The sequence below is a fragment of the Chaetodon auriga genome, chromosome 12 (assembly GCF_051107435.1).
Source record: "Chaetodon auriga isolate fChaAug3 chromosome 12, fChaAug3.hap1, whole genome shotgun sequence".
Lineage (NCBI taxonomy): Eukaryota > Metazoa > Chordata > Actinopteri > Chaetodontiformes > Chaetodontidae > Chaetodon > Chaetodon auriga.
Window position 1 is genome coordinate 25765001 of NC_135085.1, and position 117500 is coordinate 25882500.

The 117500-nt window shown below is 48.3% G+C and overlaps 2 protein-coding genes across 23 annotated transcripts; both read left to right on the forward strand.

Moving 5' to 3' along the window:
• Positions 1–1068: 1068 nt before the first annotated feature.
• ptmab (prothymosin alpha b) lies at positions 1069–5494 on the forward strand. Its single transcript, XM_076744887.1, has 5 exons — positions 1069–1865; positions 4212–4277; positions 4387–4471; positions 4554–4639; positions 4747–5494. Exons 1-5 carry the CDS (start codon positions 1827–1829, stop codon positions 4789–4791), a joined length of 321 nt encoding a protein of 106 aa, XP_076601002.1. The 5' UTR covers positions 1069–1826; the 3' UTR covers positions 4792–5494.
• Positions 5495–23661: 18167 nt separating this feature from the next.
• On the forward strand, positions 23662–115878 carry dlg1b (discs large MAGUK scaffold protein 1b). 22 transcript variants are annotated; one of them, XM_076745478.1, is made up of 27 exons: positions 23662–24501; positions 26656–26787; positions 40039–40202; positions 43715–43786; positions 75473–75637; positions 80942–81091; positions 94818–94913; positions 95591–95644; positions 96942–96992; positions 98440–98564; positions 99377–99546; positions 99849–99985; positions 100592–100736; positions 102920–103049; positions 103882–104038; positions 104460–104562; positions 105053–105167; positions 105321–105497; positions 105756–105822; positions 107975–108071; positions 109979–110020; positions 110964–111014; positions 111135–111236; positions 111345–111517; positions 111607–111716; positions 112873–112964; positions 114000–115878. In XM_076745478.1, exons 1-27 carry the CDS (start codon positions 24483–24485, stop codon positions 114104–114106), a joined length of 3003 nt encoding a protein of 1000 aa, XP_076601593.1. In that variant the 5' UTR covers positions 23662–24482; the 3' UTR covers positions 114107–115878. The 22 variants fall into 22 exon arrangements, with proteins under 22 accessions (XP_076601593.1, XP_076601573.1, XP_076601574.1 ...); XM_076745458.1 differs by lacking the exon at positions 80942–81091 and having other exon boundaries at positions 107972–108071; XM_076745459.1 differs by lacking the exon at positions 80942–81091.
• The last annotated feature ends 1622 nt before the right edge of the window (positions 115879–117500 follow it).

The window sequence follows — 117500 nt, forward strand, 5'->3', positions numbered from 1 at the left end:
AGCCGGCACTTTGAAAGGAACTTGTTCATTTTCCCGCCTGGATGTTCCACACAGTCCAAACCAGGTGCGAGGGATGGAGCCACAGTTTGGTTCTGCTGAGGGATCACTTACTCCCGGTTCTGCTCTGTCTGATACCTGGTTAAATATTTTATAATACAGCTTAATGAAACATGAAGAGGTCGGCTTTTCCAAGCAATTACACATAATGAGTGTGGCTCTCAGAGATCATGGCGGTAAAAGGCGCTTTTCCTCGGCAGCAAATGGGGAAGAGTAACATGTGAAAGACTGAAGTGAAACTCTACACTGATGCTGCACACACACACACACACACACACACACACACACACACACACACACACACACACACACACACACACACACAGCCAGTCCAGAGTCCGAATCCGGATCCGCAGTTTACAGCGCGCCGCAGGAGCCTAGTTTGAATTGACGGACGTCCGCGGCAGCCAATCAGCGCTCGTCGTGCGCCAAAGCTGTGTTTATTCCACTTAGCCGACCAATCGGAGTCGCCCTCCGCGGCCGAGTGCGTCATCAGAGTAGAATGCGAATGTGGGCTGCCTGTTACCGGACCACACTCTGCTCCCATCCCCCATCCTGAGCCAGCAATGGCGGCCGCTTTTGCCGCTTTGTCCTTCTCATGTTCAGCTTGTAAAAGCCATGTGTACAAAACTCGGTAAGGAAAAATACGTGTTTGCCCTTGTGTTTCATAAGAATGCGTGTCAGTTCATGAGCACATTATAATTAGATTTGGCACTTGTCTCATCGCATGTCTGTTATGTCGCACTGCTTTTTTCCCTCCTCCACGAGGACGGGCCATTTCTCGTGGGTTCTAACAATGGAGGAGGAAATGAGGCCACCAGCACTGTACTGCACCGCTCACTGAGCAGCCTGCACTCACCTCAGCACACTGTCACCGCGTTTTCTGGCCCATCAAAACTGTGTGTTTATTCGTGCATCGACCTTGGCGCACGATTTTATGGGATGTTATGTAAAAAAAAAAAAAAAAAAAAACCTCAAGAGCGTCAAGTGCGCACATCCACAGATGAGTGAGGGACTTTCAAACATGGGCGTCGGGAAGGGGAGGGGCGACCATCGAGAGCTCTGATGAGACATGGCGGCGGTGTTCCACATTTACACGCTTTGAGCCTTTTGTCTGATTGATTGTGTTCATAAGGCGGGTGACGAGGCGACAGTGGCTGCATGAAGAACTTTAATCCTCCAACAGAGTCCGAGGCGTCGACATTTCGCCTCTTTTCCCCCTAAGACTCGCCTGTATTCCCTTGTCCCGTCGGTGGGCGGGAGAAGAGCTCTGGAGTCGCCACTTGACTCGACCACATGAACATCAATCAAATAATGACACTACGTCAACCGAAGCGCTGCCTATTCGACATATTTAGTGCGTACTTCGGTGTAAACTCGGTTTTCTCGGTTTGCCGGTGTCGACGCAGCTGACAGGTTGCCGGCTGAGGCCGTTTTCTGAGGTTTAATCGGCCGACTTATTGTTTTTGTGGAGAAAAGACAGTTGCAGCGGCGGACGGGGGGGGGGGGGGGGGCGTGTCCTCCGGCTTTAGAAATTCTATCCATTGTTCCACTCCAACGCGCGAAGAGAACACCTCTGTGGAACCTTCAGCCAATCGGCGGCCGCCGACCTCCTCTGGACGCCGCCCACAAGCCTATATTAAAGGCTCGGCCGTCAGCAGCGTTGGCCACTGGCACAATATAATACAGATTGATCCGCAAACCGAAGAGAGGGATTTACTTTATTCACCTTTCATTTCAGCCGTCCTTTATTTTATTGAACTAAAACAATGGCAGAGACACAAGTCGGCTCGGATATCTCAGCCAAGGTAAGCCGCCTCTCGGCTCCCGGAGCCGCTTCTCACTAAGCCCCTCAGCAGGATGAAGCTTTTCCAGGCTGTAACCTAGATTTTAAAAAACCTTCCGTCGTCGCTTCGCGCTCATTCGGACGCTGCGCCGTCGGAGCCACCGGGGGGGGGGGGCTTAGAAAGAGGGGCAGCCGGTGCTCACGTCTTTTTCTCTAAACTCTGATGGCAAACATGTTCTGATTAAAGCGGGGGTCTCGGCACCGCATCGTGGAACACGGGCTGCGTTTCCAGTCCGCGTCTCATTGTCCGGAGAGGAACAGTCTGCGCGGGTTCTTTGTTTATCCGGGCGGCTCGGTTCTCCTCGCCGAAACACGCACATCCAGTCCGGAGCGAAGCACCGATAAACGGCTCTCGCTCCAACACGCACCGGGCGCCTTTTCGGCTCTTCAGCCGCGGCTCTTATTGCCGAATTGACGCGCCTATTTGCACATTTATCGCACATCCTCCAGGCTGCTTAATGCCAATTAATTCGAAGTCAAATCCCGCTTCCAGATGAAGAGGGAGGCTAATGTCCCCGGCTGTCTTATTAATAGAGCGGTAACGAGCTGCTGGGGCTGAGCAGCGGACTAAATGGGATTTCGGAGGCTCCAGCTGGGGTCTGGAGCGTGAAGTTGTTCCGTTTGAATGGAGGACGGTGAGGCAGGCAGGCGGTGCGTAATTCACACCAATGTCAACTTTCGGGGCTCTCCGCGTCCAGCCTGTAAAATGTTCTTCAGCCTTTTTGTTGGTGGCCCCGTTTTTAAAATGCAAAGGCGGGCCTGCCTGCACCGTCCGACCCGGTTTGTTTACCGACTGTGGAGGATCGGCTGCTGCTGAACGGGCTGTTTATTCCGCGTCCGTTCACCGGAGAGTCTGATGCCCACGGCGAGCCGCGGCTTCCGCCTCTTCCTCAGCGCGCTTGGAGCATGTTTGCAGGGCGCGTTTGTGTCTCAGGGGAAAAGTTTTTCTTTCTTTTTCTGTAATGCAGCCCACTTCTGTGTGTGTGTGTGTGTGTGTGTGTGTGTGTGTGTGTGTGTGTGTGGCCGGGCTGTGGAGGTGTGATGTGACGGTGCTGGTTTCCCGTCTTTGTGACCCATCACCGTGTGGGCTTCTCCCTCTCTCTGACCACCTTTGCGCTTCTTTAAACGTTAATTTCCGTCCTGTTGGACTTTGGATCAGATTGGGTAAAACTTTAATAGCCCCCGCGGGGGGAGTCGGGTCTCCGCGGCGGCAGTGGGGAAGAATAGGAGCCAGCCTCGACGTGTAGTGAGAGCAGCAGCAGCGAGCCGCGGAGCTGAATAATTATGAGTGATTATAACAAATGAACATATGGAGAAGGTGGGGAGGGAAACCGAGGCCCGGCATTAGCGCTGGTAATCCGGGGTGCCTGTTCAGCCACTATTTATAGTTGTGGAGCATTTTTACGCACAAGCGCCTTTTTACGCACAGTCGGCGAGCGCGCGGAGCTCCGAGCTCAGCTGAAGCTCGTTTGTCTCCTGCCGAGGAGCCTCCGATGCTGCCAAACAGCTTAATGGATTTTAACCAATAAGATTATGTAAAGCAATTAATCAATAGCGGTGTATGTGTTGGCTGTGAGTGGCGCGCGTGCAGCGGGGATAATAGCTTGTGAACGGACGATGTCGGCAAAACGAGGAAACCGAGCGCTATTAATAGGCTCGGCGGGCGGTTTTCCGGTGTGAGCGGGGAGCAGAAAGCCCCTGAAGGTGTTTTTGGAGGTGTGTTGGTGGCTCCGGCCCCGCCGCGCTGCCTCATTTTCGCCTTTTCTCGCCTGCCATGTGTCGCCTTCTATTGTCCTTTCCAGCCTCCGTTACAACAAGCGGCCAGCAGCGGCGTGCATGGCGCTCGCCGCCGCCGCCTCCTCCTCCTCCTCCTCCTCCTCCTCCTCCTCCATCGCCACCTCCCCCCTGCTCCTGCGCCCTCCTGTGTTATTTTAAACGGAGCAGTGCATCCTGGGTATTGCAGTGCCTCTCCCGGGCGTGTCTCGTGACATATGGCGGTGACGGCAGCCCGCAAAAACTACAATACCCAGAGTGCCCCGGGGGCCACATCAAAGTATCAGATTACAACACATTAGAGGGGATGGAGTGGGAGGAGGAGGAGGGCGGGGGGAGGATCTGCAGAGACCAATATGGTGTTTAAATAGGAAGGCTTCATTCTGACAGGAGAGGACCGAAAAACGTGAGGCTCCCAGCATGCACCGGGGCTCGTCTAACTAGGCCATTAGGTAGAGGGGCAGGTAGCAGCGGCCCGGACGGGTTTCAGCGAGCAGCAGAGGCTGTTCCTAATCTTCCTGTTTGTTTTCATCAGGATCTGAAGGAGAAGAAGCTGGTGGAGGAGAAGGAGAACGGAAAGGACGCTGCCACCAACGGAAAGGTAACGCCCGCCGCTTCACGCCGCCGAGGACACGCCTCCTCATAGCTTTCAACACATTTTGAACTTCCAGCCACTCCAGAAAGTCTGTAAACTTTTTTTGGCGTTCCAGGAGAACGAGGAGAACGGCGAGCCCGACGTAGACGACGAAGAGGACGAGGAGGTGGATGAGGAGGACGAGGAAGATGACGGAGAAGGTAGCTGGAGTGTTTTTTTGTTTTGTTGTTTAATTTCCTAAAACTTGCAGAAATCTCATTCTTCTCGTCCTTCGTCCTGCAGGTGAGGAGGAAGACGAGGAGGACGACGACGACGAGATCGAGGGCGGCACAAAACGGGCAGCTGAGGATGACGACGACGACGACGAGGTGAAGCGGCGAAAAATGACCTTCGTCGTCCAGAATCCGAGCAGCCAATCAGGCGGCGATCCTGTCTTTGACCTCACCAACTTTAATTTCTTCTTCTTCTTCTTCAGGACGACGTCGAAACCAAGAAGCAGAAAACCGACGATGACGATTGATGCGTTTCCCCCCCGCGCCATCCTGCTGAACCACTTCCTGATTCTTCACCTCTGACTGTTTTTAGATGTCACGGGTGGAGGGGCTGGAGGACTGATTTAAAGGAAAAAATAATAATAAAAAAAATACAACATGGTCATTAGCAAGTAGAGTTCAACAAACATCGACCACGCCACACACTCGGTCTCCCCTCAAACCGCAAAACAAATTTTCTAGAGGAACTCGCCACCGCATCGACAGAAATCCGGCTTCTTCAACAACAACACGAAAGGAGAATTTGTTTGTATTTTTATTTACATTTTATATTTTTGTACATATTGTTAGGAGGGGGGGTCAGTTCTCTCCCAGCAGCGATCTCGTCAGACCAAATCGGTGCTTCTTTAACGAAAGATTTTACTTGGTTGACCATGTTAACGATATCTCAGCAGATTCTAGGAAAACATGTAAAAACAGTAAAAACAAACAGAAAGAAAAACCTCTTAAGCCGTTGAACTCAGAGCATTCCAGTAAATTTAATGTATGTACTTTAGCTGTACCATAACTAGTTTGTTTGTATGGGAGGGCAAGGCCAAAGAAAAGAGCCTCTTTTCTTTTCCTTCTGATTTTGTTTTTGTCAGCGACTTTTTGTTTTATGACGGCCTGTTTTGATGTATGTGCGAAGTTTGTTGTTTGACAATAAACCGGACTTTTATTTTGTGAGTTGTACTTTGTATCTCTGCTTGTTTCTTCCTCGTTTTAAAGGGGTCAGAGGTCGCCGGACCGCGGCTTTTCCCGCCTCAGGTTCATCTTAGCACACCTGGACGTCACTGAGCTGAAGGACAGGTGTGAGGCTGAAGACGCTAAAGCTCCTCAAAGGTCGATTAAGTCCAACAGGACGAGCGATTCGTCGCTCCTCCTCCACCTTTAGGCGACGTGAGCGTAGCAGGTGTCGTGTTTCTCATCTCAGTCTGCTGTGAGTTTTTAAACTGAGAACTGATCTTTATTTGAAGAGAAACACCTGAGTGACAGCGAACACAAGCTGGGTTTGTCTCTCAGACACAGAATCAAACTGGGCTCCTTCTGCTTCCTGTAAACTAACTTTGCTTCCTCGGCGCTGCTGAAGTGAAGACGGGGGACAGTCTGTCTCTTTGTTGACACGAAGACGCCTTTTTTCAGAGGTCAGGTGAAAAACGCTGTAGAAGAACGAGATTAAACCTCCACCTGGATATAAAGCAGCTCCACCGGCAGGTTGTTAGAACCCAGTTTCAGTGTAATAAACCCACGAACACGTCTGAAGTACTAAAACACATCGTGAGTAAAGAAGCATCCTGTGTCCTGTGAACTCTGATTCCAGTGAGGACTTTTTTCTTCTCTGACACTTTAAAGGACCAGTGTGTTGGGTGCAGTGACACCTGGTGGTGAGGCTGCAGACTGCACTCTCCTGATGCTCGCTCTGCTCCTTTAGGTACATTTACTGATAATACTTCATTTTCAAAGCTGGCTTTAGATGAGTTTTACCATTGATGAAGTATTTTACATCGTGGCACTCCTGTACTGCAGTGCTGTACTTCTTGCACCACTAGTACTGCTAAATATTGCTCTACCTTTATTTGACAGCCCAAGTTACTACTAACTTTAACAATATTCATGTGTTACTGTTACATTTTAATGATTTTTAAAGAAATATAAGAAATAAAATAAGTTAAAAATGAGCTCCACCTCCAGCAGGAACATCCTGCTGAGACATGAATGAGGAGACACAGTGATCTAATGAGACCAGAGACAAGAGGACAACAGACACAGGGGACACTTTACTGCACTGAATACTACGACCTTCAACATTTTCATGGTTACACATATCTACTTTTCACAGTGTGGTATTTGTACTTCTCCTTGAACGAAGGATCTTGATTCTCCCTCCAACAGTTTAAAGTTCTTTGGCTTAAATCGAGCTGAAGGTGTGAACGGTGACGCGGAGGCGTGAACGCGTCCCTGTGAGCGGCTTGTTGTCTGTTCTCAGTCCAGCGCAAACATGACGGAGCCTGAGCGAGCGCAGCAGGATCTGATCTGTGTTCAGTCACGTCCGCTGCAGCCTGCAGGGCCCGAAGTCGGCGAGGAAGTCCACACACAGGAATGTTAAAGGCACCTCATCACACACACACACACACACACACACACACACACACACACACACACACACACACACACACACACGTTGTGTTTTTATCACTTGTGGGGACATTACATAGACTTACATTCATCTTCTGGAGCCTCACTCTAACCATAACCACTATCTGCCTGTTCCTCACCCTAACACACACACACACACACACACACACACACACACACACACACACACACACAGGAGACATGTCGGTGTTACTGACACACACCCACAGTGTTACTGTGCAGGTGAGCCGGACAGGTGAGGAATCTCACCGTTTGAAGACAAATCAGCTTTTTCTTGCAGATTTCTTTCAGGAATTTCTTTGTTTCTTGTTTTTCAGCGTCTTTCAGTCTCTTTTGTCTTTTGTCTTCACACTTTCAGACAGCAGAGACAAGAGTCAAAGAAAAAGTCATATTTAAGTATTGTTTTATTTGTAGTTTTGTTATTTATCATAAAATGAGTGAATTCTGAAAGTGTTATTATCACTATTATCATATCAAAAAATGAAATATACACGTTAAAAGTATTTATCAGGAAAATATTCTTAAGTGCTGTAAGAGTTCAAGTATTTTTGTATTCACTCTAAAAATCAAACAATATTTAAAAAATGTTCATGATTGATATTTTAAATAAAGTCTTTTGGAAGAAGTTTTTCTTCTTCACCTAATTTTTTGTTATTTATTATCGAATTAATTGTTGTTGTTTATGAAAGAATTGAAGATGTTTAAAGAAGTCAGTGACTACGTTTACATGCAGTCAATATTCGGGTTATGGTCAATATTCCAGTTTCTGAAACATTCGGAATAACCTGTTTACATGTGTGAGCACACAGGGTTATTCCTGTACACACGGTAACTGTAATCAACTGGGACGTCCTGATCAAAACAGCGACGCACAGACGTGTCATCGCACGGAGAACGTCAGGACGCAACGCGCGTCATTTCAGCTTCCTAACTTCTCGCTCACCTTCTTGTGTATCTCTCTATCCTGGTACTTTCTACCGTCTTCAAAAGACGTGATATTCATGTCTTTCACCACACTGAAGAGGTGACTTGGCTCCTCGTGTCCTCCGCTTCGCCATGTTTTCAACAAGGAGTTCCTGCACTCAAAAGACCAAGATTCCTTGCGAATAGAACGTTCGCAGAACACAAAGGAATGTTCCGTTTGATGGGGATACTCCGATCGGCGTATACATGACCAGATATTCAGGTCAGAAAAGGAGTAACCCAGGGCTTATATTCGGGTTATGAAAGGGTTTCTGACTGCATGTAAACGTAGTCAGTGATGAAGAAGCAGCTTCACCTCCTCCAGCTGAACGCGTCCTCTGCGACCTCTGTGACCTCTGTGACCTCCGTGACCTCTGCGACCTCTGCGACCTCTGCGACCTCTGCATCCTGTTGAAGCCTCTAACTGCTGCCAGTTATTAGTCTCGTCCTCTGGAGCTCAAACTCTGACACAGCAGCTGGAGGAAACTGAGAGTCTAATCAGTTCAAACTCTTAACGTGTTCTCTGCAGCTCTCACATCCTGTCTCGCGGCTCCGCACGCTCACATTCGCTTGCCGTCGCGGCGCCGCCACGTCTTCCTCTTGGGTGGAGAAAGTCAGTCAGGCCACCTTTCATCAAAGACTTGGAGGTGATCAGAGGCATCACCAGATCCTTAAAGATGATATTCTGCGTTAAAGTGACTCCAGAACGCACCATGAGACGTTCACTGACCACCTGCTGCATCATGCTGTGTTCAGGTGAACCAGCAGCAGTGAACACAGCAGCTGATCCAGAGTCTCTGGGCCCTCAGCCTTTAGGCACTCAGGCACTCACTCACTCACTCACACACACACGGGCACACACACACACACACACACACACACACACACACACACACACACACACACACACACACACACACGGGCACACAGGCACACAGGCACACACACACACACACAAACAGGCACTCACACACACACACACACACACACACACACAAACAGGCACTCACACACACACACACACAAACAGGCACTCACACACACACACACACACACACACACACACGGGCACACAGGCACACACACACACACACAAACAGGCACTCACACACACACACACACACACACACACACACACACACACACGGGCACACAGGCACACAGGCACACACACAAACAGGCACTCACACACACACTCACACACACACACACACACACACACACAGGCACTCACTCACACACACACACACACACACACAAACAGGCACTCACACACACACACACACACACACACACACAGGCACTCACTCACACACACACACACACACACACAAACAGGCACTCACACACACACACACACACACACACACACACAGGCACTCACTCACACACACACACACACACAAACAGGCACTCACACACACACACACACACACACACACACACACAGGCACTCACTCACACACACACACACACACACACAAACAGGCACTCACACACACACACACACACACACAAACAGGCACTCACACACACACACACACACACACACACACACACAGTCACTGTCAGACATGTCAGTGCAATCAATCAATCAATATTCCTTTATTTGTCCCGCGAGGGGAAATTTCAGAATACAGCAGCATCAGTAAAGATTAATATAAGAAGTGCAAAAGTGATGAAAAAGTAGCACCAGTTACCGTGCTTGATGTCTCTAATGCACCAAAGTGCATTAGTGCAGTAATGTTCCTTGCTGTTTGTTGTAGAAGTATTCAGAGTACTTCGTAAATGTACTCAGTTACTTCCCTCGCTGGCGCTGTGTGATCACCTGACTCACCTGACATGACATCAGATCAGAGCCCAAACAGGAAGTCTGACCCGCATGAACTCATCAGCTCCATGCTGATTGGCCCTCATCACCGGAGCATGATGACGTCTGACCAATCAGGTCAGCGTGTAGAGTTTGAACCGCGAGCTGTCACTCTGCTGTTGGCCAATCAGAGAGCGGTATCATCAGGCGAAGCCTCACTTGTCAAATTCAACTTTGACTTGAAGTTTTTTCACAAAACATTACGAATCATCAGAGGATACTTCAGATACTGCATGTACCCAAGTATTATTACTGAGTATTTATTTGTACTTTACTGTAAGTAATGTACTCACAGCAAGTACAAATGTGCAGTATTTCCCTTTGTACTTCTACTCTACTGCATTTATCAGCTTCAGTAACTTTATAAATTAACAAACATTTGAGGAGTTCATGAAATTTGATGTTTTATCACAAATGAAACTCGACACTTTATACGAGTACAGATGGAACTACTGATCGATTAATGATCGATCACCCCTTGTTTTAACGGTTTATTGATCTCTGCTGTGGAATCATTGATGTTTGATCTTCTCACATGTTTGATTGGCTGCTTTTCCTCTCAATGATCTCGATGATCTGAATGTGTTTGGATCATGTGGAGCTTTGGACTGTTTGGACCAAACAAACATGGTGAAGGCGTCACTTTGGGCTCATTGTCACCACATTTCTCACTATTTTCACAATGTTTCCAAAGCGATCGAACGATCGATGGGGGAAATGATCAGCAGATTGATCCAGAATGAAAAGAATCATTAGTTTGAGTTAGAATGAGCACTGAAAACTCCTTCAGTACCTGAAGTACACTTTCCTGATTATTACTGAAGCAACACTTTCAATGCAGGAATTTTACTTGTACCAGAGTATTTTACAGTGTGTATTAGTACTTTTACTGCAGTGACTGGTCTGTCTGGGTACCTCCTCCACCACTGCTGCTGCTCCTGGATTGAAAGGCTCCACCTGCTGCTACCTGAGCCGGTTGAACAGGTGTTGTAGATGAGTAGTTTTCGTAACTGTTGCTAACGCCGTGACTAATAAAGTCAACAGTCAGTCTTATGATTGAATGTTGTCTGAGTGGAAAGTTAACCGACGTGTTTACTGTGAAGACGAGCGGACATGAGCGGACAGTCTGAGCTTCACCGCGGAGGAGACGACATCATCCACGTTTCTAGAAGTTTCTAAATGATGGTTAACGTCGTCAAAGACGTACTGAAACAAACCATCTCCTCCTGAACGAGAGGATTCACATCAAAGACGCAAACGCTGGCCTGTGCTCACCTGGTTATTCACCCAAATCTCCCCAAAACAAAGTCGAGTTCACCTTAAAGATGAAGCGTCTTTCATTTCTGTACTTTCACTGTTTGACTGCTGGAAACAGTTGGAGCTTCACAGCGAACCGACAGATCGCTCTGCTCCGCGCTGTCTTCACCCACACAGACCGAAACTGTGCAGCAGCAACAGCACGAGGTCACAGCAGAAACGTCTCAGTGCGCCTGAACTCATCAAAGACGAAGCATTTCAAAAAGTCTGAGACGGAAAATGAAAAGAGACATTAAGGTTGATGTTGTTGGACTGAACTCACTCTGACCCTGAATCTGATCAGTGATTGATCAGCGATCATTGATCAGCGATCAGCTCTGCTGGACTCTCCTCAGCTCTCCTCCGGTGCTCCACTGCCCCCATGTGTCCAAACGCAGAGCTGCGTGTCGCCTCCTCCTCGTCCTCCCTCGCGCTCACAGCTGAGATCCGATCACATGATTCACCACTCGTCATCTGGATATTTCACTTTTCACGTCCATCGTTCATCCAGAACAAACATCCGCTGCCTAAAAGAAATGAGCTGGACCACAGTGGAGAAGTACTCCACCTCCAGTACTACTACAACTACTACAACTACTACAGCTCTGTCTCTGTGTCTGTGAGCGCGTCGCTGCATGTTACTGCATCAGACTGACCAGAAATCCAAAACACAAGACAAATGACAATAAAACTCAAAATATTCTTCTGGAACATTTAACGATTGTAAAAATATTGTTTGATCATTTATCAGAGTCTGAATACTTTATTGATCACAGGACAGCTGTAGGTAAATAAACCAGGAGGAGGAAGTAAGAAACATCTTTGAGAGTACATAAGAATATGTAAACTGTACTGCTTTGATGTAAATCAGCCATAAATAACAAACAACACATGTAAACTCTGTTTTATGCGCCAATAAACAGCAGTGACGTACAGAAACACACCTGACATGACGTAAGAACACTGCTCCTGCCGATGCTATAAAAACGACACACAGTGAACTACAGAGAAAACACTGCATGAAAAGAACATCAGTAACATCGCGGTAACAGTGGAACAATGCAGTATGAATATGCAGTATAACTGATGTACTTATACACTGTCGTACTGCACCTTTGAATCATCGCAGATGTTGAAGGTGAACAGATGCTCCATGATGAGCCGTGACTCCGCCCACCAGGATCCCACAGGTACAGAGGAGGGAACAGGTGAGCCACACCTTCCACACACACTCGCGTCCTCGTCCTCCTCTCTGTCCCCCGCAGACGTCCAGGACACGTCCACATTTCACACTGTGACCGCACGATGACGCACAGGAGCCAGCCGCGGTGTGACGGAGTACATTTACTGGAGGTCTTTACCTTCTTCTCCTCCGACAGCCGCTGATTTCAGCTTGAACACCTGCAGATTCTGGAACATCCGAGTGGAAACACTCAGAGTCGCTCTGATGTCTGTTACTTTATCGCTTTGAGCCCTTCTCTGTTTTTAATCCTTATTAATAAATTGATTAATTGATGACTTATTGGTGTCTTTTCCTCTTCTCTGATTGGCTGAACATGTCGTCTCCTCTTTGGTCTGTTTGTCGTTGAAGGAAAAGTTGAACTAAGAAAGAAAAAGATTAAAAATGAAAAGCATGAACTTTAATTAGAAACACACACACACGCACACACACACGCACACACACACATGCACACACACACACACACACACACACACACACACACACACACACACACACACGTCTCCTCCACGCCCATTTTCATTGTGTGACTTTCACACCCAATCCCTATAGAAATACCACACACACACACACACACACACACACACACACACACATCACAGACTATCAGGGGTCTATACATCGCCACGGCAACCAGGGGCTCGCCTAGCAACAGCTGATGTGTTAAAACCTTCAAGAGCAGCATACCCGCCCCCCCACCCCCCCGCCTCAAACACACACACACACACACACACACACACCTCTTCAGGCAGGGTCTTACAGAGGCACCATATGGCTTCATCACATCACTGCACGACAAACAAATCTGCATCAGAAACAAAGAGAGAAAAAATAGATGCACTGAAACACACACACACACACACACACACACACACACGCACACACACACACACGCACACACACGCACACACACACACACGCACACAGCCTTAAAAACCTTTGTATTATTGTAGTTTTTTGTGCACAGACATACATTTCTTCCTCTGACTCGGGTGTAAAATGTTCTTCTGGACTTCTCGGACGGGTCGGTCTGGTTTGGAGCGTCCGTTCGATTTGATGTTAGAGACTTAAGATCAATGAGGTTTATTGGAGGTGCCTGTTACTTCAGTAAAAGTAGAATTGTAGTACTCTAAAATAGTGAATTCACAGTATTTCTAATGTAAAAGCATAAAAAAGGCAGTTCTTCCACAGTGTTCTGATCAACAGGAGAACTTTCATGTTGTAGTTTGTTCAGATACTTTGTGTACTGCAGGTCCATTAGTGGTGTAGTACTGCGTCATATCATGTTTTCTGTGTATAAAGTAACTATGGGTGTCAGATAAATGCAGTGGAGTAAAAGCACTAAGTGAGGCTGTCACACACGTGAGACCAAACGTTTCCACAGACCAGGGGGACGGACAGAAGGACCACCAGAGCCACAGAGACCACGACGGTCTGAGGAGACGTCAGGAAGCTTCAGTCTGGACTCTGACGGTGGGTGAAGCCTCGCGAAGCTTCAGGCCTTCGGACTCAGCAGCGCAGGGACACCTGGTGGTTTGTAGAGCTTCCAGCAGCCTTCAGGACCGGAGCCGGACTCAGACCCTCTGACATGAGAGCAAAACGGCCAAAAAGACGAGTTCACAGGTGGAACAGTGGAATCACCCAGAATGCTTTGTCCAAAACACTTCTGTCGACATGAACCATGAATTTATTGGTGAAGAGTCACTGGACTCATGATAGGATGTGACTGGAGAGCGAAAGTTGATAAACTACTCATGATGATCAGTGATTCTCCTGGTTTCTGCTTCTTCTGTAAGAATAATAATATTCTGGATATTTTCAATTCACACATTTCATTTTATTTGAATTGTTGGATAGAATTCAGGTTGATGTGATTTTGGGAGAAGCTGTTGATCCTTAATAGTTGTCCAATCTGATTTTATTTATGCATGCAGGTCCTTTGTAATTTAGCCAGTAAACCACGTGTTGACAGCAGGATCTGACCTGAGGTCAGCAGGCTGTCTTCACTGAGAGACTGTTACACACTGTGCAGAGGACCGATGTGGATTCAAACCGAGTCTGCAGGTAAATCTGATGATTTGTAAAACAAAAACAAACAAACAAACAAAAAACTGTGCGGAGCAAAACCTACAGCTGGAGGGGGTGCGTTCCATTCAGATGCCCGGCTCCTCCCTCACCCGTTACCCTCTGACCTCTGGGTGAACACAGCCAAGCTCTTCAGACTGACCTCTGAGGACATTCTTTCAACTAATGAAGAAGGACAGAGACAAAAATTGAGATTTATTATCTGTCGTTAAAAAGGGGAAAAAAACATTAAAAGTAAAGGTTGTTAAAGAAAAAATGGTTCTGAAAAGTTTAAAAATCTTGACAGAATGTGTAAAACTGGAGTTTACTGTTACGGTATTGGTACTTTGAAGGCGTCACCGCAAGTCGCGAGACTCAGGTACGAGAACTGTTCCACAGGTGGGTTCCTAGAGTTCTGACTGTGTTGACAGTTGCAGGTCAGTGTGGAGCGGAAACAGAGCGGCACCGACGCCTTAACGGAGCGGCACCGGAGCGGTAACGCCGAGATGAGACGACGCTGCGCGACAGTTGATTTGACAGCTGCAGTATTTGGAGCAGAAGGCTTGAAGCAATGTGCCTCATTGGCCACTAGAGAGCAGCATCGTGCAGGTTTGAATCCTGGCAGCAGCAGCACAGCGCAGACAGGTGAGGTGAGCTCAGGTGAGCGTCAGGGTTTAAAGGGCAGATGTTACGTGAGTCAATGTGGCCTTCAGTCAGTTTGGACTGTGCAGTCCACGTAATACAAGAGTGAGCAGAATAAACAGATCAATTTATTGATTGATAGATTCATACTGACAGTCTAAACACTCTGATTTGTGTGAATTTGAACCTCTGTGTTCCAGATTATGGAACACTTAAAGGTTATTATTTCAGCTGTTTGTTCTGATCACGGCTGCTTGTGTTTCTCCTTTTTAGTCCAGTCGTCTCGTTCCCACGTCTCAGGTATTAACTTGGTGGTCCGTCCTCATGTCCTCCGTGTCCTACAGAGCAGCTCATGGACCTGAAGACGACCGTCTCTGCTGCTGTGAACACACTGGTCTTTTGTCCCTCTTAGATCCAAGCAGGTGAGCTTAAATTCAGACCCTCCTCGGCGTGGTCTTTGATGTCAAGGTGTCGGCGGCCGCAGAGAGCTGCAGGTTAGCGGACACATGAGACGCTCGTTGTGCCGCCACGCTCCATTTGCCTGAGAATGACTCATTTGAATGGTTTGTTTCCACGCTGGGAGGCAGATATTTGCATGTCAGAGGCTTCAAGCAGGCCGCTGAGTTCACTGTCTGTCCGTCTTTACAGCACCCTAAAGCCTGCAGCCTCCAGCACAAACTGCCCAGAGGAGTGTGGAGGGTGGAGATGTAGTCCAGGAGTGAAAGGTTGCTGGTTTGAATCCCAGAAGAAAATCTGGTAGAGAAAGAAAATGACTGCAGACCTTTAGTGTACGTGCATCAAGCTGGACGTTATTGTTTTAAAACCAGCAAACCAAGGAGCAGGACCCACACCGAAAGAGACACGGTGTCTCTTTGAGGTTGTCCTGTGTCTTCCTGTAGCTGTGTGGTGTCTCTTTGAGGTTGTCCTGTGTCTTCCTGTAGCTGTGTGGTGTCTCTTTGAGGTTGTCCTGTGTCCTCCTGTAGCTGTGTGGTGTCTCTTTGAGGTTGTCCTGTGTCCTCCTGTAGCTGTGTGGTGTCTCTTTGAGGTTGTCCCGTGTCCTCCTGTAGCTGTGTGGTGTCTCTTTGAGGTTGTCCTGTGTCCTCCTGTAGCTGTGTGGTGTCTTTTTGAGGTTGTCCTGTGTCCTCCTGTAGCTGTGTGGTGTCTCTTTGAGGTTGTCCTGTGTCCTCCTGTAGCTGTGTGGTGTCTTTTTGAGGTTGTCCTGTGTCCTCCTGTAGCTGTGTGGTGTCTCTTCGTGGTTGAAGTGGATTGGTTCAGAGGACCGGCGCTGTCTGTTTCCCCCGTGGATTTCCTGCTCTCTTAGTGGGCCAGTTGTTTGGAGCGCCCGTCGCTTCGAGGCTCGTGGAGCCAAATGTGAAAGTCCTCTTGATTCCGTAGCTACACGTGTGCGGCCGACACAAGTTTCTCTACGTTTCAACCCAGAATGACGTGCAAAGACAAACTTTGCCTCAGCCTTCAATCCCAGTAACCTGAAAGAAAAACAAAGACCCACGGAAATGCCAATCCAGCCATGCAGTTAGCTTCATAAACATAAACATCTGACACCATTTGACCATGGACATTAATCAGAACCACACCCACTTAAAGTGGCATTAATGGCGTTCACCCACCTTTGGGTGTAAATGTCCGTTGTCGTCTTTCAGTTATAATTCAGTTTGATAGCGTGTTGGTGTTACTTCCATCGATCACAGATCACAGTGATGCTGGAGGAGGACTGGACCATCATTCTGGCCCTCGTGGCCCTCTGACCCCCTTCCCAAGCTGCCAGCCTAGCTTACTGCGTCCACTCCCACTATACTGCAAAACAAGCCCGGCTTTGATGCTAATCCAGCCTCAGCGATGCAATGCAGCCGTGCAAACTCACACAGGCACTTCAGCAGAATATGGTGACAACGGACTGGAGTGATTAGCGATTAGCGACGGACACTTCAGGACCGTGAACAGCAGCGATGGTGTTGACTAACAGTAATAATGTTAGATCGGCACAGCGGCACATTAAATATATCCTTATGTTTATTTGGGAACACAGTCTTTATGCAGAATTACCAACCTGTACATTTACCAACTCAGCCGTCGTTATGCACAGACAGCGGCAGACTGAAACCAGCCGGCATGGCAGCCTATTACATTTTAAATAACCGGCCCTTTGATGATCACGTCACGTGTACTGACATTAATTCCATGCGCCCGTCCTTTTGGATGAAGCGGTCGATGGCAGGGTCATCTGATCCGCTGCTTTAAATTCATCAGCAGTTCCATTTTCAATGGAAATGAAGGTCCAGTGTGACAATGGGCCTGCCCAGTCCTGTTCCTCCAGGTGGTTTTTATGAGCCTCTGTGCAGAGGATGAGCAGCGGTGACACAGACTGTCAGGATGGTTCTTCCATTTCTTACCCTTGAAGTCAGACATACTGTCCATGATGGTGATGGGTATGCACCGTTGGGCATGCAATGCAGCATTGGGAAAATGGTCCCTGTAATAGCTGTAGTAGCACCAGTGTGTTTCTTTTCTGCTAACTAGATGAATTCAGAGATTAGAATTGGATTCCCGAACCAAACGTGATTTTTACCGGAGTTCAAGTGAATCAGCATAAAGGCATAAATGTGGATCCTGTTGCAGTCAGTCTCCACATACAGCAATGTGCAACTTTGTACTGTCACATCTGGAATATGATGTATAGAAAAGGTGCGTTTGTGTGTTTTCAGTGATCGTCATCAAACTTGAGTCACAGTCTTCATCAGAGTACGACATGACGAAGCATTTTGACGGTGAACAGAGACAGAGGACCTTCTGGGAGGGACGTCCACTGACAGAAATGTTAACTTTTGAGAAATAAATGAAGGATTTTGAGCAGGCTGCTGTCTTCTGCAGGCTGTCCATAGTGTGCTGCTGTTCATGTGGCTTGTTTTGCACTTTGAAGGTGAAGGATGACTCAAGGAATACGACAAAGTGACAATTAAGGCTGTCAGTGAAAGCTGAATAATTTGAGTTGAATTGCAAAATAAACTACACATTTGTTTGGGAAAGTGAATATTTGATTGGTCCCAGGGGTTAAATGCTGGGTGGACCGTCATGGTGTGTGCTGTGTGTATCTCTACCAGATGAAGTGTTGACGTGTTCAGATCCAGTCCTTTAGTGAAAGCAGCAGGCCTGCAAAGGAACAATATCCAGTGAATGAAACTGCTGTGTGTGAACGAGCCTTGTTTCAAGTCAAGCAGTGAAAGTGGCTCCATCACTGAGACACTGGTGCCCTGCTGATTCATAAGAAACAACACTTCTGTGCCTTCACATAAGCAGAATACAGGACTTTTATGTCATGGTGTTACACCCTCTGCGCACCAGTGGATGGACCTTCTGATGTGACCTTTGACCTCCAGGAGCTACACACACACACACACACACACACACACACACACAGATGACGTGTTTCAGCTGCCGGACGTTTGACTTCAGATGACGTCCACAAATTTGGACCCCGTTGTTTCAAACCATCTCTGCTGCAGCGTGACGCAGAGAAGTGGCATTCAGGTGACAATGGGATAAATGGACGCTGCTGGTGGCTGATCTGCAGGCCGGACAGACAGACAGAGGCGCTGGGAGAGGAACAACGGCGTGATTCTGGGCTGCTGCTTCGCGCCGTCAGCCTCAACAAAAGCTCCTTGTTGAAGCTCCAACGTGCTGATTCACCGGAGTGACGGTGGGTCAGCTGACGGAGGGAGCGCTTCAATAACACACACTCTGTTCCAACAGGGCCCTCTGTAACACACGCACGCGCACGCGCACACGCGCACACACACACACACACACAATGGGGAACAGTTTATGTCATGACACACTGTTGTACCATTGTGGTTCAGATGAGACAATGCACTGACGTTGTTTACTCTGTGTGTGTGTGTGTGTGATACTGTAAACCAACACTTCATGTGTGACACTCTGCCGTCCGTGCAGTGACAGTGATTTAATACCACAGAAATCCATGCAGCCGCAGACACTGCTTGCTTCTGATTGGCTGGGATTGGCAGGTGTCCTTTGACAGCAGTGCAGTGAAGCTGTTTTTCAGGCTGTGGATGTGTTGTAGGAACTGGCTGTCAGACTCTAAACTGGTCTTAAATGGTCTCTAATTATGAAAGCTAAGAGTAAGAGCTGACCTGGTGTGCAGTGGGAGGTGGCGTATATCTCTTTTTTTAACGAGGCCTTTTTTGGCTGCAATACCAGAAGTGACCACTGGAAAATACTACAGAGGGCTGACAGCTGACCGTGGCAGCGTAGCAGTTCTCGGTAAGCCTCCATGTGTTTGTTGACCATCTTCGTTTATCAAGCTAACATTTGCTAATCAGCTGTAACAGCTGAGGTTTTGGGGTACTGGACAACCTCAGAGGGTCACCGGCGTTTCATTTCTGTCACTGCTCCAGCAGCACAGCGCTGCACACCTCTGTCTGCGGCTGACAGCTTAAGTCTGAGGAAAAGCCGTAAACTGACTGCACTTGTACGTCCAGTTAGCCTCGAGTTAGCCTCTCAGGCTCTGGTCAACAAACCCCGTCAGACTCCTGGATGGAACGGTGACGAGCTTGTTGGCTAACAAGATGCAAAACGTACAGCAAAGTCAGCTTTATTGTCAATTTCAGCAAATGTACAGGACACACAGAGGGGTGGAAACGTCTCACAGTCCCTCAGTGTGCATAAATATAAAGATAAAACAAGACAACGAGTGTTCAAAAATAAATACAGAGGCACAAAACTACTGAAAACGACTTTGAATGGAAAAGTTTCAGGATAAATAGCTGTTATCATCACAGGCTAAGCTAGCAGTTTCCCCCTGATTCCAGTGTTCATGCTAAGCTAAGCTAAACATATTGTGTACCTCACTCTTTCTTGGACTCACAAAGATTAAACTGAGATCAAGAATCACCTTCATGTTACTCATTTGGACTGATGAGGACGCTCTGGTGGTGTCACATCAAAGAGGCATGTTTCCTAAAATTCCTTTAATTTCGCCCACATTTGGCATTTTTGCAGGCGTTAACTGTGATCACCACGACACCTCGACGTAAACGTACCTGAGCCTGCAGACCCGCGGGGCAGCTGCTGATGCTGTGATCAGATGCTGCATGTCCAGCATGTGCAGAGCAGGATCTCTTCATCCGCCTGCATCAGAGCCTGCAGTGTGTGAAGTGCCTGAGCGCTGCTGTGTGACGCTGTAATGTGATTACTGCACATGTCATGTCAGTTTTCATCCCAATCTGGACAACATGCTCATAATTAATCTTGGCATAAATCTGGACTTTGGCAGCCTGAGCCTGTGACACATGTTGCAACACACACGCACAAACACACACACAAACACACACACATGCCATAGTGTAAAAACACAAATATGGGGCTTGAACACACACAGCTACACAAAAAATATACACACTGTCACCCCCCCCCCCCCCCCCCCCACACACACACACACACGCACACACACGCACACACACACACACACACACACACACACACACACACACACACACACACACGGCATGCGGCTCAGACGCTCGTCATAAGCATTAACGAGGCCGGTCTGGTTCTTAGTTACATCACACAACATCCCGTTTACTGAAAATATAAAAACTTGTTGCAATGAAATAAAATAAAGAATAAAAGAAAAATTCAACACAGGAGTAAAATAATACAAGAAAATTCTAAAAATGAGTGATCCAAAGAAAAGGTTTGTCTGCAGTGATCAGAGTCAGCAGACTTTAAACTGAGCCAGACGAACATCTTCAGCTCTTGTATTTCATCTTCATCGATTGAGATCTAACGTCAGTCAGAGAGCTGCTAGGCTAGCTGTTTCCCTCTGTTTCCAGTCATTATGCTAAGCTAACCAGCGGCTGGCCGTAGGTCATCTGTCGCACAGACACGAGGGTGACATCGATGTGAATATCTAACACAGCAATAAAGCAAACAAGCGTATTTCTTCTTTGGAAAAGTGCTCAAACTCAGTTTTGCAGGCGGTAAAAATCTTCATGAAGATGATTTCAGCGGGCACAGATTTAAAAACACCGACCAAAAAAAGTGCTAATTCTCACCATTTCTTCACGCTGGTGCGATGAAAATAAGAGCAGGAGGTTTCGCCGCCTGTCTGACGGTAACAGACCATAAATCAACACAGATGAACCTTTCAACAAACCGTCAGGTGGTTGTTCAGTCAGCCTTCTTCTCATCCGCCATCACAGCCGATGGATGAAGCAGATTTCTGACTGAGATTTCTGGAGTTTTTGACAGAAGTTCAGCAAAATGGCTGCAAGTCGGCTTCAAATATGTAATATGATGAAAACGTATTGAATCTAAGCTACGTCTGTCTGCAGCGCCTCCACCAGGCTCACAGAGGAGGTGACCGTCTCTCCAACACTCCTGAGTGTGACCAACGTTCTCCAGATCTTCCATCTTCACCAGCAGAAGGATAAAAATCTGAACGTCTCTCATTGACCAGAGAGGGTTTGGATCAGCCGTCATCAGCAGCACCTCGTGACCCTCGACGTCTCTGTCTCGTCATATTTTCACCAAACTGAATGGGTTTCGCTGTCAGGAGGTGACAGATGGCGTGAGAGCTCAGCAGACCTCTCCTTCTCGACTTCAACACGGCAAGCCCGAGACTCAAGGCAAGGTCATTCATTAAACATGACCGTCTAAAAATAAAGGCCTCCTCCTTCACTGGAGCTGCTCTCTTTAATCTGGGCCAGAGCTTCCAGTGGTTTGCATCAGCACACAGACAAAGAGAGACAAAGAGGGAGGAGGAGGAGGTGTTTCATCTTCATCCTGTCCAACGGAGGTCCACTATCTGACCTCTGACCTCTCTGTCAGGATCCTCTCCGAGTAATTAAAGCTTCCTTAATCAAGCAGCAGCACATTCAGGCGACTGACCAGCATAAAAACTACTTTTACTGTCGTTTTACAAAAACATACAAACAGCAAAACTGGACATTTTCTTTTTCTAACATCTCTGTTGAATCTAATAGACATAAAACAACAGACGAAGACGGATTCACTGCAGCGATCCTGTGAAGTTTCCAGAAAGACAGAAAATCAACACATTACCAAACACCGCAGCACGAGCACGTTCCTCAGGCATGTACCGTCACCGTGAGGGAAATACAAGTGTAGAACAAAAAGAAAAAGAACGAAAGAGAAGAGAAGAGAGTCAACCAGACCGACCTGCGACTCATACAACGACAACGTCACTAATGAAAGTTGTTTTCTGGCTGAACGGGTGTTTTGTTTTGATATTAGCGATGTGAGCGTCTTATGATATTGATGTTCGTTCGGAGGGAGAATGAGGAGTTTCTTCAAGAAAAACAAGTGACAAACTCAGAGTTTCACCTCTTCTTTCTCTCCTCCGCTCCTCCTCATCCAGTCTTTTTCTGCCGGCCTCCTCTCAGAGCCTCCGTCAAATTTTGGATTTTAACGACACAAAGACGAGTTTTCATTCTGCACGAGACAGTTTACATCATGGACGTGTAAAGGCTGATTCTGACATGAGATATTAAAGCTGAAGGAGGTCGGTTTCGTCCCTTTTAATGGACGGAGACCAGAAATAGTTCCCTGTAAACCGGTGAATTGTCATTTTTACACTTGAGGTTTTGCACAGATGAAAACAAACGAGGTGTAACGTGTGAATGAGCCCAGCCAGGTGCTGCAGGGGCAGTCGGCACCTTTGGACAGAGCCATGCTAGCTGTTTCCCCCTGTTTCCAGTCTTTATGCTAAGCTAAGCTAACCAGCAGCAGACTGTAGGCCTGAGGGTGAAGAAGAGCTTTTCCAAAATGTCAGACTATCCCTTGAACTTGAATCATCGTCGTGATCAGGCGACACAGAGACGACTGAGGCCATTGACAGTCCAGTCTTCTTCATCGTCAGTCACTTCTCCGCCCATCATTTACTCCTCTTCCTCCAGCTTTCACCACCTCTCTCACACCTTTCCTCTACTTCCCTTTTCTACAGGTTTTACCTGTAGCTGCTTTCTTCATCGCCAACTCCTCCTCTTCTCCTCTACCTCCCAGTGTTTTTCTTCCTCCTCTTTATTTTTGAGTTTTACAGTCTTCTCTTCTTGGTCCATGTTTGACAAAACCAACTTTCAGCTCCTCTCCATTTCTTCCATTCCTCCTCCTCCTCCTCCTCCTCAGTCAGATTTACCTCCTTTTCTCCCCAGTCTTCACCTCCATCCCTCTTCATTTCACTGATTTTTTTCTTCTCTCTATTTTCTACCCTCTGCTCCATCTTTCACCTCTTCTTCCTCCATCTTTCACCGCACTCCCCCTCCTCTCAGCGTTTTTTCCCCTCTTCATCCTGGAGCTTTTCTTCCTCCTCCTAAGCTTTCTTCCAAATTTCACCTCCTCTTCCTCTTCCTCCCCCCTCCTCTTGCTGTCTCGTCGTCTTTTCTCTCAGACTTTCACCGTCCTTCTCTCTTAATTCAAAAGTTTTTTCTTCCTCCACCCTCACCCTCCTCTTCCTCCTTGGTCTTGTAGGTGAGCTGCATGATTGGGCGGCAGGTCGGAGGGGTAGGCTTTTGGAAATCACATGGTTCACATTTCCAGCTCTGGGAGACGCCATTTTGGAGGAAAGTTTGGGATTTGTAGACCTGGGGAGGTGCAGGAGGAAGAAGTAGAGGAAGAAAAGAGCAGAAGCAGGAAAAAAGAGGAAGTTGAAGAAAAAGGGAGGAGGGATTTACACCGAGAGAAGTTTGACACGAATGCACAACGCAGGCTGTGCAGGGAGGGACGCGCAGTGTGCGTGCCAGTGCGGGATAAATCAGTGCGGACTCGGCACGGCGGAGTTGAGGTGTGTCACCAGGCTGGACTTTGAAGTTCTGTTTATCGCTGAAGAGCCACTAAAGCTCCGGAGCTGATTGCCCTCCTCCACCGCAGCAGCGGCGGTCAGCTCACGCATGCACCGCCTGGCGCTCAGCCTGCGCGGAAACGGAGCGTTTTTTGCACGGAGTTCGGCGCGCGGCAGCTCCCGGTCAGTGAAAGCTAGATCTCCACTTTCCAGCCGCCGTGTGGAGCCGCCGCGGTCAGCCTGCGCGGTGCACGACGGGGCACGGAGCCAGTCGAGCGGGGAACTGCAGCACGGAGAGGCGGGCAGAGGACGGCGCTCCCCGGAGCTGTCTGTGGCGTTAGTTTAACGCGGGACTGCCGCTCGCGCTTGTCCTCCCTCCGGACTTCGCGTTGGTTTTTCGTGGACGCGTCAGTTTCTCCTGACAGTTAGTTTGGAGGCTTGTTTGGCTCGAAGGGGAACTTGGTGGCGTCGTGGAGGGATTTTCTTCAGCCGCCACTTGGAGCGGTGACAGCGGGATTTAACCGGCGGAAGAATCAATAAAAACCGCCCTGTGTGAGGAGTGTATGCGGCTAACACAGAAGTAGCTCCGTACCGAGCCGAGCCAGACTCTACCATGCCAGTGAGAAAGAAAGGTAAGCCGCTCTCACTCACATATGAACTAGCAAGCTAGCACGGCTAACGGCTGCCTGCTGGGAGAAAGTCAAACTGCAGCCTCGTCCGGAGAAACACAACAGCCCAACAAACACGGACACACACCAACAGGCACAACTCGACCCAGACACCGTCCACACGGCTTATTTCGGCCTTACTGAGCCGTGCCGTGCCGGCCAGGTGAAGTGAGTTAAAGTAGGGCTAGCCGGTTAGCCGCCGTTGCTAACCAAGTTGTATATGGGGCACCTTGTCTGGAGACGAGCCCAACTAAAAATAAACTCTAATATTAATAAAATATTTACAAGGTCTTCAACAGCATCCTGCAAGCAGGTTAACTGCAAAGTTTCCGGAAATATTCCTTTAGATTTCTGACATTAATCAACTTGTGTAGTGAGAGTCTGTGGCCCCAAACGGAGAGTTAATAGAAATTAAACTTAGTCTTTATATTTTAACTCCTGTACTGTCACTGCAGCGCTCTGACTGGGCCTGAGATCTGCAGGGATCTGCAGGGATCTGCAGGGATCTGCTGAGATCTGCAGGGATCTGCTGAGATCTGCTGAGATCTGCAGGGATCTGCTGAGTTTAATTCAATTCAATGATAATGTTGTTTTCTGATCTGTTAAACGTCAGTAACGAAACTTTCAGTTTCACCAGAAGACAAAAACAGCAAAGTGCACAAAACGACGTGAAAGCAGGAAAAACTTCACTGTTTTAATCAATAACTTAAACGATTGATTGACCGTTTTTAAAGCTGTTGGATGTGGGTGCTCTGCAGGGTTTCCCTCAGTGTTTAATGCTGGAGTTTAATTTATTTTAAGTTCATTTTGACATTAAGAAAAGTACCAAATCACACGACTGAAAAACAACCAAACTCCGCCTCAGTTCAAACTAAAATCATCAGTTTTTGATTTCCTGTCAGCCGTAACTGACCTTCTTTTAAAGGCCGTGTTGGAAACTAACAGTTATTTTCATTATCGAATAATCTGCTGGTTTGATTAACCGGCGACTCGTTCGGTCCATAGATTATAGAAAGCGTGTCCTCACTTTAAGCTCCCAGAGCCCAAAGGGACCTCTGTCCTTCATCAAGCATATTTAGTTGTCAGAAAAAGATTAAAACATGAACAGACATTCAACCTGAGCAACAGACGACAGTTAGAGCGACACACGAGTGCACAGGCGTGTAAAATACAGTAACTGGATGAAGAAAAGAGTGAGATAATTAACATAAATACATATTAAAATAATATGAAGGAGCATAGAATAAGTTCTTTGTTCTGGTGTTAAACAGTCGATCTGTCCAGCGGCAGCATCAACCGACCTGACACTTAATCAATGACTGGATCAGCAGGAAATGACTTTAAAAAACACTTTGAATAAACGCTTAATGGCTTGAAGTCCTGTCTGAAGCAGAGCGGGCGTCCTTTGACTCCAGCGGCTGAAATGTGAGGACTTCTTCTTCTTCTCTTTGTTTTATAGCGTAGCGATCTAAATATGTTTGTGTTTGGGACCGTTTTTCACCTTTTTCTGACAGTTTATAGACATTTATAATGAGCGTCATGGTGAGCTGGAGCCCTTCACTCATTGTTTTAACTCTCCGTCAAACTCTTTCTCCGGCTCCTTAAAAGTCATTGAACAGTCTTGGATTTCTTTTCATCACTTTTTGTCATGTGTTTTATCTAATTCCTTCAGTTTCTGTTGAGTCAGGGTTTGTTTTCTTCAGCAGCAGGTTCAGATGTTTTCATGCAGCGTGATCCTAAATCTGGCCTGATGTTCGGTCTGAGGCTGATCCACTGACCTTTATGCTGCACTTCTCTGTGGGGGGGCGGGGGGCTCTATAGTTAAACTGACACTGGCCCACAGTCAATCCTTCCCACAGTCTTAAACGTCCTTGTATCTGGTAGTATTGATGTATTTAACTGAACGTTAGAGTATTAGGTGTTGCAGCAGTGAAGCAGCTGTTCATTCCGACGCTGCGTCGCTCGTCTGCGCCGCTCGAGCTGCACTCTGCCGCCATCGCGCCTCAGCTCACTTTTCATTAGCTGCCGAGGCCCAGAATGAACCAGCAACTGCTCTGCCCTATCCCCAACTCATCTCTGCTTCCTCCTCCTCCTCCTCCTCCTCCTCCTGTCGCCCAGATGCACAGCGAGCCCTGCTGCTGCTGGAGGAGTACCGTGCCAAGCTGCAGCACGCCGAGGACCGGCAGCTCCGACAGTCCATCCAGAGGGTCATTGACATCTTCCAGAGCAACCTTTTCCAGGCTCTCATAGGTAAGATCGGCTCTCTGATCCTGAAAACACTGAACAAAGAGTCGCCACACGTCCGGAAAACTCCTGGAGCGCTGTCATGCAGCCTCCAGGCCTTGGAAAATCCTGAAATAAGGACAAAATAGGCCAAAAATCCTGGAAAACCAGGAGCCGTCCTTCAAAGTTTGATAAGGTTTTTAGTAAGGCCACAAGTGTCACAAGGCCAGAATTCATTTTAGTGACTGTGTCCTGTCCTGAGCAGGAAGTGGAACCTACATTAAAAATACTCCGTTTGGTGAAGCTCAGAGTTAAAGGTCCAGTTGTGCAGCATTCAGGGATTTACTGGCAGAAATGGAATCTGATACTCACTGATCACCTGAAAACAAGAACTAGAAGGAGCTCAAACAGAAACGTGTCTACATGCAGAGCAGGATGCAGGTTGTACTCCATATCTTTACAACATCTCCGTCTGGTGTTTCATCTCTTCATGTTGTGATCACTTTTCCACAGCTGTACTGGTACTTGTTGTTCCTCCAGTCTCATGCAGACTTTACGTCAGGTGTGTGTTTCTGTGTGATATCGACGAATCTGTACGTCCCTCATGTTGCGTAAACCACCGATTTCATTATTGAAGGTCAGATATCAGGTCATGAATGTCGGTAAGCCGATGACGTGCTCACAGCTCCCGCCGACCTCCTCGACCTCGGCCTGTTTGTAGGAAGGAGTCGTCTTGGTGGCTGCAGCCTTCCTCGTGTTAGTTTCTTCTGTGCGAGCGGTGGCGGTGGGGCGAGAGGTCGTAAAGTTTGTCGGCGTGTTGGCGTCACCGTCGGGGGGGCTGAGAGTTAGAACACACAGGAAACACAAACGGTGGAAGAAAAACACCAGGTCCTGAAAAGATGGGCTGAAGTGACACCTTTGCCAGTTTCTGATTTGTCCTCCATGATTTACCTGCAGAGCCACGTGTCCAGCTTCAGTCAGAGTTAACGGTTTCAGAGCAGCCTTGTCATACACCAGCCCACACGTACATTTAGCCAACCAGCAGCAATACAAGCAGATTTTTCACCAACTTGTGTAATTTTTGTGTATCTGGAAGATGTTTGGCCTTTTATCCTTTCATCTTCTTTACTTCGGAGGTTCTTTTGTGTTTGACTTCTGCTGAAAAATCCCTGAGAAGAACTCGTATCCTAACGAAACGTGACCCGACACGCGAGGTTCGCGTTGAGCTCATCGTCAGACCTCCATCTCCTGCTTCGTTCAGAAGCTGCTGCAGAGTTCACCTCACGTCCTGATGTAACGCTCTCACCGTTCATGGTCTAGATGTGTCTTATGGATGTTTAGGGTTAATTTCTGAAGACACATAACCAGCACTGTGAAGGACCATCGGCTTTGCAGAGTAACTGTTGTGCCCAGTCCACGCCGTGTAGTTAAAGCATGAAAGTATATTAAACTCGGTAACTCCGTGGCTGAGGAGCAGACCGGACTGTCAGTCGTCTCCTGGAAGGTTTCAGTGTCCTGAACAAATGAGAGAACCTCCAGTCAAATATTTTCTATGTTTATGGACCCATTTGTCCATCTTTTTCTGTCTAAGTGACTAATTGAGAAGACAGTTTTTGAAATTGGTCCAGCATTGATTGAGAGCGCTGCAGCCAGCAGCCGCGAATCCCTCCGGACGTTTGGCACCTTCAGTGTTCGTCCGCTGAAGGTGTTTGTTTCTGTTTTCCTCCTTCCAACCATCACCAGCAGCTCTGCTTTGGTTGAAATCAACTCTTCTTCTCCCCAAACTGTTTTTCACTTTGTTTAGTCGCAGCAGCTCTCGATGGCAGAACGTTCTCAGGCTACCGAAACAACATCCCACTTCCTGTCTTCACAGGTGTAACTGTTCTTCCTGCTGGTTGCTGATTGGTTGATGTCCTTAAAAAATTATCTTGCTGATTTGTCAGTTTCTTCGTTGTAAACTGAAAGACCGTAGCACGATGAAGACATGAGCTGACTTCAGGTTCGTTATAGTTGACTTTTTCTGTTTCTGTTGTGATAACCAAACAACTGATTATTTCAGGGAAGAAGAAGTTTTTCAGATTTAAGATGAAAGTCAGTGACAGGTGAAGGGTTGATTTGTGGTTTGCACAGTGTTTTCCAGCCACAGACTTTCAGTAATGTAGTGAAGTGTGTGAGGTGTCTGTTTGTGTTTCAGGGACATGAAGCAGCTGAAGGTTGGGTCGATAGACTCACGGATCTGTCGAAATCAGAGTCACAGTCCGTCCTGTCAAACAGCCGGAGGAATGACGGTGTAATAAACTGGAGTGTGAGGAGACTCACAGCTCTTGACGAGCTCTTAACGAGCTCCTGGTCTGTGGACACACGCGCTGATATGTTTTCATTGCAGCCTGTCACTCAGCGTGTTGGCCCTTTGTTGGTGTTTGGTGTAATGTGTCAATCTGTTTGTGTGCAGCAGAGACACAACAGAGGGTGGAATTGTGCTTTATTTAGCCTGTTTGATTGTGAAGTGCGGTTTGATGACCACATGTTGTTGTTATTCTTCACTTTTTCCCACATGAAGCTGGTTCAAAACCATGTTCACGAGCACAAAAACACATACATGAGCCAGTTCTTTAACGAGGATGGCAGTGAGTCTCGTCCTGTCAGTCGCTGTGATACAGAAGTCATCCTGCAGGTTTCTGTGTGGAGGTTTGATGATAGCGGTATGTTTTTGTTACGCGGCGTCACCTCGCTGCCAGCTAACGGGACGCTGCTGCAGGGTTAACGGACGCCGAGCAGCAGGAATGTGGTCCGATCTGTTTGAGTTTCCCAGGACTGAATGACTCTCTAACTTAGCGTCTGGCACCTTTTCAGCTGTCTGGCTGGAAAAGTGAAGATCAGTGCTTTAAGCTTCACCAGACTTCACCATCAAAGGATAACCGTCCATCTGCAGGTCCTTTTAAAATGTTCTGGAGTGTATTTGGGCGTGGCGGTATGCACGTACTCATAGAACTGGAGTTACATCAAGTAAGTACTACTTTCACGTCTGTAACACTGACACAAAGATGTGAAGTTAACACTATGAACAACACACGGCAACACAAAAGTCTTCATCTACTCTGACCGTCCGAGGAAGAGGATTGACTTGATTATAATGTTTCCACAACAACAACTGGGAGACTCTCAGGCTAACAGATAAAACGCTATGTGTGTGCTCGTCATTGTACTTCAGCCTCTTTGAGGATCAGGATTCAAAGTGAAGCTCGAGGATGAACTGATGCTGACGTCAGACTTAGAACCTTTAGTTTTGACATGTTTACGTTCCTTTACTGTTTGATTTGCTGGTTAGCCTGCTGAGTTTGGCGTTAGCATGTTCTGCAGCTAATGTGGCTTGCAGCACCTGTTGTAGCCCCAGATTGGAGCAGTGTTGGAGTGTTTGATATTAAGAGACAGTGGAGAGAAACTGTGAACGTTCACCTCATTTGAAGCCGTTTAAAGAACCAGAGCAGCAGGTTTGGAAGTGGAAACTGTTCTTTCACGAAGCTTTTTGTGTTGTTTATTTCAACCAAACCAGACTTACTGATGATCGTTGGAACAGTGAAAAGATGAAGTGTGTTTTGTCACGTTTGACTGAAGTGTCTTTTACGATGATAAAATTACTGTTTTTGTGAATGGAGTCTGGTGGCTTTGGTGGGAGTGATATAACAGCTGTTTCTGGTTAATAACAATGGATCCTTTCCACTCATTGATTGAAAATATAATGTAAGTCAAGTGGAAACTAACATAATTCATCCTGCGTTGATGAATTATGTTAGCTATGTTAGCGGACTTTACTTTGTTTATTTTGTAATGTGTAGATCTTTTGAAAAGACGTGTTTACGTTGACAGTGGTACGTCTCTCGTCTTGGTTTTCCCTCCTATGGACATGCTATGTGTAGATTAGTATTCGAGCTTCATTTTTGGACAGTTTTGACAGTAGTGGTTGGTGTGTGTGTTTGTCAGTGTTGGCAGCAGCAGCGCTAAAAGAAGCCGTGTTACCCCTTTAGCCACATGTCTCAGTGACGTGATGTTAGTCGCTGTTTTCTGAATCAAAGAGCTTTTCACTAACTTAGCTCTTTCATTGGTCAAATAGTAGAACAGCGTCCACAGTTAGATTTCTGAAGCTCAAACGCAGCGAAGCTTTGTACTGCAGTCTGAATTAAAACTGCTGAGCATCAGAGAAACGCTGCCGCCGTGCACGACGCGTGTGACGACAGAAGCGCTTCCGTATGACGGCGGTATCGCGTTCCAATGCTTTGACAGACGTCTGCAGACAGACACGGCAGCTCGAGGACGGAGGAGACGATCCTGAAGGAGTCCAGCTTCAGTCTTTGTCTACAGTGGTTAAATTATTAAATCTGGACTTCACAGTTTGTCCTGCAAATGTGGGCAAGTCTAAATTGAGCACACCCATGCAAACACAGGTGCTCACACACACACGCACACACACGCACACACACGCACACACTCTGAACAGCTGCTTTTTGTTATCTTGTGTGTTTCTTTTCTTTGTTTTTGCTGCCATGTTGGTTTTGGAGCAGTGAGAGCAGACAGCTCAGCTTATCGTTTAATTAGTACTTTTGTATTACTTCAACAGAAACATGTCCTTTAAAAAGTTCGACATTACAAAATAAAGAAATGAAATAATGTCTTGTTACCATGTTGTTGAATTATTTACACGTTTCAGTTTGACCTACATTTCATTTGCTATCAAAGTGGTGTTTGAGCTTCCAGCTGGTGCTGGTCCACATGTCCTGGAAGACAATGTCCCGGACAAACACGGGAGGTTCTGGCCACCTATTATCTGATTATGGACCCTCCCTTGTTTTTTGGAAAACCGGCTGCAACGAAAACCCTCCAGTTTAACCAGAAACAGCTGTTGTATGACTCTCACCAAAGCCACCAGACTCCATTTACAGAAACAGTAATTTTATCATCGTAAAACTCGACCAACTCACCAGAACCTTCTTGGTTTGTCTTTCACTGCTCCAACAATCACCACCGACTCTGCTTTGGTTGAAGTAGACTTTTAATTCACCAAACTGGGAGAGAAGCGAGAGAGACGAAATATTTTCACATTTAACGCTGGAAGTGTTTTCACATGAGAGACTTAAACCGATTTTTTTCCCGGTCAAAAAACGTTTCTGAACGACAGAGACTCTGGTTTTATGCTTCATGGGGGAAGAGTTTCATAGCCAGACGACAGCGACGGCTCGATTCCTTCAGTTTCTGTTCATCCTGCAAACATCCAGTTCAGGTTCCTCCTCTCAGCATCTTCATCACTAATAGATGAGTGGAGATCATCATCATCATCGGTGTGAACTCAGTGGCCTGTTTCCTTCTCTCCGCCTTCATCCTTCTTCCGTTTGGCTGCTCTGCTGCTTGGAGCACAGTCACGTCACGTTGATTTCCGTGTTGAAGTGTCCACAGCAGATGTCCACATCAGGTGTGGTCGGGGTTTGTGAGGCTGCGGGTCGTGGATGGATGATGGACGGCGGGAAGTGGAAACCAATAACAGTGTGAACATAAGAAGAAGCTCACTGTGGAGAAAGTCTTCATCCTGTGAGCGAGCGTGGTCAAGGTTGATGCTCTCAGCGTTAGCGATACGCTGCTGGCCGAATTTCATCAGACTGTCGAACAAAATGTTGGTTATATGTTTTTTCCCCTTTTCACCAGTTCATCCCAGTTTGAGCCACACACAATTGAACACATGAATTTCATGTAGTTTTTTAAGTCAGAGGTGAAGTGCTGCGGTCTGTGATGGTCGATGTGACTTTGGTAAGAATGCCTTGTATTTATAATGCTGTATATGTGACTGTATGACAAAATGAAACTGATGTTCAGTTTGACCAAAACAAAAGTGTCTCTTACGTACTTTGTTAGTTTTAAATGAAACCACTAATGTGAGCAGCACCACGATATCCTGATGTGACTCCCGAACAGACAATAACTCGTAATACCGCGTCGTCGTCGCTTTGGCTCCTCGTGTTAAATGGTAATTAGTTCGATGCCGTCACACTGACTCTGCCTGCTGCAGCTTCATGTCAAGCTGCTTGAACATGGACACTCGGCGTCCCCCTGTGTGTCCCAGGCCTCGGTGTGTTTGTCACGCTCACCCTGACGTCCCAGCATCCGAGTGTCGCTAATGAAAAATAGATTTCTGCCACACAGTTTTCAATCTGCCAAACCCCCCCAAAAAGAGATGTCTGCAGCAGGCCGAGCACAGTGTAATCCCTCTGTGGACACGACGATTACCCCAGTCCATAATCCCCCCCCCAACTGATTTACAGAGAGAGAGAGCTGTGTGCTTCACTCTGTTTTTCTTCTGTCTTTCAGTTCAGACTGGCCTGATTCCTCTCAGATGGCATCAGCTGAATGCAGTTTTCAGTCCTGAACATGTGGATGTTACTCTGACTGCAGCGTGTCTGAACTGTGTGTTTTGGCTGGCCGAAGGGTCGAGGGCTGCGGGTACTGACTCTTTTCATGAAGTGATCATTAAGTGTAGAAAATATCAGAAAACGGTGAAAGATCTTCAAATATCTTATTTTCTCTGACCGACAGTCCAAAACCTCCGAACGTTCTGGATTTGAAACACGCTCCTGTCAGTGGTGGATTTACAGTTTCTCCTGTTCTGCTTCATGGTTTGATGTTGGGGTTCAGTCGACGTTCTCCACCTCTCTGATCTGCTGCTGTGTTCCTCTGCCGCTGATACAAACTCACTTCATCCATGTCCACCTGTTAAATCCACAGTGTGATGAGCACTTTAACTAAAATAATGTTTTCATTCATTCATTCTGTTTTTCACTGCTCTTCAGTTACTGAAGGTGAAGCTCATAAAAAGCTTTCCAGTAGCTCAGATGACATATTCACGCCCTTTCCTGTTATGCCTTTAATGTGAAACATTTACAGGAAGTGACATCAGCTAAACTGTGCTCAAAGTGGAACTGGAGATAAAGTGAAGGCAGTGCTGGGTCCGTCTGGACTCCAGTTCCTCCCTCCTTAACGTGACTGGTCTTTGTTTGCTCAGCCAGGTGAAGATCTTTGGCCAGCTTCTGTCCTCAGGTGTCCCCAGAGACATCAGACCTTAAACCTCCAGCCCTGGCCTCCCTCAGACAGCTGCAGGTGAATCTTCTGCCATCCTTGGACTGAGCTTGTTAAACGTCCTCTCAGCGTGCTCTGTGGTCTCTCCATTTGTTTCAGTGAAAAGTTTGAAAGTCGTGCAGCCACCATTTGAGAGTCTGCTCTCAAAACAGTCCGACAGCGTTAGAAATCCTGTCCAGCCGGATGTCTCAGAGGACACGTTTAGCTTAGCACAAAGACTGGAAGCAGGGGGAACCTGCTAGCTTAGCTCTGTCTGATTCACATGCAGAGTGTTGTTTATTGAACGGGTGTAGAAACGCTCTGCCCTCCTGTCCTCAGGTTGTCCTCAGGTTGTCCTCAGGTTGTCCTCAGAGACGTGTCTGTGTTTTTAAGATCTTGACTTCTGGCGTGTTGTTAGCTGATAACTGTTTGTGTAGAAGACTGACTTACTAAAAAGACAGCTCAGCGTTTCACGTCTCAAAGTCGACTTTAAGGATCCTGAAGGTGTTCCAGTGGTACCAGTTTAAAGTCTCGCCAGTTTGAATGAGTGTTTGCTCAGTGTGGTTGACCTCTGCACGCCCTGTGGGCGTGGTGAGTTCGTGTTCCGCGTGTTATCCTGGACGTTGTGTGTTTTCCACACAGCTGCTGCTCTGAATAGGTGTGGTCTTTTATTGGGCTGCAGAATAGAAGCTGTTGTGTTGCGTTCGGCAGTCTAACTGGTTAATGTGATCACAGTCTGCTCTCACAGAAGGGCTGTTCTCTGATCAGCCGCTGGGTCTGTTTAGAGACGCCAGCTATCTGTCAGCTGTCTCTAGTTTGATTTAATATCTGAAGGTCAAACACAAGTGAACTGAACACACCATTATGGTTCATTCTTTGGGAGATACCGCTCAGAAAACATCGTCGTATGATTGTTTGGGCCTCTGTGTTGGACATGTCTTTGTATTCTTCATTCAGGCGTCCACATTGTCTCCTCCCTGTGCACCTGAATGGCAGGATTTGTGTCAAAGCCTTCCTCTCAGACACTGAACACACAGACGTCGTACAAATACTGCTAAAATCAGCACGGGTTACTTAAAGAGTCGAAAAAACAGACTCTCCACATGACTTCATGTTTGGATGTTTTCTGCAGTGCCATCAGTAATCCAGTGATTGTTGTCTGTCAGCATTGTCATGGTGTCAACATGAACAGCTGTAGCTGCAACAAGACCTCCAAAAACAGTAGGACTGATGGATCTGTAGTGTCCAAACTCACCTACAGATAGTTTGGACGCTTGGTCTTTGTGCTTCGTAAGTGTAGACTCATTGTTTCAGCAGCTGAGTCTGAGCTCCGGACCAGGTTCAGGGTCTGTCTTCTCCTCACAGACGGTCCTCCGTCCCTCCTGTCTGTGGCCGTCTGTGGTGACTGCAGTGCTGCTGTCAAACATAGAACTCTAACTTGGGAAACACATCACTGGTTTCACTGTAAAATGATCTCCCATAATTCCACAGAGGTTCCTTTTTATTGGACATCGATACGGTGCTGTGTTTAAGGTCGTCCCTGGAGGACGCTCAGACCGAGAGCAGGGACACGTCTCCTCAGCCACCAACGTCCACGTTGAGTGACGTGAACCAGAGGAAAGCACAGAGTCTCAGTGAGAAGCTGTAACCTGCAAAGGGTTTCCACACAGGTGACGATGAAGAGAAAAGGTTCAGATTTCAAAGAAAATGTATTGATTGGTCACCTGAGCTTGTCAGCAGTAACTGTGTGCAACAACTTCAGGAGAAGTTTCCTGCTCAGGTCCAGAAATGAACATTTACACAGTAAATACTTGTACAACTTCACAACTGCTGACCACACCTCCATCCAATCAGATGAGTTATCAGGAGGCCGTGCCCTGCAGCCTCCAGGCCAGGATTCGACTGGGTGCTGGAAGTAAAACGACATTCTTCAGCTGTCTGCTTGTTATTTATCTTCCTCCCCAGTGTGCAGGGTCCTTTTTTCACACCTTACAGTGAACCCCCTCCTCAGGCTGACCCGGGCTGACCTTCACCTCCCCGCAGTCCATTTCAGTGGATTCTGCTTCAGGAACGAGGCTAACAGCCATGCTAACAGCTCTGTGAGGCTGTTCTGAGGACAGTGATGCTCTGAGCTAAATGCTAACATCAGCACGCTAACAGGCTGATGTTCAGCAGGCCCAGTGTTTACCATGTTCAGCAGCCTAAGTTAGCACGTTAGCGTGCTAGCATTTGTCAGTAAGGACCAAAGACAAAGTCTGTCCGAGGCGAATGGGATGTCATGAGTCCTGCAGGTGTTTGGTCATAAACCAAAGCACTGCATGAAAAGTCAGAGGATCCCCAGAGTGATTACGATTCATCCTGAGGGGAACATGAAGGTCTGAACCACGTCAGTGTGTGTGTGTGTGTGTGTGTGTGTGTGTGTGTGTGTGTGTGTGTGTATATATATGTGTGTAAATGTACATGCAGTACATACTGTATATCTCTCTGTGTAGAGTCGAGCTGCTGTGGCTGAAACAGAAAAACACAATTAATACAGTCGTTATAAGGAGAGACAAAACGATGAGACGGCTTTGGAAGAGAACCGGGAAGGTGTTATTTTTAGGTCTTACATCAGCTTCTTCTGTACTCTGTAGATGTTTGAAGCTATTTTCAGTCATCAAAGAGTATTACGTAACAGTTTATCTGTGAAAAGTTCTGTCTGTGTTCTGGCCAGTTTTCACTGATTTGGTTCCTCTTTGCTGAGTCGCGTTCTTGCAGCTGCTGTCAGCTATATTAGAGGATTTAGTGCAAAATAAGCCGGTCCGTGAATGACGCTGATATAAATATGGTGGTTTGGCCCGTCTGCTGTGTGGCCTGTGAGGTGGTTCATGGGTCTGAATGTGTTTTTGATCGTGTTGTAGTCGAGCAGAGCCGGTCTGATGCTGCACAGACCAGATTACAGAGTGGAGTTACTGCAGCTCCACGTGGCACCGACGCAGCGTCGCTCAGGCATGTTTGGCTTTTACTGTGAAAGAGTCGAGCCGAAGGAAGTCCTCCTGAGCGTCGCAGAAGTTCCTGACTGTTCGGCAGCCGTTACCGAGGATGAACCTGCACGTGCAATAAGTCCTTTTCTACAGCTCAGCCGTCGCTTTATCTCTGTCAGGCTACTTATATACATGTAAGCTTGCTGTCGGACTGGATGATGGAGAAAGATGGAGAAACATTTTGTTACCAGGCCCAAAGAATCCCGTGTTCTTATCCAGCTAATCTTGATCTTTGAAGGCAGTTTGAGGGTTGATTTGTTCGTCTTTGATGAAGTTGTATTGAATTACACTGCGCTCTTATTTTGAAATAAAGACCACATGAGTAGAGAGTTGAAACCATCATCAGTGTTGGCTCAGTGCTGATCATGTGATTGCAGGTACATGGTGAAGGTGTGTTGGTAGCCTTCCCAGCATGCACTTTGGCAACAGATTTGAGGACATTCAGCTCATGTTCTGTGTTTGTAGGTTCTTGCCGACGCTCTTTTGTTCTGCGTCGTTGTCAGTGTTTCCACACTTTGATCCCTGGCGAACAGTCAGACGTCACCAGTGAATGTCGTCTGTTGGCTGATGCTCATGAGACAGACCTGAAACGTCTCCGTGAGACGACTGTCAGTGAGCTGCTGTTTGGCAGCTTTGGCCTGAAGGTTCTGTGTGTGTGTCTGTGGATGTCTGAGTTTTCCACATTAGAGTTTTGATGAAGAGGAGGCTGCTTTGTGCTCTTCAACTCATCAGATTTTTGTTTCTTATTTCTTTGTTTGTCGTTTCGTTGTTTGCTCCAGAAGATAAAACAAAGAGAAGATAAACCTGTTGTTGATTCACAGCTAAGGTGTGACGAACGCACAGTGACTTAACCACGAGTGTAAACATGAAGTCAACGCTGACCTCCAGTGGTTTTCCTCTCACCTGTCTGCAGTGATGTAAGGTGCACTCCAGGACACTGTGACATCACTGCTGGGTGTTTTTACAGGTGAAGCCAAGCACCTGTAATCAGAAGTGAAACAGAGCAGAGGTCTGCTGCTGCTGAGCTGCGGTTCACTGTCACTGAAGCAGAAGTTAAACCCACCTTAAACAACTGCAGGTGAATCATTGTGAGCTTAAACTCAAGGAAAACAAATGTTCAGTGGCCACTTTATTAGATACGCCTGTTCACTGAGAGGTGTGTGTGTGCACAGTCTGGTTAAACAAAGAGAGGAGGTGACGTGTTCAGATACAGCCGCCGTCAGTATCAACGGTCCAATCCGCCGTCACACTCTGCAGCTCAGCGACACACACGCCGCCTCCTCTAACCGCGGCCCAACATCACGACCTTCGTCAGGACAGAACGTGTGACGGAGCAGTCGCGGCGTCTGTGCTGCAGATTGTACATTTGGACCTGATGAATGTGCCGCTGTTTCGTTTGTAGTGGTGATCTGATGGTTAATGGGAAACATCTGTGCCGGCCGCGGTCAGCTGCCGCGGCGAGCCAAAGAAAGCCTCGGCTATTTTAGACGCGCGCTCACTGTAAGCCCTCCTCCAAATATAAAAAGCATGTTGAATGTGACCACTGGCCTGGAGGCTTTTTATAGTGTTAGCCTCACACAGATGGACTGAACCAGTGAAGGTGTGTGATGATTAAAAACACTGTAAGACTGTACCATAGGCAGAACACACACTGAGGTCACAGGAGGGAGACACCTGGAAGCTGCTTCGCTCTGCAGTCGAACGCGACGTTCTCCATGACTGGAGTCTTAATGCTACCAAATATCAGACGTAGAATATTAGAGTATATTCTGATCATGATCACTTTCCACGATTATCGTGATGACTGTTAGGGGTGGCCGGTTTACCGGTTTCATCACCGTCACTGGTGTCTGGTTCTGCCACCACATGGACAACACTGTCATTACCGCGATGAAGGTTTTAGAAACATGACGTAGGTCGAGAACAGCTCACAGAACTGGAGTTACACCAGCTAACTACTGGTTCCCTCGCAGACTCTAATAACACGAAGCCGTAGAAGCTAATAAAATGAACAGCACACACTGGGTTCTCCAACACAAACCTCTTCATCAACTCTGAACATCTGAGGAAGAGGAGGTCCAGAGGATTGACTTGATGGAAATGTCCCTGCAGCCGATCATTGTAGTTCAGCCGCTTTGAGCATCAGGATTCAAAGTGAAGCTCGAGGATGAACTGAACCTTTAGCTTTGACATGTTTACGTTCCTTTACTGTTTGGTTTGCTGGTTAGCCTGTTTAGCATTAGCATGTTCTGCAGCTAATGCGGCTCGTAGCACATGCTGTAGCCCCAGACTGGAGCAGTGTTGGAGTGTTTGATATTAAGAGGCAGTGGAGAGAAACTGTGAACGTTCACCTCATTTGAAGCCGTTTCGTCATCCTTGTTCTTCTTTGTTGCGTGTATTTCATGTTTATGTGTATGTTTAACCTGCTGATGCAGCACAAGAATTTCCCAAATTGGGATCAATAAAGTCTGTTTCTTCACATAGCTTCGTGTGTCGTCTGTCGTAGCCTGAGCTAACGTTAGCGCCAGGCTTCACGCTGCAGCTCGGGCTCTGCTGCTCTGTGGTCACAGGAAAGCCTCCTCTGCTGCTGTATGTCCGTCCACTTGATAGACAGGCCTGTGGAACACTGGCTGTGTACTTCTGTAATACAGACGGTTCAATCCCTGGGCAAGATACTGAACCCCAACTTATTCTCTGTGTCGTTGGTGTGTGAGTGTGTGTCTGAATGGGTGAACTGTGGCGCTTTGAGTGCTCAGAGTAAAAAACACTGAATACATCAACATCAACAGAATGGGATGAACAGCTCCTGCCCTGCTGTTTACTGTCCTTCAGCTCATCCAGCTCAGGATTTAATAGTTTATCAGACTGATTCTGTTTCCCATCTCAGATGTTTCCTGTGCTCGGTCCATCCTCTGCAGGTTCAGTAATGCAGCAGCTTTATGTCTCTGCTCTGAAACATTGTACCGTCTGTTCTGTCTGTTCTGTCTGTTCTGTCTGTTCCTAAATGTGTGTTTTTGCTGTGTTAGTTAGAAAAAACAGGCCTGTTTGCAGAGCTGCCTGTCGGCGAACGCCACCTCGAATGAAAAATCTCATGAATCTGGTGTCAGAGTGGGACCTCTTTGATTTCCGTTGTTTGTCTGGTCCTCTGTCGCCGCAGATATCCAGGAATTTTACGAAGTGACCTTATTGGACAGTCAGAGATGGGTGGAGTCTTCCAAGGCGGCGGACCCCATGGCGCCCGTCAACCTGTGGGACTTTTCCAGCCTTCAAAGCACAACGGTGACCTCGGACACTCTGCCCAGCCTTAGCACCAGCATCGAGGTAAGAACCAATCACAGCTCAGACACCAGCTGACTGACGGCTCAGTGACAAACAGGACAGGAAGTCAACCGTCACCAAACCCCCCGACTGAAAATAAGTTTGTTGGTAACAGAAGCAGAACAGCCTCCAGTAAAAATAGAGAATATTAAAATAGATCACAGCTTTCCGAAGGCTGCGGGACGATGACTGAAGGCGCTTTTATTATCACCACAAACGGCTTCAGGCTGCTGTGTGGAGGAGAGCAGGACGGACGGAGCCGTCAACACCATGTCACGTCCCAACCCGAAACTCTTCATCATGATACTGACGTGTGCTCCTCCTCAGAGGTGGACACGAGCCTCCGTCTCTGCTCTCAGTGCTTTAATGATCACCTGTCCACGAAAGCTGCTGCGTCGTCCCTCTGTTTGTGTTTCTGTTGGTTTTCTGGCTCATCGTGTTCGTTGTTGTTTGGTGCTGACCGTGCTTTTTCCACGCAGGTGCATTTTTATGTGTCTTTGGCATCAGGACGACGAGTTGGACTGGGGTTAAAACACGCTCAGACTGGGTCATCTGTTATATTCTCTCACCTTCATGTAGTTTATGAATCAGATAGGCAGAAGGTGGAATCAGCCTCAGCGTGAGCAGCAGAGCCTCCACTGTTTCCACTTCACTCTCCACTCTGCTGATCCTCCCTGGCCAATAAACTGCTGTTAGTTAACAAAACTTTCTGTATTAATTGTGTCCTGTTGCTAACTATATCAGTACTTTAAGACACGGCCTCCTCCGTGTGGCAGCGTGACGAGGTCAGAGAAGGCAGGTAACACCACCCTGAGCTGAAGGTGCAGGTGGAACCCTCAGTCACTGGGTTCCACATGAGAACCTTTGGCTGGCTAGAATTGGAAAACGATTCAGCGATGTGGAGGTTGTTCTCAGGATCTGAGGTCACGCCTGACAGCTGCCCAATCAAAACACAGAACACTGACATTTCCCAGCTTTTTGTTGCTGTGTGAAAGCACCTGCGGAGTACAGCCTGAGTATGTTTAAAAGAGGGTGATCGTTGTTGTTCCCACACGTCACAATTTGAAGTATTTATATACTGCTGGCCAGTTTAACCTAATAATATTCTCTGTCTCGTTAATCTGAACCTGAAAAAGGGAAATAATTACTGCTAAATTATCCTCTGAAGTTACTGGATTATTATTCATCTTGTTTTGCTGAACCGTGGTTTTTATGTTCGGAGGCCTGGTACTGGTCCACGGCCCGGGAGTTGGGAACCACTGAAAATGACTGAGTAGAAGAAGAAAGTTCAGATCTGCGGTGATTTGTGCCGGAGACTCCCTCAGCCACAGCGATGGTGCTTCAGGTCAGACGTCCTGACGTCCTCCGGTCAGCTGGTATGAAGACTGGTGGTGGTCTTCAGCAGATTTGATTAACATGAATTCATCAGACAATCCACCGGCTTTTCTGCTGAGTCAGCAGCTGCAGTTTTTGGTCTCCTCGTTAAAGACTCTCCAGGACCCCTCTAACCGGTCACGTCCACGCAGGGCCGTCCACATACTTTTGTCCACGAGTTCTTTGACTGTAATCATGAACTCACGTCAAAGCAGTGATTACACGAGAGGAACAAACTCAGTCAAAGTGGTTTAGTAAAGGAAAGACTCAGAATCCCAGTTTGAGATGATGAAATCAAACAAAGCTGCAGGAGACCAACTCACAGCCGTTTCTCTGCAATCCCATGTTTTCATAACAGTTTATGGGATTGAGCAGAAATTGGGAATAATCCACAAAATCGTTTTCTTTCCTGGTATGAAATTGATTTTTAAGGCTGGAGTTTGTGGAGGAAACAGCAGCAAACAGCTGGAGTCAGGAACATGAAGTGGATGTGTGCTGTGTTATTATCAGAGCAGAGGATCAAACAGACTCTCTGCAGGGACATTTTTAGACATTTAGCCTGAAGTTCAGCTTCCTTTTTTCAGGAGATTTACTCTCATATCGTTATCCTGAAGTTGATTTAGTTGCTTTCAGTCAGCAGACGCAGAAACACTCGTTACAGAGGTAAACTTCAGAGAGAGGACATCAGGTCTGCTTAAAATGATGAACAGAACAGGTCGTCAGGCCCGTGTATCCCACTTCAGGTCGTTAAGAGGACGGTGGAGTCGCTGTTTTCCACGATCAAATCAAGTTCTACTGTTAAAATCATCAAATCCAGTGAACTGAGGACGTTCTGCCGCACACCTGGTGGTCCAGACACGAGGCCGTGACGTGAACACGTCCCTGATCCAATGTGTCATCAGCAAGCCACATGATCGGACGCGGCCAGAGGTTGTGTTTGTAGTGTTTTGAACACCGGCAGCGCTGCATGTTCCTGCAGCGTGTGGGACTCTGAACGCACCACATAAACCCTCACACTGATTCACTTCTTCACTGTGTGTGTGTGTGTGTGTGTGTGTGTGTGTGTGTGTGTGTGTGTGTGTACAGGTAAAACATGAACTCTGAAACTGTCTGATCTACACATGCAACTCGTCTTCATCGTCATTTGTTTGCTAAGAAGATGCAACATCAGGCAGTTTTGGAGTTGACCTTTTAAAGGAGATGGCTAGCATTTTCCCCCTGCTTCCAGCATGTGTGCTAAGCTAAGCTAAACATGTTGGACTGTTCCTTTAAAAGTTTCACCATGTCAGAGTGCGTGATGGATGGAAGCGTTCCCATCAAAGCCGACCGTTTGAGCCTTTGTGTTATTTTATTCCATCTGATCCCGTCATTCGCTTTGTGCTTCTCTGCTCGACGAAGAAGAGGAGGAGGAGGAGGAGGAGGAGGATTCTTTAGTGGGTAAAAGGCTGTTCTTCATCAGGAACGTGACAAAGAACCTGAGGCGGCTGCAGTTGAGACACAGGGGTTGGGTCACGTGGGTTCAAAGGTGAACTGTTTTACCTGTTGAAGTGCCAGATGAGTGGGGTCACATGATGCTCTTGGCTCGCTCAGCCAGGCGTTCATGTTCCCCACAGGATGAACCAGAACACGCTGCGCTTTGTTTTCGGTATTTTAAGCTTTATTGCACAGTGGTAGTGAAAAGGCCTCGTGCCGTCCGCTGTAACCGTTCAGCCACCGACGATCTCCAGAAGCTCTTCATTACACTGGGTTTGCAGCTGGAGATTCACTGATTCATTAGACGCTCATCGAATCATTAGCTGGTCCAACAGACCCGACGGGACGTCACGTGTAGTTCAGAGACGTCAGAGGACTGTGTGAGACGGCGTCCTGCAGAGTCTCGTCCTCACTGTGCAGCTGCACGTTCACCCCTTCAGTAAAGGTTGGTGTCTTTTTGGAAGCTGCTTAGAAACAGTGGATCAGGGAAACTGGAGCTGTCACATCATGTTTAACTTCACAAACTCCACCCGTCTGGCACTGAAACAGGCTGAAAACAAACACCGCCTGTCTGTGTGCGGATCCCGTCTGAGCCTGGTGTCTTGTTTGCATTGAACTTGTCTTTCTTTCCTCTTTCTCTGATTGTAAACACTCGTGGTCGCTCGTAGGACTCCCCCCTCCTAAACGAAATCCTCCACACGTTGGCGCAGGCCAAACGCTCGCCGGGCCATGACGGACAAGTAAGTACTGGACGCCTGTGTTGGTGGGAGGGGGTGTCGATGTTGTCCACCTCCGCCGCATGTCCCATCCAGTCCTGTGCTTTGGACCATTGGAGGGGGCGGGGGCTCTGGGTCCAGGGTCAGGGGTCAGGTTTGCCCAGATGGCCTCCAGGTGTCGCTGTGGTTCATTCGTGTTGGAGTGTGAATGTGACTGCAGTGGAACCAGAGAAGAAGTCCCGGAGCAGCTGGTCGAGCAGGACAGAGACGATTGAAAGTCAGAGCGCTGACAGACGCGTCCAAAATCCTTATTTTGTTAAATAATGACGGCTTTTTCAAAAATGCTAAACATCAGAAAATGTCTTCGCTGAACGTTTTATTCTGTTGTTGTGCAGGTAAATGAACTGAGGACAGGGTGGACACTTTGTCCACCAGTGTCTCTGTCACGGCAGTCTGACGAGTCGTGATTAAACAGAGCAGCTTCCCTCTGTGTGTTCTCTCTGCTCGTTCAGTAAAAGTTCATAAGCGTCTGTTAATGAACGCTAGCAGTCTGTACAGGAGCTGACGGACAGACGGACGTCTGCGTCACATGAAGGTCTCTGAACGGGCAAAAATAACAAAAACGAAATCACACAAGACCTGCAGATCAAATATTCCCCTAAGACAAAACGTGATGTTGACGCTGAAAATGTGTCGGCGCCTAAAATAAGTTGTTGACATTGAGGCCGTCTCATCAGATTTAGACAAAAGAAAATTTCAGTGCCCTGTGGACAAAATACACAAATCTAAATATACACTGCTGCTCAGTGGAAGATGGTGAGCTGACTCTGACGTCGCTCTGAGCTCTGGAAACCTGGTGTTTTAACGTCCACAGACCGTTCAGTTCGCGGTCTCTGAGTGTTGGCGTCCAGCTGCTTCACGCTCCGCTCTGGTTTCATGTTCAGATGCAGCCCAACTGAAAAGAAACACAGCGACATGTCGAGGCAGTGTGTGCTGGGTTCAGGGGTCATGGGTCATTGTGCTTCATTTATTTTGGTCCATGTCATCGGGTCTGAACAGTACACCTCCTGTCCTCAGAGCAGACGGACAGACAGACAGACGGACAGACAGACAGACAGAGGGGACGCTTCACACCACGAACTGAACAGAAAGCTTTCAATGTGAGTTTTAATCGGCGTGTCAGTGACGCCCTGCTGCTGTCCGTGTCCGAGTCTGTGTCGATGCTGAACCTCCTGCAGAGCTGAATGTGATGGTGCATTGATCAGCTGATTGGAGGACACGTTAGACACTGTGGTCCTTAACTGATGTATTTGACTGATGATGCTACAGAAGCTCCAAACATGACCTTGACCAGTCTCCTGACCCTGAGACCCTCAGCGCTCAGAGAACGAGGATCAGCTGAGAGGCAGAGCCCCTTCAGTTTGAGGGTTCGCTCAGAGAGGCTGGAGCTGTACTGGTGTTCAGGACCTTCATGGTGGTGGTTCATGTGGATTTCAGTTCTGGTTTGTGTGCAGGTCTCAGTCACACATTGACTGTGAAGGTAACTGCTTGTGTTTTCATGTTCAGCCTTGAAACGCTTCATCACATCTGTTCACACTTAAAGACGTTAAGCAGAAATGAGTGAAGTTCACGTCAGAGCTGTGCTCACCTGCTGTCCTGAGACGGTCTGAGGGACGTTTGAAGCATTTCCACCTGCTGCATGTTGTTCAGGCGCCTCGGTTTGACTGTACGCAGGGTGCTGAATGACCTGTCCAACAGTGAAATGTGTGTTTCTTCAATGATCTGTGAAGCCTAAACATCATCCACCACTTGCAGCTCTGTTTGCGGCGGCTGTGATATCTGCTGGATGTGTGGAGCGAGGCGGCTCAGAGACGTGTGGAGATTCACCTCGAGTCATAAAACGCTCCGCAGAGTTTATCTGGAAACTCGAGAACAGCAAAACACTTGATGGTTTTCATGTTTGGCATCGCACAAGCTCATATAATACACCTGCAGTACAAGTATTCAGATCGTTTACTTCAGGGAAAGTGTGAATACCACACTGTAAAAGTACTCCAACAACAGGCAATGCACTGAAAATGTTAGTAATAGTACTGTATGCAAGTATGACCAGGACAATGTGCAGAAAGTATTCAGAGTAGAAGTACTCATGTTTATGTCATTAATCATTATGACTCAGGCTTCAATGCAAAAGCAGGATTCTTCTGTTAAAGTCAAATAAAAGAAGCTACAACATGTCAAACAGTCATGTCATCATGGTGATGTTACACTGCTTTCCTGTTCACATGCTGGTTTTTGGAAACAGGTGAAATGATGTCACCCTGTTTTTCTTTTTTTTTTTTTTTTTTTTTTCTTTTTTTTTTTTGTAGTTTTAGCTGGTAAATCACAGGTTGCATCACTTCCTGTGGAGCGCTAAATGTTTAATAAGGAGGCATGACACGCCGTATGATGTCACACGTGAGGGGGGAGCAGCCACATGACACATTCATGGAACTGTAAAATATTCATACTTGTGATTCCCGCCTGCCCACGCTGCCTCAACTCTTGCTGCTGCGACACACACTCTTCCTCCTCCTCATCCTCCTCCTCCTCCTCCTCCTCGGCCATTTGGTGTTGAGTCATACATGTGATAACAGGCAGTCGGTGTGTTTTAAAGTTCTTGAATTTAGAATAAAAACTGGAGCGGCGTCACTTCAGACATCAGTCGTTTTGGCACGCAGCTTGTTTGTGTTTGATGAGTTTGAGGTCTGATGTAAAGTAGGACACCTGAACACTTCCTGGGAGAACGCATGCATTGTCATGTGAAATCATATCTTGATTAGAGCTGAAATGATTCAGTCATCAGTCGACTGACAGAAAGTCAGTCGGTGACTCTTTCTATGAAACCTTTGCAAGTTATAATTAAATACTAAAGTCCAAAGTGAGCTGCATTAGAGCTCCATCTCATTATTTTGTCCGATTTAGCAGAAAATGCCATCGCAACACAGACCCACTCTGGAAAAGAGTAGGTTTTTATAGTTGTGTGTATAATTAGTGTAATAATGATATAAACACGTCGGCTCGGTCTGTTGGGCGGTGAAGGTTTTGACATCTGTGACTGTCCTCATCAGTCAGGTGAACTCGTTTCCACACTTGTTTGTACGTTTGCATTAATATTCAACTCAATAATAAATGATGCCTTTTGAAAGTCTTAATAAGAGGATTAGAGGAGATTTACAATCAGAAATTCTATATGTATTTTAAACTGAGTGCCATCTTTAAGTCTGGATGTTCTTATGTAGCAGCTTAATTGACTGTTTTCAGATGTCACAGAATAAAAGCTGTGTAAACTGAACACCGTCACACCTTCCTCAGTGTGACATCACTTATTTAGTTTTTCATCCTTTGAATTGGTTTTCTTTATGCTCGTTAATTCAACGTGTTCTTTTGATAATATTTCAATGTAAAAACAGATCCATGTGCTTGTATTCAATCACGCAATCATAAAGTACAGGTATTTTAATGGTGCCTTCACTGTTGTCGGAACAAATCCTCCTTAGCCGGAAGGTTTACGAATAAACACAAATCGCAAACTGGGACTGCAGACTGGGTGAATGGGAGGTTTAATACTGGAATCTAATGACTGAAGTGTCACGATTATTATGTCCCTTCCGTAGATCCGCGCTGCGTCAAACACACGATGACTCATTTCGTTGCTTTCTGACGTTACTTGAAGTTTTGTAGCATCACAGCAGTGAACGTCGGTCGGCTTCGGTTACAGGAGTAACGGTACTCTGTTTCTTCCAACCGCTTTGCTCATTACTGCTCGAGTTGAATGCAGTAAGTTTCATAGAGTGTAGAGTTTCCCACGGCTCTTAAACGCAGCCTCAGACTGGAGGAGCGGGTTTCAGTGACTCCTGCTCCCGCTGAGCTCCGGATACCGGGATGAAGGAGGACCGTGGGAGGGATGAGCTGGCTCTCCGGTGAGAACACGCGCTCTCGCCGGTGGACCGTGGCCGTCGGTCGCTGTGTGTGTGAGTGGACGTAACGTTATTTATGAAGACGGAGACTTAATGAGACCGTGAGCCACTGCCTGGCTGGAGCTCGCGCGGCAGGAGGGACAGCACGCGATGAGATGCTGATGTTCCCGGGCTTGACTCTCGGCTCGGAACGATGGACTGCATCTGTATTGTCACGACTAAGGTAACGCCTGAAAAGCATCACTGAACACCGGCACAGAGACACTGAGGACGGAGAATCGACTTGATTATGAGTGACTGGTGAATTCGGCGTGTGTCTGCTCCACCGAACAGCTCTAATTTCAGTGTAAACCGACTTTGTGAAATGCTTGGCTTCTCAATCCCTTCCCTCAGAAATAGCGTAGCGAAACAACGGAGTCTGGTTGTGAATGGTGGCGACATAATTAAAGAAAAGTTAAATCTGTACACAGATATAGTTTGTTTTGTGGATTATATCAGTGCCGAATTGAGCGGAACACTGTGGAAATGTAAAGCTTGCTGTCTTGTGTCGTTCCAGTGAGGCGTTTTTGCGGACAAGTCAGGAATTGTTAATTTATTGTAGTTGTTCATGGTAGTTTGGCGAAGAGAGCGAAGGGGCAGTCATCATATTTACTTAGACTCCTACACCGTCTCTATTTTAACGTCACTAGAGCTGAGACGTTAGAAACTGCTTAAATAAGGTGAAGTTTCTTGGCTTTGCTTGCTGTTAGTTATTGTTTCCTGAGATCAATACAGAGGCATGAATTTACAGTTGACTGCTTGCCATGGCTGATCGAGCTAATTATCAGCTAATTGTACTGTCTGATGGCGGTATGTGAGCTGTCCCATGTGTGTTTTTAATTATCATCATGTATGTTTTTTAATTGAACATGATGTGAGGGATGCTGAACGTTGTAAGCTCAGCATCCACATCGTTGCCCTTTAGTCAGTCGTACTTAAAGGCACTTTGTCATCCGTTAATCATTGAGAAGAAGCTAATGATGGCCTGTGTAATCTGCTGTGTTTCATCAGTTTTACTGAAGAAGGAAATGCATGTGTGTCTTTGGACCGGTGGTCTTGTGCTTCTCTGTTATTCTGACTTCTTCTTCTTTTTTTTTTTTTATGTTTTTGGGATATTGTTTCTTTTTTATGGGAATGGACTGTAGCACTGTGCCCAAGACAGATGTCCCCTCAGGGACAGTAAAGTCGACTGTGCTGTGCTGGACTCCAGAGGCTACTGTGGTTTCATGCTGCGCACCTGGTTCTCAAGCACTCCTGGAAAACCTGGAGAATTCTAGACTAGTTTCTCTGATCTGGAAAATAAATAGTGTCAGAAATCCTCCAAGACGCTCAGGTCAAACTGTCTTTAATGGTTAACGGTGTTGTCAGCGGACAGCTGTGTCAGATACCTCGTCTGTCCATGCATCCTGGAAAACGAGGGGTTGTTTCAAGGACACAAAGACACCTTGGAAATATGATCGTCTTAGTGGTGATGGACCAGGAAAAGTTGACTGAAATAAGTTGTTTGACGAGGAGGACGGCCGTCATGCAGCCTCCTGCGTTTTCTGTCCTCGTGTTGTTCACAGTTACAGAGTCTGAATGAATCCATCAATTTACATTTCACCAAAATCTGTCAGGACACTGCAGATCATTTTAACCAATCACAGCCCAAATCCCTCATGTTTTGGCTTTGTAACAAGTTTTTTTTTCCGTCTTTTAACATATTAATACAGAGATCATTATCAACTTTGACCGCGATGGCGAACGTTAGCCCTGGCAGTATGAATGCTAACTGTAGTCGAGTGTTTGAGCTCTTGAACTCTGAACCAGGAAAAGAAGCGTCTGTCCTGGAGAATAATGTCTGGAAGTGACAGGAGCTCTGCAGTCTGATGGAAGGACGTGGACGTGACCTTTGTGTGGGTATTTGTGTCTCTGTGTGGAGTTAAACGCACATTTTAAGATAAAAGTCTCATGTCCAGCCTGAGCGTCTTTCGCTCTCAACGCGTCTGTTTGGCGGTTTAAGAAGCTGTGTTGATGCGAGGCGGCCGATGGCCGGCCTTTAATAACGTCGGCGTGTTTAGCTCAGATTCCCTCGCTGTCCTGTCATCTGACAGCTGACTGGACTGCATGTTACTGGTTTGTGACCAGTAGTTCTGTCCTGAGACGAGGCTGAATGTAAGCAGCACATAAGCTGAAAGGACGTCCCTCCAGCCGTCACAGACTCCAGCAGCTGTCCTATCACAGGCACCGTCCCTAAACGGATAACTGACATCAGAGACTCGATGGACAAAACTGGTTTTCATGAGGAGTATCGAGGAAGAAAAGAGCATTTTTATTAACGGATGAGTTGACTTAGCCTCTGGTGCGTCGTGGCTCTGTGTGCCTGCAGTGAAACTAGTGAACCTGATCCGCCGTGACAGAGTCAATAAGTTCAGCGCTCATACCGACGGGCGGCTGGAGGCCTGTGTGTGAGGCGGGGTGGATCAATGAATCTGAAGTATCTGTTCTGTGAGGCAGAAAAGAGACAGAGACCAGAAACATGTTGCTGTGAGGTTTGACCTCTATTCACACCGTCAGAAACGTTTGGAACCGATTCTTTGTGATGGAGACATGTTTAATTGAACTGCATCTACTACTGGTACAAGTACTACAACAAACTGCTACTGCCACTACCAGAGTCTACGTTCTACTTCATTTTGCTCGTTTGGTAACGGGTTTCAGTGCTTCCGTTCTTCGCGACCAATCAGAGCCTCACAGTGCTCGGCTCGCGTGTCATGTGACCAGGCTTTCAGGTCAGATGGAGAAGCAGCGGAGGGACCCGCAGAGCGTCTGATACTGAGCGGAGGAGGCGGTGCTGTGGGATGCTGCAGTGGAGTTCCTGATGTGGAGGCGGCCTGAGTCCTGGACCTCCTGCTGGTCTGGGATCAGATTCCTCCAGGCCTTCATCTCTTTTCTGAAATCCCATTTCTGTGTGCCGTGTCCTCGTTGTGCTCACCTCTGATCTGCTCTCAGCTCCAAAATCCCCGTCTGCCACTTCCTCCAGAAAGAATCAGCCTGTAAACAAACAATATTCAGCTGGCGTCTGGCTCTTTTGACCTTTGACCCTCAGCCTGGCTTCTCTCGTGTTATTGGGGTTTTGAAGCTGACGCTGCAGCTTTGTTTGCTGCAACAGGAAAAGCAGTGTCTGCGCTCATGTGTCGAGGTGCGTCGTTCACCTGTCGTCTGGCAAATGACCAAAGATGGTGAAGGAAAGACGCGTCACTCTTTGTCGTTCTGATGCTCAGAAAGTTAGAGTTCAAGCAGCACGTTTGGTTCACTTAGCTTGTATAACTGAAGAGTAAATACCTGTGACCAGCTAGAAGAAGCTGTACTTAATATCTGATTAATCATATTTACAGTCCATCAGTGAAATGCTGTTCATGTTCAGCAGTCCAAAGCTCAGATGGTCACTTTACAGAGATAGAAATGAAAAGCAGCAGATATAATCAGTGAATACTTCCCGTTTCCTCAAATAATGTTGGTATTGGTAACGGCTGAAGACACAGACGGTGACGCCTCAGGGGATTTGAACCAGCAGCCTTCATGGCGCTCGTTTGTCTTTTTCCCTGAAGCACTAAGCAACCCCCCCCCCCCACTCAGCCCCCACAGACACGGTGTTAGCCTCAGGTGGATGCAGGCTGTGTGTGTGTGCGTGTGTGTGTGCGTGCGTGTGTGTGTGTGTGTGTGTGTGTGCGTGCGTGTGCGTGCGTGTGTGTGCGTGTGTGTGTGTGTGTGTGTGTGTGCGTGTGTGTGTGCGTGTACGTGTACGTGTACGTGTGTGTGTGTGTGCGTGCGTGTGTGTGCGTGCGTGCGTGTGTGTGTGTGTGCATGCGTGTGTGTGTGTGCGTGCGTGTGTGTGTGTGTGCGTGCGTGCGTGTGTGTGTGTGCGTGTGTGTGTGTGTGTATGCATGCATGCATGCATGCGTGTGTGTGTGTGTGTGCGTGTGTGTGCGCGTGCGTGCATGCATGCGTGTGTGTGTGTGTGTGCGTGTGTGTGCGCGTGCGTGCGTGCGTGCGTGCGTGTGTGTGTGTAGGGCAGCCAGGCCTCAGTGTTGGGACTATTTTCAGCCTCTTATTAAGGGAGTGCTGCGGCTCTGTGGCTCAGCAGGACCAAACACAGTGAGCTCAGTCTAAATACAGCCGCTGAGCTGCTGCTGCTCACGTTCCCGCAGACACACCAGCAGCTCAGGACACCTCCAGTCTGAGGACACACGTCCAAAGATGCATGTTAGATGATGCTTCTGACTCCATGTATGCAGATGGTGACAGGGATGGAAAACTGTCACTGGTTTGAGACATGGCAGCGCTGGCCTCACGTTAGGACTGTGTGTTGGTGTAAACAGGCTCTGATCCACCAAGTTAGTCAAAACAAAGAGCAGAAACCTGTGAGTGTATGGAGGCAGCAGGTCCGTCCGATCAAAATCAGTTTTCAAGCTGTGTGACTGCTTTCAAATGACAGACGTGTTTATGATACAGGATACTTGATTCCATTAAAAACGTGTGTTTTCAGACCAAAACACTTCATCTGATGTAGACAGCAGTAACAGTACTGTGATATTTAAAATGAACTCATCCTGGTATATTGTTTTTGTGGCTGCAGGTGAACTGGCTGCCATGATGTCATTTTGGTGATAATTTTGGAAATAAACTGTCTTGATAAAATGACATGATGACAATAAAGACTAAAGTTAAGCAGTGAGGTGTTTTCTGGCAGAAGTCACACTTCTGTTTTTAATTATGTTTACAGTGAAATTTTCACTTCTTGCTGTAAGTTATCTTAATGTCAGCACCTTCCCGTTGGCTTAAAATGAGGATCTCTCGTTGTGATGTTTCAAATTCAACACATTTCCAGCAGTAAAATGTTGTAAAAGCTCAGAGGTCACCTGTGAAGTGTTCCTCCCTGTTGGTTTTGGCCTTTCTTTCATCGCAGTGGACGTTCCTGGCCTTTGGACGCTCAGAGCCTGTTTGGTGGCAGCAGAGACGCTGTTCACAAGCCGGATGCATCGTCTGCTGTAAATATCTCTGAGTGCGACGACGTGAGGAAATGAGGCGGCGTTTGAGGTGATCAACCAAAATGGCAGGACTGTGGTTTGAACATAAAACTTAGCGATCTAATTTTGGGCCTTTTTTGGTTGAGTTTGGCAGAAGTAGTGCAGACAATGCAGCGCAGCGTTGCTCCATGTTTCCATGACCTGAATTTTTCAGCAGTGACTCACATTAAAGGGTAACTACACCCTCAGTTTCTGCTCCAAGCCTCCCTCCAGGAGTATTTCTAAAATCCAGCGGAGGAGCGAGGGAGGCCTCGCGGTGACTGTCAGACGGAGCTCAGCGTGGAGCTGAGGTCGGCACAGCGTCGCTATCAGAGTGGGTTTACTGCCTCTGAACAGGAAGACGTCTCATTCACGTCCGCTGTTTTCACGCCGGGGCTCATCAGGCTCGCTAATGCTAACGGTAGCAGCAGCTCAATGCTTGATGCACCGACAGGAGCTACAGTTAGCCAGCGATTAGCCTCTTAGCTTTGGTGCTGCAGCTGCCTCCTCAGCCGGGGAGTTAGTGGCAGCCTCACAGAGTAGATCCAAGAGTCTTACCGATGACACAGGAGCTGATTTTGAGCAGAAGAATCTGATTTTACACACAGTTTTGTATTGTGCAGCTGACCAACAGTTTGTGGGTTCACCAGCTTCACGTTCGTAAGGACGAGCTGCAGTTTCACAGCTGAACATCCAGTCTTCACTGGTCAGGAACAGCAGGGCGACTGGGAGGTTTAAGGAATATGATGTGGCAGAAAAGAAGGGACTGAAAACACTGACCACAAAAAGACACACCCGTAAGAGACACACACACATACACACACACACACACACACACACACACACACACACACACACAGCCTGCAGCAGCTGGAGGTTAAAGGGAGAATCAGGAGTCTCAGAAAGTGAGCATAAACAAAGCTGCAGGGGCTGATGGGAATGTTGATCAGCTGTTTACCTGCTGCTTGGTCTCAGCTCTGAAGGCTAACGAGCTCCTGCTGTCAGCACACACACACAGCAGCAGACTTTTGTTGTTCCCGTCAGCTGATGGACGGACTCCTCGCTGGTCACGGCTCCTGTGGGAGAACGTCACTTAATTATTTATGTTAATCACAGGCTGCTGTAGCTGAAGGCCACGCTGAAAACGTCTTTAAAACGAGGAAATGGTTAACGAGGAGTCACCGCCGCCCTCTGGGATGGTCAGTTTATGGAGTTATTTATTCGACATAATTTTATAGATTTATACCATTTTGTAGATATGTTTCCGTTGCAGTTTTATTGTCTTGTTTTTCTTCCATTCCTATTTTTTTAGAATTACATTTTTATTTTTGTAAGTGTTTTATTTTATTATGGCCTTTATTTCATATTTTTACATTTGATTAGGTTCAACTTTTTTCATATTGAACAATAAAAGCAACAATTCCTGCAGAATATAAATGATGCAGATGACGTGAAGTGTGTGATCCAGCAGGATGAACATCAGTATTCTCATAGAGGTGCTGACACGCTGTGAGTGTCGTGACCATCCTCAGTCTGCTGTTGGATCAGCTCCTCAGAAACACCAGAAACCTCCGACCCAGAATCCTCCTCCAGCTCTGCAGCAGGAAGTCCACAAACCTCATCTTGACTGTCAGCTGTCACAGCTGTCACCTGCTGATCAGGTGTGACAGCCTAACAGCTCTAACAGCGTGTTTATACCAGGAGGAAGGAAAATGAGTCACCTGTGTGCAGATCATGGAAGAGTCGGTGTTAACGTTTCTCTGACATCTGAACTGTGAACCACGAAATGTTCTTTGTGACCTCTGGTCTGAAGTGACCTCAGACACAGAGGAGGACAGAAATGAGGTGAAGGCTGCAGGTCAAAGGTCACTTTGTAATACTGCATCAGAAAGGTGTGTGTGTGTGTGTGGTCACCAGCTGCCCCCCGCTCAAAATTCAATAACCAAACCATCATGTGACGACTTCTCCAGACTTTTCCAAACCCAGAGCTTCTGGTTCCTGTGGACCCTCTGGTTCCTGTGGACTCTCTGGTTGCTGTGGACCCTCTGGTTCCTGATCTGAGGTCTGCTCTAGCTCTGAGGATCTGTGTGTTGATCGCATGTTGTTGTTCTCTGCTCGTCTTCAGCCCTTCAAAGTTCACCTGAGAAATCTGAAGTCTAAAATCGTGCTCAAATATTGACGGTAGCTAATTAACTAGTTAGCTAACGCTAGCTAACTGATGTACTGAACTTAAGTTTACCTCGACTGTTACCGGTTACTGGTAGCGCTAACTAGTTAGTTAGCTAACGCTATCGTTACCGGTAGCGTTAACTAGCTAGCTAACTAGCCTGGTTGTTTTATATGATTCGCTGTCAGGCTGAAGTGCAGCTGACTCAGTTTCTCAATAGTTTTTCCAGAGCGTCCGGTGCTTCACAGCGACTTGACGGTGACCGTATCCTCCCGTTCGTTGACGTTACCTCGACCGGTAACAGAGCTGGGCATGTTACAGCTCACGCCAAAAAAAGACAAGTTGATACCGAATGCTGCGTTTTCATAAGACATTAACTGGTTTCTGTTATCACTGTTCTTCTGTAGGAGTATTTTCCTATTAATTGCCCCACCTGTTGTAACACAACCTGCTGTGTGTGTGTGTGTGTGTGTGTGTGTGTGTGTGTGTGTGTGTGTGTGTGTGTGTGTGTGTGTGTGTGTGGGGTAAGAGGGTGATGTGTCCTGAAAGAGGACACAAACCAAGAAGAGCATCCATGTGTATTAAACAAACACACACACTCAACACACATAAAAAGAGATGAACACACTCACGACCATCTCTCTCTCTCTCTCTCTCTCTCTCTCTCTCTCTCTCTCTCTCTCTCACACACACACACACACGTTGTCAGTCGGCTGCCAGCAGACTGCGGAGGGGGGGGGTGAGGACAACAGGAGGAGGAGGAACAGAGAGGATGCTGGGTAGGCGTGGGTGGGGCGCTCAGTGAATCAGAGAGGACGGGTGAGAGGGCAGACGTTGGATCTTTGTTCAGTGTACTCTTTGGATGTTGTGACCTGTGACCTCCAGCGATGATGTCACTAACTTGAAGTTAAATTGGCAGGTTTCCAATGGAGGTTCTGTCTGGAGTGTAGAGAGAAGTCAGATTTATGGTGATTTCAAGAAATCGTCCAGCAGTCGAGTCTCAAGTCAGCACCTCATCAGCCTCTATCACGTCTTTTCTCCCGAACTCCAGACAGACGCACACTCTCTACGGTGTGGGTGAACAGGAGTCAGCCTATTCCTGCCGAGCCCAGAGCGTCTTCCCGTGGATTTGACCTCGCTGTGGGTGTTACCTGCGTGGGTCACAGCCTGAAGCTGCCCCAGAAAAGAGCACTCTGCTGTGGGTTAGCAAACACACCTCAGCCTTTACAAAGTGGATGGATATCAGATGGAAGGTTAAACCTGCTGAACAGTAGAAATAAAAAAAACCCAAACCTGAAAATATCATTCGCGTCTTTATTCTCTCAGCGACGCCTGAGTGCAAAATAAGACGTGACGTTTGTGCCCAGCGACGGCGAGCAGCTCAGCTCTGACAGACTGAAGGTGGGCCGAGAAAGTTTCAATATTTCTCTTCTTTTCCTCTAAACTTCTCTTGTCAGCTGTTCAGAGGTCAGGGCCGTCAGTAGAGTCGTACCTGTTCAGGCAGCACAGGACGTCCATGTGGATCGAAACCGTTCAGAATCCTTTCTTAGTGTGTTTGATTAATGTCGTTTGTTGTGTGACTGCTGGTATTAGTGCTGATCTGTTCAGTTCCATGGATCTCAGCAGGTGTGTTTGCTCCTGTCCTCAGCTCTGTGGTTGGACAGTGACTGTGTTTAGAGTGATGTTCCTCCTCTCCCCCCTCTGTCTCTGGTCCTCTCCCTCCTCTCTGCTCTCCCCCCCTCCCCCCTCTGTCTCTGGTCCTCTCCCTCCTCTCCCTCCTCGGTCCTCTCCCCCGGGTCTCTCCCTCTCTCACTCGGTGTTTGTATTCCTGCTGATGAAGACTCTCTGTGGTTTTGCTGCATGTTAAGCTGAGCTGCTGTATCTGCAGCTGCCTGCGCTCGCTGAATAATGGATTTGTCTTTGTGTCTCTGTGTGTCTCACAGAGACGGTGATGGATGAAAAGGGACAGAGATAAAGGAATGTAAATTTTGTTGACATGCTTTGTCTCCATTATTAAGGTGATCCTTCAGGGGACAGGCGTTAGATTTAGACAGTAGGTGTTCGCTTGAAGCCAGTTTCTTTCCAGTGAAGGTGCAGGACGGGCCTGGTACAGGTACAGGTACATGCACGGGTACAGGTACAGGTACATGCACAGGTACAGGTATATGCACAGGTAAATGCACAGGTCATATTGAAAATCTGGTGCTGTTATTTATGAATTCATTTCTATTGTTTAGCCCATATTTTGGTGCCTTACGTATTATTATTATTATTATTATGTGTTATTCGTTTTTTTCTCACTTTGGGCCTGTCTTGATTAATTTGTCAGCGCTGTGCTCCAGGTGTGATGGTTGCCCCTGCTGGTCGACAGGTGGTTCCTGCCCAACAGAGCTTTAAGACGTGGATTATTTGCACACACACCGTAAAAAGGAGTGTGTAGGATCGGTGTGTTCAGGATGCAGTGTGCAGCTCATTAGAATCAGTCAGTCTGTCTCTTACCTCGCTGAAGTCAAAGCTGGTCATCGGTGCTCGATGCTGTCTTGAAGACTGAAAGTCTGTGTTTGAGCTGCAGGCTCTGACAGGGGGGGTGGGGGGGGGGGGTACTTTATTTGTGGCCCTGGAGTGGCCGTTCCCTCGCTGGCAGCTTTTTTTTCACGTCCTCTAATGAGTCCAGCTCTGTCTTTGTTTTTGCGGCGGTGGTTGTTGGGACAGGAAGTGCTCGACGTTTGATTGACTCTCCCACAGAGAGCAGATCACAAAGCTCCGGCTTCCTCCACCTCAGCTCACTGAGGAGCTTTTCCAAGCGCTGCTTTCCCCTGAAACCTGCAGCCTGATCTGATCCCAGACTCAGACCAGATCCCAGACCAGACACTTAGTCTCCTCCAGCCTCCTCTGCTGCAGTCCTGCTCTGGTTTGATCTGACCTGTTGGACTTGTCTTCTGTCTCCCATTTTGGTGCGTTGTGGTTCTTACTGGTGTTGGACTTGGCAGAGCAGGTGTTGATTCTCTGAGTTGTTGTTATTTGGTTTAGAGCTGAAGTGAGAAGTTGAATCAAAGCCTTCACAGTAAAAAACTTGGTGAAGTTCGCTGGTTAGAGCTCTTCAGATGTTCATATATGTGACGTCAGATCTGCTGTTTATCTTCTAGATGAATAATTTGGGGCTGTGAACAGATGAAGAATGAAAGTGTCCCAGCTGACGTCTTCAGGTGTCCTGTTGTGTCCCACCAAAGAGATTCAGTCACTGACGTTCAACAAGGAAGCAGAAATAAACTCATTTGAATGATCAAATATTTCACATTTGTACCTGAAAACAGACTTAAAAGATGCTGATTCATCTTCACCCCCCCACCCCCCCACCCACACACACACACTGCACTTTTAAAAAAAACAAAAACAATATGACCAACAAATGTTGACATTTTCATGGCATGCAGTAAATATTAGTCGGCTCAAACTGTGTGTGACGTCCAAAACGCTGATTTGCACGTTTAAAGAGCAGACAGTTAAAGCTGTTGAATGAGCTGATTTGTTTTTCCTCTCATGTAGCCTGTAAGCAGAGAGGATTCTGGGAAGGGAGTGGCACTGAGATGCTGCAGATCTGATGGCGAAGCTTTGATATTTACTCAAGTGGCTGCGATGCACCCACTCTACCCCCTCCCCCACCTCAGGGCAACGCCTCGCCATCTGGGTCGACACAGAGACAAGAAGTCCTGCCAGACGGTCCTTTGGGACAATAATACACACAAGCGGCCATCTTTAGACTGAGAGCGGCCCTGCGTCACCACACCTGAGGGCGCTGCGGTAGTTTCAGGTACAGGTGGGGTCTAAGATCCATTCCAGGAAGCCCAGGGTCCAGTTGGGGTAACAGATCCTTGAGTTTGGAGGTTCATCAGACAAACAGTCCGGGAGGGATCACATGACGCACAGTCAGTGAGCGTGTCCTGGAAAACCTGGAAAACTGCATGTTAGTTTCCAGGGTTTGAAACAGTTTAAAGGAAACTGATGATGTAGAAAATCCCTTCAAATGAATGAGGAACTGTGGCTGCGCTGCGGACAGCTTGTCCATCAGACGGTGTCCTCCTCTGGGTCGACTCCAGTTTGACCTTTCAGGCCTGTAAACACAGTGAAGACAGAAGAGACGTCAGTGTTGTTTTTGGTGGACGTATTGAAGCAGTGCCGAGGACAGTCCGTCTCCCTCTGCCACAGCTGCAGTCTGTCTGGTGATGTGCTGCCCCCTGCTGGATGTGTGTGGTGGTGCTTCTGTCCACACCAGTCTGCTGGGTTTCCTGTGATGGTCCTTACTGGTTTCACTGGGATTTACACAGACTGTGCTGTTGTGGGGTCAGCGACAGGAGGGTCCTGCTGCTCTCTGCGAGGAGCACAGTGGACATTTTCCTCCTCACCTCCTCCTGTGAGCTTGACTCCTGTGTGAATGGACGGAGGACCAGAATGGACAAAAAAAGAGATTCTCCATCTTAATGTGGACGTACTCTGAGTGTGGTGATGGACTTTGTCTCCTCTCTGAACATTTTGTTCAGCTCCTTCATCAAATATCACTGCTTCAGTTTTTGTTTATGTCTCTAGATTTTCTATTGTTTTAAAATGTATAAAATAATAGAGAACAGCATCAACACGATGAAGACGAGGACAGGAACAACACGGGACACTCGAGGGTTTCCCACTGCAGCACTCAGCTGATATGTCCGGTGCAGTCCAGCAGGGGGAGCCAGTCCACAGCTGTTCAGCTGACTAGTGAAGAATAACAGAGACAGATGAACACATGAATTCATGAGTTCACTTTAGAATCCAGACTTCACTGAAGGGACCGAGCTCGTTTTTTCTGACAGTGATTGGTCCAAACAAACCAGACACGGAAATAAACACCAATCACAACATGATCTGAAGCCAAGACACCACCACCACCAACACCAACAACCCAACAACACCACCACCACCACCAACACCACCAACACCAACACCACCACCAACACCAACAACCCAACAACACCACCACCACCAACACCAACTACCCAACACCACAACCACCACCACCAACACCAACAACCCAACAACACCACCACCACCACCACCACCAACACCAACAACCCAACAACACCACCACCACCACCAACACCAACAACCCAACAACACCACCACCACCAACACCAACACCACCACCAACACCAACAACCCAACAACACCACCACCACCACCAACACCAACAACCCAACACCACCAACACCAACAACCCAACACCACCACCAACACCAACAACCCAACAACACCAACACCACCACCACCACCACCAACACCAGCAACCCAACACCACCACCAACACCAACAACCCAACAACACCACCACCAACACCAACAACCCAACAACACCACCACCACCACCACCACCAACACCAACAACCCAACAACACCACCAACACCAACACCAACAACACCACCACCATCAACACCAACAACCCAACAACACCACCACCACCAACAACACCAACACCAACACCAACAACCCAACAACACCATCACCACCAACAACATCAACACCAACAACACCACCAACACCAACACCAACAACCCAACAACACCACCACCAACACCACCAAAACCAACAACACCACCACCACCAACACCAACAACCCAACAACACCACCACCACCACCAACACCACCACCAACACGAACAACCCAACAACACCACCACCACCACCACCACCACCAAAACCAACAACACCACCAACACCAACAACCCCAACAACACCACCACCACCACCACCAAAACCAACAACACCACTACCACCAACCCCAACAACACCACCACCAACACCAACACCAACCGCACCAATAACCCCAACAACACCACCACCACCACCAACGCCAACAACCCCAACAACACCAACACCACCACCAACAAGAACACCATCACCACCACCACCACCAACAACAACCCCAACAACACCACCACCACCACCAACAAGAACAACACCACCAGCAACACCACCACCAACAACACCAACACCAACAACCCAACAACACCAACAACACCAACACCAACAACCCAACAACACCACCACCACCACCAACACCAACAACCCACCACCACCACCACCACCACTACCACCAAAACCAACAACACCAACAACCCCAACAACACCACCACCAACACCAACACCAACCGCACCAACAACCTCAACAACACCACCACCAACACCAACAACCCCAACACCACCACCAACAAGAACAACACCACCACCAACAAGAACAACACCACCAACAACACCACCACCACCACCACCACCAACACCAACCGCACCAACAACTCCAACAACACCACCACCACCACCACCAACACCAACAACCCCAACAACACCACCACCAACACCAACACCACCACCAACAAGAACAACACCACCACCAACCGCACCAGCAACCCCAACACCACCACCACCAACACCAACAACCCAACAACACCACCAACACCAACAACACCACCACCACCAACACCACCAACACCAACAACCCAACAACACCAACACCAACACCAACAACCCAACACCACCACCACCACCACCACCACCAAAACCAACAACACCACCAACACCAACAACCCCAACAACACCACCACCAACACCAACACCAACCGCACCAACAACCTCAACAACAACCCCAACAACACCACCACCAACAAGAACAACACCACCACCACCAACAACAACCCCAACAACACCACTACCAACACCACCACCAACAAGAACAACACCACCAACACCACCACCACCAACACCACCAACAAGAACAACACCACCAACACCAACCGCACCAACAACTCCAACAACACCACCAACACCAACACCAACAACACCACCAACAAGAACAACACCACCACCACCACCAACAACAACACCACCACAACCATCAAGAAGAAGAAGAAGAAGAGTAGAAGAACGTTTGATGTTTCTATGTTAGAAAACCTGGGACAATTTTTTAAGTATTACCTGACCCACAGCCCAGGAGGACCTGAGACCAGGTCATGTCAGGTCCACACACACACACACACACACACACACACACACACACACACACAGACGTCCTCAGTGTGAGTTGTGGAGTGTGTGTAGTGAGTGATGTGTAAAAAGCAGCAGGGTAAATTTAGAAGGAGGCCATCACATCTGAACCTGTCAGCTGCTATCACTGTCACTGCAAACGCTCAGTCTGCACTGTGTGTGTGTGTGTGTGTGTGTGTGTCAGCCTGACTCAGGCTTTGATAATGAGGCGCTCATACAGCAGCACACACAGACAGAAGCCAAATGGTGCAAACTGTCCAAAATGTAATTGACTTAAATGGAAGCTTCATCTGATGTGTGTGTGTGTGTGTGTGTCTGTCTGTCTGTCTGTGTCTGTGTGTCTTCTGTCCTCTTCCTCCTGTCCTGGAGTTCAGTCGCGGTGTGTTTTGTACAGTCATGGAGCAGGAGGAGGCGCTCGTGGAAACACGTTCTCCTCTTCCACAATGGAATCCTGTCTGAATATTTGAACACGTGAGACGTCCGGTGTGTCGCTCTCTGTGTGCATAGTGGTGTTCTGATGGCTCTAAATACTACAGTACCATGAGCCTCGGCTGCCGTTGCTGTAGAGATGCGTGCCCACATGCTCCTGTCCGTCGTGCCGTGCTGTCAGAGCTGTTGGTGCTGCTTCTTTTCTACTTTAAATATCATTTTCACGTTGAGTCGATGATGTGTTTGAGTGTTCGTTAACACACCAACAGTCAGTTCTTCTTTGTCGTCGTGGGCTTCAACAGACGGTCCGTGTCACACGCACCACTGCAGGCACCGCCCTCCCAGTGACATCACACGGGTGGTGAATGATTGGTCAGGGACCACGGTGTCACCTGTCACCTGTCCTCATGACTCTATAATCAGCTGATGGAGTCGTTCGAACCCGATGGAGCTGCCTCTCAGTGCGTCACCAGGAAATGTCCGGCTGTGCTCCTGCTCTTCAGAGGATGAACCCTCTGCGCTGACCACCCCGTGACCTTTCAGTCAGCGCCACCGTCTGGACAAACTCTGAGACTGTGGCTGTAATGAACGCTGCAGCCTCTGGGGGGCGCCAGCAGCTGTTTTGAGTGGACTTTGGTTTTCTCTCCGGTCTCACTGTTTTTTTAAATGTCTAATTTACATTTTACCCATATTTTTTCTGCGTTGTTTGTAATTAGACTTGAATATTTCTCTTTTAAAATAGATTTTGATTTGTCAGTGGTGGCGTGAAGCGAGCAGCAGTCCTGAATCATTCGTCCATCGTTCAGAGGAAGAAAATAGCTTCAGCATAATCTAATAAAACGACACAGAGACCTTCGTCCTCCTCCTCTCCTCCTCACTTCTCACATTTTCTCTCATCTCCTCTTCACCCTGAATGACTAACGCAGAGACAGACAGTGGGTGGATGTGTGTGCATGTGTGTGCGTGTGAGTGTGTGTGCGTGTGTGTGTGTGTGTGTTGTAGACTTGCAGAGAAATAGTCCAATTAAAAGCCGGCAGATGTAGACGAACAGATAGGAGGGACTCTGTTGTCAGTCTCAGGAGGAATCTCTCAGCTTCCTGACGTCTCCGCCCAGGACACACACACGCACGCACGCACGCGGGCCCGCACACACACACATGCACATACACAGTGATCAGATCTCAGAGGGAGGTTGTCCCCCGTTCGGTCTGCAGAGCTCTAGTCTCTCCTGTTTGCTAACGCTAACTTCTGGTCGATGCAGGTGTTTTTAGAGAAGCAGCTCAGTTTTGCTCTCCTTTATGTGTGAACTTTGACCTTTTTTAAAGCAGCTTCGCCTAAAGTCATCCACACCCAACAATAAAGTAGCAGGTGTGGAGAAGAAGCGTCAGGTGCAGCAGTGTGGTGTTTGAGGTTCATCCGTCCATCAGCAGAAGATGCCTGTTTCTGCTCGTAGCACTGATGCTAACAGTGACCACGACACACTCGTCCTTTAAGGCTCGTCTCCTGGAGGCTGTTCAAGGAGCAGCTGTCTCACTCTCTCATGGTGAAGCTGTCTCACACTCTCATGGTGAAGCTGTCTCACTCTCTCATGGTGAAGCTGTCTCACACTCTCATGGTGAAGCTGTCTCATTCTCATGGTGAAGCTGTCTCACACTCTCATGGTGAAGCTGTCTCACTCTCATGGTGAAGCTGTCTCACACTCTCATGGTGAAGCTGTCTCACTCTCTCATGGTGAAGCTGTCTCACTCTCATGGTGAAGCTGTCTCACTCTCTCATGGTGAAGCTGTCTCACTCTCATGGTGAAGCTGTCTCATTCTCATGGTGAAGCTGTCTCACTCTCTCATGGTGAAGCTGTCTCACACTCTCATGGTGAAGCTGTCTCACACTCTCATGGTGAAGCTGTCTCATTCTCATGGTGAAGCTGTCTCACTCTCATGGTGAAGCTGTCTCATTCTCATGGTGAAGCTGTCTCACACTCTCATGGTGAAGCTGTCTCACTCTCATGGTGAAGCTGTCTCACATTCTCATGGTGAAGCTGTCTCACACTCTCATGGTGAAGCTGTCTCACACTCTCATGGTGAAGCTGTCTCACTCTCATGGTGAAGCTGTCTCTCACAGCTCTGCTGCCGTCCCTTTGCTCATCGCAGAGACTTTTCGGTAGAAAAACGTAGCGTTCCGTCCTGATTTGAGCCGTTCATCAAGTAAAGATGACAAACCGTCTTTTGTTTAATGTTCTCAGGTGAGAAGTTTTGCTTTTCTGTGACTTTAAACTGAATAAATTTTGTGTTTTGGACACAAAACGTTCAGAAACGTCCTGGCGTCCATAATAATGAAAAATACTGATGTCAAACTGACAGGAAGTGTTGATGTAAATAAAGGCTCCACCTCCTTTTCTCTCCCTCTGGTGCTCAGCTCTTCCTCCTCAGTCTCCTCCTTCGATTCCTTTTCCTCTCCATCTGACTCCTCCTCTTCCTCTTTTTCATCCTCCCCTTCCTTTGGTCCTCCACCTTTCCCTCTTCGTTTCTCCTCCTGCTCCCCCTCCTACTCTTTCTGTCTTCCTGTTTCTGCCTCCTCCTTTTCCTCTTTTTTTCCATCTGTTTCTCCTCTTCCTCTCCTCCACATCACTGACTTTGTCCTACATCACTCTACCTTCCCTGAGGATACACCCCCACTCTCTCTCTCTCTCTCTCTCTCTCTCTCTCTCTCTCTCTCTCGTTCAACCCTCCTCGTTTCCGATGAGTCATGTGACCAACCTCTGTCGCCCCCACCCCCCTCTCCCTGGAGACCAATCACACCCCCACAGAGGAAAGCTTAACACACACATGCACACAAACACACACACACACACACACAGCGGCGCTCGCTCGCCCCGGCTCTCATCATCATCACCACTCTGTCAGTGCAGAGAGAGAGAGGGAACGCAACAGGGAGAGAGGAGGAAAACAAGAGAACGAGGGAGAGAGGAGTCGAGGCAAACGCCTGAGAGGAGGTCAAGAGGGAGAGGAATATATTCTACCAGAAGAAGGAGGAGGAAGAGGAAGAGGAGGAGGAGGGGTCAGTGGAGACGAGGAGGGGGGAGGTTCTCCCTGAATGAAGGAAGAGCTCTGGGAGTCGTTTCCTCCCCGCCGCGATGGAGCGACGCGAGGAATGAGGGCGGATGGTGAGAGCAGGGAGCAGCAGCAGCAGTGGAGGAGGAGGTGGAGAGGCTGGAGGTGGAGGCGGAGGAGGAGGTGCGGGGGGAGCCACGTCCGGAGCCGGGCGGCGCGGGAGGAGCCGGCAGCGCTCCCGCAGGAGGCGGCTGTCGGCCAACTGCCCCGGCGCCGACAAGATGTCCCCTGGCATGAAGAAGGTGGAGTGCTTCTCGCCCATGCTGTGCCACTGCAAGGTGGCCTGCACCAACAGCACCATCTCCCTCATGTTCGGCTGCAAGGTGGGTGGAAACATCTGCCGGGAGGGAGGCGGAGGCAGAGTTTGGCGTCTCACGTGGTGAGCGTGTGTGAGGTCACGGCCCGGGCGTCGGGGTGCGTTCGTTTCTAAAACCTGGAGAAAACTCTCAGAGCCAAACTGTAGGTGGAGTTTGTCCAGTCGGGCGTCTGAAGGTAAACTTCAGACTGAACTAGGCCGTCTGTGAGTTCATGTCTGTTCGCCAGGACCAATCAGGGCCACAGATAACGATTACCGTCAACTGTGATCACGATTCATCGTTTCAGTGTCACAAAAACGAAGTGACGTCTCGCCAACAAAGAAAACAGCAAATCCTGTTTTTGCTTGAAAACTGGCCTCACGATGAACCGATCATTTTTCTGTCGATCGACTGATCCCTTAACCGATCGATGGCGTCCGCTGTAATTGGTTTATCGTGAGCATTAAAAGGTGTCGGCGGTCCTGCGAAGACATGATTGACGTGTTGATTCTTCAGTTTTTCTTACTGGCAGTTTTCTGTTTGTTTCCTTTTGTACTTTGAAAGTTGACTTTTATTTTCCATCATTTCTATCAGGAACAATAACTCAATGCAAATTAGCCCAAATCTGTCAATTGAGGTAAATTAAATTAGTCATTTCTCGGTCAGAATTGAAGCAGACTTCCTGAAGTCCTGAAAATATGACTGAGAATATTTCAAGCATTTAAACTCAATAAGTGACCGAAGCACTGATCGCTCTCATAGCCATCTGAATGATCTGAGGATCAAACTGTGACGACCGCTGAGGTTTGTGGTCTCACACGTTTGGATAATTGTGGGTCTCTTGAAATGAACTGTGGTTCCTCTGATGGGTTAGTGCGGTTCCTGTTGTCATTCATGAGAAAATCCTTTTAAACCAGGTTGTTTCAGTCACTGCGGGCGGCGTGGTGACAAACCTCGAGCCCGTTGGTTCAGCTTCAAACCTGAACGCTGACGCTCCGTCACAGAAACATGTAGTTCAGGCAGAGGAGAGATGGACAGACATGAATACGAAAAATATCAGAAACCAAACCTGTGTGGGCGCGACAGAGAAGCACTGCAGGGCAGTGAAGGCATCAGAGAGAGGAGAGACCGAACACAGTCGAGCTGGGAACCAGAAAACGTCAGTCAGACCCTTAAAAGGACCAAACCAGGTTCTGCTGTGCTTGGTTCTTCTGCTCTGCGCCTGTCAGACAACAGCTGAGGGAGAAAAGCCCTTTAGCTCTGCGCTGAGCGGCTGTGTTTACTGTTTGACCTGATGCGACACGATAGGCTGCCCGAGCCGCTTGTCATCTCTGCGTCACTGAATCGACCAATCGGAGGCCGTGATTGCAGCGGTGCTGAGGCGCGATTGGCCGACAGGGAGCGTCAGAGGCAGGCCGGCAGGCACGTGCATGTGTGGTCAACATGTGCTCTGCAGGGAAACACCAACTCACCGAAGCCTCAGTCAGACATGAGGCGATGGAGGCGGCGAGCTGAGAGACGAGGAGTGAAGACAGACCTGTGGGGACGGAGTCGTCCACTGATCGTCCTGGTCTTTGAAGTGTGGCTCTCTGTGTCCTCACTGTCAGTTTGTGTGTCACTGTCACTCAGCTGGATGTGCTTTCAGGTCCAGAGTCTGGATCCCAGTCTGAAACCACGTACACACACACGCACACACACGCACACACACACACACACACACGCACACACATGCGCACACACATGCGCACACACACACACACACACACACACGCACGCACGCACACACACACGCACACAGAAGCTGGAACTATCAGCTTTAGACTGTCGTGTTGGTTTTACCAGAGTTCACACAGGATGTAGTTGTGGTTTGTTCCTCTTCCTGTTTCTGTGTGCAGACCAACGTGTCTCTACCTGTTCTGAGCTCGTGTCCGGACATTCGTAGCGTTGTTGTTCAGGAGAAGGCCTCGAGCTACAAGTTAAAACGCCTCCATCCAGCTGGCCAATCACTGCGTGAGTCTCTGATGGACTCGAGTCCACTTGAACCTCCCTGTTGACCTCTTGGCCCCTGGCTCTGATTGGACAGTCACACTGAGCGCCTCGGGGGTGGAGTTACAGTATCATGCGGAGCGCTGTGCTGACCTGTGAACCCTCAGGCGCCGCTCAGATTACTGCTGCCTGTTCTACATGGACCAGGATTCACTGGTGTCGTCGTTAATCTGAGGGATTGAGGAGATGACGCTCATCTCAGACTGGAGGCTCGACGGTTAAAAGCTTCAGCGGTGCCTCTGATTAAGCGCTCAGCTGTGAATTCTGCTCTGCGTCAGTTTGATCACAGCGTGTCTTAATTAAGTCCCATCGATCAGCCCATCGACTGCTTTCTACCACACACTCAATAGATTTTGCCGGAAGTTATCAATTGTGGAGCCGTAAAGTGTTCAGAGGGCTGAACTGAATTCACCACAGCTCAGAGTATGTCTTGGCTTCAACACAGCCCTCATCAGATCCAGATCCACATCCACATCCAGATCCAGATCCAGAGGGCCGGGGCGAGTTCAGACCTCAGCTCGTCTCCATCTGTTTACAGCACCAACGGTCAGGGTGGAGGCCGCTCGCCGCTGAGAGGGAAAGACCACCGCTGACTGTTTATCCAGCGGTTAGTCAGTGGCACAGGAACTACTCTCATCCTTCAAGTACAAGTAGTACTACCACAGAGTAGAAATACTCTGCAGGTCAAATCGTATGCAGTATTTTAGCATCAAAATATACTTGAAGTAAATACTTGAATAATACACTGTATGTAACCTCACTGGATTAGAGTTGTTCATGTGTCAGCTGGTAAATCAGAATTTATCAGTATTAATACTCTGAACCTACAACGTAACTAATTACTAATATTGTCAAATAAATGTAATGAAGTAAAAAGTAAAAATATTTGTGAAGTGTACTAGTGTCATAAATGAAAGAAGTGAGGTACAAGTACCTCAAAATTGCAGTTAATTACAGTATTTGGGTAAATACAGTCATGCGTAGTTTCAGATAATATTTCAACATAGTAAACCTTCAAACAGAGGTCAGAGGTCACAGCTCGGTTGAATTCCGTCTACAGTCCTTGTTGTCTTTGAGATTTTCTGTGCAAACAGCACGGACGGTCAGCGGGACAGACGTCTTGATGGACATCAGTCGGATGTTGGATGTCAGGACTGAGACAGTGTGGATGCTGGTGGAAGCCGTCGTTCAGTGTGGGGCTGAGCCTCTGAGGCCCGTTCAACTTCCTCTGACCTGAAGCCAGCGGCGCCTCAATCCTTCCTATCAGTCTTTGTGTCTGTGACGGTGTTGAGGCGACCTTCTGAGCCTCTGCTGCGTCTCTTCTGTGGCAGCTACACTGAAAATTTAAAGAAACGTTGTTACTGGGATCAAGATGCGAAGTCAAATCACTAATTAGATAAACAATACACTGAGTTGTGACGGCAGCCATCGGTCCTGTGTCATGGCGTACCCGAGCAAACGCTGCTGCCGGTCGTGCTTTCTTAAACCGTCGTCTCTTCACCACCTCACCTCGTGTGTGCTTTCAGGCTGTTCTCACACTTACTGTAAGACTCTCCTCTGTGGGAGCTAGAAAAAGTAGGTGAACGACGAGGGTTAATCACAGAATTGTGATGCAGTCGTTGACGGTCATATGCGGCACGACGCCACCAGCACGCACAGCTGATCGGCTTGTTTCAGCAGCCAGCCAATGGTTGCTGACCTCAATTGCTTTATTCATCGCGCAGACTTTTCGTCACCTTTGGCGAGCGGCGGTGCCGAATTCGGACCCTGCTGACAGCAGCATCTTTGCTGGTCATTTACATCCCGAAGCACACTCTGCCGCTCAGTGCAGCTTTGCTCGCTCGTGTCCTCCTCCGTTTTTATTGATTAATGATGAGTGAATTTTAGGAGCGTCCTCTGCAGACAGGTCGTAACAGATCAGATATTTGTTCCCACGTTTGTATTAAAGCTGCGTAAAGCGAGTATATCAATGAAGGACTGAATGTTTGAAACTCAATTCAGGAGATTCAGGAGAAGCCTGAAGTTGTGGGCAGAGTTCATGGCTCCTGTGTGTGGTCGATGGGAAATCACTGAAATACTTTAAGCACTGTGTGGTTCCTGTGTGTCCTCACACAGCAGCAAAGTGGACAGACAGACAGACAGACAGACAGACCAAAGACGGTAAATACAGGGAGATTGTGGTGGGATATTACTCCTCGCTTGGTTGTTCCCATCTTCTTCTTCATCACATCCCTGAATCATCCAGAAACCCTCCTCCTCCTCCTCCTGAACATCCTGCTACATCCGCTCCGTGGTGATGCTCCTATTTATAGCAGCTTTTGGCAGGCAGGAGTCGGCGCTGTGCCTCCTCCTCCTCCTCCTCGTCTCTCTGAGAGCTGTCGAGGAGGAGGAGGAGGAGGAGGCGGCTCTCTTCAGGCAGACAGTGTCATCACTGGAAACCTCCCCGCTACCTCCTACGTCCACATTTCCATTTGTGCTGCTCTCGTCCACAGTGAGTGGGCTCAGTGTCTCGCTCAAGGACACTCTGACATGAAGCCGCTGCAGCGACCTGCGATGTGTTCGCAGTGCCATCGCAGCGACGTCCACATCGGCACCTTTCACCTTGCGGTTTGAGCTCCGTGTAGATTTTAAAAGCAGCCGCTGACGGAAACAACAACGGTTCAGAATAATGGACAGGAGCCAGAGCGCCGCTTCTATGGCTTCCCCTTCGAGCGCTCTTGTTTAGTCGCACAGATGCAGACAGATTTAGGCTGTGAGGGCTCAGTGCAGCGTTGTGACCCACAGAGGGAGTGGAACCTTTAAACCCACTGTTTTCACACACTTCCTGCTCTCAGACAGTAATCCTGGGCTTCTCTGTGGTCGTGTTTCCTCAGAGTGTCGTGACAGCTCAGGTCGCCTGCAGCCTCCCGATGCTTCTCCATCTGCCGCTCTGTGGTCGAGCAGCATTCAGACAGAGCTGCTGTGTGTGTTTGTGTCGACACTGACCGTTAGCTGAAAGTAAGCTAAAGATCTGTTGAAGTGGCCGGGGGCAAGTGGAGTGGTTTGGCTGGTGAAGTGATCCAGAGCAGCTTATTGCACATGTGGTTAGCAAGTGAGGCTTTCTGAACAAGGACTCTGGGAATTTTTCACAGTATTTTCTCTTATACTTGGTAGTTTGTCTGAATATCCTCAGGATATTTATGTCGTAGTGTTTTCAAATTAGTGCCAGACAATAAGACATATCTATTGACTTTACATGTACATAAACTTGTCTGAATTGCATTTAATTTAACTGAGAATAGCTGCAACAACCAGTGACGTATAACCAGGTGTTCACCTTTGAACTCGGCCTGTAGTACGATCCAGAAGTCCTGAACCGCCAAGTGGTCGTACTGGTTCAGTTTACGGTTCCACTTAAACGACATCCCATAAAAATGCTCTCCTGTGTTTGAGATTTCTGGCTGTGATAGATTTAAGGAAAATCCCTGTTAGCTGTGGATCACTGTGATAATGCTGAGAGTCTTTAATGGGTAATATCACATTATCGGCCAGCACTGCCTCTCATTAACACGGTTCAGTGGACATTGAAGGCGTCGCTGGTTGGAGTTCGTCTTGACTCTACGGTGTAATCCGCCTTCCCATTTTAATCTGTGGCCTCCGGCCCGCACACGGATGTAATCCCCCAGTAATTAAATCAGTAATTAAAGCAGGACCGTCATCGTGGATCATTGCTGCAGACGCAGCGCAGGCACATCTGTAAGCATCTGTCAGCTGACCGTTTCACCACAGTCATGGAGAATCAAGTTCAACCATCAAACACAACCAAGGAATCGTCAAATCAGAGCATCAGGATGCAGAACGTTGGAAACCTGGTCTCAGTGGCTGCTGTTGAGTTCTCCTTGTTTTCATTGAATTGTAGATTTTAAGGGTTTGTGGTCGACGTCGTCTCAAAGTTCAGCTCCAGGCATCTTTCTTGACCTTGGAAACAGTCATGAAGTAGCTGCTGTGGAGCTCTCGACCAGTACTACAGTAGTATCAGCCTCAGTGTAGTATCTTTAATGTAAGCCTCCTTCAGCCTCTCAGACTTGTGTTTGTGTCTAATTCACATGCAGCATCCAGCAAAACCTCAGCAAAGTTAAAGCGTCTGTTCAGGTGTGTGCGATGGTTCCATCTCGCTTCAGACTCATTCACAGGCCTGTGTTGACACCGGTTCCTCTGAAGCACTGGTCACACTGGAGGAGGACTGGTGTCAGTTAACGCTCGGTGCAGTTTGAGGATCAAACCCAGCTGCTATCAGAAAACGTTGTGGAGGAAAATGAGTCAGACTCTCCAGTGAAGTGATTGACAGCGTTTGATTCACAGGCTGTGGTGCAGCTGAGTCGACAGCAGGGCGATGCTGTCTGATTGGTCGAGCTGCAGCACATCTGTCCACTGATGCAGGTCTTCTTACCTGACCTGTTTAATGGCTGAGTGTTTGCCGAACTCTAACTCTTTATTTATTTATGTGTGTAGATTCTTGATTTCATCAGATCCGAGGAAGGCTCTGGAGCTGGTCACAAGGTGTGAACAGAAAAGTGTGATTTCTTCTTCCACACTGTCCTGAACGAGCGTCAGGCTGCCTTCTCACACTCTGTTTGTGCTGAACAGCGTGAGACTTAAATCCCAGCCATCAGCTGGTCATGATGGCTCACACGGAGGAGATTATTTAGCTTTTTTAAAGGGTTTCCGACTGAAGAGGTCCGGTCAAGAAGCTGCAGTGACTGGCTGCGTCAGTAGGAGGCAGCTGTCTGGTGTCGAGCGTCTTTTGGATCTTTGTCCAGCTTCATGTGTGAAAAATAAGTCGTCTTCTCCTCACGTGTTTTTTCAGTTAAGAGCTCGTGAAGTTGTGTTCCTGGATGTTGTCTTCAGTGTTGAAGTGGAGGGAATCAAAAACACATTTGAGTTCGACAGCATTCGTCAGCTGAAACACATTTAGCTTGTCAGTAACAAATGGAGCATCTCACATACGGCAGATGTGTTCAGACATTACGTGAGGTACGAAACCTAAGAAATCCAACTGAGACACCAGTGTGCTTGTCTGTGTGAACGAGCTCTTTACATTTGATGAAAACAGACACTTCATATGTGACGTCTCACATGAGTCTTTTCTCTGAAGTGTTACAGTCGGTGCTTCCTAAAATACCTCTTGTGGTGTGAAAGTGCTGCAGACACTGTGTGTCTTGAACGTAGCCAGATGTTCGGGTGTTCATGCTGCAGATGTTCAGACATTCATGCTGCAGATGTTCAGGCGTTTGGGCTGCAGACATTCAGGCTGCAGATGTTTAGGCGTTCAGGCTGCAGACGTGCAGACGTTCAGGCTGCAGACGTTCAGGCGTTCAGGCTGCAGATGTTCAGGCGTTCAGGCTGCAGATGTTCAGGCGTTCAGGCTGCAGATGTTCAGGCGTTCAGGCTGCAGATGTTCAGGCGTTCAGGCTGCAGACGTTCAGGCGTTCAGGCTGCAGATGTTCAGGCCTTCAGGCTGCAGATGTTCAGGTGTTCATGCTGCAGACGTTCAGGCGTTCGGGCTGCAGACGTTCAGGCTGCAGATGTTCAGGCGTTCAGGCTGCAGACGTTCAGGCTGCAGATGTTCAGGCTGCAGATGTTCGGGTGTTCATGCTGCAGATGTTCAGGCTGCAGACGTGCAGACGTTCAGGCTGCAGATGTTCAGGCGTTCATGCTGCAGACGTTCAGGCTGCAGATGTTCAGGCGTTCAGGCTGCAGCAGCAGTGAGGGATTATTTCTTACCATCACCTAATCTATTGATTATGGTTTGATTCATTATCATTTTGTTTGTTGACAAACTGTTTGCTCTATAAAACATCAGGAAAGAGTGAAACTGTCGCTCATTTTCCTGAACAGTCCAAATATTAGTAAACATTTGATTGATAAACTAGTGATTGATTGATTTTCTGTAGGTCCTTTTATCTCCTGGATTTCTCTGAAGGTGTCTATTGATCTGAGTCCTGATCGGAGGTCAGATGTGGACTCCCCACAGCTGATCGTGACGTTTGATCAGAGCAGCGTTCGTCTCTGTGCTACTGGTGGGAGTGACGGCTCAGACGCAGGTGGGCTGCCAACCTGCCAGCTGATCCAGCCCTCAGCCAATCACGCACAGGATAGTCCCGTTCAGACGCAGACGCAGGTTAATGTCCCTTTGAAGCAGCTGCTGAAAGTTTCCTCTGAGGTTCTTCTGAGGTTTCATTAATGCGCCGAATAAAACAATTATTAATTCATGCTCCTCCTCCGTCTTTCTGTGTCGTTCAGTCGAAATTTGTTGACCGAAAATGTTGTGAATGTCATCATAGTTCTGCTGGTCAAAGGTTGTAAATGAGTTTTTGTCTTCACCTCTTTTAACCAGCAGAACACATCAATCGTGTGAAACGTGACAGATACGAAAATGAAGTCTGATCAGTGGCTGAGCTGAAGAGGAAGCAGCCCAAGGAGTTCGTCTGTGATCAGATGTGTTAGAGATGAACTTCCTGCCGTGCATTCAACAAATTCTTTACACCCACGGCCCATCACACCTCTGTCCCGCCTTCTGTCCAGGCGACGGTGCTCAGGAGTGGACTGGAAGGCGTCCGTCACTCAGTCTGAGTCTGGTTATGTAACGGCGGAGGTTCAGGACAGTCGAGTCGTTCACCTGTCAACATGAACATCTCCTCTTGAAGCCAGAAAACAGATGAGTAAGACTCGGAGCTCTGACTCATCAGGATGTGAAGCTGCAGCAGACGAGAAGCCTGGGAGGGAAATATCAGCCTCGTCTCAGCTCTCGTCTCCGTCTTCAGCCCCTTTAAACAGTTTCTAAACCGTCTCATTGTGCTGCTTCGGTCCGTGAGTCCTGTCAGAGAGCGTAGCGCTGTCCCCCCGATGATGGAGGCATCGTGTGTTTAGATTCCAACCAGCTTCATTTCTGAGAAGTCATGTTTTGGTATCAGGCTCTAAAGACTACATTACCCATGAGCCTCAGCAGCAGTCTCTTTTGAGAAGAAAGCAGGCAGCACTTTGTTTGCTGACCCAGAATCCAGAAGTAAATGAACTTTTTCTGCAGCGCCCATCAGAATTTGAAGCTTAGTGGTTGGATGCTTCTTGCTGAAATGCACCATGGGAGTTGTAGTTCAGTCTCTCCTTCAGTGTTTATGCCCACAGGCTTCCTGAACCTTTGACTTGTTCTCAGAGAATCAGATATTTTCCAGCACAGGTGTTCACCTTTAGCACAGGTGAGTCACCTCGTGTGGCAGATGATTGGAACTGATTCTTCACAGAATTTCACACACACTCTTTGCTTCACCTCACAGGTGATCAGGTTTCTGACCTCAGAGTCCACGTTTGATCAACACAGCCTTAAAAAACATTCACAACAAACACGGCAGGTTTGACTCAAAGACGATGGAACCTGAAGGTGACACGAGGTGGAGTCATGTGACTGTGACCAATCCAGTCAAGTGATGGCGCCCTCTGCCTGTCAGATAGACTTGAGGGAAAAGCCCAGATCTGTACTTTGACCGTTCTTCCTGTTTGTGTTTCCTGTTCCAGAAGTACAGGCACCACGATGAGGACTCGTCCCCTCAGGACCAGAGCTCCCCCCAGCTCACGGAGGAGGCGGGGGGAGCGGAGCTGGTCCAGGTAGCAGAGAAGAACCTGTCCCAGATCCAGAATGTCCACGGATACGTCACCCACGCTCACATCTCCCCCATGAAGGTAGGAGAGCCGCTCTGCTCCTCTCTGCTCATTCGTCTCTGTTAACGACTTTACTGGCACGACTGTAAATTTCCAGCAGCACAAACACGTCAACAGTCAACATGTCTTCACCTGAAGGCCGAGGACGTCCTAATGTGTCCCCGAAAGGCTGCGGCCATCATTTATAGTCGTGTGGATCCCACGGCCTGCCTGTCATTCTCCAGGTGGATCAGGTTAGAAGTGAAAATCTCTGTTTTTAAAAAGGTCAGAGCTTCACCTCAGTGATCAGCAGAGACTCAGTGAGACGGACGCTTTGTGCTGCTGGACGGTTTACTCTGCTGCAGCAGAAGAAAACAGTGATTTTGTGACTTTAAATGTAATAACTGTATTTCAGTGTTAGTGACTGATGTGAAATATACTGATGTAATAACAGGAAGTGAGCACGACTGTTTGATCAGCTGTCAGAGGAAACTCTGTCATCAGCTGTTAAACCTCACGTTAACCTGTTCCAGTCAAAGTGAAGTCCAACCTGTCCTCTGCCTGTCCATCACTGTGTCCTGGACTCACTGTCTGTCTTCATGTTTCTGTTTATTCATGAATGTGTTTCTGTCCACACACACACACACACACACACACACACAGAGGGAGGATGAGGTCGTTGCTTGTCTGTGTTGCCTACATGTGGTTCATTAAAACATTAAGGCTGCTGTGACGCTCACACCTGTACCTGCTCCTGCTCGTCATACCTGTGTCCTGTCATGATGTCGTCACACACACATAAACACACCACCAGTCAAATTCCTCCAGTCAGGTTTCTGTTGGACCCCCCCCCCCCCCCCCCCATGTTACCTGCAGGTTAACACCAGGTTACTTCCTGTGAGTCCAGGTGAGACTGAAAACTGAATCGAGAGGTAAACTGAAGTGAGATGAAGTAAACTGAAGTAAACTGAGGTGAGATGAAGTAAACTGAAGTAAACTGAGGTGAGATGAAGTAAACTGAAGTAAACTGAGGTGAGATGAAGTAAACTGAAGTGAGATGAAGTAAACTGAGGTGAGATGAAGTAAACTGAAGTAAACTGAGGTGAGATGAAGTAAACTGAGGTGAGATGAAGTAAACTGAAGTAAACTGAGGTGAGATGAAGTAAACTGAAGTGAGATGAAGTAAACTGAGGTGAGATGAAGTAAACTGAAGTGAGATGAAGTAAACTGAAGTAAACTGAGGTGAGATGAAGTAAACTGAGGTGAGATGAAGTAAACTGAAGTAAACTGAGGTGAGATGAAGTAAACTGAAGTGAGATGAAGTAAACTGAGGTGAGATGAAGTAAACTGAAGTGAGATGAAGTAAACTGAAGTAAACTGAGGTGAGATGAAGTAAACTGAGGTGAGATGAAGTAAACTGAAGTAAACTGAGGTGAGATGAAGTAAACTGAAGTGAGATGAAGTAAACTGAAGTAAACTGAGGTGAGATGAAGTAAACTGAAGTGAGATGAAGTAAACTGAGGTGAGATGAAGTAAACTGAAGTAAACTGAGGTGAGATGAAGTAAACTGAGGTGAGATGAAGTAAACTGAAGTAAACTGAGGTGAGATGAAGTAAACTGAGGTGAGATGAAGTAAACTGAAGTAAACTGAGGTGAGATGAAGTAAACTGAAGTGAGATGAAGTAAACTGAAGTGAAATGAAGTAAACTGAGGTGAGATGAAGTAAACTGAAGTAAACTGAGGTGAGATGAAGTAAACTGAAGTGAGATGAAGTAAACTGAAGTGAAATGAAGTAAACTGAGGTGAGATGAAGTAAACTGAAGTAAACTGAGGTGAGATGAAGTAAACTGAGGTGAGATGAAGTAAACTGAAGTGAGATGAAGTAAACTGAAGTAAACTGAGGTGAGATGAAGTAAACTGAAGTAAACTGAGGTGAGATTAAGTAAACTGAGGTGAGATGAAGTAAACTGAAGTAAACTGAGGTGAGATGAAGTAAACTGAAGTGAGATGAAGTAAACTGAAGTGAAATGAAGTAAACTGAGGTGAGATGAAGTAAACTGAAGTAAACTGAGGTGAGATGAAGTAAACTGAAGTGAGATGAAGTAAACTGAAGTGAAATGAAGTAAACTGAGGTGAGATGAAGTAAACTGAAGTAAACTGAGGTGAGATGAAGTAAACTGAGGTGAGATGAAGTAAACTGAAGTGAGATGAAGTAAACTGAAGTAAACTGAAGTGAAATGAAGTAAACTGAGGTGAGATGAAGTAAACTGAAGTGAGATGAAGTAAACTGAAGTAAACTGAAGTGAAATGAAGTAAACTGAGGTGAGATGAAGTAAACTGAGGTGAGATGAAGTAAACTGAGGTGAGATGAAGTAAACTGAAGTAAACTGAGGTGAGATGAAGTAAACTGAGGTGAGATGAAGTAAACTGAGGTGAGATGAAGTAAACTGAAGTAAACTGAGGTGAGATGAAGTAAACTGAGGTGAGATGAAGTAAACTGAAGTAAACTGAGGTGAGATGAAGTAAACTGAAGTGAGATGAAGTAAACTGAGGTGAGATGAAGTAAACTGAGGTGAGATGAAGTAAACTGAGGTGAGATGAAGTAAACTGAAGTGAGATGAAGTAAACTGAGGTGAGATGGAGTAAACTGAAGTAAACTGAGGTGAGATGAAGTAAACTGAGGTGAGATGAAGTAAACTGAGGTGAGATGAAGTAATCTGAGGTGAGATGAAGTAAACTGAGGTGAGATGAAGTAAACTGAGGTGAGATGAAGGACAGTCAAAGTGTTCAGGTGAACCCGTCAGAGTGCTGTGTGACAGGTAAAGGTGGCCTCGAAGGGCTGCACTGACGTGTCACCCAGCAGAAGTTACCTGTGACACCTCCTTAATCCGTCTCAGCATTTTCTAAAAAAAATGATGTTCAGCCATTAAAACCCTAAAAGCAGCTTCTCATTGGACGATTGGGTGATCTTCACCTTCGCCATCAACCCAGAGCAAACTCTACAGTTTGTCCTCCAGGGGGCGCAACAGTACTCCACATTGGTGCTGGTCTGGTTCTTGGACTGTCCTGCTACACGTCCTGGTCTTAGATTAGTGACATTTCGGTGAGTGAGGTCAGACCGGGGCTGTGGCTCTTCTTGCGGCGTCACGTCGTTCTACGTTGGATGCGTTCGGTCTGCGTTTATCTGAAACTGAAAGATTCTTTGTCTGACTGACTGTTTCTTCTTCTCACACACCATGAGCTGGTTCTCTGTGCGTTACTGAAACCAGAGCAGGACCAGACTTCCTGGAAGCTCAACCTGGAGGATTTGGCTTCGCCCCGGTCACATGACTCTGCTTCCTGTTCATGCTGTCCTCCATGCTGCTCCTGTCAGCTGCTGCTGTGTTTGTGCGTGTGGCTGCTCCGACCAGTCTGTCCTATGAGCTGTGTGTGTGTCTTCTTCACTTATGGAGGTGTGGAGTGAACACCAGGTCATAAAAAGACTTTCCAGTTGCATTGTGGGAAATTTAGGATCTAAGATACTAAGACCAAAGTCATGTCGTCTCCCTCTGCTGCTCACACTTGAACTTTCTTCTGAGTCGTGATGAGGACGTGGTGGACTTTGTTCTTGACATTTTACCAACCAGACATTTAATAAATTAGTTGACAGATAACTGATAGATGGATCAATAATGAGGTTAAATAATAATAATAATAATAATAATAAGTCCTTTCACAAAACGATGTAAGGACGAGAAATGCAGAGGTCAAAGTGAAACAAGCAAACCTGATTCCAGAAAGTCTGAATCAAACCACAATCAATCATCAATAATCAATAATCAATAATCAATCTGTTCACTGACAGCTCGCTCCATCCTCTGATCGACTGAGCCTTTCCAGGACGCCCCTTTCATACCCAACCATGATCCTCTCACCTGTCACCAATCAGCCTGTTTACCTGTGGAATGTTCAAACAGGTGTTTTTGGAGCGTTCCACATCTTTCAGTCTGTGAAACGTGTTGCTGCATCAGATTCACAATAAGAGATATTTACAGAAATCAATGAAGAACATTAAACATATTGACTGTGAGCTGTTCTCAGGTCAGTTTGTGTCAGAGAAGATCAGATCAGATGATCACTTCCTGTTTGATCAGGTGATCACAGTCTGATTAGCTGATGTTTGAACAGCGTCAGACTCTTCAAATAGAACCAAAGAAAAGGTGAAAAGTGAGTGTTTGTGTGATCTGCTGAGGATGAAGTTAAAGCTGACGACTGAACGTCAAACAGCTGCTCAGTCTTCAGCGCTCTGTGCTGATGTGTTCAGACGCTCAGCACTGGAGCTCTGCTGCCACCCTGTGGTGTGAAGACACACTGACGAGTCTGCACAGAGCATCCACTTCCTGTCTGAACCCAGAGGTGGACGCCGCTCACCTGGTCTCTGACCGAGTCAACTTTGTGCTGATAGTTAGACAATAACTGCATTGATTTAAGATACTTAGATCAGGAGTGAACAGGCCTGAGGTCCGATTTTAGACACAGTCACCTGATAGGATGAGATGACTGCAGTGACTTTAGTTTCATATTGACTGTGTGATGTAAAACACTGTCCATCAGTAAAAACAGTGCAGCTGTAAAAATGATCCAGTTCAACCAAAGAAGGACAAAGAGCCATCAGTCAGTATAATCTGATGGAGCAAATTATCTGTAAAATATTGAATCTCTCATCAGAAACTGGGCTCAGTTTTCTTTGTGCAGCCCAGAATCACAGAGTCAGTGCATCATCGTTCACTCTCATCTTTGATCCTTCAGCATCACTTCTAAGAACGTGTGTTTGACTCCGCCAACGTTTGTCTGTGATCACTTAGAATATGTTCTGTGTGTCACACATGACCCGGCTTCAGTTTAATGTCCAGGTGTGTGCGGTCTTCATTCCGGTCTTCATTCCGGTCTTCACTGGTGTCTGATTGACGTTATTGAGCGAATAGTTGCAGCTGTAGTTCCATAATCGCAGTAGAAGTACTTCTTGCTCTCGTCCTTTGGGAAACGAGTCGGCGGTCCCGGGCCGACACTCTGAATGTGAAGCATGGCGTTGTGGTGTGGCGTGCTGTCGTGTCTCAGCTTCCTGTGGTTCATATTGGTGAATGTGTTCCTGCAGCGTTCAGACCTGAAAGCTCAGGTTCGGCTCCGGGATGATCTGACATCCTCCAGAACATCCCTCCACCCGTCTCCTGCTCAGCCTCTCACTCATCCTCACCCTCCCCTCTCTGTCTCACCTCTGTAAGGACTAACTGTCTCTCTCCTGCTTTGACTTGTCTGTCTTTTGACCTCTCCGAGACTCCGTCTCTCCTCCCCTCCTGTATCCTGTAGGTAGCATCTCTGGAGTGCATCTTTGACGGTTCTTCAGCGTTAGGACAGCACCTCCCGGAGCTCCCCTCCCCTACGCCCTCCACCCTCTATCCCCATGGCGAGGACAGCCCCCTCCCCTCCTGCTCCTCCAACCCCTACCCCCCGATCCAGGTAAACCCCCACCTCCCCAGTCCCCGCCCTGCTGGGCGTTGTCATGCTGCTGCTGGAAAAGAATAATTGTGTTTCGGGACCATTTTTCAGTCTTACTGTGACTTTGTGTCAGTTTGTTTATCTCATCATGTAGACAGGACATGGTTAGCTTAGCTTAGCATGGGTGGGGGGGTGAGAGAGGGTCTCTGAAGACACCCACCAGCACCTCTAAAGCTCACTTCTTATCCTGTTTGTGTGATCTGTTCACATGTGGAAGCCACAGTTTGGGGTTTTATGGAGAGTTCAGACATTTGAACATTATTGAACTGTTCCTTTAACGACATCCACGCGTCCGTATGCAGTCCGTCGCTCGTCCCACCGCAACAAACATCTCTCGATTTCCATTTCATTTCATTCACGTTCACGTTCCCTCAGGATGATTGTAATAACTTTGGTCAGGTCAGATTTATTTGTTCAGCACATTTCATACAGTGTGAGCTCAGCCTGCTTCACACACAGCAAATATGAACAGAGTACAACATGAATGCATCGTGAACATGCAGAAAGAGGCTGAAGTGGTCAAGTGGTTTGTAGACAGCGAGCAGTGTTTTGAAGTCAAGTGTGTGTTTTATGAGAAGCCAGTGAAGTGATGTGACTGCAGGAGTGATGTGGACGAATGTGTCGGCTTTTCTTCACTGACATCTCTGCTGCAGCATTTTCAATGGGCTGAAGTCTCCCACCGTCTTTTTGGGAAGTCCCACAACAAAGACGTTGCAGTCAGAGGGAGAGGGGGAGGAGGAGGAGGAGGTTCTGGGTCTGAGGGTGACCGGGTCATTCATAGGTCTGAGGTTATAGAGGGAGAGTAGAACACACAGGTGTGTATCATCAGTCTTTCAAAGGTAGGATTCGCTGTGACCAAGTGGCAGCATGTGTTTGGAGCTGAGCCCTGTGGGACCCCACAGCCAGTGTTAGACCTGCCAGATTTAACAGGAAGAAGGTCAGTTAACGACACGCTGTGACGGCTGGACGCTGTCAGTGCCGCGGTCAGTCCTGAAGCACATCCTGCACATTGTGGAGTGACAGTGAGCCTGTAGCTGTTTGTAGACGAGCTTTCACTGAGAAGAGGGATCCTGGAGGTCGGTGTGTAGTTGCTGATCATCTGTTAGCCTGCCTACAGCCTCACAGAGCTGCTAGCATGACTGTCTCATGTCCCATGAACCGACGAACCAGCAGATGGAGGTGTGGACGCTGAGCGCAGGCCGGAGGAGCTTCTCACCTCCGTGCACGTTTCACATGTTGTCAAATTACTGGAGTTGTACAGAAACTCTGAGCTGCGCTGTGATTGGTCGTACTTTGGCTGAGCAGCCGTTCGGTCGAGGACCGGCGCTCACGGTGAGGCTCTGCAGTGGAGAAACCTCCACCTCCTGCTCCTCATTGTTCCTCCTCGTTTGATCTCGGCGGCGTCCGTCCCCGGCCTGACGTCAGCAGGCAGCTATCTCCAACACCTCCGCCGCGATAACGCCGTGAATGGATCCTTACATCCTCAAAGACGCTGAGCGCCAGGAGGACGTACTGTACGCTCCTTTTTTCATTACTCCTTCGTCCTTTCATCTCTCCTCCTCCTCCTCTTGCTTGCTCTCCTCAGCAGCGCCATGGCAACACAGGAGATGAATGCCGACAAAGAAAATCATGACGGCAGGAAAATGGAGGAGGAGGAGGAGGAGGAGGAGGAGGAGGGGGCTGAACCTGCAGAGAAGGACAAGGGCAGATTTAGTGAGGCTTTCTGTGACGGGGTGGAGGGGGGTGGAGGGGGGTGGAGAGGGTGGGGGTGGCCTCCTGTTGGTCCCCACAGAACGATTTACAGCCGCTCTGACGCATATTTATCACCAAGACAAAGGACAAAGGACCGTGAAACGACTTGTCACTAATGCTTCTTCTTCATCGTCTCATCTCTGCTACACTTCATTCCCAGCTGCAGCAAAGGATGCTGGGAGGACAGGCCAGCTCTATTTATAGCCAGCAGGCTTTCAGTCAGTCCTGGAATTTCAGGGAAATCATGGAATGTTTGGGTGCTTTTTCCAGGCGAGGAAGGTGTGAAGAGCAGAGTGTTTTCATGTCTGTCCGTTGACTTTCGGACGGTTTTCAGGCTGATCACGACGTTTACAGACTCATTCCAGAAAGACGATGTACAGCATTTATATCACACAAGTGATTCCACAAGTACCAACAATTTGGTTCGCCTCCGTGGCCAATTAAGGCTCACAGCACATGACCACAACATCGCCGGTCCAGGTCCAACACGTTTGTCATGTCATGTCCCCTCATTTCCTGTGTGATGAGGATAAAGGCGATGAAGGTGAAACTGCTCCCCAAAAACCAGAAATAAATAAGGTCACTTTTTAGTGAAGTCCTCCACATTTTATCGAGGAATTTACAGAAAGCTACAGCTGAGCAAACAATACCGTGTTGGCCTGATATGACCTGAAAAAACACGTTAATGTTGGGAACGTTTCCCTGACTCGGTGTCGGTCAGAGCATGAGATCCACCTCATCCCTGAAGCCTCGTCACAGCTCCAGATGCTTCCTGTCCTCACACACGCTCCTCCAATCAGCCAGTGATTCTCTGAAAACTGGAAAGACTTTCGTCTTTGAGCTCCTCGTCACGGCGGTTCAGGCTTAGTTTGTTCCTCCTGTAGGTTAACGTTGGCTGACGTAACACTTTAAAGACTGAGCCGGTTTATTCAGGAAGTTTAAGTGAATGATGGCGTCCACACAAGCAAAGGTCGGTTTCACTTTGGTTTGTCCGTGAACTGATGCAGTTTAAAGGTAGTTAAAGGGCTCATGCCGTCATCTATGTAACGCTGGGTGTCATCTGCATATCGATGAAAGTCGGTCCTTTTCTTCTGCATTATGAACCAGAGTGCCGTCATTCAGAGGCATCGTGCAGCCAGATCAGAGCCTCGTGAGCCTCTTGAGCCTCCATATGGGACGCTCGGTGTTTGAGAGTGAAGCAGGACTCTGTTTGGATTCAGTGTTGTGGGATGAGTGGCTGCCTTCTGCCGATTCCTCTCTGAAACGAAAGGAGAAGTCAACCTGAATGTCGTGAATGAACCTAAAATTTATCACACAGTAGCTTTGTTAAAGAGACAGAACAGGCACATAAAAAACTGTTTTCATTCACTGAGGAAAACGTGAATGAACGAATGAATAAAAAAGAAAGACTTTGAGTGAATTTGAGAAAAATTAAAACCCAATCCAGACTGAACCCCGCGGTTCACACACACACACACACACACACACACACACACACTCGTGTTTTGGTATCATCATTTAAGAGTTTTAATCATTCATCTGATCTATTATTTGTTATTATGTTTTTATATTTTATTTTCTTTTTTTTCCATGTTTCTGACTCTCACTGGCTCCAGAGTTCAGCCTGTTTTAACCACTAAATCCTAAGTTTCTGATGAACCTTCGCGCTCCGTCAACTTGCCAACGGTCGCTCACACATCGCAGGACGTCGTTCTGTCCGTCACAGCCGAGATAACTCAGCAGTTTGCAGGCATGAGTTTCCCCTGCTGACTCATGTTTGGAGAGAGACTCAAAGACAGAGGACTGAAGTAGGACAAAGGTCAGCTGGACCAAACCCACAGAGGACTGAGAACCAGGGAGGAGGAGGAGGAGGAGGAGGAGGAGGAGGAGGAGGAAGGAGCTGCGTGAGGTTTCCAGACTGCAGAGAGAGGGGATCAGAGGACTAATTTCCTCCCTGCCTGCGCTCTCTTTAAACTCACACACACACACACACACACACACACACACACACACACACACGGTCCTCGTCAGCCCTGCAGTCTGTTGTTGCTGTCAGACAGACGGAGGCTGGCCGACCGGCTGCTCTCTCTCCGCCTGCTAAGCGATGCTCTCTCACCCCGGCAGGTTAATCCGCCCCCGGAGGCTCCTCTCTCTCTTTTTCACATCAAGTCCGGCGTCTGACGGCCGCCGTTCGCCGGCTGCCGGCGACTGCCGCCGCTCCTAAGCGACAGGAGGAGGACGACCTCGGAGCGTCTCGGCTCCTCTCTGCTCCGTCACTCCTCTGCTGGAAGCGCCGTCTGGTCACCTCCACCAGCTCCTCCATCAGCATCTCTGCAGCCTCCCTGTTTGTGTCTGTGAGGAAGAGGGGAGGGGGGGGGGGGGGGGCACAAGGTGGAGTGAAACCCCCTCCCATCGTCTGCTCTCCAGCCAGCACCACCTCAGCCACCCCGCAGCCTGCAGCAGGAGCGAGAGGAGGCGCAGAGGAGGCGACACACCACCTCCACCTTCACAGCAGCAGCAGCAACAAGCAGCAGCATGCTCAACTCCGTGTGGTACGCCAAGAAGATGGGACGCCGCATCATGGGCACCCTGAGGAGAACCAAGCGGCTCCACCGGCGCCTACTGGTAGGTCACCTCCCCCCAACCCTCCACCCATTAAAGAATACATGTTCATAAAGGTGAGGAGGCAGGGGGAGGTGCTGCTCCGTGTAGCATGAGTCATTTCACAGCCTGCCTGCACACATGCGATGGTACGCCGCTGACTGCCGTGTGCGTGTTGTTGGGAACGTGTCCGTCGGTCGTCTGCTGTGGATGTGACGCCGCTGGAGGAGGCAGATGTGGGAAAGTTGCAACAGGAGCAGCTGCTGCGTCATGTGGGGGATCAGGATTCATGCTCAGACCTTCACATCTGCTTAGATTCTCCACCGCAGAGCTCCACTCGCCCTCACCTACAGTCCCATTTCCAGTGATGTGTTATGGTTGTGGTCAAATAGGCGGAGGCGCAGTGTGGCCGTGAGGGCGGTGCGTGGTGGTGCCGTTGAGGTGATTTGTTGATAAGGCTGCAGCGGCTGTGAGCAGGTTGGTAAATCTAAGTGTGAGGTCGCTCTGTGTGGTTACATGTTCAATGACGCACACACCTCGCACAGTGACGGAGGTTTTTCCCGAGCTTTCAGCCGCTGAGGGTCGTGTTCGACAGCGAGCTGGACATCCCTCGTCTCAGACGGCGCTGTCGGTGTCAGGTTTGGTTTGGATGCCGTCGCGCCTGTGCAGCTTTTTAGAAATGACCGTGTGGAGGAGCAGCCGGCGTGTGTGGAGAGGTGCACCTGCATGAACAGCAGCATCATGCTCTGGGCAGATGTGAGGAATCCCTGCAGTAGCACATGCCTTCCCCAGCGTTGCCTAGCAACCTGCAGGCTCCTGACACGCAGCGCTACCCGCCGCCTCCCCGTTTACTGCCTCAAACACACGCTGACACACACGCACCTGGACACACACGCCAGCATGCAGGTCGGCTCTGAGGACAAACTAGAGCTGAGAAAAGCGACGTTTCAAAGTGTCCTCTGAGGACTGCTGATTGGTCTTTGTCCCTCACTGTGAAGACCTGCCTAAGAGGTGTCCTCACCTGAAAACATCGTCTTTCTTCCTGTTCGCTCCGCTAATTCAAAGCCGCCTTCCTCCCGTGAGCGGAGTTACTCTCTGAGGACAATCTGAGGCTGAGCCGGCGTCTCTTTGACATCGTCTTCAGTCTTTAGTGGACACCTCTGTGTTGATCTGCAGTGGAGCTGAGTCTCACGTTAGATGGACGTAAACGTGTCGATGTGTAGACTTTGTCCCTGTTGCTCGAAGAGCCGACCTTTAGTGTCCAGAATGGACAGAAGAATGACTCCAGCAGATAAACAGAGTCTCGTGGATAACCTCCAGTCACCATGTTGATGTCAGCTCATGGCTCTAAGTACAGTCAAACACAGGTGTGTGTGTGTGTGTGTGTGTGTGTGTGTGTGTGTGTGTGTGTGTGTGTGTGTTTTCCTTTAGCTGCCAGGAAGTTACAGCCTGGAGTGATTTTATTGACCGTGGAGGTCTTGAATGATTGAACTGGTTGTTTGTTGATGGCTCCATGTCGCCTGGACTACATCAGGACAGCATGAACATGAGGCTTGGACTCTATTGTAACCTTTGACCTTTATGAAGTGAAGCTGAAGTGGGACAGTAGAGCAGAGTGATAGAGACCAAACCCAGTCTTCTGGAATCTGGTTCAGAGGTAAGAAACTCAGGATCTCATTGAGGTTTTCTAATGACTCTGTGAACTAAAACTCCAGCCTGGGATCAGAGACTGTCAGCATCATGTGACGTGGCTCGCTTCAGATGTTTAAACATCTGATGTCGTCATTAATTCAGCCTTGAACAAACGCCGTAAGATCACTGACCTTCACGAGTCTGATGGAGTGGAGCATCCTGTCTGTAAGAACAGCTAAAAAACTGGAAAAGCAACTTCAGAGGAAAGCTTTTATGGATATGGAACGAAGAACTCTGCGTTCTATGAAATAAAAAATAAATAGCTTCAGCTCACCTGAAGAATTTGAAGCTCTGTGACCTGCATCTCGTGTTCAGATGATTGACCCAGTGGAGGTTCATGTCCATCCAGGACATAGAGAGAGCTGTGACTCACCAACAGTCTCTGAGAACTGAAAGTGGACTTTGATCTGCAGACCGCTGGACGCCTGAAGCTGTCCTCCAGCTTCACTGAAACTGTCCTCCAGCTTCACGCTTGTATTCAGTGTTGCTCTGTGAACTGGTGGCGCGGTGCTTCAGCGTGTTCAGAATGACTCTTGTCAGTAGTCTTGATTCTTTGATTATCTTGAGCATTGATCGGTTGGTGAAACGAGGCACTTGCACTGGCAGGGTTGCTGGTTCTACTCCCTGGTGGTGTGGACAGTATCTGAGTTCTCTGAGCTCAGACTCATGGTTCTAATCTGTTTGGCGTCCTGTCAGGCGTGGCTGGTGTAGACGGCCCCGCTCCTCCACCTGCAGCCCACGGCGAGTTAACGACCCGAGAAACCGCCCAGCTAAAGATCTGCAGATGGCATCAACACGTCTGATCAGGGGCTCGTTGATACACCTGTTGTGGGATTTAAGCTCCAACTTTAACAAGGAAATCTTTGCATTCAGCATGAATTGGTGACAGTGACGTCTTAAAAAACATCGAGTCTGATCGAGTCAGGTCTGATTTCTCTGAAGGCTCGAAAGTGTCACGTTCATGTTGTGTTCAAACTTCCAAAGGGCAGAGCTCCTCTGTGCTGGCTTCATATTTTTATTATTATTGGTATTATTTATTTATTTATTTTTTTCTGGTCCATAGGGGGCGCCGCAAATATCAAACATGTGCACCTCAAAACTCACTGGACAGAATCATGTGACTGTGGTTTGGGGACACGTATTGATGGTGTCAGCGGGCGTAGCTCCATCACATTTCTGCTCCGGATTAAACTCAGAGATATTCCTAACAGCTGATTTCCCCGACGATGGTCTGAAAGTAAGAAAACACTCAGCACAGTTTAATCCGTCAGGTTAAACATTGTCTGAAAATATGTTGAGCATGTTATTGAAGAGCCGTTTTAACAGCTGCTGACGGTTCATCAAGGTTTCAGTGGCCGTCCACGATTTCAGTGTTCCAGGAAATTCAATATTCAATTTTCTGAGTGTTTATGGCGCGTTTACATTTATATATGAATGAAATAATAATGCGTAGTGTTTCTGCGGCCGGCCAGCGGGGGTGTCGGTGTTTGAAGGCCTCGTCGTCTGATGGCACACATCCAGTCTGGAGACTGATTCTGATTTCACGCGTGTAAACAAACTGGTATGTGTGGGTGAATGTTCGGGGAGTCGGTCAGCCAGACGCTGACCGGGCATAGACCCGGTCAGCGTGCATTTTCACCGTTAACTTTGAGCTAGACTCTGAGACGAGTGTTTGAAATGATTCATGTAAAGATCAGGTTGACTGCTTTACAGTGGAGTTTACCCACAGAGCCACAACAGCCACGTTTACGGGAAATATATCGCGTCCACGATCGTCAGACCGTGAACAGCAAAGGGACGAAGCAAAAGGCTGAAGCTGAAACTCACTTTTATTTTACATTTATTGTAGTTTTGCAGTTTGGTTCATAGTTTTTGTTTTCATCCGAGAAGTAAATGTCGCACTTCAAGAAGAACCCCCCATGACTAATCAGGCGTTTGAGGCCACAGTTAACGCTGTAACGCTGTAAGTGTCAGTTATTATTCAGATCTGATCCACGCTGACCTCCTGGACTTACTGCAGACTCTGTGGCTGCAGTGGACAGCTGAGGGCTGTTCGCTTTGACTTATGTTGGGCTTTACTTTGGGTTTGTTTAAAACCTGTTTTACTGCTTTTGTTGCTGCCTTGTTGGACCGTCCTGTAAAGCTGTGACTTCCGGTGCTGCCCTCACCACAAACCAACAATGAAACGACCAGACGTGTGAAGGCAGTTTGTCATTTCTGTGGTTGGAGTGGACCATTATGCCAACATGAGGCTTCACTTTTGTGTATTGGCCCCAGTTTGCAGCATTTATTTTAGTGTGAATGTGACGGACTGTCGATTGCAGCTTGTTTGTCTTGGTGTACCGGACATGATGTCAATGTGGTAACTTCAGTCCAATCAAAAGATAATTCCGGTTTATTACAGCCTGGGACTTTTTTGTGGTTTATGTGTAGATCTGTTGACAGTGATGGAGCTGCAGACCTGTGTTGATCTGTGTGGCCTGAAGGTGGAGCTGTAGATGCACAGCTGCAGCGTTTAGCCACTGATCCTAATCTTCAGCAGATCGCCAGTCCGTCAGTGCTGCACCTCACCGTGTGGAGTCACACTGAAGCTGATGAGGACGGAGCAGGGCGACGGTGCCGCTGTGATGCATCTGTGACATGTTCACTTTATGGTATTGATTGTCTCTCTAACTGCTGTGTTTGACTTCCAGGTCGATTGTGATTGAGTCTGCGTGCTGAACACAGAAACAGTGACCTACTTTATTGTCCACATGACGTTAAATACATCAGAAACAATGCAGGCGTGTCGATGGATGCAGCAGAGATGGATGCAGATCATTTATTTTACATCATGCAGTTTGTCTTCCATTGTGAACGTGGATGGAGACGAGATGTTCAGGGACCATGGGCATTGTTTGTTGAGTAGGACAATCCAGGCTGGTTTATTGGTTCATTGTTGCGGTTCTGTCACATGTCCAGATGAAGCGTCGATGGGTCGATGGATCTGGAAACGCTCCTCCCACCAAACGCCGGCTCTCCTGGATTTTAAATCCACTTTTGAAATCTGTCCAAATGCACAGCGTCCATGGTCACGTCAGCACTCTTATGTGGGTTATTCAGGGCCACGTTTTATGTTGTATAAATTATTTTCCCATTCATAATTCACCCAGCGTAAAGGCTGGATACTGTTACTCGACCCAGTCTGCACAGCTCCATCTGTCACAACAGGAAACAGAGCTAAGCATGAATTCACGTTTTCTGCTTCTGCTGTTCCTGTGACATCAGGTTTGACTCTAAACTGATGCTATTTTTGAATTAGCTCGAGATTTGTGAGGCTGATATCAATATTTGAGAGATTTAAATGATCCAGTAACAAAATATCAGCCCGCCTTAACTTTTTTTAACACAAATAATCCTGTTTTTTAAGGACTGCTGAAGTCCCCTCTGCCACAGAACGTCTTCTAACAGACTGAGAGGAAACGATATGAAACTGGATGCTGATGACGCAGTGATTACTTTGAACATGGTCTGTCTGAGCTGCGTCTCATCACTCTTTGTCAAGCCTCAAATAACATTATACAGATTTTAACTTCAGATGGTCACCAGTACCTTCAGGGAACAGCAAGCAGCTCGCCCCAACGTGGACTTCAGCTACGCTGAAGTTTCACCAACATGTGGACTTTGATAGTATACTGGACTTAGTGTACGCCAACATCCACGAGGCATTCAAGGCCATTCCCCACCCTGCTGAAAACGTCCCACACTGTAAGATGATCTCTCTGCTTTATCTGTTTACTGAGCAGAATGACACTGAGCTTTGAGGATATTTTGTTAAATAGGAATTGAAGGGTTTCATAGAGGACCCGGTCGTGCAGCTGGTGGTTCAGTCCTGATCGGGACTGTCAGGTTTGTATCTTCAGCAGCTTTCTGCCTGCCTGCCACCACTGACTGGGAGTCCACGTCGCACCCCCTCCCTCGCTGCTGACGCTGACATGCACGCCGCTGTGTCCGAATCCGGGGGCAACATCGATTATTCATGCAGCGAGTGGAGGCCCCCCTCGTGGTGACATGTGCCACGCTCACTGAAGCCGATTAATTGGCAGGAGAATGAGAGAAGACGAGAGGGAGGGTGTCACAGAGAAAGAGCAACTGAAGAGGGAGGGGTGGAGTGAGAAAGGAAAGAGGGGGTGTTATTGTGCTGCGGTGGTGGAGGGAGGTGGTGGAGCCTGGGTAGCAGGGTTGAGTTTGGCTCTGTCGCTTTCACACTGCGCAGACCAAACAGGCCTGTCCACATCTGAAGGAACCATCCATAATTTATTACTTCACCTCCTCCTCCTCCTCCTCCTCCTCCTCCAATCGGGAATCCTCCTGCAGGAAGATGACCACACATTACCCCTGGCAGGAGTTCACATCCAGGGCCATGAATGGAGCTGAGAAAAAGCTGCCAAGGGTCAACATCAGCCTGCAGGAGTCCATCGCCCACCTGCACCCCCTCCAGAGGCAGCACGCCATCGAGCTCCACCGGCAGCAGCAGCAGCAGCAGCTGCCGCCGCCGGCTTGTCCACAGGTCCAGGCGTCCCTGTCCACATTTACTGCCTGCACTGTGCCGGCATCCTGCCGAGCTCGCAGTCGTTTCCTCAACCTGCGGGACAGCGTCAAGAAAAGCCCGACCAAGAGTACCGCCAAAGTGGTCGGCAGCAGCCACGCAGCGAGCAGGCCGGAGATACCCTGGGTACCCTTCTCTTTCACCAAGGTACTTCAACACTGACGGCATGTCCACTTTGAAGCTGGGACGCCTTTGTGCTGCTTCTGTGGACGGACAAAAGCTTTAATTCTGCCGCTACTTCCATGTCTTAGTCAGGAACGAGTTGGTTCGTAAAGGACTGATGTTTGTAGCTCATAGTACACAAGCTGATCCTAGGAAGTACAAGGGTTCATAGCTCCAGGTGTGGCAGCGGGTAGCAGCCTCAGAGCTGGCCTTAAATGTCTGGTCAGACTCGTAATCCTGTCACTTTTCTTTCATGAGATTCAGAGGAAATCTTTACTATCACACCGTTCATTTATCAAAGCCATGTGTAGAACAACACGCTTGTATTTGTATATCAGCAAAGACCCAAAAATCCTGGTCTTAACTTGATGACCTTCATCAGGTCCGGTCAGTCTGAGGAACGTCATAAATACCCTTTAATTACCGTATGAAGTCCTCACAGTACAGCTGGTCAGCAGTGTGTTTTTGGGGTTCTTCAGAGTTTTTGATCTACTGCACCTGTTGGTAAGAACTTCAGGTGTTCAGGAACTTAGTTGTTACCGTTCAGAACCAGAGTGGAAACAGTGCTGTGTGGGTTTGGTGAATCTCAGGCACCGCTTCACTCAGCTGACGGCGTCACGTCGTGTTCTTGGTGATGAAGAAGATGAAGGTCATTCAGTCGTGCTCCACATGTGGTGAAAGAGTAGACGTGAAAAGTGGTGTTCAGAGCTGCACAGAGCTGTGGTGTGTGTGTGTGTGTGTGTGTGAGAGAGACCTGCTGTTAGTCAGACTGAGATACTACAGTGTGTCACTTTATGGACAATCGATTCAGGCCGTCCATGTGTCCATGACATCAGCTCTGTCCCTCCAGCTGAAGAGCTGAACCCCGTCTTTCTGTTTAACAGTTCAGCTCTTCCTCTTCCTCTTCCTCTTCCCCTTCCTCTTCCTCTTCGTCCTTCAGACTCAGTGAAGCTTTCTCTTTCAGTCAGTTTCTGTTCAACTGTTCTACGTCTGTTTTAGTTGATTTTGCTTTGCAGCTGTTTTGGCGTGTTGGTCATTTAAAAACGCTGCACCGAGCTTCTTTTCCTCCTGTGAAGGTCAAACTTCTTTCATGTTCTTTCGTGTTTTTTATAAAACCTGTCAGCTGATATGTGGCCATATGTTTTTAAACTAAGCATCAAACAGTCAGTCGTGGTCAGGTGTCATATTGATCATTTTTGGATCAATTGATTTATCAGTCAGTGTTTAAATGTCAGAAAAAGGTGAAAAATGTGTTTTTTCAATAAATCATTTAGATCAATTATCAGAATTGTTGCTGATTGGCTAGTTGATCAATTGACTCCTAGTTTCAGAAACACTTCTGCAGCTGCTTGTTTGAGGTCGACTCTTCCTCATGTCTGACAGCGTCCATGGTCTTCTTCACCCCGAGCTCGCGCTCTTCTTCACTCTGAGCTCGTGTCTTCTTCACCCCGAGCTCGCGCTCTTCTTCACCCCGAGCTCGCGCTCTTCTTCACTCTGAGCTCGTGGTCTTCTTCACCCCGAGCTCGCGCTCTTCTTCACTCTTCGCTCATGATCAAAGATCCCGTCTGAACGGGAGCGCTCTCTCCCAGCCGTCACTCTTGTTCAGTTAAAGCATGAACTCCATCCTCTGTGTTGCTGCGCCAATTTGTATTCTTTGGACCAATTAATCCCCATTGTCAGCAGCTTTCCAAGCGGCGCTCCAGAAGTAGGGCTGGCGGATCAATGCGGTCGATGTGCGGGGGCTAATTTTAGCGGCTGTTGGTTTTCCATGGGCTCCAAGTTCTGCTGCTGCAGCACAACAATTAAGCCTCTTGGAAACAGAGCAGCACTTCCTGCCAGCAGCTTCACGAGGTCCTGCTCTTGCATAATAGAGGTCACAGTGCTGAAGGCCGCCTCACGCTCACTTCGCTCTGTTATGGTTTGACATGTAAACCAGAGTTTGAAGGGTAGGCTGCTGTGTGCTTGCATCTGTCTGCAGGCTGTGAACCAAGTGTTTCCCCTCATAACCTCATCATTCAAAGGCAAAGAGTGGAAGATATTCAGGAAGGGTTGATGTGAGTTCATGTTGCGGGTCAGTCAGAGGGATTATGACTGACGATGTCCTCAGTTTGACAGCCTGCAGGGGGCGCTGACAGGGCAGCTTGTTTTTACACAATGGATGACTTTATTTAGTGTTTGTGCAAACTGGTGTTGGCCGACAATGACGTGAGCTAACAGATCTACTGATCAGCGGTGAGTTAAATCTGAAGTGTAGAGACTTTAATTGACTGTCACAATGTATAAAGACATTGTAATGTAAAATGACATATCCTGTGCTAACAGCAGACCACAGCCTGCTGCTGTAACACTGACCTTTGACCTTCTGGGTTAATACTCTGCTCTCCCTGATTGAAATATCTGCTGCTTTTCAATAATCACAGAAAGGACATCCACCCACTGCTGAGAGTGTACCGAGGGACTGGGGATTTAACACACACGCTCAGACACATGCGCGCGCGCACACACACACACACACACACACACACACACACACATACAAACTCACACACACACACTCAGACCCAGGTCACATAGTGTGGCTTTAATCTTCTCAGAGCAGCAGATGGGCAGAGTTTGTCACATCAGGACTGTCCAAAAAGTAGAAGTGTCAGGTAATCTGTCAATCACGCAGCGTCTTCCTGTGATTGGCCGGCCTCCCTGACACCCTGCCGTGCCGTCCCGAGTGTCACGCTCCTCCCGGCTGGCCCGCTGGACGGGGACAGATCACAGCACCTGTCAGTCAACATCGACATGCATACGTCCTCCTCCGTCCTCCCCTCCACTCCTCCTGCTGTTCATCTGTGCTGCAATGTGTTTGTCTAACCTTTGACCCCTCACCATGCTATTGTTCAGCAGGCTGAGGCCACCCCGCCCTCCTCTCCCATAATCCCTGTGATCCCAGTCTCGCCAATCGCAGCCGAGACCACCATCATCCCTCCGACGTCACAGGTTTCTTTTTTTTGTTGTTGTTGTTTTTATTTTCCTCCGCTTGTCTCTCTCTCTGCTCCATCCATCCATCTCTGGGTTTATCTCCATTTGTTTGGCCGCTCGTGTTTTTGTCATTGTGTAGAGTTTAGCTCCATGTCTGCCGTCCAGCTGTGGCTCTGATGAAGTGAGCAGATTAGAGATGCGAGCAGTGGGAGACATGCCACACTCCCCCCACATGACTTTTAAGAGCCCATCTGGCTCCTCCCTGGCAGAAAATGAGCGAGCGAGCGAAGCCGACAGGAAGAGAGAGAGGAAGTGAGCGAGCCGCCCCGTCCGTTTAAAGCTAGAAGAAGAAGAAGAAGTAGTGCAGGAGCAGAGTCTCATCCTTCAGGACTTGATTTGATTGAGCTAGCCTTCATGCTTCAGCATTGCATCTTCTGCAGTGTGAAATGCCACCATGTACGTGCCGCCCTGTCCTCTCTCGTCTCTTCCTGTCTCGCCCTCAGCTGCTCTGTAGTGTCATGAGGGAGTGCGTCTGTAATGTCAGCGACGCCTTTTTTCTGCTGCACGGCGGACGGCTTGGGCTCGGCGTGTGTAGTGCTTGCAGGGGTGGAGCTCTGTGGGAGGTGGGGATGTTGATGGAGGTGCTTTTTTTGGAGATGTGTCCTCTCACGCTGTGATGTGTCTTCTCTCCTCAGGCCAACCCTCCCCCCGTGGTGGTCAACACAGACAGCCTGGACACGCCTCCATACGTGAGTTCACACGTCCTCATCGTGTTGTCCTTTTTAGTGGACCTCAATGCTCACCCGATGACCTGATCGTCACGCTCAAGCTCGGACGTGGGTGATGATGTTACAGCTGACTTGATGATGACACAGAGAAAACATATGCGTCCTTTAAAGCTTTAGCTATCTCTTATTGGTTGAACTGAAGATTTGGTTAAAAAAAAAAGGTTGAAGTTTCTCCAACCCGTCGACTGATTCCACAGTGAAGTCTGTGAGCCAATCAGAAGCTGACAGCAGCTGACTGACGCAGTTCATTGGTGTTTCTGTGCGTTTGTGACGTGACGGGTCTAAACTCAGTCAGCCGTGGAGGTGTGAAACAGGTCACTGCTGCATCATCACGCCGTCCATCCGCTGATGAAGATCACATTTTGATGTCAGTATGAGTGAGAGCTCCAGAACTGACCTCTGATCAGATCGCTCTTCACGAGGTCAAAGACGAACCTTTGCGATGTGACCGTCAATCCTCATTTTTATTGGCTGCCTTTTGTTTTTTATGGCTCACATAAAGCTGAAGACATGGAGGCGCTGAGGGACAGGAGGACGTGAAGACAGTCCAGTGAGTGAAGGACAGGTAGCAGCTTCCCGTAGAGGCGTCTCTGACCGTCCTTGTCGGACTCGTTCCTGGCATCGGTCTAAATTAGATTGAGGCCAAACAGCTGCCTGGCCTCTGATTGGCTGTGTGCTGCTCGAGATGTTGGCTGCTGTTGGCGAGACGCTGCCTTTTCTGTGCCAGCTTCATTTTCAGGAGAGGAGACGTTAAGAAAGTAAGAAAAGGGTTTGAAAAGCAGCTTTACTTCTCCGCCTGGCTCTGCTCACCGAGTCAAAGTCAGGACTGGAGTCAGGACGTGAGCATCGCAGCTCGCTCTCTTAAACCTTAAAATAAGTCTTTAGTACTGCTCACGTGAGCCACCTGTCCGTCTCTGATCAGCTCAGTTTAATGGACGACACTGACCTCGGCTTTCAGTCACAGAATGCATTTGTTCACACTCTGTCTGATGCGATGGTCATTACAGTGACGTGGATCAATAATCCGGCCGATCAGCGTGAACAGTTCTGTGGAAACAGGCAGCAAACCAACGTCAGTGTCAGATCAGGTATCAGCCAGACGCGATCAGTCCACATTAGATCCAGGTGTTTTTGTCAGTCTGTGCTTCGTCTGTCCACAGTCGTCCCGCAGCGTCAAGGAAAACACTGTGCGTCCTTCATGTGACGTTCTCTGTGGAACGGACTCACCTGTTGACTGATGAATCCTCTGTGTGTGCAGGTGAATGGGACGGAGGCCGATTATGAGTACGAGGAGATCACGCTGGAGAGGGTAAGAGACGAGCCGCCGTCCATCAGTCAGAGGACTCTCCTGCCAGCAGAGGCTGACGGCACACGTCTTTCATGTACTTTGACTTCAGTGACTGAGGACAGACTGCTGACCGAGGACAGACTGCTGACCGAGGACACACTGCTGACTGAGGACACACTGCTGACCGAGGACACACTGCTGACTGAGGACAGACTGCTGACCGAGGACACACTGCTGACTGAGGACACACTGCTGACTGAGGACAGACTGCTGTCCGAGGACAGACTGCTGTCTATGAACCTTTAGTGTTTTCAAACCTGAGAGAAATGACGGACATGAGGACAAAATGAATCAGATCTGACTGACAACATTACAAATTTGTGTGTTTGTGATTCGCTTACACACACACACACACACACACACACACACACACACACACACATTGTTTTTTAGCGCAGCTGTTTTAATCTCTTTCTTTGCCTTTGGTCAAATCTCTTTTGTTATCTTGGTTTAGTTTCCTGTTTTTCTCGTCCTAATTCAGTCGAGTGCAAATGATTCTAAAAGACAACTGAGACAGCTGAGCCTGACACTGCCTGTCTGTCCCCCTGTCTGTGTGTGTGTGTGTGTGTGTGTGTGTGTCTGTCTGTCTGTCTGTGTGTGTGTGTCTGTGTGTGTCTGTCTGTCTGTCTGTCTGTCTGTGTGTATGTGTCTGTGTGTGTCTGTCTGTCTGTCTGTCTGTCTGTCTGTGTGTGTGTGTATGTGTGTGTCTGTCTGCCTGTCTGTCCCCCTGTCTGTGTGTGTGTCTGTCTGTCTGTCTGTCTGTCTGTGTGTGTGTGTATGTGTGTGTCTGTCTGCCTGTCTGTCCCCCTGTCTGTCTGTCTGTCTGTCTGTCTGTCTGTCTGTGTGTCTCTGTCTCTATTTGCTCCTGTCTGATTAAAAACGGCAGTGAGCAGCTGTGAGGAGCTGAGAGCCACAGACAGGAAGTCAGACAGACCTGTCGATGGTTTGAGTCTGAGCGTCAGAGGAGGAAGGAGGGAGGAAGGTCACGCCGCGTCTTTTCATTCAGTGTTAACTCTTTAACTTTAGAAGCAGCACAGAGGCTGTAAGTCCGTCTCTTCCTGGTGGGCTTTTAATGTGAAAGGGCAGCAGGAAGTGAAGCGCCTCAGTGACAGTAGCTTTATAATGATCAGCAAAGAAGAAATGATTTGTGATATGAACAGGTAATCAGAGTAAAGGTTGATCTGTGTGTGTGTGTGTGTGTGTGTGTGTGTGTGTGTGTTTGTGTACGTGTGTGGGTGTGTGTGTGTACATGTGTGTTTGTGTACATGTACGTGTGTGGGTGTGTGTGTACGTGTGTGTGTGTGTGTGTGTGTGTGTGTGTGTGTGATCGCTCACCTGCACTTTTACCCTCGTTAACCTGTGTTTTGTTTGTTGTTGTTGTCGTCATGGCGATTGTCGTGGTATCCAGGGTAACTCGGGACTGGGCTTCAGCATCGCGGGCGGCACAGACAACCCCCACATCGGTGAAGACCCCAGCATCTTCATCACCAAAGTCATACCCGGAGGAGCGGCTGCCCAGGACGGACGGCTCAGGTGAGAGCAGCGTTCACCTGCAGCCCCTCAGTGGACCTCCACCGGGTGGTCTGGCTCCAGGATCAGGTCCTGAGCCTCGTGTCCCCCTTTGGACTGTTTGACAGCAGATTTTAACACATAAGAACTGAATGTTTGTCAAACACCGTGAAGCTGTAGAGCTTTAGTGAACCCAGGACCCCCCGCAGCGTCCCTCATTCATGATGCAGCGGAGTCTGACACACCTGATCCAGGTGATGACAGCGATGGACTGTGGGATGAAGAGCACTGGGCAAACAGCCCGTCCTGCCTCAGTCTCAGGTTGCCAGCAACGAGACGAGAGACGGACGAAGATGCTGGACGGTGTCAGTGATGAAGGTGACGTCTGTTGGATCAGCTTCACTGTCCTCGACACTCAAACAGAGACGACAGCAGACATAAAGTTAGATTTTAGAAGTCAGCTTGATGAGGACGTTTTCATTTTCAAAGACATTCAAACATTTGTCCTGTTTCTGAGGGGACATCAGGTGGACGTCTGTCCCGTGTTGGACGCTTTTCTTTAACGTGCTCACAAACAGAAATCTAAGGTCACAGCTCCCTCCGCCCATGATGTTAACACACCTGCCAACCTCACAGTGATGACATCACTTCCTGGTCTCACTGAGCGCCGTGTCATATCTGTTTTAGTTACTCTGAGTTCTGTGTCCTTTAAACGCTGTCTCCAGGTCCGTCCACAGGTGTCCTCTGCCTCTGCTCGTTGAACCGCTGTCAGTCCTTTTTGTCTTTAACCAAACTTAACGTGGGATGATTGACGGCCGGCGGCTTCTGTGTTTCAGGGTCAACGATGTCATCCTGAGAGTGAACGAGGTGGACGTTCGCGACGTGACCCACAGCCGAGCCGTGGAGGCTCTGAAGGAGGCCGGCTCCCTGGTGCGGCTCTACGTCCGCAGGAGGAAACCCGTCTCCGAGAAAGTGATGGAGATCAAGCTGGTGAAAGGACCCAAAGGTAACGGAGCGCTTTGAAAACCTGAGGGCGGAGCGCAGCGCTCAGAGGGTTCCATGTGATGCTGGATGGTCTCTGCTGGCTGAGGAGGTTTAGAGGATCCATCAGGGCCTCGTGGTTATTCAGACGAGAGCAAAGCCTCAGTTTCCACTGAAACATCCCAAAATATGCTTTTGTGCATTTATGTGTCCTGATTCGTGCTGGTGTTTAATTGGCGGCGGCGTGTTTCTGTGATACTTTGGAGATGTGAGCGTGCGCTCTGACCGTCTGTCCCCCTTCTGGTCCTGGTCCGTGCTGTGTTCCAGGTCTGGGCTTCAGTATAGCGGGCGGAGTGGGGAACCAGCACATCCCGGGCGACAACAGCATCTACGTCACCAAGATCATCGAAGGAGGAGCTGCACACAAAGACGGGAGGCTGCAGATCGGAGACAAGCTGCTGGCTGTAAGACCCGGACGTCCACTCGTCTCTGAATCCGTCTCTTTTGTCCACATTCTGTCATGTTTTCCAAATTCTGCTTTTTACAGTTTAAACACGTTTAGTCTTCAGACGCAGCGTCGCTTTATTCTCCATCAGACGTCTTCAGTTCAGTTCTGTCTGTTTTTATTTTCTCAAACATGAGACTCAAACATGTTTGACATGAAGCAGCAGAGACTGAAGATGAAGACCGATGAAGATGAAGAGCAGTGTCTCAGACTGACGACGTGTTTTTAACAGCTCCGTGTGCTCAGTGCAGCCGTTAACGGGCTGAAACATGTCTGATGGAGGCAGTTTGTTTTTCAGGCACAGACGCTGAAACAGAACACTTCACAACTAAGTACATGTACTCAGGTACTGCGCTTTACTAGAAAGTTGAGGTACTTGTACTTCAAATGCAACTTCCTGCTTTTATTGGAGGAAAGTTTTGAATGCAGGACTTTCACAGGTAGTGGAGTATTTCCAGTACTTCTCCTGAAGTAATGCATGTGAGTACTGGAGCTATCATAGCTGGACCTGACAGTGAACAGCAGGGCTCTGACTCATCATGTGACGCGTCTCCTGTCTGTCCAGGTGAACAGTGCTTGTCTGGAGGAGGTGACCCACGAACACGCCGTCACTGCCTTGAAAAACACTCCTGACGTGGTCTACTTGAAAGTGGCTAAACCCAACAGTGTCTTCATGAACGACAGCTTCGCCCCGCCCGACCTCACCAACTGTGAGTCAACGTTTTTCATTAAATACATAAAAAACACGACTTTTCCTTCCCGCAGCAGCAACACCCGAACCAGAGCCGCCGATCTGCTGGGAGCACTGGTTTCCATAAAGCAGAGCTCTGCTGTAGGAGTACAGACACAGATCATGTGACGCATGAGCAGCAAGTGTTCTTAATGTGTTCGTGCATGGATTCATGTTTCACTCATACCTTCATCACCTTATCATGCAGATTAATGCAACTCTTAATCCGTTAAAGCCGTTCAGTGTCCTGAAAGTTTGAGGAGGACTGAAGGAAAGGAGTTCTGATGGTTTTTAGAAGTTCCTGAGAAGCTGAACCGAACAAACGCAGTGAGGCTCAGAGCACACTTTAATATATTTAATGCTTTAAAACGCGTCTGGGGACCCGAGCGGCTCAGCTGACGAGGACTCACTTCCTGTCCGGGATCGCTTTGGATCCAGGACGGACCAGATCACATCAGCCGAGGAGCAAGGAAACGTGAAATGAAGCTGGGCCGAGGCGTCAGTGGTGGTTTGTTTGTGTTTAAGAGCTGCAGAGGTCTGCGGTGGCGTGTCCTCAGAGACACTGAGACCATAAGACATGATCCAGTTTGAGGAAGATCTGTGACTGTAGAGCAGGCATGTCCAAACTATTCCACAGAGGGCCGAGTGGCTGAAGGTTTTCTTTCCGACCAAGCAGCAGCACACCAGACTGGACTCATTTCATCAGCTGATCTCAGTCTTCAGAGAGCTGATTGGTCAGACTCCGTGCTCTTGATTGGTTGGAGGAAAAACCTGCAGCCACACGGCCCTTTGAATAGTTTGGAGATGCCTGCTGTAGAGGCTGATCGCTGCATTCTGTCAGGTGTTGATTTGTGCTCTCTTTGATTGGCCAACACGCTGCGTTGCTGGATGATGTCACTCCACGCTCAGACCGCCGGCTCACGTATGTGACACACGTGGTCTAGTTTAAACCCTCTGTCCTCCATCTCCTCCTGTCCCCGTCCAAACGAGGACATGAAGCCTGCGGTGGAGTCCTCTGACGCCACACAAACCGGATCAGCAGGTCCTGGTTCAGATGTGGGCTGCTTGACTCTCTGCCTGTGACAGTGAATTAGTGTTGAATTCAGGGGGGACAGCAGAGACGGGGGCTAGTGGGGACGTCCCGGCGGCATTGATCAAACGACACGTTTCAAAGTCGAGGCGAGACAGAACGTCTCTCAAACATTCAGAGCACGGACTCTGGACCCGTCCAACGACTCCCCCGGTGGGCCTCCACGTGGAGGTGCCGAAGGACGCGCCGACCCTGGACCGATGAGGACCAGAGGAGCCGAGTCCAGCCGAGCCGTCTGACCAGTGATCAGATGATCGATCAGTGAAAGGACAGTTTGTCATCAGTTCTGACGTCCTGCTGCGTTCACGAACCTCAGAGGTGTCAGGACGTTCAGACGCTCTCTGCTTTCAGAGCGAGTGTCGTGTTTGTGTCTCCTCGTGGTCAAACTGTCGTTCACACAGGGACACGGCAGACGGCTGCTCTTTGACTATGGACACATGATGCATTCACTGACCTCTTTTTAACAGCGTTTAAATATAATTCAACTGCAGAACCAAGAAGTAAAAGTCTTGCAGTATTAATGCTGACTGTGGTGCACAGTCTGACAGAGGTAAAGCCTCAGTCGACATTGTTTTTATTATAATATAATGTAGAATATGAGCAGATACCACTGAAATACACCTCTGGCATCCTTTTTGGCCTCTCTGAGCTCCGGTACCTTCAGCAGTGAGCTGAGCACAGTCGTGTTTTTGGTCCTGGAGCAGCAGGAAACACTTCCTGAGACCTTGAATCCATCTGTGAGTACGTTTAAACTCTCCATCGACACGATGATCCATGACTTACGTTTCCCAGTTTGAGGTCAGACTCGGTCGAGTTACTCGCTCCCGGTTTAGTTTACGACCCCCTGAGCGGCTCCCGGCCTCGTCCAATGAGGCGATGGCAGGAGCCCAGCAGGTGAGTGTGGAGGAGGGTCTGAGCAGGTGTGTGATCAGGAGCAGAGGCTGGAGCGCACGCTGCTGCTCAGAGGACGTGAGCGCCGGCGTGTTGAACGCGGACGTTCAGACCTGCGGCTCGCTGCTTCTCCTCTTCTGACGCCGTCTGACCTTCAGGTTCAACCTGCTCTTCTGTTTCAGCGTACTCCCAACACATGGAGAACCATATCAGCACCCCCAACTTCCTAGGCCAGTCCCTCCCCCCGCCGGCCTCCTCAGGACGCTACTCCCCGACCCCGAAGAGCATGCTGGGAGACGACGATGTCACCCGGTGAGGACAAACACATCACTCACACAGAGACGAGATGTTTCTGATGTTATTTCATGTTGATTCTAAACGTTCACGTTCATTCAGTTTTCAGTCAGAGTCAGAAAAACTTTTTCAAATCAGACTTTAAAAGACAAACATGAACTCTGAAAAACTCTCAGTTTAACAGCACCGACCTCAAAGTCTCCATCACATCAGCTGAAGGCTTGTGTCCCACTGACCCACCGCTGCTCCGCCCTCTGCTGGTGGAGGCCTGCAGTCACACACACACACACACACACACACACACACACAGTCACAGTCATACACACACACAGTCACACGCACACACACACACAGTCACACGCACACACACACACAGTCACAGTCACAGTCATACACACACACAGTCACACACACACACACACACAGTCACAGTCATACACACACACACACACACACACACACACACACACACACACACACAGTCACAGTCACACACACACACACACACACTCACAGTCACACACACTCACACACACACTCACACACAGGTGGGTGGACAGAGTTCACCTGAGCCGGTAAAGGAGGGACATTTCCGTCATCTCTGTCCTCTGTGAGAGGTCACGTGACGTCGGGATGATTGACAGCTGTGTGTGAGGTCACGTGACATCGGGATGATTGACAGCTGTGTGTGAGGTCACGTGACATCGGGATGATTGACAGCTGTGTGTGAGGTCACGTGACGTCGGGATGATTGACAGCTGTGTGTGAGGTCACGTGACGTCGGGATGATTGACAGCTGTGTGTGAGGTCACGTGACGTTGGGATGATTGACAGCTGTGTGGTCCAACAGGGAGCCCAGGAAGGTGGTGCTGCACAGAGGAGCAACAGGACTGGGCTTCAACATTGTGGGCGGGGAGGATGGCGAGGGGATCTTCATCTCCTTCATCCTGGCTGGAGGACCAGCTGACCTCTGTGGAGAGCTGAGGAAAGGAGACAGACTCGTCTCTGTACGTGCACACACCCACACACACACTTTCAGACCAATGACCATTTAGACCCGTTCTGGACATGAGGTTGATTATCAAAGCAAACCTTTGAAATGTGTCGTTTTAGGCAGAACTTGAGATCATCCAGAGCTTCATGATTGTTGAAAGCTCGTTCTTATGAATACAGAATATAATCTGAGACTTTTCATGGACGGAAATGAATGTTAACGAAAACAACAGCAGAGAGACGAGAGTCACAGCGCCGTGAGGTTTCAGAGACGAGAGCAGACGGACAGACGGTGGACAGAAACACGAGCAAACAGCTGGACGTTTGGGCTAAACCTGCGGATCGGCTGCTGTCCTCATGTTGATGCTGTCTGCAGGCCATGAAGCTGAAGACATGCTCACGTCTGTCTCTAACACTGTCACCTGTGTCCTTCAGGTGAATGGGGTGGACCTCCGGAACGCCACCCACGAACAGGCCGCCGCCGCCCTGAAGAACGCCGGGCAGACGGTGACCATCATCGCCCACTACAGACCAGAGGGTGAGACACCTGGACGCACCTGCAGGACCCGTCACATGACCTGTAGTCACGAATATTTTATTTACAGTAACTTTTTATCTGTTGAACAGGTTTTATGTCCGTTAGGACGTCGTTTTTGCGCATGACAGAGAAATTATTTGACTTTGGATTCATTCTGTCATAAATCCAGAAGGTCTGACGTTCACACGCTCTCCACTGACGGTGGCTTTAAAGAGCTTGGTCGTGCTCTAGAAGCTTCTGATAGGCTGATTGACATCATTTGAGTCAGCTGTGTGCTGACTGGTTGACCCTTTGGAGCAGTTTCCAAACACCTGAGGGTCCCTCGTTCACCTGCGCAGACAGTGTTTAGTATAAAGACCATGTGACCACACCGCCGTCGTCCCGCTCAGGAAGGAGACGTGTTCTGTCTCAGACTTTAACTTTCCAGGAAATGAAAAAATGACCCAAAACGTCACTGAAGACTGAAGGTGAATGTCCTCTTCCTGTGCAGAGTACAGCCGCTTCGAGGCCAAGATCCACGACCTGAGAGAGCAGATGATGAACAGCAGCATCAGTTCTGGGTCTGGATCTTTGCGGACGAGTCAGAAGAGGTCGCTATACGTCAGGTAAGCACCTCAGCTGAGAGGCTGCTGTTTGAAGGCCACAGCAGAGACGCTGCTTCAGCCGCCTGCAGCGCTCGAGTCTTTGATCTCTTTGGATTTAAAAATGTTCATTCTATCCTCTCTGTTCTTGGACTGATGGACCGTCTTTGTCCTCAGAGCTCTGTTCGACTACGATAAGACCAGAGACTCCGGGCTGCCCAGTCAGGGACTCAACTTCAAGTTTGGAGACATCCTCCACGTGGTGAACGCCTCCGACGACGAGTGGTGGCAGGCCAGACAGCTGACGTCCCAGGGGGAGGTGGAGGAGGTGGGGGTGATCCCCAGCAAGAGAAGGTCAGCCCCGCCCACACACACACACACACACACACACACACACACACACACACAGTGGTGCTGATGTCGTCATTGATTCTAGATGACCTTCAGTCCGGGTCCCTGCAGGGTCGACAGAGTCCGGCAGGTCGACCCTCTTCAGTCATCGGTCTGTCACAGCCGGTGATCACGATCCAGAGTCCGTCTGATGAGCTGTCTGTCATCGTCGCTAAGACACGCCCTCTGCTAACCTTTGACCTTTTGTCCTCTTTGCTGCAGGGTGGAGAAGAAGGAGCGAGCGAGATTAAAGACGGTGAAGTTTAACGCCAAGTCTCGAGACCGAGGGGTGAGTGTTTCATCCTGCTCCACTGCGGCAGCGTCACGTGGGACGGAGTCCACGCTATCAGAGTCCCATGATGCTTTGGGTGAATTAGTCACAGCTTGGCTTATTCCTTTCACTGAAGCAGCTTCTGCCTCAGCCGAGGCCTTTAACACCAGCGACCAACAGACGAAGCCAACGCACAGAATCCTCGCCTGTAGCGACGGAGGTCGACTCTCTGCTGTAATGAGTTATGACCTGACGTCTGATTGGTTGAGTCCTTTGCTCGCGGCGTGAAAGCTCACGAAAATTGACCTTGTTCCAAAACTAATCGATGTTGCTTTTTCTCTGCGTGATGTTCGTGTTCTGCGTGACGTACCGATGGCGGCGCCCCCGCTCCGTGAAGCCTTCAGGTGTTTTCAGCTCCACCTGTCGCACCTGAAGCCTGCTCTGCCGCTGAAGGACGAAGGACGAGTCACACAAAGAAACGTTCTTTCCTCCGCTGTCGTCTGTCTGAGCACTGACGTGGAGACGCCGAACACCGAAGCTAATGCTAAGCTAACGTGGTTCGTTACTTCAGTGAAAGGAATAAGCAGGAGTCGTCCCTGTACGCCGGCAGCAGCGTCCTGAGGTTTTCCAGGAAGTCATCTGAAGTCTCTGAGCTCACTTCCTGTTTTTATCTGTGAAGCTTCGGACTGAATTAGCTCTGCATGACTTTAGTCTTTTCAGCTCAGAGTTTCTCTTCAGAGTTAGAAATGAGACGAATCCACCGACTAACGAGTGTGACTAATGTCTGAAAGCAGCTCGTCTCTTAACAGCATGTTGTTGTTGTTGTTGTTGTTGTTGTTGTTGATGATCTTCGAGACGCTCACACGTCTCAGCAGCTGAACCGCAGCAGCGCCTCCCCAGCACCTTTCAACCGTGTCGCTTTAACACGCGTTGCCAGAACGCCTCGCCCAGCGCCGCCCGCCGCCCCGCCCTCTAACACACCAGACTGATGGGGGGACAAACATGCATGACCCCCCCGATGCCCCCTCGCTCCTCATACAGAGAGAAACGCTTGACATTGATGTCTGACTGTCTGCTGCTCACACAAACCTTCCTCCTCCTCCTCCTCCTCCTCCTCCTCCTCCTCACCACTCACCTGTCTCACCCTCTCCTGCTGGATAACACTGACGTGCAGCATGTGATCTGATGATGTCATTAGTCCCGCCTCCTGCTGATGAGCGCTGCAGAGTGGTGACAGAACCTTTGCTGATTGGTCGGTTCTGCAGACTTCAGACAAACTGACTTCATCTTCGTCATTTTCACTCAACCCTGCTGACACTTACAGTCTGACCTTTGACCCCTGACCTGCTCTGTCTGACTGACGTGTGCTGAGGTGTGTTAGCTTTGGTTTACTGCTTCTCTTAAACATGGAGCTCGTTCCAGCAGCTGATGTGAGATCAGCCAAGCGTCTCCTCTCACTCTGTCTCTGCATGTTGTCTGCATGTTCACCTCCTCCTCCTCCTCCTCCTCCTCCTCCTCCTGCTTCTGTCTGACACCTGCTGCCTTCACTGTCACTGTGTGAAACTGAAACCTGAAGGCTCATTCAGAGAGATGATTCTGTGGTTTGAACTGGTTTCAGTGGGCAGTAAACGCTCCCTCACTGGTCTCCTCCTTTTTTAAACTGGTTTTGACCTTTTGAGTGAAATGCTCCACACGAAGGCCAGCTGAGTTCAGAGGACGTAGTCGTAGTCCACAGTGGTTCAGCACAGGTGCAGTTAAAGTGAAGGTTGAACCTTCGAGCTCTGCTCTCAGCCACTGACCAGAGCTGAACGATGAACCTCCGCTGAGGACCAGCGTGATGCTGAAGCTGGACACATCAACACGACTCCTCAGCCGTCGCTGCTGTAGTTTTTCCGGTCGGTGGAGATGAGGGCGGGTTTTGTTCGTCATCCTCTGAGCTTCTTCTGACCTTCTTCACCTCTTTGGTTTCTGCATGTTCAGTGTGACTGTTTGTTTCAGCTTTGATTTGATGTGCCTGTTAGCCGTTAGCCGTTAGCCACAGACTCAGACAAGAAGCATCTCATTCTGTCCAAACCGACATCAGACTCCCCCATCTCCCCCTCTTCCTCCTCTTTTTTTATTCCATCACCCTCCTCCTCCTCTTCCTCCTCCTCCTCTTCCTCCTCAGCAGTCTCTCAATGACAAGCGTAAAAAGAACCTCTTTTCCCGAAAGTTTCCGTTCTACAAGAGCAAAGAGGCGAGCGAGCAGGAGACCAGCGACGTCGACCGTAAGTACCAGCGCGGCGGGGGAGGCGGGGGGGGGCGGTCTGTGTCACAGACGATTGGTCGGCGACAGGAAGAGAGGTCAGCTGGCGGCGGCGCGCTGCGAACGCGCTGGTTGTCGTGCAACAGGGCCTGGCCGAAATGATGCAGCACCTCGACCGAGCTGATCAAAAACAATCCGCCAACGCCCCCCTCTCCGCTTTGGAGCCAAAATGGCCGCCCTGTTGCCCGGCCGGCCGGCGGCGTCCGCTCCGCTCTCTCTGTCTGTCGCTGTAACGCAGTAACTTTGTGTTTCCTGTGGTTGTTTTCTCCTCGTTGTTCGCTCGGCTCCGCTGACCTCAGGACAACAGTGACGACATGCTGTCCAAAGGCCACAGTAAGTGTCCCCCCCCCACTGTCCCCACTGTCCCCAGACAAACTCCCAGCAGCCTCCTGGTGTCCACCAGGATCCGTCTTCAGCCAACAGGCTGTCCAAAAGAAATGAAACGCTGGACGTCTTATTGTTTCAATGTGTCCTCGTCCTCTTTGGTGAGGATGTCCACGATGTCTTTCACAGTGAAAGACATCGTGTCAGTGGAGACCAGAGACAGGAGACAGCGTCCTGTGTCCTTGTACTCTGACCAGAGACAAAGAGAGTGAAAGTTTAAAGGTCTCAGTTTATGTTACAGGAATAAACAACAACAACAATAAAAATAAACGTCTTTAAAATCCAGTTTTTAAACTCTTTGTTTTGAAGGACGACTCGTAGTTTTTAGTTTTTCAGGTTTTCATCCGTCCTGGTTCCCTGTCGGACAAATAAATCCCAACAAAATCTGAAGTTCTCAGCTTTCAGCTTTAAATACTGCTGTGGTTCTTACTGGACCCCCCAAAGCTGGAGTCCATGTAGAGACCCCCCAAAGCTGGAGTCCATGTAGAGACCCCCCAAAGCTGGAGTCCATGTAGAGACCCCCCAAAGCTGGAGTCCATGTAGAGACCCCCACAGACCAAACGCTCCTCACACACTATCACTTCACTGAGAAGTCAAATAACTTTAAACTGAAGAAGCTGAAGTTGGTTCCTGGTGGACATGTATTCTTTCCCCCCCCCTCCTCCCCCTCCCCCTCCCCCTCCTCCTCCTCCTCCTCCTCCTCCTCCTCCTCCTCTTCTTCCTCACCACCGGCTGTCGAGGATCCTCCAGGCCGGAGCTCCATCTCTTCACACATTGATCAGTTTTCAGACCTCCACCTGTCACAGCTCACAGCGTCACCGCTCAGCTGCACCATCACGCCTCCTCCCGCCTGGAGCTTCATGGAGGTTTTCAGGAGAAAGGAGGCGTTTTGAGTTCCTGTAACTGAACTTTAAGTGACGGGCGTCTGATCAGGGGTCGATGAGTGAGCTTTACTGATGATGAATTCCATTTTTTGAGTTTCAGGGTCGTCAGAAGTGAAAAACTCTTCTTCGTGCATTGATTTTCAGGCCGAATCATTTGTTAAAGCTGCACATCCATCGTTTGCTCTCTCCTCCTCACGCGTGAGTCGAACAGCTCAGACACGCAGACCCAAGAAAACTTTATTTAAACACACACACTTGACGTTTGATGCTGCTGCAGATGAACTTTGTGTGACGCTGAACTCTGCAGACTGTGATGTCACAGGTGTGATGGCGGCCATGTTTCCAGGCACACACAGTAAGACGTGTGCTGGTGGACACAAGTGGACAGTCATTAAATGTTAGGTTTGAGGTCCTGGAACAGTTTGGAAAGTTTGGATTTATTGTTTGCTGTTTGACTTGAAGATGAGAACATTTGTGTGACTGATTTCTCTGCTGCTGTCGGACTTGAACACCTGGAGTCCTGTTTTATTTCGTGGCTCTGGGCAAAGCATTGTGGGAGAGCGACGCTCCCAGCTGACCCTGTGTTTTGTTGTGATTCCAGAACATGTGACCTCTAACGCCAGCGATAGTGAAAGTAGCTACCGTAAGTGTGACCTCTGCCGTCGACGCTGCCTGCTTCACTCGATGATTGACAGGAAACACTAACCATCAGTCTGACCTCCAGCTGAACCCGCTAACCCCCCTTCACTGACCAGTACACGCTGCTGATTGGCTAATAACAGCATGACCTCACACGCGCGTTTTCCCTCCCTGCTAATGTCCTTGAACGCCGCCTGACGGCATGAACGTCTGACCAGGCTGTTTGTATTCAAGCTGCTGACTGCTGCATGGATGTGTGTGTGTGTGTGTGTGTGTGTGTGTGTGTGTGTGTGTGTGTGTGTGTGTGTTGACTGTTAGGGTTCACGAGTCAGCTGATTTGTGCTCAGACTCACTTCCTGCTCGGCGAGGCTGTCTCTGCAGGTGTCCAGGTGTGTCTCCGTCCACCTTTCGGTCTGAGCGCAGAAACAGACCGAGTGATGTCATGAGATCTTTAATGACGTCTTCTTCTGTGGTGGTTTAATGGAGAATGAGCGTCACACAGCTGCTGTGCATGTCTTCAGATATGGGACAGGTGAATGGAGCTGGTCTCTGTTAGCAGCGTCTGTCTCCGATCCATCTGGTTCTGTTGCTGCTCTTTAACCTCCAGACTTACCTGCTGAGGTTGAGCCTCGTCTCGTTTGTCCTCATTCCCTTGACACACCTGTATTTTCGGCCAATCACAGTCAGCTGTGAAATCTCTGATCCTGATCAAAGGAACCAGGTTTCAAGTCCGAGGATGACAAAACGAGTCGTGCAGAAATCAGCGCAGTCCGTCGCTGCAGCCGCAGACCTGTAATCTGTGATAGACCTCGTCTCGTCCTCGTCTCGTCCTCGTCCTCCCATCACGTCATCTGTCCCCCTCTCAGCCTTCATCCCTGCTCTGACTCCTGCACTTGAACTCTGTGAACTTCTTCTTCTGCTGTCTGACGTGCGCTGTGTGTTTGCAGGTGGACAGGAGGAGTACGTCCTGTCGTATGAGCCCGTCGTTCAGCAGGAAGGTGAGACCTTCTGTCCGCTCGTCTCTCAGACGGGAAACTCGCGTCTTTTCTCAGGTTTCTGTGCAGATGTTTGAATGAGAGTTCAGTCTGATCACTTCCTGTTTCCATCCTCTGTGACAGTAAACTACACCCGTCCCGTCATCATCCTCGGCCCCATGAAGGATCGGATCAACGACGACCTGATCTCAGAGTTCCCCGACAAATTTGGATCCTGCGTCCCCCGTAAGTCCACGCAGACACGGTCTCCATTTGCAGTAATGAGGACATGTTGGGTTGCATATCACATGATTTAAAACAGGATTTAGAGTTTTCCTCCTCCTCCTCTCTCAGATACGACCCGGCCAAAGCGAGACTACGAGGTGGACGGCAGAGATTATCACTTTGTGGTGTCCAGAGAGCAGATGGAGAAGGACATCCAGGACCACAGGTTCATCGAGGCGGGACAGTACAACAACCACCTGTACGGAACCAGCGTGCAGTCGGTCCGAGAGGTGGCCGAGAAGGTACCGACACCTGTTCGCTGCCCCGATTCGTTTGAACCACCAGACATCAGATCAACATGTCCTTCCTCTTCTTCTTCTGTTGTTTTCAGGGTAAACATTGTATCCTGGATGTGTCAGGGAACGCCATCAAGAGACTCCAGCTGGCTCAGCTCCATCCCATCGCCATCTTCATCAAACCCAAATCTGTGGAAAACATCATGTGAGTCAACAAACGTCATCTGGACTGTAAAAACCAGCAGGTGGTCGGTTCACACCCGAGACACCAAACACGGCCGCTGACAGCGAACAGAGACCAGTAAACTGATGTGGTCTGAGCGGGGTCTGGATGTGGTCTGGATGTGGTCTGGATGTGGTCTCTGTGATCTGGATGTGGTCTCTGTGTGATCTGGATGTGGTCTCTGTGTGATCTGGATGTGGTCTTGTGATCTGGATGTGGTCTCTGTTTGATCTGGATGTGGTCTTGTGATCTGGATGTGGTCTCTGTGTGATCTGGATGTGGTCTCTGTGTGATCTGGATGTGGTCTCTGTGTGTTCTGGATGTGGTCTCTGTGTGGTCTGGATGTGGTCTTGTGATCTGGATGTGGTCTTGTGATCTGGATGTGGTCTCTGTGTGGTTTGGATGTGGTCTCTGTGTGATCTGGATGTGGTCTTGTGATCTTTATGTGGTCTCTGTGTGTTCTGGATGTGGTCTCTGTGTGATCTGGATGTGGTCTCTGTGTGTTCTGGATGTGGTCTCTGTGTGGTTTGGATGTGGTCTCTGTGTGATCTGGATGTGGTCTTGTGATCTGGATGTGGTCTTGTGATCTGGATGTGGTCTTGTGTTCTGGATGTGGTCTCTGTGTGATCTGGATGTGGTCTCTGTGTGGTTTGGATGTGGTCTCTGTGTGATCTGGATGTGGTCTTGTGATCTGGATGTGGTCTCTGTGTGATCTGGATGTGGTCTTGTGATCTGGATGTGGTCTCTGTGTGATCTGGATGTGGTCTCTGTGTGATCTGGATGTGGTCTCTGTGTGGTCTGGATGTGGTCTCTGTGTGATCTGGATGTGGTCTTGTGATCTGGATGTGGTCTTGTGATCTGGATGTGGTCTCTGTGTGGTCTGGATGTGGTCTCTGTGTGGTTTGGATGTGGTCTCTGTGTGTTCTGGATGTGGTTTCTGTGTGATCTGGATGTGGTCTCTGTGTAGTTTGGATGTGGTCTCTGTGTGATCTGGATGTGGTCTTGTGATCTGGATGTGGTCTCTGTGTGATCTGGATGTGGTCTTGTGATCTGGATGTGGTCTCTGTGTGATCTGGATGTGGTCTCTGTGTGTTCTGGATGTGGTCTTGTGATCTGGATGTGGTCTCTGGTCCTGCAGGGAGATGAACAAGCGTCTGACGGAGGAGCAGGGCAGGAAAACCTTTGACAGAGCCACCAAGCTGGAGCAGGAGTTCACCGAGCATTTCACAGGTGAGCCGGCGCCCCCTGCAGGTAGCAGTTAGCACTTAAACTGACCTTAAAGGAACAGACGGTTCTGTTCAGCGTCAGTGAAATGAGGAACAAAGGAAGGAAGTGGTTCTCGATGTTCCTCTACAGGAACACAGAACGTTCCCTGAAGTGGCTCATGTTAAAGGACCAGTCTGCTCTTATTCTGTCTTATTCTTACTGGCATCAGATCTCACCTTCAGACTCCAACCAACAGCGTTCGTCCGTCTCTCAGTTCCGCCTCACTTCCTGTCTGTGGCCCATCACTTCCTGCTGAAGACGGAAATCTTTGAAACACCTCACTGTGGTTTTTACGGAAGCGCATTGCATTGACTGGATAAAAAAATAATTAGACACCTTATCTCGTAATTACCAGAAAAGATAAAGAAAAAGGAAACATCTGTAAATCCTCTCTCATTGGCAATGAGGGCGCTATCGCAGCTAATCTGCTTTTACTATCTTCTCGGTTTGAGACACTGGGAAATACTGATGTTTCTTAAAGATGAGGATGGTGTTAATGTTAGTATGTCAGCACTGCGCAGGCATCTCAAGTCGTTAGGATTTGGATCGTTCAGGCGGAAAGCCCAGTCTGACGTACGGTTAGTGGTTCTGAGTGAAGCTGTGGCCGATGTGGCACCTTTCCTTATCGTAATTACAAGATCAGGATCTCGTAATGATGACAAAAGGTGTCTAATTATTGTTTTATCCAGTGAATGCAATGTGCTTCTGTAGGAGCTTCTGTTGGGACTATTTTCAGCGGCAGATGAATCCCCATGTGGTGCTGTAGTGTGTGTGTGTGTGTGTGTGTGTGTGTGTGTGTGTGTGTGTGTGTGTGTGTGTGTGTGTGTGTGTGTGTGTTCATGCTGATGAGGAGCAACAGTGAGCTCAGAGGAGGAAGATCCATCACACAGCTGTTAGCGGTTAGCATCAGCGCTGGTCTGAGCCTGAACGTGAGCCTCGACCATCAGAGGGAAAGTCCTCGCTGTCTGAGTTTCTAACCCGGAGGTGTTTCTCTTTCAGCCATCGTTCAGGGCGACACTCTGGAGGAGATCTACGAGCAGGTGAAGCAGATCATCGAGGAGCAGTCGGGTCCGTTCATCTGGGTTCAGTCCAAGGAGAAGTTATGAGGATCAGAGCCGCGTCCGCTCCATCGCTCCTCGTTAGATTCACTTTGTTTTATTTTGAAAAGAAGAGTCGACCTGCTGACGGCGGCCTCCCCCTCCCCCTCCTCCCCCTCCAGCTCCCACCCCCCCGATCAACGACCGGACGCGCCGGCTGACCAGAGAGTCGTTTTATTTTCTATCTTGGCGTGAATAAGACTCCATTGTCGGGTTTCCTGACCAGCAGAGAAAAGCACACAGGAAGTATGATGACATCACACTCAATGCGGTACAGCTCCTTAATGTTTAAGGGAGGAGAACTAACGAGGAGGAGGAGGAGACGAGAAGAAACGTACGAAGCAGATTTATCTTTGTTTTGTTTGTGGGTTTGTTTTTCCTTTTTTTTGTCTTGTAAGGTAAACGTGGATGATGGGCGGAGTTTCAGTCTCAGGCAGCGTCTGTCGGTCCGGAGGAAGGCGTAGACACAAAAAGCAAAACTTTGCACGTTTGAGCTTTAACAGCATGTCATTTAATACCCCGTTTATTTCCCATCAGCCCCTTCACCTCAGCGTCTGATGTCACAGCTTTTCTTCTTCTGTTCTGCACTCACGTCATCCGTTCTTCTTTTTTAAGGCTCGAGTCGACTCGGTTTTTAACGTCCGCTCGTCAGGATGCTCTGCAGGGTTCCTGCTCTGCTGCTAGGGGGCGCTGTGGAGCTTCACACTGAAGTGATTAACAGCAAACGTTTTTAAAGGTGCAACAAGATGCGCTTGTTGGCTTCAGTTCACTTTCTAAAACTCTTGTGTTGTTAATGAATTATGATTTTATGGCTGAACATTTTGCATTTTAGATATTTAGCTCGACCTTTGTTTGATGAGGTCAAAGGTCGCGGCATTGATTATTCTACCAACGCTGCAAAAAAAATTATTTTCAAGTCGTTTGAGTCTTTAAAGGAGTTAAAAATGTAATTTTCTTTCAAAGACGTGAAGAGAAGGAGGGAGGAGAAGATTTCAGTCTGAAGTTTGTTCTGAATTCACCAAAGAAAACCTGGAAACCCTGATGAGACACGAGAAAACCAGGAAAACTCCCAAATACACCCAAACAAGGAACCGTAATCATGAGGAGATTATCAGCATTTCAAGAAAAGAACAATTTAAAAAAAATGGTGAATTTCTGGTCAAATATTCTCGTGACTCTCTGATGTGTAAACAAACAAACAGAGAAGAAGCTTCGTTAATTCAGAGCAAAGTTTGAGAAAAGCACGTGATGAACGTGACTCTGACCTTTGAACTCTGCGTCAGTCTCTCTTCTTCTTTGGTGAAATCAGCTGCTGTCAAACGTTCTGACCTGATGACACGATTGGCCGCGGTGCGTTCGGGGTCACGTGCTCGTGAGCGGCGCCCTCTACGACGCGAGTTCGAACCCCGTCAGACGTCCGTCAGTGTCTTACCGTGAAAAGATGTCGATCACGTGATGTGAGTCGCGGTCCCGGAGACGAGCTGCCGCCTCCAGGTGTCCGCAGGTGTGTCCCAACACGCAGACGATTATTGTACAATGAGATTTTGACAGATATTTAACCCTCGGTAAACTGCCTATTTTGTTATAATAAAAGTCTATATTGAACTTTACTTAAGCACTACTACTACGGGAATTATTTTCTTTGCATTGTTAATCATATATGAATAGAAAAGTATAAAGATATTTGAATATGAATATATATTTTTCTTTTTCTTTGATCACCACCTCCTCTGTCTTTTAATTTTCTTTTTTAAGCATAATAAAATCTTAACAAGAAAACAGGAAGTGGTGCCGTGCTCTCTTCTTCTTCTGCTGCTGCTGTTTACAGATGTTTGAGCCTCTGACCTCACATCAGTTTTAGGGCCCGTCAGTCAATCAGCTGATGAAATGATCCCTGACTTTCTTTAAAAATCATCTCAGTTAAATGTCTTACAGGTCAGAGTGAATTAAAAACGCGATGAGCGGATGAATCAATCTTTGTCACTGTTGATAAAGTTTGTTGAAATTGACAGTTTGTTTGCAGTGAACTCAGGAGAAACGAGGTCAGCTCACAATCTAACAGTAAGGTTGTCTGTCATGATGTCCCGTTAATTTCGTGGGACGTTACCAAACATTCGGCCAATCAGAGAGGTGAAAGGGCGGGCCGAAGACGTGACTTCGTACAACAGAGGGACGAGTTAGCCAAAAGTAAAGCGACCAGCAGAGTGAGAGAAGTAGATTAAATGAGTTTTTCCGAGGTGAAAGGGATATACAGAAGTCTGCGGAGGGCAAATAATATGTTTGTTTGTTTGTTTGTCTTTTGTATCTCTTCATAACGATGCTTGAATAAAATGTACATGCTAACCGCCATTAGCGCACCAGCATGCTAGCTCTATTAGCACGTATCTCCGTGGTGTAGCTGCTAATGTTACTGTGTGTGATGGTGATATGAGCTCGTTTGAAGCTCAGACGAACTCGGAATGAGAGGAAAGAAGCTTTATTATGATTAAAGCGACTGAAAACTGTCACGTACACTCGTCAGACTCAGACGACCCGGAAATACTCCGTGGACGTGATGGAGGAGCGGATGGTTCCCGCTCAGATATCCCTCCATCAGGACTGCTGTCACCTGTAGCTTCACTCACCTGTCTCCTCATCAAGCCTCGCTGTTCTTCATCCTTCGGCCTGTTCGCACCTCATCCTCTGAGTAACAGTTAACTACAGCGTCTGTCGTTTTATTTGTATCTTGAGGTGACGTCGTCTGTTTGTGGTCACGTGCTCCAGCAGTGAGCTAAAGTAAAAGAAGATTGTACGTTTGAGAAAAGTTAAGATCAACAGAACACGTTCTTAAGGGTTAGAAAATATTTTACATGTTCTTTGTTTTTTCCACCTCTTATAAATAATTATGTTCAAAATTACTAAAGTCATATTTGGAGTTGAAGTTCATCGTGTTTGTCATGTTCGTTTCATTTGGGTTTATTTTGAGTTTTCACAGGAGGAAGTCATTAATACTAATAATACGACTTCTAAAGCAGGATTAAAGGTTTGTGTGAATACGTCTTCCTGCTAAGTGGAGGCGCCGCCATGTTCTAGAGTTCATGTTATCACGGTCAGCCATAGGTAAACGTACGCAGGCCCCGCCCATAGTCGCTGATTGATGGGACGACAGTCAAATGATCTGAGACGCTCTTTGCACGCTTGTCTTTTCATATCGAGCTAATAGGCTCTGTGCACAAGCCTCGTGACGTACTTCCGATTCCGCCTGAAATCGGCAAACCAGTTTCCGGTTTACTTCCCTCTCCAGTCAAAACAGCGCTAAAATAAATACAAGGAATGAAAAATGAATCAACATCCACGAAAGAAGACGAAGTATAATGTGAGACGGACTTTTAAGTTCCAGAAGGCGGTGAATGGCTCTAATGAG

Bases quoted from the DNA above. Each gene is read 5' to 3' on its own strand.
- ptmab (XM_076744887.1), top strand. From the start codon at position 1,827: ATGGCAGAGACACAAGTCGGCTCGGATATCTCAGCCAAG. The intron at 4,472-4,553 runs GTAGCTGGAGTG...TTCGTCCTGCAG, and splicing joins CGAGGAAGATGACGGAGAAG to GTGAGGAGGAAGACGAGGAG. The intron at 4,640-4,746 runs GTGAAGCGGCGA...CTTCTTCTTCAG, and splicing joins ATGACGACGACGACGACGAG to GACGACGTCGAAACCAAGAA.
- dlg1b (XM_076745478.1), top strand. The intron at 94,914-95,590 runs GTTTCTTTTTTT...TTCTCTCCTCAG, and splicing joins TCATCCCTCCGACGTCACAG to GCCAACCCTCCCCCCGTGGT. The intron at 111,015-111,134 runs GTGAGACCTTCT...CCTCTGTGACAG, and splicing joins GCCCGTCGTTCAGCAGGAAG to TAAACTACACCCGTCCCGTC.